Below are 144179 nucleotides of genomic sequence, written 5' to 3' on the forward strand. Positions count from 1 at the left end.
GTCTTCCTAAGAGCTGGCATAGCTACCAAGACTCGGTAAATGGAAGAGAGAAACTGCCAGATTGGGAATGATTTTGGTCGGATCTGATGTAGGAGGAGATAAGGAGAAGCACCAGAGATGGATCTTCATCAAAGCAAGATGATGAACAAAATCTAGCCTTAGCGAGTAAGGCAAGGAAAGGGAAAGGGAAGGCATCCCATTCCAAATCCAGGTCTTCCCATGGTGGGAAGAAGATTGACAAACCTAAAGTGAGTTGCTTTCATTGTCATGAGGTGGGCCATTATGCTACGAATTGTACACAGAAGAAATCCAAGAAGGGATCAGATGGTGAGGCATTGACGTCACAGTTCGAATTGGATTTCACCCTCATCGCATGCATGGTTTCATCGATGGTGGGATGTGTTTGGTACTTGGACAGTGGAGCCTCATTCCACATGACCAGCGACAAGAATCTTTTCAGTACCTTGGAGGAGAAGGACCTCTGGATGCGCATCGAGATGGGCGATGATGGAAAGTACCATGTTTCAGGTGAAGGTACGGTTGTGTTTCAGAGGGAGCATGGAGCTCCTCTCACCCTGATTGATGTACAGTATGTTCCTGGTTTGAAGAAGAATCTTGTGTCTGTCACTATGCTGGAAGACAAAGGCTATGATGTAGTCTTTAGTAAAGGAAAGGCATTCTTGAGGCATATCAGCACTAGACAAACCAAGAGGATTGGGATTCGAGAAAAGAATCTCTACAAGTTGGAGGTAGATGACTGTGCTGCATTGAGTTCCAAAGCAGAGTTGGTGTAGAGCCAAGATGTTAGCGAGCTATGGCATAGAAGATTGGGCCACTTGCACCATGGGGCCTTGAAGATCATGCAGTAGATTTCTACTAGACTTCCCAAGGGAAAACTGGAGAAAATGGATACATCATGTTAGCTCTGCCATGTTCTTCAACTTTTGATGGATAAAAATAGGTTGGGCAGTGCTGATTTTGGTTGCAAAGGAGCTCGCAGCAGTTTATTTTACCCTTCCCCTTCATTTGCCTTATTCCCTTATAACTCCCGCTACCTCCGTTTCCTCCTTTCCCTTCATTTTCCTTACCCTCCCTTAACCCCGTTATTACCGTTGTCCCTCTATAATCTTTTGAAACCCCGTATAAACCTATTTTTCGTGTAGCCCCAGGCGTTAAGGTTTTAAACATATAACTTTGCGCCTTCGCAAAATCCCTGGCCTGTGGCTTTTCCCCGTCACATCACCCGAAGAATGTGCGCGATTAACCTGGGCCGTCCGATCCTTTGCCTTGCGATCCAATGGTATACGCTGCTCCTGCTGCCAAAAGCCGCACGTCCGATAGCCTGTGGGGAAAGTGGTTTCCCGCCGGACCTCCAGCCATGTGTCGCAATCTGACTACATCGCATGCCCGCATACAGAAACCGCCTACCATCCCGAAGCGGTGCGGGGAAACCACTTACCGCCATCCCGTACGACCCTCGCGCATTATCTCCCGCGCTTGTTAGTTGTCCGTCATCCGTTGGATCTACCGCCCGTGATCCAACGGCCCTCGTTCATCCGCTCCTGTTTGCTCCCGATAGCCCCCATAATCCGATCTCGGCCGTCCAATCTATCAGATCCAATGGCTTATATTCAATCACGCCTCCATTGCCTCCAGACGCCGCCCCGCCAAGAGATCTTGGCCATCTGTCTGAGCCATCCAACGGCTAGCATTCGTTCTCAGCTCCTCGTTCGTTTTCCACGCAATTTTTGTGTTTTTGGCCTGCCCTGCGCTTCCAAGGGATGAAGGTGATCGTCCACTAGCACTCTGCACTTATTATCCTCAACAACCACATTTATAGAGCAACACGGCGAGGGAAGGAGAGTACCACCTCGAGCAATGGAATTCATTTACCAGTTAAGGAGTTTTTTTCCCATACGGTACTTCGCCTGCTCAAAAAGGACATCAGAGTACCAGAAAGGCCGATTTTGTTCATTAAAACACACAGTTTGTAGCAGAGACCCATATCTAATTGTAAATGTGGTTGGTGGCCAGTTATGACCCCTCCACGCATAGCACAATAGAGCAATTTTGTAAACAAACTCCATATAAGCCCAAAAGCAATATGTAATAGAGGTTGATGAATGTTATTTTGATGTAAAGTTCAACTTCTGGAGACTGTAACTACTGTGATACTTGCAGCTTCTGGTCTTCATTTTCAGCTAATGCAAGCTTCTTTTGTTGTTAATTGCTCACTTTCCACTTCTTCTTCTTTGTTCCAGGTTGTGCCTGTTATGCATTTTTCATGTGCTCTTGATGTTTAGCATTAGAGGGGCTATCATCCCACCTCTGTGTTAGAATCTAGCTTGTATCATTGAATTTGTATGCAGGTTTCTATTATTTTAATGCCAGAGAGCTGTCATCCTGTCTGTGCATTAGGAAATAGATTTATAGACCTTTTAGTTGGTTACAGCTAGCCATCACAGGGTCCTGTACATTTGCTGGTGTGATCAGTGTTCTCCATCATCACATTTTCCTTAAACTATGAGTAATTGGTGGTCTAAAGCCTTGTAGTCTAGGGGTGTTCACCCATGTCTGGGGTTAAGCATAGTAGAAGTGGTTATCTGGCTTGAATATGCATCATTCCTTCCATTCATCCACCATTTTGAAACATTTTTGTTGATTTTGTAATGTTCCCAAGCATCTCTAATATACAACCTAGGAGAGTTTCTTGGGGTGATAACATTAATTGGCGCCGTTGCCGGGGAGAGGAGATTGAAGTTCAGCTTCCCTAGGAGAACGACACAGTTCCAGATTTTGAGGATAGACAAGGTCTGGGCACATTTCTGGTTGTAATCATCTATCTGGCGACTCCACTGGAGGAAGACCATCCTTTGGCGGCTCCACATTGAAGTTCTGGCTCAGTTTGTGAGACATACTCGAAGAAATCCTCTGAAATCACCAGTTGAACCAGTGCCTGACCCTGAGAGGACTGTCAAATCGAAGAAAGCATCACAGAAAGGGGCATCAGGATCAGGTAAGCCTAAGAAATCTCATGCATCTCTGAAAGATAAAGTTGTAGATGAAGATATACAGTTTGAAGATTTAGAGCCTAGCACTGTTAATAAGAAAATTCCTTCAGAGATTAATTCAGCCCCTTGTGAAGTTAGTTCCCCTTTGAATCTTAGTCCAAAGAAAGCTTCCAATACAGTCCAAAACATTCCTTTTTCTCTGCCATCCATCACATTACCTCCTACCATACAATCTGCCAGTATTCTTCCACATATCCCAATCATGGCAGGCTAGCAAGCACCCATGAAGATAGAAAGAATTTTTTCTGCTATATATGGACCTTTAGTCTTGCCTGTTCTTTTGAATCCTATGCCTGTGGGAGAATATCAGAAATATATGCCTAAATTCACTGGCACAGAGGGAGTAACAACAGAAGAACACTTAGAATCTTTTTACAGTTATGCTGATAATTTAGATATAAGTGAAAATGATGTGCGGATGAGAGTTTTTTACCAGGGCCTTGATGGAGAGGCCAGGAAGTGGTTCAGAGAATTACCCCAGAGATCTATAACAGATATTGAAGCCTTAGATGATGCATTTTTGAAGAACTGGGGAGATAAAAAATACTTGTTGTATTATCATACTAAGTTTGGTAACCTAAAGAGGGAAAATGGAGAATCATTGGCTGATTTTAATAAAAGATTTAACCGTATGTATAGTAAGATAACAGCTGAGGTAAAGCCTACTCCCACCTCTGCCAAACTCACTTATGACAATGCTTTTTACTTTGATTTTTGCCTGTTGTTAAGAGAAAGGAGATGTGCTACTCTAGTAGACATGCAGAATGCAGCACTAGAAGTGGAATCCAATATTATGGCTGCAGAAAAGCTCAAAAGTCAAGTTGATAGAAGGAGGCAGAGAAGCGAGGCTTCTACCTCCTCTACTTCATCTTCAGAGCCTAAATTAGACAAAATGACTAAGATGATAGAGTCATTGGCTGCTGAAATTTCTAAGCTAAAGGTTGAGCAAAATTCAGGAAAATCAAGGCAGCAAAACACATTTGCTCCAAGAAATCCAAATCCATTCAGAAGAGCAAATGAACAGTTACAAATAATTTAGAGGGGCGAAGAATCAAAAGAAGAACAAAAGGTTAAAGCTCCTTTCCAAAATGTAGTCATGGAGGAGGAACAGTTTGAAGATGAGGATGAAATTCACTGCATGGAAGATAAAGGCAGTGCTGCATTTTTGACATTGGCTGAGTATGAAGAATCATTACTGCAGGAACAAGACAGTCAGGAGTGTGATAGAGGAGTTGTCCTACAAACTGAGGAGTAGTGAAGATATAATTTGAGGTCCAATGCAAAAAATGTCAAAGAGAATCCCGCCCAAAGCGCTGCTGTCCAAACAGAGTCACAGAATATTAGGCAGAGGAGACCAGCAGCTGATCCAGTCAACCTCAAAGCTCCAGTTCAAGAGGTAAAAGGTTCTGATAAGTTACCTTCTTCTTTCAGCTTTGAGTCAGAAGTTCAGAAATTGAAAATCGTTGTGCCTCTGGTAGATTTGGTAAAGAGTGAAGTATTTAGAAAGCCTATCCTTGAAGCCCTTGAACTAGAAACCACACAAACCTCCACTGACTCTATCAATTTGCAAGATGACGAGCCTGCCATTGTTCTTAGCCCCATGATTGAACCTGCTGATAATAATTCTCCACCTTTTTATGTCTCCTTGACCATTCCTCCACAATTTCCTACTAGACACAGGGGCCAACCATAATTTGATGCCTAAAGTTGTCATGGAAGAGTTAGGCCTTGATATCACTAGACCATATCATGATTTATTCTCTTTTGATTCAAGGAAAGTGAAATGCCTAGGATTGATTAAAGACCTGACCATTACCTTAACTCAGCTGCCCATGAAGAGTATGATGATGGATATTGTGGTAGCAGATGTCCCTCTTAAGTTTGGAATGCTGTTGTTCAAAGGATGGATTAAGAGACTAGGCGGGACATTACATAATGATCTATTTTATGCTACTATCCTAGTTTTTGGAGGAGAAAGAAGGATATTGTATAGAGAAACACAGTTGGTATACATCATCAGTGATGAGAAGAATCCTACAAATCATCCCATATATGTAGTGGACACTGATTTTGGAGCATGTATTCTCCAAATAGAAGAATCTCATAAGGCCTCAATGCAGCTCAAGAAACCAGCAATTTAGGCTGAAGAAGAGCAAGGAAGTCAGGTTTGGGAGATGTTCTTTGATGGAGCATGTTCCAGGGAGACTGTAGGAGCAGGGGTGGTGCTAGTATCTCCAGAACAAAAAATCACACAGCTGTCTTTTAAGCTGGCTTTTCAAGTCACAAACAATATAGCAGAATATGAAGCTTTGCTACTGGGCCTTAACGCAGCAAAAGACAGAGGAATCAAGAATCTGCAGGTATTTGGAGATGCTGATTTGATCATTCAGCAGGTAAATAAAACATTTCAGGCAAAGCACCCAAGGCTAAAAGCATACAGAGATGAGGTATGGAGAATCAAAGATTCTTTGGATTATTTCTGTATTTCATATATTCCTAGAGCCCAAAATCAGCTTGTTGATTCCCTTGCTGTGTCTTCTAGTCTATTCATCCCTCCTATGCCTCCCAGACTAGTTTATGAAGTCCAAATAAAGTATAGACCATCCTTGCCTGATAATGTCCAACATTGGAAAGTTTTTAATGATGATGATGAGCTAAATAGGTTTCTGCAAGTCATTGATGAGTTTTCCGAAATGCAAATTGACCAAGAGAATGAAGCCTTGGAAGAAAGCCCCCAATCCCAGCTTAGAAACAAGATTGGTAAAAACAACATTTTCTAGCTTCCTAGTAATCATATTCCTAAGGGTTTAATTCCTCTAGAAAGATTGTTTGACCAAAATGATGTGTCTTACAAGGCTGCCCAAAAAAAAGATCAATCTGCAGTTTGTAAACATGATATAGGAAGTCCATGTCAGCCTAGATATGTAAATTTGTCCACTCATCTATCTGCTGACCAAAGTTCTGAATACTGCAAATTAATGAAGCAATTTGCTGATGTGTTTGCCTGGGAGTATAGTGACCTAAAAACGTATGATAAAAACATAATCCAGCATAAAATCCCTCTGGAGAAAGACACTATTCCTTTCAAACAGAAGCTGAGACCAATAAATCCTATGCTTCTTCCTCTAATTGAAAAAGAAATTAAAAAATTGTTGGCTGCCAAGATTATAGTTCCTCTTAGATATTCCAAATGGGTAGCCAATCTAGTAGTGGTGAGGAAGAAAAGTGGAGAAATCAGACTGTGTGTTGATTTCAAAAACTTGAACAAGTGCTCAAAGAAAGACAATTATCCCCTACCGAAGATGGAGCATTTGTTGTAGAGGGTCTCAGGAGCCAAAGTAATGTCTTTCCTGGACAGATTTTCAGGGTTTAATCAAATTGTTGTGCATCCAAATGACCAAGAGAAGACTGCATTTACCACTCATTGGGGCACTTTTATGTATGCCAAGATGCCTTTTGGGTTGATGAATGCTGGAGCAACCTTTCAGAGAGCTATGGATATAGCATCTGTAGGAGAGAAGGATAAGTTTGTCCTTATCTACCTTGATGACATAACAATATACTCCAACAGCCATCAAACACATTTGCAGCATTTGAAAAAAGTGTTTCTGAAGTGCAGAAGGTTTGGAATTTCAGTCAATCCCAAAAAGTCTCAATTTTCTTTAGAATAAGGCAAGCTGTTAGGACATGTTGTGTCTGCTGCAGGTGTTCGGATTGACCCAGAAAGAGTAAAAGCAATACAGACTTTGTCTGTCCCAAGATCAAAGAAGGATGTTCAGTCCTTTCTGGGCAAAACTAACTTTGTAAGGAGGTTTATCCCAAATTTTTCTGACTTGGTGAAGCATATTACCTCCATGTTGAAGAAAGGAGCAGAGGTCAAGTCGACGGATGTAGCAAGAAAATCATTTGATTCCATTAAGAAAGTTATTATGGAGGCTCCCACTTTAATAAGCCCAGACTATAGCAAGGAGTTCCATGTATTCTCATTTGCCTCTGAGGACACCATTGTAGTAGTTTTATTGTAGGCAGATGAAGAAGGTTCAGAGCATCCGGTGGCATTTTTCAGCAAAAATTTGAGGGATGCTGAACTGAGGTATGACATTATAGAAAAACAAGCATATGCCCTTATCAAATCCTTGAAAGCTTTCAGAGTTTATATCTTGCATTCAAAGATAATTGCATATGTACCCTCTGATGCAATAAAAGATGTCTTAACACAACCTAATGCTGATGGAAGAAGGGCTAAATGGATTGCAAAGATGATTGAATTTAATATAGAATTAAAGCCCACCAAGCTGGTCAGAGGTTATGGTCTTGCCAAGTTATTGGCTGAACAAAATTGCAAATCATTGGATATTGATTTCCTGAGCACAAATGCAAAAATTGGTCAGACAAATGAAGAAGAGGAAGCAGCTGAACCAGAGAGAAAGTGGTCAGTGGCCAATAATCTAGCTTCTTGTGATTGGTATTCTGCAATAATTAATTTCTTGTTGAAGCTAGAAATCCCTTTAGGATTTACTCAAAGTCAAGCCTGAACTATAAAGCTTAGGGCAGCTAAGCATTGCATCAATGAAAGTCTGCTCTACTGGAGGGATCCATCTGGAGTGCTTTTGAGGTGTCTGGACAAAGAACAATCAAAAGAAGTTATGCAGAAATTTCATTCCAGCATGTGTGGAGGGCACCATTATTGGAAATTACAACCTATGAAATTCTCAGAGCTGGGTACTATTGGCCCACTTTATTTTCTGATGTGTTTTCTTTTATTAAATCTTGTGATAGGTGCCAAAGATTTGAAGGAAAACAACAGTTGAAATCCCTGCCCTTAAAACCAATACTTGCAAAAGGACCTTTTCAACAGTGGGACTTGGATTTCATTGGAGAAATCAATCCACATTCCAGTGGCTACCACAGGTGGATATTAGTAGCTACTGATTATTTCACTAAGTGGATTGAAGCAATCCCTACCAGGAAGGCTGATCATAAGGTGGTCATGAAGTTTTTAATTGAAAATATCTTTACCAGATTTGGTTGTCCACATAAGATGGTCACAGACAATGCAGTAGCCTTTAGGGTAAAAGAATTGGTGGAAATGTGTGATTCAATGGGTATTAAACTTGTTCATTCCACTTCATATTATCCTCAAGGCAATGGTTTATCAAACTCTTCAAATAAAAGTCTGATAAGGATAATCAAGAAGTTGCTGGAAGACAATAAAAAGAATTGGGATTCCAAGCTCAAGTATGCACTATGGGCTGACAGAGTGACCATTAAAAGATCCATAGGGAATTCTCCTTTCAAGCTGGTATATGGTATTGATGTTGTATTCCCAATTCAGCTAACTCTCCCTGTGGCAAAATTCCTTCAAGAAGAGCAGAATGAAGAAGAAGACATGGCAAAGAGGATCACTGATTTAGCAAGGTACATCAGATTAGAGAATAGCTGGTTGAAAAGGCTGCAGCATATCAGAGAAAGATCAAGGAAGCCTTTGACAAGAAGGAAAAAACCGATAATTTTCAGGTTGGTGACTTGGCTTTGAAGTGGGATGCATTGAAAGAAAATAAAGGCAATCATGGGAAGTTTGATGCTTTGTGGACAGGGCCTTTTATCATTTCATAGATTCAAGGGAACAACACCTTCATACTGAAAAGTATGGGAGGAGAGGCAGTTTTTGATGGCCCAGTCAATGGGCATTTTTTGAAAAATTATGTTGTTTAAGGTCTTTGGCCTTAAAAGTTGTAAATATTTTGTTTTTATTAGTTTTGTATAGACAAAGTAGACTCCATGCCCAATGGAAAACTAGGAATTTTGGCTAATTTGTTTTCAACTGGAAAGGCATTGATCTACAGGTTCTTGAGACCTCACAGGGAGGATCTCATCCCCAGAAGGAGCCAGTGTTAGCTCTGCCATGTTCTTCAACTTTTGATGGATAAAAACAGGTTGGGCAGTGTTGATTTTGGTTGCAAAGGAGCTCGCAGCAGTTTATTTTACCCTTCCCCTTCATTTACCTTATTCCCTTATAACTCCTGCTACCTCTGTTTCCTCCTTTCCATTCATTTTCCTTACCCTCCCTTAACCCTGTTATTACCATTGTCCTCTATAATCTTTTGAAACCCCGTATAAACTTATTTTTCATCTAGCCCTAGGCGCTAAGGTTTTAAACATATAACTTCCTGCCTTCGCAAAATCCCTGGCCTATGGCTTTTCCCCATCACATCACCCGAAGCACATGCACGATTAACCTGGGCCATCCGATCCTCTGCCTTGCGATCCAATGGTATACGCTGCTCCTGCTGCCGAAAGCCGCACGTCCGATAGTCCACGGGGAAAGTGGTTTCCCACCGGACCCTCCAGCCACGTGTCACAATCTGATCGCATCGCATGCCCGCATACGGAAACTGCCTGCCATCCCGAAGCGGTGTGGGGAAACTACTTACCGCAATCTCGTACGACCCCTATGCGATATCTCCCACGCTTGTTAGCCATCCGTCAGCCGTTGGATCTGCCACCCGTGATCCAACGACCCTCGTTCATCCGCTCCTATTTGCTCCCAATAGCCCGCATAATCCGATCTCCGCCGTCCAATCTGTCAGATAAGATGGCTTATATTCAATCGCGCCTTCGTTGCCTCTTGACGCCGCCCCGCCAAGAGATCTTGGCTGTCCGTCTGAGCCATCCAATGGCTAGCATTCGTTCTCAGCTCCTCATTCGTTTTCCATGCAATTTTCGTGTTTTTGTCCTGCCCTGTGCTTCCAAGGGATGAAGGTGATCATCCACCAGCACTCTGCACTTATTATCCTCAGCAACCACATTCAAAGAGCAGCATGGCCAGGGAAGGAGAGTACTACCTCGAGCAGTTGAATTCATTTACCAGTTATGGAGTTTTTGTCCCATACGGTACTCCACCTGCTCAAAAAGGACATCAAAGTACCAGAAAGGCCGATTTTGTTCATTAAAACACACAGTTTGCAGCAGAGACCCATATCTAATTGTAAATGTGGTTGGTGGCCAGTTATGACCCCTCCACGCATAGCACAGCAGAGCAATTTTGTAAACAAACTCCATATATACCCAAAAGCAAGATGTAATAGAGGTTGATGAATGTTATTTTGATGTAAAGTTCAACTTCTGGAGACTATAACTACTGTGATACCTCTAGCTTCTGGTCTTCATTTTCAGCTAATGCAAGCTTCTTTTGTTGTTAATGACTCACTTTCCACTTCTTCTTCTTTGTTCCAGGCCATGCCTGTTATGCATTTTTCATGTGCTCTTGATGTTTAGCATTAGAGGGGCTGTCATCCCACCTCTGTGTTAGAATCTAGCTTGTATCATTGAATTTGTATGCAGGTTTCTGTTATTTTAATGCTAGAGAGCTGTCATCCTATTTGTGCATTAGGAAATAGATTTATATACCTTTTAACTGGTTCCAGCTGGCCATCACAGGGTCCTGTGCATCTGCTAGTGTGATCAGTGTTCTCCATCATCACATTTTCCTTAAACTGTGAGTAATTAGTGGTCTAAATCCTTGTAGTCTAGGAGCGTTCACCCATGTCTGGGGTTAAGCATAGTAGAAGTGGTTATCTGGCTTGAATATACACCATTCCTTCCATTCATCCACCATTTTGAAACATTTTTGTTGAGTTTGTAATGTTCCCGAGCATCTCTGATATACAACCTAGGAGAGTTTCTTGGGGTGATAACACATCCAAAGGTTGTACCTTGGGTAAGTATGCAAAATCTTCCTTTCAGGATCGAGACAGTAGAGATGGAGAAATCCTGGAGCAAGCTCATATAGATGTGTGTGGACCATTCTCTACAGCCTCTACTGCTAAACAAAGGTACTATGTTATTTTTATTGATGATTTTTCTTGTAGATGTTGGTTCTACTTTAGGCAGAAAAAGGATAAAATCTTCTCAAGGTTTTGTGAGTTCAAAGCCTTGGCAGAGAAAGAATCTGGAAAGAAAATAAGGGCCTTATGAAGCGACAATGGTGGAGAGTATGTCTCCCAACAATTTAAGAAATTCTGTGTAGCAGAAGGAATTAAACGGGAGTTAACTACACCCCATAACCCATAGCAGAATAGGGTGGCTGAAAGGAAGAACATATCAACTGTGGGAGTAGCTCAGGTGATGCTGCATGACCAAAGCCCACCACTTCATTTGTGGGTTGAGGCATGCAATACAACAATATACTTGCAGAACAGAAGCCCTCATCGTATATTGTGGATGAAGACACCAATGGAGGCCTTCTCCAGGAAGAGACCAGATGTGAGTCACTTTAGGATCTTTGGATCATCGATTTATTGCCATGTGACCAAATATGCTCGGAAGAAGCTAGATCCAATAGCTGAGGTTGAGTTACTTGTGTAGTACACTGACACACCCCACAACTATCAGGTGTTCTTTCCTACCAGTCAAAGCATAGTGGTACGTAGAGATTTGAAGTTAGACAAGTAGAAAGCCATGTGAGTATCGCTTAAGAGGGAGCTCAAGTTGCATGCAAAGGAGGAACTTTTAGTTCCTAAGGAGGAGGAGCCTCAAACTGATGCGGAGCAGCTGCATGCAGAGGATCTGGGAGTGGAGACATCCACTCATGCAGAGTCTTCTAGAGATGGGAGGAAATTCTCAAGGGAAGCTAACAGATTGATGCCAGACGCGAGAGAGAATTTAGGACAACCATCTTCTCAGTTCAGACAGAGGAGGTCACCCGATTGGTACACTGGTTACATGGCCCTGGTTGGGGAGTGTGTAGAGACTGAACCTTCTGCTTTTGAGGAAGCAGTGCAGCAACCAGTCTGGGTTGATGCAATGGTGGAGGAGTACGACTCCATCGTTTGGAACTGTGTTTGGGATATTCTCCCAAGACCGGAGGACAAGTCAATGGTGAGTTCCCAATGTCTTTACAAGGTAAAACAAGCAGTTGCTGGCAGTGTTGAGAAACATAAGGCAAGGTTTGTTGCCCATGTTTTCTCATAGGTTGAGGGGGTCAACTACAATGAGACTTTTGCTCTTGTAGTAAGGTACTCATATATCATATCAATGTTGGCACTATCAGATCAGATGGGTTGGAAGATCCATTAGATGGATGGGAAGACTATGTTCCTCAATGGGAAGATTGAGGAAGAGGTGTACAATGAGCAGCTGGAAGGATTTGAGACCTTCGATCATGAGTCGCATGTGTGCCGACTCAAGAGAGCTTTGTACAGGCTGAAGCAAGCACCTTGTGCTTGGTACACCAAGATCAACAACTATTTCACCGGGTTGGGCTTCACCAAGAGAGAAGCAGATGTGAACCTTTACCACATCGTGGTAGAAGGTAACCCATTGATCATTGTTCTTTATGTTGATGATTTGATATTGACAGGTGATGATAAGTTGATCAAGTCTTTCAAGGAGGACCTTGCAAGAGAGTTCGAGATGAAAGACATGGGTCTTATGCACTACTTTCTAGGCATGGAAGTGTGGCAGAAGGATGTGGAAGTGTTTGTGTCTCAAGGCAAGTATGCCAATGAGATACTCAGGCGATTCCACATGGAGAATTGCAAGCCCATGCAGACTCCTCTAGCTGGTAACTGGAGGAAGGAGGATGCTACTTCAGGTGAGGTAGTAGTTGCTACTGTTTATTGGCAGCTTGTGGGTTCATTGATGTATCTAGTGAACACACGACCAGATTTGTGCTTTGCGGTGAACCAGCTGAGTCAAGCTATGGTTCAACCTACTAAGCTGTTTTGGAAGGTAGCGAAGCATGTGTTGAGATACCTCAGAGGCACATCTCAGTATGGATTGTGGTGTAGACAGACAGAGGGGGTGAAGCTTCAGGGCTTCACAGATGCAGATTGGGCAGGGAGTCCATCAAACGGGAAGAGCACTTCAGGGGAATCTTCAAACTTGGTTCAACTGTAGTTTCTTGGTACAACAGGAAATAGAGGTCAGTTGCACTTAGATCAGCAGAGGTTGAATACATGGCTACCAGTCAGGTAGCGTGTGAGGCCATTTGGATGCGGAAGATTCTAGTTGGATTGTTTGCTCAGAGGATGGATCCAATTATGATCTATTGCGATAATTAGAGTTGTATCAAACTCTCTGAGAATCCATTATTTCATGACAGGTCCAAGCACATCGATATCCGGTATCATCATCTTCGAGACTATGTGGTGAAGAGGATCATGTTGCTGCTGTATGTTTCAACTGAGGAACAACATGCAAATATTTTGACTAAGTCATTGTCAAAATGCAAGTTCGAGTTCCACAGAGACAGGATTGGGGGGACAGATAATCCCTTTCTTGTTGATAGGGAGTGTTGAAAATAGAAACAAGAAATGCTAAAAATAGGAGTGCTAAAAATAACACTGCTATAAATAGCATTTTGGGATACATTCCAATTTTAGTTAGTCCCTAAACTAAATTTGAGAATTAAAATTCAAATTTGATCTTAGCAACTGTTTGAAAAAATAATTAATTAATTCATCTTGAGTTAATTAGTTGGAGAAAATCAAACATGAAGTCTATGTGAAGACATGCAACATTTTCCCGTTTGATTGAGGAAATTATCCCTTGATTAAGGAGATCAGGATGAGTTGTAATTAGTTAGCTCAATTAACTGATTTAAGTCTAGTTAGATTAGTTCTAATAGTTTGTGGAACTGATTATGAGTTCAGTTAGTTAATGCATGCATGCATGTAACTACTGCACTTCAGATAATTGAATATTCTCTCATAAATAACTCATGCGTGTCATTTCAGCCAGAGACATAGTTGAGATGAGATGACGGGATAGTGTACTATCAGTTGCAGGAATATTCCATTGAGGATATCTCTTGCATGTATAAGGAATTCATTCCTTGGAGATTGCGCAGTTACTTCTGAGTTTGGGAGTTGTGTGAGAGGTGAATTCACACAGGTGGAAGCCAGAGGACCCAGGAGAAACTATGCAAGGAAATAGGAGGCTTGGAGGACTGAGGGAAGTCATATGTTGTGTCTATTCAGTCTATGAGTATCATTGAGGGATTGTACTGAGAGCTGGATAGCTTGTGAGCTAAAGCTTTGTGTAATCTGGACATATTTCCACTTATATGATAATACAGAGATCGGGGTTTTTAGCTGAGGCTTTCCCCAGAGTATTCTTCTATGTTCATGTGTGATTGATTTCTCATTCTCTATTATATGTGTTCTATTTGATCTTGCTCAAAATCAATTAAGCTTCCACAAGTTTCTTTGTAGAATTAGATCAAGTATTTTGCTTTAGTATATTGCATTATCAGGTGATCTACAATGAGAACTTCTACAGGATGTGATGGTATATTTGAAAAGCAAGAAGGTGTGCCTAGTGAGTGTTCAATTGCAACTATGTCAAGGTTCTTCTACTACGGGGGGGAGAAAATTGATCCTCTAAGTGAGAGGTAATAGTACTACCCAAGAAGAGACACACATGAACCAGAAGGGTTTGTCTAACATCCAGCGAAGTAGTCCACAACGGATGTGATGGTCGTTACAACCAAAAAATAAAGAAATATCTATCTAATATCCCAGGAAATAATCCACAAGGATGGGACAACAATAACAACCATTACAACACATTCTCAATAGGATAAGCACTAAAATAACCGAGATAGTTCAACTATCTTAGCACATGTGAAAGCAAACATGAAATACAAACATCGACAAAATAGTCTTACAAAAATTCACAGTCAATGCATGAAGAAAGTGCTGACCTTGAAGGCTTATGTTATTTGTTAGTGTCAGTCTTTGAAGCCTTCCACTAGTGATCAAACATGCTCTTACAAAGTGGTCTTAGGGTGTCAAAGTCAATTTTTTTCATTTCAGTGAGTCTTCAAGTAAAATTTGATCACCAGGTATTAGGTTTAGGATTTATTTTCCAAAGTTTTCCAAGTGTTGATCCATGTCACCATTCTGCTGAGTGTACCATCATTCAAAAAGTTTTATCATTATTTCAGGTTCCAATGGGTCATTTTACACCTTGTTCGTGCTTCAGTTGTACTTGGGTAAGGCCCATTTCCCTCTCTTAGGGTTTTTAAGGTAATTTTTCTTGGATGGCCAAATGATCAACAAAACTTGTGTCCTAATGTCCATACACCTTCCCCTATCCATAATATACCTTCTTAAATAATTCCCATCATTAATATCCCTCAAAATCGTCATTTTCCCACAAACCCTATCTTATTGCTACAATTTGGCAATTTTCTAGGTTAGGCCTGTGTTTTTCCATTTTGGACCCCTTCCCCTCACTCAATATTTGAAATTCCACTTTCCCTTGCTTCCTAACATCCCTCCCTACTTCCCAAAATTTTCTCAATAATTTTGAAGCCCCTCATCCCCTTCATTTCCCTTCATATCTACAAATCCCATGTTCCACATATCGGGATAGGTTTACTTCAAACTATGTTTCTGAGCAAGAAAATATGAATTTGACAAAAGTGAGAGAGGTTTTTTTCTATCCTTGAGCCAAGAAGAAACACCTCTTTCAATTTTTACACAGGTTTCATGGTTTGGGAGAAATGTCGAAAACATCATTGGCCTCAGGAGGATTGATGCACTTCTAGAGTGACCTTGGGAAAATCAAGATTTAACCTAGCTGGGATGACCAAATGACTTGCTTGATGAGTCAACTGATAACTAGACAAAGAAATATTTCCAAAGAGCTATCATGAGCTTAATTTGGAGTTGAGGAAGACCTTCAAAAGTTGACTGCAACAGCACTCCGCATTTAGGCAGCCTCATTCTGCACATTTTGACTAGTCTTGGGAGATTTGACTTTTGACAGGTCAAATGAACTCCAAATTGAAAAATTCAAAATGTTCTGGAAAGTAGACTCGACAATATTTCCACCAAACTATCACATGCCAAATTTGGACAAAGGGAAGTCCTTCAAAAGTTGTCTTAAAAAATGCGTTGCGCATTGGGTAGGCGCTGCGCATCAGAGCAATTTTCCCTTTAGAAATTTGAACTAGCGTTGCGCATTGGGCTGGTGGCGCTGCGCATTGGTCTATGAAGCTTTCAAACCCTTAAAACACATCTTCACTCATTTTCATTGCTTCATTCAGCTCTTTTCAGTAAGTATACCCTCTCTTTCAGTTTAAGCTAGGGTTTTTGTGCATGTTTAATGGTTTATGCCTCTTAAATATCAAATCCTAATTTGTCTCTAAACTACCTCATACACTACAAACTATAGTTTCTTATTCCCTATTTCCTAACTTCATTTGCCCTAAACCTACCCGTTAATCCCATCTTCCCTAAGTCCTATTCCCTTCCCCCATTTTCCCAAAAACCTAATCCCTTTATAAACCCTAACCTTCATATTACAAACCCTACTCATTCCCTTACCTCACACCCTCACTGTTTTTTCTTTTTGTAAATCTCTTCATACTCATCTTTCCATCACTCATTAACCCACCACTCATCAATTATCACAAGAGAGACAACCTTAAACATGGAGAGGGACAGTGAGTATGATTATGAGGAGGACACCCTTAGTGACAGTTCTAGGGAAGGGAATTTGCAGCAGGTAGACAAAGGGAAAGGAAACGTCCAAGAAAAAGAGCTTCATGATGATGTTGAAAGGGAATTCCGGCTTGAGGAGCACATCACACTCAGGTAATTGATGTTGAAAGCCCATCATTAGATCAAAGCATGCTTTTGAAAGAGAAAAAGGCTCATATTCACATATTAAATGATAAGTTGGCTAGAGCTAGATATATTATCAATTATCTAGAGCAAGAGAACAAGCAATTGGAAGATAAGCAAGTCCTCATCGAACTACAAATGATAAAGGATGACAAGCTCGAGATCTTGGCTAAGGCTTCACTAGCCCAACAAAGCAACCAATGAGGGACCCTTGTGCCAAAGCTGGTCAAGTTTTGAGAAATTTTTGTCATTTTCAATTTTTGAAATTTTACAACACAGGAAATTGCATTATATGCACAGCACCACCGGCACTATACTTTTGATTGGGACATATTTTGGAGAAATGGATTATATATTTTGATTCAGCATCAGGACTACAACAATCCCTGAAAGTTTCATCAAATTTGGAGCAAATCTTGGTCACCTAGAGGTCAAAAAACCATCAAAAAATGCCCTCTCTGCCACTTTTTGGACATACAGGAAGCATTCTTGGGAGAATCCACTTTTGAGGGGGAAAATCACCTCCAAATCATAAAATTTAAGATTTTCCAAAAATTAGATAGACAAACCTTTCCAACTAACTATCTTGGGCCTGATTTGGTGGAGTGGAAGCCCTACAAAAGTAGGCTTGAAGCGGCACTGCGCATTGGGCTCATGGCACTGCACATAGGGCAGATTTTGCCAGTTTTTCTCAGAACTTCAAATTTCTCCTAGTTTGACTATCAGTTTAACTTTTTCTCTCTTCCTTGGTAAATTTATGATTTAAATGATGTAATTCAATGTAAATATGAATGTAAAATGACTTGAGGGGGTAGATACATCAGTTAAAGGTGGTTTGGAAGTGAATGTATCAATTTCCATGGTTTTAGAGGCAAGTTGTTCCACTACCTATTTTCTTGTTCCCAGTTTAGATATGGTTGAAATAGTCCCTTATCTCTTGGATTTGACCCCTAATGGATAGCACAGGTGGTTTGGTTGTCTATATCATGTGTTTTTTCAGTCATTAGAAAAGGTTGGACTCTTGTGGATGCTTTGAGCTTCATTGTACATCACTACAATAGTTTGGCAAGGAAATAAACCAGGGTTTGCAACTATTTTTGTGGGATTCTTGTGGTAATGTGTCTTGGCATTGTTTCTCCTTTTGTCATTAGTTTTTCTCATGTGTTATATGTGCCAAAATCTATTTCATTTTTCTTAACTAAATGAATCAATATAGATAGGTAGAATACATTGATAACAGTGCTCTGCCTTGGGAATACATTTAGTTTTTGATGTTTTCAGCTGTTTGAAGAGGATTCATGAACTTTCCATGCCTTCTTCAGCTCCTCACCAGTCTTAGACCTACCATCTCACTTAAATCCAAGTGCTGAAACACCTACCTACCTCGCCCTACAGAACACCCTGCATTCCTGACATGATTTCCCGGACCCAAGCTACCTGCTCCATTTGATCCAGCAACCAACCATCAAAATCAACCAAAAACCCTAGAGCTACTATACCTAGCCTAAAATCCATATTCATTTTAGTCATCTCAACTGAGATTAACAAGGAGAGAGCCCTCTCTTGACCTAGTAGGGCTAGCTACCAGGTTAAGCGTGGTTTGTGGTTATCCTAGGATTGCCTCCCTTTAGTCTGAGGTCAATCTAGGCTCTAACATAGTGGCAACCATACTGGGGAATTTATTTTTGTTCCTTAGTAAAATGTATCAAGTTTAGATCTGATTGTTGATGGTGGACAATGATCAGACACCGGAAGGATGAAATCATTCACTTGGCGACTCTAAATCTATTTCGAGATCAGATCCAAGGACTCCACTGGAGGATGAACCCGACCAGCAGAAACATGAAAGGAAAATATGGAAAGATCAGGTATTCAAGTTGGAATTTCATCCAAGACATTATGTTCTTTGTGATAAATTATTTCTTCTCTTTTCCCGAGAATGTCAAGAAGGCTTTACAAGGTATATTGTATCTGAGAGACCCTGCATTTGATTCTTTCCCTTTGAAGATTGTAAATACCAAATGTCTACATGCCTTTGATCTTGATCAAGACACTTCTTCTAAATTTTATGATGAGTGTCTTCAAACTGATGAGCCTCAAGAGACAAAGACTGATTCTACACCTGTTGTACATACTCCTATACCTTGTAAAATTCCAGATAGATACAAGCCTCTGATTTTACCTCCTATATCCCATGATTTCCCCAAAAATCATTAACTATATCTACCAAGATTTGATGTTGAATGTGACAACATCACTGCTGAGAGACATCTATTGAATTTTGAGTCTTTTCTCGACCTTTATGAAGTTGATGAAGAAGATGTCAGTATTAGGATTTTTGCGCTTTCTTTGCAAGGCAAAGTCAAGAGTTGGTTCAAAACCCTTCCTGATGCGAGCATCTCAGATTTCCAGCTGTTAGCGCTTGAAGTTTCACCTCAGGCTGAGAAAGGTAAACCTCAAGGCAACATCAAACCATTTAGCCTCGTAGCTAGCCCTGCGGGGCAGGAGAAGGCTCTCTCCGGTCTATCTCGATAAAATCTTCAATAGAAGAGATGACCAATAAGGTAACATTGATATTAGGCTAGTAAACTGATCAAAAAGTTTGATTTGGGGTTTTTGGGGTTTTTGGTGGCAAATTGAGGAGAGGGCAATTTTGGGTGCGGGGATTGGACACAGTTTCTGCAGGGGGTTCCTTGGGGCGAGGTAGGAGACAACGTTGATGCCTTTAACTGAGGTGGATGGTCGGGAATGAAAGATGAAGAGCTAAAGAGAGCAAACAGTAACTTTGAATTCTCTTTAGCTCTTCATCTTTCATTCCCGACCATCCACCTCAGTTAAAAGGCATCAACGTTGTCTCTTTAGACAGAAGAAAAACATTGAAATTAAACAAACTTAAAAGCAGAGCATGGCAAGCATGAATTCTTACTTTAACACTTCATTTGTTTAATGTGCAGAAGTAAAAGAAAGGAAATGAATCACATAACAAGCTTACAAGTACATTGAGAAACACACCATCAACACATGAGTCCACAAGAATCCCAAAGAGGACTGCAAAACCCTGGTCTTCCTTAGCCAAAAATTGCAGAGATACAGTGAAATAATACAATGATAGCTTCTCCCTCAAGAGTCCAACCATGAAAATGAGCAAAAAAGTACATAATATAGATGATCTAACCTCTTTCCCTGCCTCCATGGGTAAAGCTCACTATCCTAGGAGCTGTTTCAACCACTTCTAAACTAAGCACTACAAATTAGGCAGTCAAAACAACTTGCCTCTATAAACTTGGAAACCAATTCATTCACTAAATATTTACCCTTTTCATGAATGAATGTTCTAGAAGTGTTACATAAGAGTAAAAGTGTCTAAAAAGTACAATAATTACATCAAAGAGAATCACATTTCATCCCAAAAAGTTAAACTAAGTCAAATCTGTGTTTTCTGGGCTATACAGTGCATTTCTGGACAAAACTGCCTGACAGGTCGCGCGCCCCTGCCTGACGGGTCGTGCGCCTTTGGAGCCATGTTTGGGGCACTTTCATGTGGCCAAATTAATCAACAGTGGGCTTGTTGGAAAGGTATGTGAGTCTACTTTCCAAACCAACTGGAATTTCTGAATTTGGAGTTCATTTGCCCTGTCAAAACTCAAATCTCCCAAGACTGCTTTCTGCAATTCAAAAAAGTGGCAGAAAGTCAATTTTTGCTAGTTTTTTTACTTTCTGGAGGCCCAAAACTTCACCAAATCTCAAGTCCATCCATGAGCATATGTAACTTTGCATGAAAAATCTAGAAATGCTGAGTTTTGGTCAAAGGAGTTGCCCTGATGAAGGGTCGCGCGGGGGGTGAGACCTGTTAATGGGAAAAACCTGCAAATTGCCAAAAAATGCCAAAATTCACCCAAAATTCTCAAAATTTCTTGGGATTTGTGCTGTGGCTAGGCTATTTAGTGCCTTGACTCTTGAGTGAAGCCTCAGCCAAGATACAGAGTGGATTTGGCCTCTTTCTCCGTTTTAGTGCCTCGGTCAACCGCCTTTGAAACATCTTCATTTTTGCCTTGCACACATGCATCCTTGCCCAGTAGTGGTTCTTCATGTTCCTTAGCAGTTTCTTCTCTTGGTTGGCCTTAGCCAACAGCCTCTCCAAGTGTGCATTTACCTGGATGAGCATGGACTTTCGGTCAGCGGGCAACGGGTCGCCGGGTCTTCTTCGGTTCAAGATTCGGTCACTACGAATCCTCCATAGCTCATCAAGTGCTTTCTCCTCCTCCAACTGTTTGTTGCGCTGCTCCAGGTATGTAATAGTCCATTGTGCACCCTCTAATCTCCTCTGTAAGGCATCATTTTCAGCTTTGAGCTGCTGAATGACCTCCTTTGCCTCTTGGCTCGGAGAAATGGCCTCAAGATCAACAAGCTCAATATCTGGAACTCCTGATGGCACCTCATCCATCTTGGGCTGCTTGCCCCTCTGTGCTGCCTGTGCTGCTGAAGAGAGCGAGGCCCCTTCCACCTGCTGTGGAGATAACACTCGCTGAGCTGATGATGAAGGCGAGACCCCTTCCACCTGCTGTGGAGATAACACTCGCCTGGCTGCTGCAAATAAGGCCCTTGGGCCTTTCTGATAGGTGACCAGAGGTGAGAAGCTGACATGTCTAGTGACAGGGATGTCATGCTGCTGTGATGGTCCTCCCTCCTCATGAATAATCTCAGGATGTGGTAAGGGTGGTGCTGAATCCGAGAGATCCTCTCACAGAACTCATAGCAAGACATATACTGAAAACATGTGACTGCCATAGGACAGGCCTGTAACTCTGCTAAAGATGTGGGCTCCTCTCTCTTATGATGTCCACCCTTACCACCCTTGTGAGGCCTCCTCTGTACCTCAATCTCTGAAGCTGATGACTGGTCATCACTTTGCTCATAGGTTTCGGTTTCTGACATGTTTAAAAGAGCAAAGTGGACAAAATGTACTGCTGCTTCTGCTTTATAAAATGCTGATTTCTATGCTGTTTCAAGGGGACAAGGACATGAGGGAAATGTTAGGGGAGGGACCTTTTTACAAGGAATTGGGAATATATGAATATAACAGGGAATTTAAGGAAAACATTGCAAACAGTTATTGCATATAGGAATACATGTTTATAATCAGGAATATTGGGAAATCATTTGCAAAAATCACTGCATATGGGAATACATGTATAGAAAGTGAACATATGGGAATATGCATACATGCATTAACAGGGGAAGATAGGGAAACATATTTACAAAACTCTTTACATATTCACCAACAAATTCTTGTGTTTACACATGCATATGGTGCAGCAAGATTAGGGTTGGAGTTTTTTTATGCCTTGGGAGAGGGGTAGGGTTTGCATTTTTAGTGATTAGGGAGAAGGGAGGGTTTGCATTTTATTTATAAAATAGTATGGGAAAATAGATATAAATACAAATGTGAGTGGAAAGGGGAAGGAGGGAAACAATTACAAAGGGAAAAAAAACCTTGAAACAACACAAACCCTAGCACATTTTAACCATTAATATTGCAGTCATATGAAGCCTCTTCCACTTGCACAATTTGATTCTTAAACACAAGCATGAGGGCCTTCAATCATAACCAACAACCAAATTGAAGTGTAGAGGGCCTACCTCAAACAACTTGAAGATTTGGAGGGAGTTTGAGCGATTTTGAGTTGAGTTTGCAGGGGAAACGTTGACGGGTCGCGCGCCTTACCCAACGGGTCGCGCGCGCTTGACGGGTCGCGCCCGTTACAAAACAACACTGCTGGATGCTCGCTGACGGGTCGCGCGCGCCTGACGGGTCGTGCGCGCCTGACGGGTCGCGCGCCTGGCCTGACGGGTCACGCGCCTGTCTTGAGCCCGAATTTGACCAGATTTTGCCCAAAGCTCTTGGATACTTGCTCACTCGCACTTGCCAATGCCTTGGATGCATAATGAGAGTAAAAGGAGGGAGATTGGGTTTTTATAAACTCCATTTGAAAAAATTTCATGCTCAAACCCACTTTCTAAAGTTTCTCATTGACACTTTACAAAACTGACTTTTTGGCTTCCTTTGTCCTGAAATTGACTCATTTAGTGCTTTGACTTGATTCTTTTTGCAGGTAGATCATCTGAGGGATCTAGGCAAGGGGACCAGGGTTGCATTTTGTCCGCTGAACACTTTTGAAATTTCATCACTTTTTACAAAAATTTAAAATGACCTTGGCTTTAAAAATAGAGTTTTTAAATCCAAGGTGAAAATTAACTGTACAATATTGAAATTTGTGAAGAAACACTTTTAAAATCATCCCTCTAGCTTGCTGGGAACCATTTGACCTTCAGAGACATGACCTTGTAATCCATCTTGACCAAAACCCTAGACCTAGGAATTTGACCTTATGACAAAACAAGACAAGCTTTGAGAGAGCTTAATGACTGAGATGACCTGATCCAGCAATGCCAAGAGGGGGACAATGACACCAGCTCCTCCATCAGGGTTATGGCATGCCTAATGGGATGCAAAAATTAACACTGATGAGACACCTACATATGCAAATGCAAAGAGTTTTGATCGCTGATGGAGGGCTCAAGACCGACTCTAACACTAGCTGTTTGTCAAAGTTTTCCTCAACAAGTGGGTGGTCAGACAGAACCCTTTCTTGATTCTAGAAGAGTATAACTGGCTGAAAAGATAGCCAGGGGAGAAAAAACAAGAGTTTTCTACCAGATTTAACCAAGTTTATTGTTTGATGCCTATTACTATAAGACCTCCCCCTGGATCCGCTCTCTTGCACTACCCGGATGCCTTTGATCCGGAAATGGAGTTTTAGCTGAGAGAAAGGAACCTTGCAACACTTGAAGAGATGCAAAACAATGCAGTATATGTAGAGGCTAATATGTTGATCATAAGGGAAAAGTTGAAGGAAGAAGAGATGAAGAACATAGATCCAGAGGAATCGACATCTTTAGAGGTAAAGATCGACATCTTAGTAAGTGTAGTGGAAGAGATGATGCAAAAGATCACCACAAGGAATGAGTATGATGTTCAAGACCATGGCTCGTTGATTGAAGAAAAACAAGTGGTTGATCCAAAACATTTTCTTTCTTATCCCAGTTGTGATATACCTGATAATGATTGTTTTATAGATCATGTTGGAGAAGAGAGATCTGTGTGCTTGATGATGTGTTTTTTACTGATGATTTGCCTCAGTTTGATCAATATGATGATGATTATGTTGTCCAAATAGAAGCTAGTCTTGCAGAGAAATCAACAGCTGGTTTGTGGAAGGAGGAAGTTCACTTTCAGTAGCTCGAGTACAGTGACCAGCTGATGCATATCAACTATGGAAGTGAGGAGGAAAGTGCAACAAATTTTGAAGTAAGTGAAGGATCTTTACCTTTTTGTTTTGCTTCATTTTAGATCATCAGAGACAACTTTCATGTAATCAGAAATCAACTGTCGACAAGTTTTGATCTAGACCATCTTGAGGGCAATGAAATCCTCGTTCAAGACTTTTCATATCTAGATTTGCAGCCCCTGAATTCCATTGATTGTCAAGTTGCAGGTGAAGACTTCGAAGTTGGAACATATGATCAAATGGTGCAATATGATTCCGTACCATTCTGTTTCGAATCATTTCAGTTTTTGAAGGGAAAGTTGCATAGTATATCTTCAATAAAAGATGAGCATCCTGTCGAAAATCATGCAATCTCATTGGAACCAATAGAAAATGGGTTACAACAGTCTTTTCAAGTTTTTCACGATCCAATAGCTGATGTGTTGGATGATGTTTGCAGTCAAAGCCCTTCTCCATTAGCTCCCCGTGAGCTTGAAAAAAGTATTGGTACAAACTTGATCTGGTAGCCAGATTCTTTGTCATTTTCAACAGGAGTCTTGTCACAAATCTCAGATGAAAGTTTGCATTCATGGTATGAGGAGAAGGAAAGTAATCTATTGGATGTGCTAAGCCCCTGTGCACATGAATTTCAAGATCCTTATGTAGTATATTTGTAGTCAGATAGAGAATCCATATTATTCAATCTGGGAAAATTTGGATCTATTTACAAGTTTTCATGGGAGTTTCCTTTCAATAGTTCTCTCTTATTGCTTGGAAACAAGCACTTGAGGAGAATGCAAACAGCAGCTAGAATGCTTACTTGGTTGCATTGGTTGTTTCACTTCACTTGATTAGGTGATGATTGGAACAATTAGAGTAGGTTTTATTGAATAAGCTCCATTTTGAGTATAGTTTCCATTATGTCAGTTATGTTTTAGTATTGAGTCAATTTTTAGTTGAGTAAGAGTCAGTTTGTGTATTTGAGTTATTAGTATTCGGTCAAGAATTTCAATTAGAGTTTTTGACTCCATGCCCAATGGATAAGACTACTAGGTCTACGGTGTTCTTGGCACCTCCAAGGAGCTACCATCCCCATTGGAGCCAATGTTAGTGTCAGTCTTTGAAGCCTTCCACCAGTGATCAAACATGCTCTTACCAAGTGGTCTTAGGGTGTCAAAGTCAAATTTTGTCATTTCAGTGAGTCTTCAAGTAAAACTTGATCACTAGGTCTTAGGTCTAAAATTTGTTTTCCAAAATTTTCCAAGTGTTTATCCATGTCACCATTTGGTTGAGTGTACTATCATTGAAAAATTTATTATCATCATTTCAAGTTCCAATGGGTCATTTTACACCTTGTTCGTGCTTCAGTTGTACTTGGGTAAGGCCCATTTCCCTCTCCTAGGGTTTTGAAGGTAATTTTTCTTGGATGGCCAAATGATCAAAAAACCTTGTGTCCTAATGTCCATACACTTTCCCCTATCCATAATATACCTTCTTAAAGAATTTCCATCACTGATATCCCTCAAAATTGTCATTTTCCCACAAACCCTATCTTATTGCTACAATTTGACAATTTTCTAGGTTAGGCATGTGTTTTGCCCTTTTGGACCCCTTCCCCTCACTCAATATTTGAAATTCCACTTTCCCCTACTTCTTAACATCCCTCCCTACTTCCAAAAATTTTCTCAATAATTTTTAAGCCCCTCATCCCTTTCATTTCCCTTCATATCTACAAATCCCTTGTTCCACATATCAGGATAGGTTTTCTTCAAACTATGATTCTGAGCAAGAAAAGTTGCATTTGACAAAAGTGAGAGAGGTTTTTGTCCACCCTTGACCCAAGAAGAAAAATATCTTTCATTTTTTACACAAGTTTCATGGTTTGGGAGAAATTTTGAAAACATCATTAGCCTCAGGAGGATTGATGCACTTCTGGAGGGACCTTGGGAAAATCAATATTTAACCTAGCCGGGATGACCAAATGACTTGCTTGATGAGTCAAATGATAACTATACAAAGAGATATTTCCAAAGAGCTATCATGAGCTTAATTTGGAGTTGAGGAAGACCTTCAAAGGTTGACTGCAATAGCACTCTACATTTAGGCAGCCTCATTCTACACATTTTGACTAGTCTTGGGAGATTTGACTTTTGACAGGGCAAATGAACTCCAAATTGCAAAATTCAAGATGTTTTGGAAAGTATACTCGACAAGATTTCTAACAAGCTATCACATGCCCAATTTGGACACCAGTAAGTCCTTCAAAAGTTGTCTGCAATAAGGCATTACGCATCAAGAGGTTGGCGGTGTGCGTTAGGCAGGTGCTGCGCATCAAAGCAATTTTCCCTTTAGAAATTTGAACTGGCACTGTGCATTGGGCTGGTGGCGCTACGCATTGGTCTGTGAAGCTTCCAAACCCTTAAAACTCATCTTCACTCATTGCCATTGCTTCATTCACCTCTTTTCAAGTAAGTATACCCTCTCCTTCAGTTTAAGCTAGGGTTTTCATGCATGTTTAATGGTTTATGCCTCTTAAATATCAAACCCTAATTTGTCTCTAAAATACCTCATACACTACAAACTATAGTTGCTTATTCCCTATTTCCTAATTTCATTTGCCCTAAACCTACCCCTTAATCCCATCTTCCCTAAGTCCTATTCCCTTCCCCCATTTTCCCAAAAACCTAATCCCTCTATAAAACCCTAACCTTCATATTACAAACCCTACTCATTCCCTTACCTCACACCCTCACTGTTTTTTCGTTTTGTAAATCTCTTCATACTAATCTTTCCATCACTTGTTAACCCACCACTCATCAATTATCACAAGAGAGACAACCTTAAAAATGGAGAGGGACAGTGAGTATGATTATGAGGAGGACACCCTTAGTGAAAGTTCTAGGAAAGGAATTTGTAGCAGGTATACAAAGGGAAAGGAAAGGTCCAAGAAAAAGAGCTTCATGATGATGTTGAAAGGGAATTCCAGCTTGAGGAGCATGATGATGATGTGCCACATCATCACACTCAGGTAATTGATCTTGAAAACCCATCATTAGATCAAAGCATGCTTTTGAAAGAGAAATAGGCTCATATTCACATGTTAAATGATAAGTTGGCTAGAGCTAGATATATTATCAATTATCTAGAGCAAGAGAACAAGCAATTGGAAGATAAGAAAGTCCTCATCGAACTACAAATAATAAAGGATGACAAGCTCAAGATCTTGGCTGAGGCTTCACTAGCCCAACAAAGCAACCAATGAGGGACCCTTGTGCCAAATCTGGGCAAGTTTGCGCAGCGCCACCAGTTCTGTGCTTTTGATTGGGACATATTTTGGAGAAATGGATTATATATTTGGATTTAGCATCAAGATTACATCAATCCCTGAAAGTTTCATCAAATTTGGAGCAAATCTTGGTCACCTAGAGGTCAAAAAACCATCAAAATATTCCCTCTCTGCCACTTTTTGGACACATAGGAAGCAGTCTTTGGAGAATCCACTTTTGAGGCAACAAATCACCTCCAAATCAGAAAATTCAAGATGTTCCGGAAACTAGACAGGCAAACCTTTCCAACAAGCTATCTTGGGCGTGATTTGGTGGAGTGGAAGCCCTACAAAAGTAGGCTTGAAGTGGCGCTGTGCATTGGGATGATGGCGCTGCGCATAGGGCAGATTTTGCCAGTTTTGCTCAGAACTTCAAATTTCTCCTAGTTTGACTACCAGTTGACTTTTTCTCTCTTCCTTGGTAAATTTATTATTGTAAATGATGTAATGCAATGTAAATATGAATGTAAAATGACTTGAGGGGGTAGATACATCAGTTGAAGGTGGTTTGGAAGTGAATGTATCAATTTCCATGGTTTTAGAGGCAAGCTGCTCCACTGCCTATTTTCTTGTTCCCGGTTTAGATATGGTTGAAACAGTCCCTCATCTCTTGGATTTGACCCTTGATGGATAGCATAGGTGGTTTGTTTTTCTATATCATGTGTTTTTTCAGTCATTAGAAAAGGTTGGACTCTTGCGGATGCTTTGAGCTTCATTGTACATCACTACAACGATTTGGCAAGGAAATAAACCAGGGTTTGCAGCTATTTTTGTGGGATTCTTGTGGTAATGTGTCTTGGCATTGTTTCTCCTTTTGTCATTAGTTTTTCTCATGTGTTATATGTGCCAAAATCTATTTCATTCTTCTTAACTAAATGAATCAAGATAGATAGGTAGAATACATTGATAACAATGCTCTACCTTGGGAATACATTAATACATTTAGTTTTTTATGTTTTCAACTGTTTGAAGAGGATTCATGATGGTTGCATGCCCTCTTCAGCTCCTCACCAGTCTTAGACCTACCATCTCACTCAAATCCAAGAGCTAAAACACCTACCTACCTCGCCCTACAGAACACCCTACATTCTTGACTTGATTTCCCGGACCCAAGCTGCCCGCTCCATTTGATCCAGCAACCAACCATCAAAATCAACCAAAAAACCTAGAGATACTATACCTAGCCTAAAATCCATATTCATTTCAGTCATCTCAACTAATATTGACAAGGAGAGAGCCCTATCCCGACCTGGTAGGGCTAGCTGCCAGGTTAAGTGTGGTTTGTGGTTATCCTAGGATTGCCTCCCTTTTGCTCGAGGTCAATCTAGGCTCTAACATTATTAAGTAAAAGTTCCAAGACAAATGTTTACAATGTACATCACTAGCCCCAATAGTGGAGAATTCGAGCCACTCCTTGCTCCTCAAAGAACTAGTTGATCTCTCTAATGCTTTGCGGGAGGAGCCAAGGTGAAAATTCCTTTACTCATTAAATGAGGGAGTATATATAACCAAGGGTTAGTCTTTGACTACCCTCATGACTGTTTGACTTCCTATGACTTTTCAAGTTACATGACTCTTTACATTCCATGTGTGTCCTTTTGACTTCCACTTTACAATACATTTGAATACACTATACATGATCCACAATAGTGATGTGGCATATGACCACTCATGACATGGATCGCTTGATGATTTGGCAATGTCATGTCAATGTTGCTGCTAAGTGTTGGATGTCCTCTTGAAGATGCTTTCTCTTCACCTCGATATGGCTTGGAGATGTGAAATATTTAATGATCTTTAGTCTTGGATAGTGGTCGCAAACTTGTGCCCCTTCACTTTCTCTTGAGTGATCAACTTCTCAGTTTAGCTACAAGAGAGTCTTTATGCATGCTTCCCTCCTGCTTCTCCTTCTCCATCATATTTTATGACATGATAGGGTACCTGCTCCTGTAAGTTACTCATGACGAGATAACATCAATCCGAAAACCTCGCTAGTCTAAGATGATACATTCTGGTCCACAAACTGAGCCTGAAACAAGTGACAGGCTGGGAAGAGGGACTCAGTGATTGTGCAATGTGCAGTTCTAGTAGCCAGGGGAAAAGCTTGAGCTCTGAGACTGCACAGTGAGCAACTCAAGGAGGCCTAAAGGACAAGGTTGCGCGGTTTCCAGATCCAGTGTGATCAGGCTAAGGGAATGGACACTAAGAGAGCTAAATGTGCACTTTTGGGAGTTAGGAGAGGTTGGGATTCTGCGAAAATGCATAGTTCAAGCACTCAGGGGATGGGCTTGAGGCTTGAGGATGTGAAGTGTGTAGTTTAAGTTGGGCTAGAGGACAAGACTGGGAAATTCTAAAGGTCAAGGCTAGGACTTGGGCACATGAATTGTGCAGTGCAAGAGTCCTAGGAGATAGGAACTGCACATTGTGTAGTGAAAAGTAGCAAGGTCATAGCTAGAGGGCTGAGACTATACAATGCACATCTCAAGAGAGCCCCAAAGAGGCTAGGTTGTTTGGTCAGGAAGTTTTTCCGAAAATTGCTAGGTGTGGGATCGGTGAGATAGGTGATAAACTGTGATGAACCTTGAATGTGATCACACACTTAGCATACTTTGACAACATGAAAACATAGATCATCCAAACACATGAACAAAAAAATTCCTCGTGTGTGACTACTTTGAGACAAGATATGACAAGTGAAACACTTAAGATAAAATTTGGGATGATCATGACAACACTTGTGCGATGGTGCTTAGGAATTTGTGTATGGGTGCAATAGATGTTTACATAATTAGAACAACTCATATACACAAAGACATACCTTTTAAACCATCAAAATAGGCTTCCGAACATTGCGCAACAGCCAAACATGCCAAAAGACGACAATTAACCCAACATGAAAAAGGGAGCAAAGCACTACAAGAAAGCTCATGAGATAAGCTTCAATTTTTGTGACAAGAATGTACAAGACCAAGGAAGGCTCTGAAATTGAGTGTAAGACAAAATTTTGGAGGGTGTTGTAGCATTTACAACAACACCATGTATGCAATGTGAGTGTGGAGCACAACTCCATTATAGATAAGAGTGATAAGTTACACAATAATTTAAATAATAGGAGAAAATCCTCTAAATTCCCCTATTACATTCATACATACGAATCAGATATCCTCAATAATGACTATATGATATCTATATATACTTGTTTACACATTGTACATGTGGCCTGTTTCTTATTAAGCCAACCCTATTGCATGTACCTTTACATATTACATGTACATTTAACCCCATATATTCCCTCTTTAGGCTCATATCATAATACCATCTAAAAGGATTTGTCCTAAAATATTTATAATTAAAAGTGTTACATGTGATAAAACCAAATAATAGGATTTCCTTATGTTCCTAAATTCTTCTTTTCATTGATGATGATCCATCCATCCAAACTCAATCCTTTTCAATCTTAATTCTTGATGGTTTGTTGTTGCATAATTTTATTTAGTTGATTTCACGTAATTTTGTTGTAACTTCTCCAATTTGTAGTAGTTGTTAGTCTTTGATGCTATCCTATTAAATAATAATTTTGTGATGCATGCCCTACTCCATGAATATTGATGAGTATTCCAAATTCTTCCTCGATAATTTTGATATTGATATTCTTTTATTTCATGAAATGTTTCCTCGTAATGAGGATGATGATATGGGTTCACATATGAAGTCTTTCCTTCATTTTGCCTAACCATTTCATTTGTCTTCATTTCAGAAACAATGGCCTTCTTTATCCTTTGATAAATTTTCATCATTGCAGTGTTCGTATTTATCCACAGATAAGGATTCTCGGAGCATTTTCTATAAAGATTGGCACAACTGAAGTTTTGTATTGAATGTTTGGCGACTGACTCAAGAGACCAACATAATACTGGTATGAAAGTAAACTTAATGGCCATCAGTGAATAAACAAAGACAAAGCAATGTAGAATATAGATGAAATCATTGGTAGCAATCAAATACTGAAGCCACAATTCAATAGCTTGAATATTCCATGCCCTTGGCCTCCCATATTGTGAATATATCGAATAATAACATGAGAATCCAGTGCCCACTAATGTAAAATGGTAAGCCCAATCTAACAGACCTCAAATATAAAATGGAAGCATCCCCATTATAGCCATGATCACTACCTATAACAACCCCCGTTTTATTTTGCACGTAAATAAATAAAACCAAGGTCATGGGACACATTACAAGATGAATGGTGGGAAAACAATATAATTGACATAACTTGTGGTTTAAGAATGGCTATGAAAATTGGGAAAGGAATAGGAAAGGAAAAGAGGCAATAGTTGGAATTTAATTATCAAAATAAAGGAAAATAGGAGAAAAATAAGGTGAAGAGACACAAATATGCATGCAAGGGAAATTAGAGGAAAATGAAAGAAAAATGAGACATCAATAATAAAAAGGTATCAGAGAATCAATTTCTAGATTTTTTATAGTTTTGAGTTGAGCTCTTGTTCATTCTCTCTTACTCTCTTGCACACTTAGAGTATTCATGGAGCACTCTAGCATTCATTTGGATTTGGAAGAAGGTAAGAAAGAAAGCAAAGGGCAAGAAAAGGAAAGCAAGGAAATACAAGGAGACATTTGGATCAACAACTACAATAGGCTTGCTTTGTAGGTAATAGGTTTCATGTGTGATCTCCTTGTTGGTTTTTGGATGCGTAGTATATGCATGTGGTTCCTTGGTTATGTGTTTTCATTGGCATGGATATTTGCCTAGATTGATAGTGGTTTTAGCCTTGCCTTGCCATTTCCTGGTTAGGCATGATGTACTGGGTTTCCTATTTGGTTTTTTATTACTTCTCAGGTTTCCTATGATTGTGGGTTGGAAAAAATTCTCTAGATCCTTGAAACAACTTTGGCTCCTTGAAGGTTGTGGGTTGAGTTGGGAGATCTCTAGATCCCTATAACAACTTGGGTTCCCTGGAGTTTGTGGGTTGAGTTACTAGTTCCTAGAGCCCTAGAAAACTTGGTAGAGACCATTATGGTTGATGTTAGTGATTTCTGGACCATATAGGTGAGGTCACTGTGCTTGAGGGTTGAGATGGTTTGGCCTTTGGAAGCCCTAGTTGGTTTTATTTTGGTTTAACCCTTATAATCTCACATTCATGTTTGGAATATGGTGCGGGGTGATTGGTTGAAAGAGAGATTTGGTTTAGCCCAATATATGGTCAGGTGGTATGTGGAAGTCCCTGACTTGGTTGGAATTCTCATATGTTAATATGAGTTATTTTCATATTGTGATCTATGAGCACTTATACTGGTTATTATGGTGATTTTATGGTTGATTTGCCATGGTTTATATTCCGGTTATATGTTGGTTATATGCATGGTTCTATTGTGTGCTCTAGTTATGTCTCTTGTTCATGATTTGATACGTTACTGGATGGTTGATGAATGCATGGGCTAACAAGTGTTATTGTAGCTAGCTTGAGAGGGCATTGAGCCTTCTTGGTGATTCTCAGATGAAGTTCAAAATTTTATGATCAAATATGCATTCATGACCTGTAGCTAATATGTTTTTACTATTTGTTTGATGAAATGTCTATCTTATATTAGGCCTGTCTAGGTCAAGATCTTGCTCAAGTTTTGATTGTATAGCATTGTTATCATCATTTTCATGATTCTAGAAAGTTACAGGAAGTTCTGGGTAGTGGTATGGAGGCTACCTTGAAAAAGTGGCATAGATCTTGCGACTGCATGCACAATACAAAGGAAATTGGGTCATAAACACATGGAGATAAGCCTATGGGTGTGGTTATAGCCTCCCAACTACATGCATAAAGTGTTATGGGTGCGGTTTGGGCGTAAACCTAGTGAAAAAGAGTTCCGACTCAGGGATTGATCACCTGTGTTAGAGTCGGTCTGGTCAGCCCTCCGTCAGAGATCAAAGCTCTTTCTGCATTTCAATTTTAGGTGTCTCGCTCCATCCACTCAGCTGCATTTTGCTAGGGACATGTCATGATCTGACGGAGGAAGTCATGCTACTCATTTTCCCTCATGTCTGGCCCCCGCTGGTTCAGGTCTTGCTCCACAATCACTGAAATTTATGATAGCCAAGGTCTGGTCATATTACAGGTCAAAGTCCTTTTTATTGCTGGGTCTAGGAAATCATCAATGTGGTTTTTGAAAAAAACATGTCCAGAACAAAGTCATGCAGGCCAGAGGGAGACCTTATACAGCTACGGTTCCGAAAGCTTCATCATCACCTGAAAAGATAGCGACTCTTCTTCAAAACTCTGTTTTGAATAAAAGTCAAACAAGGTCAACTATGACAAAATTTTCCAAAAAATTGATAGTTGACATTTTCAGACGTAGTCATGGATTTCAAAGCCAGAGGCCCAGTCACACAGTCCCCGCAAAGAATGCCGAAAATTTTATCATGAGAGCCAAAATTTCAAAGAAAAAAGGAAAAACAGTGTTTTAAAAGTCAATGAAAAGTGCAAAACTCAAACATTAGAAAGTGGGTCTTCAAAGAGGAAAAAATTAAACCCAACTCTCTCAAAGCCTATATATATTTGTTTTGGCCCAAGACTAAGTCATTGTGTTATGAAAAAGCTTGAGAGAGGCATTGTTGAAGAAAAGAGGGCTAAGGAGGAGGAATTCGAGTAAGGAGGGCAGATTTCTAGGTGGCGCGGTGCACACACCAGGGCGCGCGACGCACACAGAGGGCGCGACGCATCGACAACCAACCCACAGTGCAAAATCCACAAGGGCGTGACGCACTCAGGGCGCGCGGTGCAGTGGGCTTGGTGCATGACGTACACAACCAGGGGCATAAAAACAGTGCCAAACCGTTTCAAATCTTTGTGAAAGCTATCAAATCACGAGGTAGGCCTTATGACACCTCTTCTCCATCAATTTGGTCAATGTTTAGCTATTTGTAAGATGTTTGAAAGGTATCCAAAAGCACAATGGCCTTCCATGGAAAAAGCAACAAGAAAAATGGTTGATGGGGTTGCCAGATGGTAATGATTAGTATCAAGGTCACTTTCCTCCCCTTGTCCCCTCACTCCTCATCATTTTCACCCCCATTCCTCCTTGTCTCTCAAGCAAACCCCCTAGAAAATCCCCCTAAAACTCCCTCCCCTGTTTTTCAAACAAAAATTGTGTCGTTTGACCGCGCGCGGCGCACACACAATGTGGCGCGGCGCACTCAGGGCGCGTGGTGCACTGGGAGCCCGGCCACAGTGTTAACATTACACTGGCGCGGCGCATACCCGGCGCGCGGCGCACAGGCCTGTGAGCCTAAAAAAGCCACGAAACCGCCCAAATTTTTTGAAATTGGCTCTCATCATTGCAAAAGTGGCCCTAGACACCTTCACCACTGATCCTAAACTCAAAGAAAATTGTGATGTTGGTGACCATGAAATCAAAGGAAAATCTTTATTAAGCAAATACAAAAATGACACAAAGAGGGACAAAGAGCTAGGGTTTTGCTACAGTAACGTGATAACTAGATATGCTCCTATCCTATCTCTATCTGCTAAATTCTCCTGGAGAAAGTTTTCCTAATAGTTACCCTAGCTACATTGTAAACATATCCCTTTGTCCCCTTTACTCCTATAGCTCAAAATGTCCTTAACCCTACCCCATAAAAACCATACCCCAAACACTCCCAAATCCCTGATAAATTTCTCCTTTTAAACCCCTGTTCCCCTTTTCATCATTCCCCTCCTAACACTCCCCTGTTTTATTGTCCCCTTGGTAACAGATTTTCAGAGCATTCATCAGTGTCATTGGATTCAGAGGGCAGCATTAAACTCAGGGTACAAGCAACAGTGATGGCATCAGAAAATTCATCATATTATGATTGGGATACACACAGTGACACATCTTCAGGAGAGAGGGCCCATAGGAGACATCACCAAAGTGGCAGACATCTCAGAGACAAGCCCAACACCCTCACATAGCTACAGGCATGCCCACTTGCCATGTCTTGTTTCCAGCACTTGGCATGTTATGAATTTTGCCAAAGGGTGGCAAATGTCAGAGTACATCATGAGTTGTCCCGCCTTTTTGCACTTCATCTACAGGGAGGCCAATCTGTCCTGGATGGGGTCACTTTCACCTTGACACTGGAGGCTATATCAGTGGCAACAGGGATACCTAACGTTGGGGAGCGGTGGTATAAGAAGAAGAAAGTGGAGAGGCATCACTATGAACCCTATATCAAGAACAGCTGCTTGAGCCAACTCACCAGAGTTTTTCCATTCAGATTTTTGAGGGAGGAGTATGCCCCACTCATGAGATTGATCATGAAGTATTTCAGTTGCGAGGGGAGGTTTTCTCGCCTTTATGCCTATCACATCCGCTTCCTTATGCACTTCACCAGGGTGAAGATGATGAGCCTCCCATTTTTTATCTGCGACAACATCGAGAAGATGAAAAAGTTCATGCAGCGCAAGACCCCACGACAGCAGCTAAATAGTGTTTATCATTTTTCTCTCATCCAGATTTTGGTGACCATCAGCTGGGATTACAGGGTATTGCTTGGGAAGACTTCATCTCCCGTGATTTCTTCAGCACTCCACTGGTGATATCAGAGGCAGAACATGAGATGGGAGGTCCTTCACATCAGTTTGAGCATGATACAGGAGGTCCTTCACAGTTTGAGCATGAGGAAGGAGGTCCTTCACATCATTTTGAGCCTGAGATGGGAAGCCCTTCACATCAGTTTGATAGCCATGAGACTGCCACCATGCCAGTATACATCACATATCAGAGAGGCTATCCGAAAGGCACCAGACCTTTGTTTGCAGCATCAAAGCGAGCGTTATCTCCACCTGGGGTGGAAGGGGCCTCACTTCCTACATCGACGACACAGGTAAAGGAAAAGGGCAAGAAGCCCAAGCACGAGGAGGGGCCTTCGGGTGTGCCATCAGGTGAGCAAGAGACTGAGTTTGTTCTCCTCCAGGATGATGCGACAGATGCAGAACCCACCAATGAGGAGCTTATAGAGATCATCAAGGAGAAGCAATCAGAGATTGAAGACTTGACCATTGATCTAGAAAGGGCCAAGTGTAACATGAACTACCTGGAGTGGAGAAAGAAATAGCTTGAAGACCAGCAGATGATCATGGAGCTGCAGAGCATCCGTGAGTAGCGCCAAGCTACTCAAAGAAGAAGGGTTCCGCTCACATCTTTGGAGCAAGAAATCAATGAAGACTGGGAGTCCTACCTTGAGAGGGTCAACATGCACTTGGAGCAATGGTTGGACAAAGCAAATAGGGAGAAAGACATGCTGAGGTGCATGACTCATCACTACCAGGCCTGAAACATGAGTTCCAAAGCAAGAATCAGGAGCCTAAAGGCAAAATTGAGCAAAGCGACAAAAGAGGAAAAGGAGGCAAAGGAGCAAGATCGGCTTCGAATCTTGGTTGAGGCTTCCTTGGCCCAGCAAAGCACTTCATAGGGAACCTCCAGCCCAAATTTCAAGGAATTTGGGCAAATTTTGGTCACAGGCAAATTTTTTGGGCACAAAACAAGAAATTTCTCCCTGTGCGCCGCGCCACTGGCGCGATGCTAAAAATATAGAACTCGGATAGAGGAACGGTTTGCATATTTGGATTCAACATCAAAAAATACGTCTACTCGTGTCCGGGCTAGAAATTTTGACAAGTTTTGGGTCTCCTAAAGGTCAAAAAAACCCAAAAATGGCCTCTTTGCCACTTTTTGGACACACAGAAAGCAGTCTTGGGAGAATGAATTTTTGGAGGGGCAAATGAGCTTCAAATTCAGAAATTCCAGTTGGGTTGGAAAGTAGACAAGATAGGATTTCCAAGAATCCCATTTGGGCACATTTTGGACACCTACAAGTGCCCCAAAACAGGCTCCAAAGTGGCGCGACGCACAGGGAATTTGGCGGGGTGCACAGGGGAAAAAAACGGCCAAATTGCTCCCGTTTCGCGAAATTTTGTGTCGCGACTTCTCCAAGTGGGTCGGGTCATCTACTCTTCGGTTTTTTTGCACCAAGGGAATCTTTTAAATTATTTTCTCTCCAAGTGGGCATATATCCAAGTGGCAAGAGAATGCAAAGGGTCACCCCAGCCAAATGTCATGCTTGAGAGCGTTGCACCTGTAGCTGATGGTTGGTTCTCCATCTTCTTTTCGAAATGATTTGAGTAACTTCCCAACCCCTGGGCGTTCCATCTCTTCTCTACACTTTCTATATATTGTAAGCAAGTTATTTGCAAAGGGTTGGCTGGCTTGTAACTTCTAGGAGACTGTGGGAAAGAAACTCTGTTTCTGCACTGTGTATTTTTGACAGAGAGTTAATGAAAGGCAGCGGCTCTATTTCATGAGATTCTTGTGGTTGTGAGTGTGTAAAATGTGTTCTCATGTTCCATATGTATCTTGTTATGTTCTATAATTCATTTCATGTTTCATTTCAGTGAAATTTTCTAAGTGAGATTAGGTAGAATTCAATTTATATTGCTCTGCCTGTGGGAAAATTTCCTGTGCAGTGTTATTCTTCTGCTGAAAAGGATTCATGCGACCATGCCCTTTTCACTATCTTCGGCAATCTTTCCTTTCCGCGTCACCTTAAGTTGAAATTGCTGCACTTCTCGCCTACCTTGCCTCACGAAATAATCTGTGCCTTCATTCTCAATTCTCTGTTCTTTGCTAAGCGCCAGTCCCATATACATCCCAGAAGCTCGGCCACTTTCAAAAATCTTTTCCAAAATCCTTTTTCACTTACTAGCCTAAGGTAAATATTGCATTACAAGTCATCTCAGATCATTTTTCATATCCATTCGCTGAGTGTGACTCAGAGAGAGCCCTCTCCTGCTCTGGTAGGGCTAGCTACCAGACTGAGCTTGGTTTGATGTTGCCTTGAACCTCGCCTTCATTTAGCCTGAGGCAGATTCGAGCGCTAACAACCTGGAGTGGTTGGTAGGCTCCTGAGTGATCTATAGTCTCTAAAGGATGTCAATTTACTTTTAGTTTATAGACCCCACTTCCATAACTCGAACTTGGAGGTCATGTCATATCATAGTGACACTCGGCTCATGTTTACCCTAGAGAGCTTGTAAAAGTGGCAAAATGTAGGAGGGGTAGTTACACTACCTAAGCATTGATAAAATATGGGAGAAAATTTTGATCCAGCCTTAAAGAACCAGTAGGTAAGCTTGCTCATCAAGATGACATTGGAGCCTCTCTAGAGCTTGAGTACGCGCACTTGAATTTGTTGGATGATTTTGTTATGGTAGGGATGCAGGTGACAACCTTGCATATCTTACAAAGGTAGTTGATAAAAATGGCTCCTCTTCAAACTTAGGATCAATCTAGCATTGATAAAACTTTGTCTTGTAATGTATGACGAAGTTAGGACGAGAGTTTATGTGAAGGAGAATGAGGATGTTGGACCATTAGTATGCCCATCAATGATCTTTTTCGTGGTTACATATGGATTTCAGATAGTCAACAAAACTAGTTCCTATGGTTGGGTTGATCTTGTCGTTGATTAGGAAATTGTTGAAACGATCTTTGAATTAGCAGTGCAACCTCCCGATTGTGTGTGCACTGAGTAGACTATTGATGTCTTTGTATTTAAATCCCAACCCTTTGAATTTCGCTACAAATTCCTACACGCCCTTGTGCGGAGATGAAAAGTTGACCTTGGTGATAGTGGCAATTGATCGTGTTCCCTCTCATCTTCTGGTGGCCAGAGGAAAGAACGACCCACCCATCATGAAAAAATAACATCAAAACATAAAATAATGAGATGGAACACCACTTTTAGTCTAGCCTTGATAGCATATGAGTTCATACCCTGGGAAAGTGTATTTCTTTGGAAAAACTCCATCCATGGAATCCAAAACCATAGAAGTGTCACCATAGCTCCCTTAGTACATGTTGCTCCTATTGTGATTGTAGTCTAAGACATAAATCTCCTGCAACGTGTGACCACGACCCCTAAGAAGAGTGGCAAGATCATCATCGGTAAAAATCATTCTACAAAAATGGAGTGCCTTGAGAATCAATGTTATTAAATGACAGAATGAAACACCACTTGCATTATTCATTGAATTTTCTTCATATTATTCTTCCAAAAAATGACATTCTACAGTAACCATTTCTAACAATCAAGGATCATGTAGGTTTAACTGTGCTCTAGGGACACCCCAAATATTACTCAAATCAATGGAAGTGTCATCATAATGAGTTGGCTAAGAAGGGGTTGTGTAACCATGACTACATGGTTGATGGCATATATCACATATAATACTTCATTACTCATTGCACCATCATTGCACACATTTTTTATGTGTAAACTATAAATTTCCACTGCAAGCATGAGGGGTCTCCATGTTCTTATCCTCCTCTTCCTCTTGGCAGGTGTGGTATTCACCAAATTTAAATGCAGCAACAACATTGTCACATCTGGATCGATCAAATGTAGATTGAGAAGGAAGACCATATGAAATCAAGGGAAATTCTTCCTCTTTCATGTTTGAAACCTCGTTTTTCTTAAAATTTGATAGGGACCCAATCTCAATATTGGTATTGAAAGGTTAAGGAGTTATCAAATGACCAACATACAATACCAGATGATTCAACACAGTGAAAAAAAATGTCGTACTTTAATTAGCAGTGCAACCTCCCGATTGTGTGTGTGCACTGAGTAGACTATTGATGTCTTTGTATTTAAATCCCAACCCTTTGAATTTCGCTACAAATTCCTACACGCCCTTGTGGGGAGACGAAAATTTGACCTTGGCAATAGTGGCAATTGATCGTATTCCCTCTCATCTTCCGGTGGCTAGAGGAAAGAACGACCCACCCATCATGAAAAAATAACATCAACAAATAAAATAATGAGATGGAACACCACTTTTAGTCAAGCCTTGATAGCATATGAGTTCATACCCTGGGAAAGTGTATTTCTTTGGAAAAACTCCATCCATGGAATCCAAAACCATAGAAGTGTCACCATAGCTCCCTTAGTACATGTTGCTCCTATTGTGATTGTAGTCTAAGACATAAATCTCCTGCAACCTGTGACCACGACCCCTAAGAAGAGTGGCAAGATCATCATCGGTAAAAATCATTGTACACAAATGGAGTGCCTTGAGAATCAATGTTATTAAATGACAGAATCAAACACCACTTGAATTATTCATTGAATGTTCATCATATTATTCTTCCAAAAAATGACATTCTACAGTAACCATTTCTAACAATCAAGGATCATGTAGGTTTAACTATGCTCTAGGGACACCCCAATTATTACTCAAATCATTGGAAGTGTCATCATAATGAGTTGGCTAAGAAGGGGTTGTGTAACCATGACTACATGGTTGATGGCATATATCACATATAATACTTCATTACTCATTGCACCATTGTTGTACACATTTTTGATGTGTAAACTATAAATTTCCACTGCAAGCATGAGGGGTCTCCATGTTCTTATCCTCCTCTTCCTCTTGGCAGGTGTGGTATTCACCAAATTTAAATGCAGCAACAACATTGTCACATCTGAATCGATCAAATGTAGATTGAGATGGAAGACCATATGAAATCAAGGGCAATTCTTCCTCTTTCATGTTTGAAACCTCGTTTTTCTTAAAATTTGATAGGGACCCAATCTCAATATTGGTATTGAAAGGTTAAGAAGTTATCAAACGACCAACATATAATACCAGATGATTCAACACAGTGAAAAAAAAAATGTCCTACTTTAAATGGGGTAAAGGGAACCTCTAGGGACAATCTCTTTACAAAATCCTTTTTTTTTCTCGAATAGAAGCCTCTCTCAACCCTAATCTAGTGATTCATAGCAAAAAACAAAACTCAAATTGAGGACAAAATTCCCAATCACGAAGGGGATTACAACCCCTCAATTCAATTGATCTTATTCTAATTGAATATATCATTGATTAATCAAATTTCTATAGGCTGTTGGAAAAAATGACCAAAATATTTTAAATCTAAATAAGAAAAGTCCAAAAAGAAAAACTCGCACCTATTTTTCCTCATGCACGAAGTTGATCACTCCAAAACCAAGCCTCAAGTAATCGGCTTGGTGGTGCTAGAGTCAATGATAAACCCTCCATGGCTTGACATTTCATTGATTTTAAATATAGCAAGGAGATATGGAATTAAGGAGGGAACCTCCTACACTTATAGCAGTGAGGAAGACATAGTAGAAGGTGAGGATCAATGGATTCCTCAGCAAGGGCATGACGATCAAGTTGATTGGGATGGTATCCCAAACCAAATTCAAGAATTCCAAATGATTGAATGAGGTTTGACAAGGAAGTACGAGAAAGCATGGCCCATTTGTGTGCCAAGCTACAAGGGGAAGGAGAGTAGTGTGGCCCCAAGGCCAAGTAGCCTCGTGACCTTAACGAAGAGGCAAATTTTGTAGTGATTGCAACCTATGGACACATTAGAAATGGATGCAGTGATGAAACTAAGCGGATTTGAGAACTCCCACGAGAAATCCTCAAAACCTTGATTGCCATGGAGTCATAACTTGATCTAATTCCATTGATCTGGATCATGGGGTCTAAGATCTGAGAAAATCGAATGTCGAGAGAGAGAAGAAGAAAACACCAAATGAAACTCTTTATTACAATGAAGAAAAATTGATACAACTACATTTTGTTAGGTCAATCTATCCTTTTACAAAGTGAGGCATGTTATTTATAGCCTTATTGAGTTACAATACCATGGGTAAATACCATAGGTGGATGCCACTTCCCATTCAGATCACAAAGGAGCCAATATTTTGTCAAAAAATGTCCAAAAAATAGAAAATTAATTAAATTTCACCCCTAAATAGAGACATATTCATAATCATACATAATCATACCATGTAGATAACACAAATATAAGACATAATCAAAATCACACCTCTATGTATCTCAAGGGAGGCTATTACATCTGCACAATTCAATCCAGATTAGCAGAATATATAATAATAACAACATCATATCAACATCATGGATGAATCAAGATGACCATACAAACATGAAACAATAATTGCGTGCATGATAATCATTACCATTTTCATTTACCTCGAGGTCTAATAGAGTAAACCTTGCTTTGATACCAATCTATAACACTGGTACTAGAGAAAGGTTTACATGGAACAAAATTGTTCTGATGCCACCCTATAACACCCCAACCCACATTTACCAGATTTTACAAGCTCTCCAGGGTAAACATGAGCTAAGAGTTACTATGACATGACCCAACAACCAAGTTCCAATTATGGAAGTGGGGTCTACCATCCTAAAACTTACTGCAACCTCCCAGGGACAACAGATCACCCAAATGTCACCACTTCCACTAATGATCTTACCCTGAGCTGGAACTATCTTTTCACTTGACCTCACATCCCAGTCACACATATGTCATGTTGTGCATGCACCAAAAATTCTCCAGCCACACGCACAAGCCTTCCTCCATGTGAATGCAACTGATTTGATCAGTTAAGAGACTGTGACCATAATCCTTGTTCTGGATTTTCAGGGCTAGCTACATACTAGCTACCTAGAACAACCTAGAACTTTCCAGAATCCAGTCTATGATGATGATAAGTTTGTATAACATATACTAAGGCTAATATATTTCCCAAAATTTCCAAACACATGATGAACATTTCATCAAACACATGGTAAACATAGTAACTACAGGTCATGAATGCATATCTATTCACTATTTCCTTAGCTTCATCAGAGAATCATAAAAAAGGCTCAATGCCCTCTCAAGATAGTTGCATAAGATACTAGTTACCCCATGCATTAACATAACCATTCAATTACTTATCATTCCATAAGAAATATACAAAAAAATAACACATTATACAACCAGAATGTGTCATGCTTATAACTAGCATTTAACCAAAATGAATCCATGAGAAACTAGTCATAAAATCAACACAATAACCAATACATGTGTTCATTGATATCAATAAGAAATAACACATAATAACATATGAAAATGGCAACCAATTAAGGGACTTCCATGTACCATTTGAGCATAGATTAACCTAAACCAAATCTCTCTTTCATCAAATCACCCATGTGCCACAAACATGAATGTGCGATCTCATGGGATAAACCCAAATTGAACCAAGTAGGGATTCCATAGGATAAACCACTTCAACCCTAAACCACAGTGATTTCACCTAAATATGTCAAAAAATCACCAACCAAGACAAGCTTGGATGTCTCAAAATTTCTTCACCATACCTAGAGGAATTTCCTGTCTCCACCCCTATCAATGGTTTTCTAGAGAAAACCATCTCCACCCAAAACCCTTGGGATTTTCCTAAGACTAGCTCACCCGGATCCAAAATCTTCCAACAATCTAAAGCTCAACCAATAATGAATCCCATCACATCACGGTTATCTATGAAATGGAAAGGCAAGGTTGTAACCATTGTCAATCCAGGAAAATCCCATGCTAACGACAACAAATCAATCATGTAAACCAAATGCATGCACCATGCAATCTAATCCTAGCAAGGAAATCATACATCTAACTTGTTACCTACAAAACCTTCCTATTTTAGCTGCTCTTCCACTCTTCTCCTTGCACTCGGTTTCTTTCCTTTGCTTTTCCTTTACTTGCTTGCTTTCTTGTGTCTAGGTGCTTATTCTCTCTTCTCTTGGAGTTCGATTACTTCCTTAGCAAAATAGAGTTGTCCAAAATTGAAATTGATCAAAAGATGATCCAAAATTTGTAAACTATTTATGAGATGCCTTTTTATCATTGATGCTTAGTGTCTCTTCCTTTCCTTTTCCTCTTTTCTTTCATTTTCCTTTATTTTCTCTCTAATTTCCCTTGCATGCATATTCTTGTCTCTTCATTTTCCTTTGCTCATATTTTCCTTTATTCTTGAATTAATTTCCATTTATTGCATTTGCCTTTGCCAATGTCACTGCCAATTTCCATATCCATTAATTAGCCACAAGTGATGCCCACTTTAATTCTTTTCCCTCCATTCATCTTGGAATATGTGTCCCATGACCTTGGTCTTATTTTTTCCTTTATAATGTCCTTCCATTTACATGGAAAATCAATGTGGGATTGTTACAAACCCTTCCCCTTGGGAGAACACCATCCACGATGTTCTATGACACTTATGACCATCAAACCATTAAAAATAAAACATATTTCTTATTGGATCTTTATAACATAGCTTGATGCTTCATTAGGCCCAAAGTGCTTCCATTGCACTTTAACTTGGTCTATTGCTCGGTTCCAGAGCATGAGTTGTTTCCACTACAATATGCATTATGGATCTGGATGGAACTCTCCATTTGGTTCCACTTGCAGTACAGACCAGTCAATCAAATGATAACCATATTGTACATATCTCTTAAGTGATTAAACATGGAAAACATCATGGATTTTGACTGATGGTGGCAAAGAAAGTATGTAGGCTACTAGTTTGTCCTCTCAAGGATCTCAAAAGGTCGACAATACCAAGGTACCAACTTGGCACATGACCCAATCCTCAAGCATATCTTCTTGGGCTTGATGCCCAAGTACACATTCTCTCCAACCCGAAACCCCTTGAATGCTCTATGCTAATCTACATAACTCTTCTATTTTTCACGTGCATCTCCTACTCCATCTTAGCCAACATATTCAGTCCAATCAATAAATTGTTCACTGAATCACCCCGAATGATAGGAGTATTACAACTCCACCCATAGAGAGCCTTAAACAGACTCATCTTCAAGGATTCTTGATACCCATTATTATAAGTAAACTCCTTTCACATCGTCTATTGATGCATGACATACATCCTCAACTTATCCTCAAGAATCTTATTAAACCTTTGTTTGTCCATCTTTTTGTGGATGATAAGTTGTAATGGAAGCCAACTTTGTCCCCAATCATGCAAACAACTCCTTCCAAAACTTGGAAGTGAACTTGGCTTCACGATATGATATAATATTCTTGGGAACTCCATGCAACCTCATTATCTTCCCGATGAAGATCTGAGCCACTTCAATAGCTGAATTAGTAGACTTCACAATAATGAAGTGATCTACCTTTCTCAAACTATCAACCACAACCATGATGGAATCATGTTGTCTCGATGTCCTCGACAATCCTATAATGAATTCCATGGAAATGAACTCCCATTTCCATTGGAATCGTAATAGGATGCAATGAACTAGTTTGATGCTTGCATTCAAATTTCACTTGCTAACAACCCAAGCACCTTGCAGCAAACTCAACCACCTCTTTCTTCAGATTCAACCAATAGTAGAACTTCTTAACAACTGTCAAAGTCTAGTGATATCCTGGGTGGCCTGAATTTGGCTTGACATGAAATTCTCTCAAAATAAGCTTCTTGAACTCGCTGTTATCCAACACATAGATCCTGCTTCTGAATCATACCAAGCCATATGTTGTGAGGTGATACTCCTCATCTTGATCACCGTCACCCTATTATTGTGATCTTTGATTCAGTTGCTGATACTTCTCATCATGTTGCCTTGCCTGTAAGATCTACTCCTGCAAACCTATCCCATAAGAGCTCATAGCTTAAATATGGTTCACCTGCACTCTCCTGTAACAACCTCGGGTTAAAATTTTAGGTAATAAAGTTAATAAAGGAAAATAAGACCAAGGTCATGGGAAACATATTCCAAGCTGAATGTTGGGCAAAACATCCTAGTGGGTGTTCATTTGGTTTATTATGACTAAGGGAAACTAGAAAAGACATTGAAAAGGAAAAGAGACATTAATTGGTATTTTATTTATGAAAATAAAGTAAAATAGGAGAAAAAGAAGGTGAAAGGTAACATAATTGCATGTGAGGAAAATTGAAGGAAAAATAAAGGAAATTGAAGAAAATAGAGGCCTCAATGATAAAGTCACTTTTGAGGATCAGTTCACAGACTTTTTTCAGTTTTATCTTGGAGCTCTCTTATATTCTCTCACTCTCTCATACTCTTGCACACTTAGATTATTCTTGTAGGACTTTGGAATAAATTGGATTTGGAGGAAGAAGGAAAAGGAAAAAAGGAAAGCATAAGGGAGCATGTGGATCAGAAATTATAGCTCGATTGCTTTGATGGTATCGAGTTGCATGTATGAGTTCCTTACTAGTTTTGGCATGCATGGTATATGCATTTGGTTTCCTGGTTATGTAATTTCATTGGCATGGAGGATTGTTTGGATTGACAATGGTTTCAGCCTTGATTTTCCATTTCCGGATAGCCACTGTGTGATGGGATTCTTTCATTTGGTTGAGCTTGTGATTTCCGAATGGTTTTGTAACCAAGTGAGGTGGTCTCAGAAAAATTCCCAGGGGCCTAGGAATCCCTTGACCGGTTTTGATGAGATTGCGGAAAATCCTAAGGGTGGAGACGGGAAAATTCCTCAAGGTATTGGTGAAGAAACTCTAAGGCATCCAAGCTTGTTTTGGGCCTAGTAATCCCTTGACCGATTTTAGTGGGATTGCGGTAAAACCTGGTTTTTTATATTTTTGTTTGGGCCTAATGATCCCTTGATCGGCTTTAGCGGAATTGCGGTAAAGCGTGGTTGTTTATGTTCTTATTTGGGCCTAGTGATCCCTTGACTGGTTTTGGCGAGATTGCTCTAAATATATTAGGGAAGGGAGAGTCATATCCTCAGCACTTGCTGAACATTCATCCAAGACAAACCATCTTGTGTGCGTGGAAGACATGGAAATAATCTCTAGGGAGAACCATTATTACAAAAGAAAGATGCGTGAAGCACTAGAAATCATGAAGCACCCCATCAATCTTAACAGAGACATTGAGATTGAAGTCAACATGAGTTGTATACCCCTGCTCACACAAAGTTGCAACCTCCAAACTAATCCTACCACCCTAAATACTTCAACCACCTCAATTCCTTAATCAACATCTACATCCTTTAATAATATTAATTTTAGAATACAATAAAATAAAAATAATAATTAAAAAGATAATTAAAATATTAATTTTAAATATATTTAATTAATAATTAAATATATCAATATATTAAAATTTATATTTTAATATATTAATATATTTAAAATAAAATTAATTAAATATATTTAAAACATATATAAAACATATTAATCAACATTTCATTAATTTATTAAACTAAAACAAAATAACTTTTAAGTTATAATAAATAAAAAACATATTAATTTAGATACATTTAATCAACAATTAAATATATTGACACATGGATATTAATATATTTAATAGATTAAAGTATTTATATTATTATTTGTAAAATGATTATAATAAAAATAAAATAAAATTAATCAATCTTAAAATTAAAATAAAATAAACTAATAATATAATACTATATCATAAAAAAAATTAAATAATTTAATTAGGAGCATATTATTAGGTTTCACTTTCATTAATTTTCAATATTTCACTATCCACCCATTCTATTGATCGCTCACTATTTATTGCTTCATTTCTCTTCTGCTTCTCCTCAACCTTTGTCCTGACGATGGGTCTTGGTATAAACTCGAAATGTTGGCATTCAAAATGAGTACAGTGGAATTTCATGCATCTCAGATTCAAAGCCTAGTTGTTTATGTGCTTGTTAGGGCTAGGAATCCCTTGACTGATTTTGGCGAGATTGCGGTAAAACCTGAGGGTGGAGGTGGTTTAATATCTGGGAAGCCCTAGCTTTTGTTTTGTATTGAGTCCCACATTCATTCTTGGAATATGACACGAGGTTGATTGGCTGAAAGAAATATTTGGTTAAGCCCAATCTATGGTTTGGTGGTACGTGGAAGTCCCTGACTTGGTTTCCTTTTGCATATGTTAATAAGAGCTCTTTTCCTCTTGTATTTCATGATTATTTGTGCTTATTATTATGTGGCTTTGATGGATGTTCTATCATGTTTATTATGTTGGTCATATGCTTGTTATAAGCATGGTTTCATAGCAAATTCTAGTTATGGCTCCTGATATTTTTGATTTGTTGATGAATGGTTGGTGAATGCATGAGCTCACAAATTTTACTACAGCTATTATGAGAGGACATTATACCTTTGTGAATATCAAATAAGTATTAGACCCCTATGTTTAGATATGCATTCATGACCTATAGATTACATGTTCTCAATATGTTTGACAAAATGACTATCATGGTTAATCCTGATTAGGTCAAGTCTCTAACTCATGCTTAAATGTTTAGCTTTGTTTTCATGTCATTTATGCATCTGAGAAGTTACAGGAAGTTATGGGTGGTGGTTTGGAGGCTAACCTCGAATTTGGGCTTAGAATCCGGGACTGCATGCTCCTAATTGAAAAGTTTGGGTTGCAACCACATGGATGTAGGCTTGTGCATGTGGTTGGAGGCTTCCAACCACATAGAGGCCTTGTCATGGGAGAGGTTGATGCTCAGGGAAAGGAAAAGTGGTCCAGCTCAGGATTTGGCCATCTAGGGTGGTTTCTCAACCTCTGAGTGACCCGTACCCTTATAGGATGAGTGAGATGTTAGTTGGTTATCAGTAGTCGGGCCCACTTCCTTAATAGGACCTAGGAGGTTGGGTCATGTCATAGTAAGCTCTTTGTCTTATGTTTACCCTGGAAGATTCGTGAAAGTGGGTAAATATGGGAGGGGTGGCTATAGATTGGTATTAGAGCTAAACTTGGACTCGATGGTTGGAACGTCTTTATCATGCATGCATGTTAGTTGTCTACATGTTTATTGTACATGCATCATGGTGGTAATTATCTAGTTTATGACGTTGTTGGTATGTTATGAGGCTAACATTTTTTCTAAGATAGAGTAGGAGATGCAAATTATTAGTGTGAGGTTGTAGTATTGGACCTCAGAGTAAGAAAATATCGTCATATAGGTTTGTATGTTTGGAATACATGTATGATGGTTAATGTTTTTTATATGTATTTAGGTTATATACATGCATGCCATTCTAGTTTTGTTGTTGTTACATGCATGATAGATGTTAGTTAATCAATGCGGTGGTATGCACATGTGTCAGATAGTCATGAATGGCAATAACTTGTTTTTATATGCATTGTGGTCATACACATGATGATTATGGTCATTGCAACTAATAATTGATGTTATTATGTATCATACTAATCTGGATAGGCCTGTGTAGATGGTTATGGTTATGATATGAAGGTATGAGTTGATATACTTATGATATTGTGTCATACTAATCTGGACTGGCTTGTGCATATGTGATAGCCTCCCCTGAGATACATTGAGGTATGAGTTGATTATGTTTCTATATGGTTTATCTAACATGGTATGCTTACGGGTTGTTTGAATGTTTGATTAATTTCATGATATGAGTATGTGTCTATAAGATTTCATGAAGGAATGACCTTGTTTAAGACGGTGGTACTAACACGATATGTGCTGAGATAGCAGATATGCACTTGAGTGAAAGTGGGTGTTAGTTGTAGTGTTATGATTAATGAGTGTGAGTTTATTGAAGATTATGACATGATTGTTAGTCTTGGTAAATGTTGATTTCAAAATTAATAGACACTATATCTTGATCTTTGGAACAAGTGACTGACATGTGTGAACAATTGCAGGGCAACATGCTCGGTATGAACATGATGATGTAAGAGTTGATTTGTTGGGTGATGTGATAGCACATAATTAGACTCAATTGTAGCAAGGTAAAAGTTAAAATAAAGGAATTTCTTGATAATTACTTGGGCTATGTTTGGAAACTGCAATTCCAAACGAATGAGTTCTTTGCATACAAGAGTTTTCTTAACCTTGATTTTGTCTAAAATTATGTGGATATGTGTTATATTCATGAACATGTATTTGACAGGTTTAACAACTAGGTTCTAGTTATAGCTTGATTTGTTAAGAGAATTGGAATTCATTGATAAATTATATATGTACATGTTCAGTTACAGGTCAGTGTGCTGGGTACAACAAGGTAAGGTAACTGATATATTGTTATATTTATTTATGCACTAACAATTGTGTGTTTTAATGAGCACCAATATTGTAGCAGGAATGTTGCAACTCCTGGGGCTACCAACTTTACTTTATCAACTCAGGGTTCGTACAAGCTTGGAGGTGACAATGTTGTATACACAAGTAAATGTGATGGGTCCGCTCTTTGTCACTGCTAAGCTGACGATAGACCACTAAGGTTTTTCAAACCAAACTTCTATTTATTCATAAGAAACTTGATTAGCAATGAGGAAAAGATAAATATACACTAAGGGAAAGCTTGTCTACTGCAGTAAGGAAAAAGACTGAAATCAAATGCTAAAACACACCATTTTCTAACTAACTGCTAAGAGGCTTTGCTTCAAAAGAATACTAAGTTAACATGTATGCAATCCTACTGTCCTAGGTATGCAAATTGAAACATCAAACATTCTACTGTTGTGCATGTAAATGAATAAAATAACTATGTTTTTCTTCTTGTCTTTTTTCATGAGAAAGTGTGAAAGCTAACTTCTTTTGGTGATGTGGCAGGTGGCTTAGGGATGATGGTGAATGGTTAGAAGGCTTGGGAGACAAGTAGGGGTCCTTTTCTAGCTTCCTATGGGATTTTTCCACAATTCAGCCTCAAAACAGGCCACTACAGGTCAACCTACAGGATGTCCTAATGCGTTCTACAGGATGTCCTGAATTCCTATAGGATCCCCTGTATTCCTACAGGATACAATTGAGAGAAAAAGGATGGATGTTGAAGGTGATGGAAGGCTTAGGGAAGATTTCTGGTGGATGGAATGAGGCCAGGGAGTGCCTAGGACCACTTCAGAACTCAAAACCAGAGTTGGGAGATGGTTGGATTTGCTCAACAAGCTTGGAGAAGTATTCTTGTGAAATGATGAAATTGGTGAGGGTTTTAGTGAAAGAAAGGAATGATCATGGATGGATGAAGTTGGGATGAGGTTTTTGATCATGAAATCTCTATGTACTGTTGAAACTCCTACACTGCATCAACCATTGACATTTATCCATAAATCATGTAAACAAGAAGGATTTCAAATAACTAAGGAAAACAAAATTTCATGAGCTAGTTGCCTATTTCATGCATGAGGAAACCTTGCAAAATAATATGAAAAATTCATGAGATCTAATGTAAGACTAAATATAGAAGAAATGATAACTAAATCCTATTCTTGCAAACTGATCAAATGCTGACCTAAGTACAAAAAACCCTAGATTCCATGAGAAACTAGAATTCTGTCTTTTTGGGGTTGCACAAGGGTTCTTTCCTGAAACCATGATCCCTGAAGGAAGGAGTGAGGCGAAATCCACCTAATGAAAAATTTGTGATGTTCCTTTATCTCTTCTAAGCTACTACTGAAGTAAAGCACAAATGGAAGCAAACTAATCAAATCTACAACTAATTGCAATGAAATAATTCTAAAGATAATTCAACCATTAATCTATGAAATTGACTAAGCATACAAATACAAGAAGAGGAGCCTTTGCTACTAGGGTTGGGCCCTAACCCAAGAGCTTCATCCCTCTGATTCAACTCAGTGTTGGATCAAGGAAATACCATTCTCATTATCAAAACTGAAAATCACATAACAATGTCTTCCACAAGTCTTGAACTCGAAAATGACTAGTGTTTTTATAGCAAAATTTCGAATCCTAATGAGGCTCTAGGCCTTCTTATTTATACAACTGAATTCTCCAACAACCTCCTTAAATCTAGGGAGGCTCAGCTCCCAAACTGACTGTCTTTGACCGTCACTTGCTCAGCTGCCCTTTGATCTCCATGACTTGGTTGCTTGTACTCCGAGCTAGTGTGATTGATGGAGGAATATTAGAATGAGTGAGGAGTAAATGAGGAGGATCTACCTCCTACAACCTCTCCTCCTTGTCTCATTCAACTTTCAGCCCTTAATTAGCCAAAATTTCCATGATTTTCTCTCAAAAACCTACAACCAATGCATATTAGTCCACTAGGCATAATATCTCACTTTTATTCATCTCATTAGGCAAAATACAATCAAAATATGTAATAAAATATGAGAAGAGTTGATGTGAATAGGCTAGGAGGTGGATTAAGGTCCATATAGTTAACCAATGATGAGGCCCAGTATCACCCCCTACTGAAAGTGTTGCTCATCCTCTGAGAAACTCAATCAATATCCATGTCCTTCATTGCGCTAGTGGCCTCCCTGACATCCCATGCTTCTGTTGTAGTTTCCTCTTCCTGTGCATAGAATCTTGCCTTCCTTTCTATCTCCTCCCATTGCTTTCTTTCTTCCTCTTCCTTCCTTCCTTCCAACATTCCTAAGAGCAGTGGTGGACTGAGTCTCAAGCCAATACAATTGACTTTGAGTCTTTGGAGAGCTTTCTTGTACATGGGTGTCTTCTTCAGTGCTTCTCTCGTTCTCTGAGGAGAATGGTACTCTCTGATTTTCAAGTTGTAGGGAAGAGTGTTCCATCTCCTTTGGAAAGCGTGCATGTTGTCATCCCCTAAAATCCTAAACATGTCCTCAAAGTGTGTGATTTCTTGCTTTTGGGCAGCAAGGTACGTAGGTGAAAGTTGAGGGTGATTTGCAATCAAGTCATGGGTGTTGATGACAATGATTGGATTTGACTGCTCAACTCTTATCATGAGAGGTTTTTTTTCATCTCTTGACACTATTTTCTTCATTTTTGCAGCCCTTTCTTCCTCATGGTTCATCCATGAAGCCAAAGCCATCAACTGTAAGTCCCCTAGTTTTGAATTAGGGTCCCACACATTCAGATATGTCAAGGCTAAGTTATGTAGGTAGAACTCAGACATTTTAGCCCTATCCTCCAATGTGCTTTGATCACAAAGATAAATGAATTGTCTATAATCCTGGAATGGCATAGTGCCTCTTTGTGCTAAAGTCTTGATTTGGAACTGCAACCATTGTTCCTTAAGATACAATGCATAGGACTTAGTTGGCATCCTGCACTGGATTACCTCTAAGGATAGATTGGCCATGGATGCCAATTGATTCTCTCTCTCTTGTATTTATCCTCTTAACCATGCATTTTCTTCTTCCAACTGAGATTTCATCGTTGCCTCTCTGTCCCTCAGGCTGCTCAGTTCTCTGCCCATCTCCTTTACTTTCTCTTCCATGTGACCTATGTCCTCCACTCCTTTGGATTTGGAAATTTTTATCCATCTATGTGTTCTTGCTCTTTCTTTCTCAAGCCCAAAAATAATCGGATGGAAAATTTCTGTGGAATGACGCTACCCTGTTCAATGAACCTGTAGTAGGAGTCAAGGTTAGGTTGAGGACTAGGTTCCCTCAGCTTTGGATCCTCCTTTTTTTTTTCTTGATACATACTCCCTTCTTTGTCCAATTTTTGAGTTTCCTGTAGGTTTAACAAAGTTTCTTGTAGGATTTCCTCTACTTCCTATAGGTCCTTCTGTGTATCCTGTAGGATGCCTTTTTCTTTGGATGAGGCAGATCTAGTGACAGGCCTCCTAACATAAGTGATAGGAGACTTGGGAGAGTCTTGTCCCGATGATCCTTCTCCTTGATCTTTCATAAGAGGATTTATCTTTTGTTGTTGTTTGGGTGAGTCTTCAATGACAATAGGAACCTTGGTGGGAGCTTGAGGTTATCCTTGCCTTATTCTTGTACTTTTTCTTGTCCTAAAGTACAATGGAGTTTGTCTCTATCTCTTCCCTTTTTGTTTGATAGGGGTACTAAGGGCAGTGAGGGCAGCTGCTGCCTCTTTCTCAATGGGTTCTGGGGATACCTTGGGTGATTCTTCCTTGCCTTCGGTCTCCCCTTTTCCGTTCCCCTTCTCATCTTTGTCTTTCTCCTCTCCTTCTCCCTCTAGTTCCTCACTCTTTCCATCAGATACCTCCTTTGCATCTTCTTCTGTCTCTTCACCACTTTCCTTCTCCTTTTCTTCCTCTTCTTCCTCAACTACTTCCTCTTCATCCATCTTTGTTTCTTCTTCCTCCTTTTCAGTTTCTTCCTCATCCTTCTCTGTTTCTTCTTCATCCCTTTCACTGGCAGTGGGGCTCTTGTCATACTCAAGGACTTTTATGCCTTCCTCTGTTTGCATGTCTCTGAAAGTTTCCCATGTGATAGGGAGTCTGAGGTTTTGGAGAGAATATTCTATGATAATTCTAATTAACCGATGATGGGCTAGTTGTTGATGGTTTCCTTCCTGTACCTTAATTCTCATATTTATCACTGATTGAAGAAGGAAGTAGGGTATGCTGAGTTTGTTTTGAGGAGGTGTGTCTGCTCCAAAAATCAACTCTTGGAGAAGTCTAAAGTGGTATCCATATACCACACTGTACCTACCTTAACATGATATATATTTTATTAGGTGGTAGCTAATTTCATTCCAAGGATATGGTAGACTTGCTCTTCTAACTCCATTTTTGTCTTCCATTGCCTCCTCTCCTTCTAGAAAGAATTTCTTCTTTGCAATTTGGCTATTTCCCTTATCCTCCTTTCTCCAAGGCATCCCTAAAGGAAGGGTGGTGATTCTGCCTATGATTTCAGGGGTGAGTTCTATAGAGAGGCCTTTCACTACAACAGTGGCATGGGTTCTAGTTAGTGGAGTGAGGGAGAGAAAAATATCTTGCTACTTCATCATTATATCCCCTCAATTTATCAAATAAACCCATCCAATTGTGCCTTGTGAATATATCTATTACATGAGGGTGCTGATGAAATCTCACTGTGTTAATGGGTTCCCTCTTATTAAATACCCCTATCATTTCTCTAATGGATGGAGGGTTGTATATGTCTGATACCAAATTTAATGAATGAGGAATTTTAAATGAAAATTCTGTGTATACAATTCCCCTAGACTGCAACGTTTTTCAACACAATAGAAGGCTTTTCTATATTCTTTTCACTTTGAGATTGTGGGAAATTATAGAGCCTGCCTCCTTATCATTGCTTAATGAAGCCAACCTCTATTTTTACCTTGTAGAACTACTCACTGCCAATCCTGTAGGTGTTGTTCTGTATCCTGTAGGATGTTGTAGGATTTACTATAGGATCCTATATGTGCTTCTGTGTAGGGAAAAAAAGAATTCTGCCTTTCCCGTAGACTGCTTAAAGGCCGAGAGTGACTTTGATAGTGTGTAGCCTCGAGAATGTGAATGCCTCTGTGCATGGGGATCAACATTTATTTCCTCATATGGGTGATTTGAGTGGGGTGGTGTGTTGGCAGCAGAGGTACGAATATATATTTTTGGATCGTTGGTCCCACTACCACATCATCATTCTCTTCACCCCATAATCAACTCCCACATCGAGCATCTGTAGCTTAACCACTTTCGACCTAATCTCTCCTTTTCCTTGACTTGTCTGCTCCCACGTGTGTAAGGACTAACTGTCTTCTCCTCATTGACTGAGTGAAGGTGACCAAGTTAACTAGCCACCTTTCTCTTATAAACCAACTCTTTCACAAATTTTACATGTTTGATCATATTATGCTAAAGAGAGAGTGGCAGCGAGATACGTACCTGTGGTAATGATGCCTTGATGTTATATGTTGAAGAATGAATTCCTTGTTGTGTACTAGCTGCATGTGTTTTTCTCCTCTCTCTTTTTTATTATTTTTCTCTGATGTTTTTCTTTGATATGCAGGTACTAGGTGTTGATGTTGATGATCCTGATGTTGTTGCTAAGCTCTGGAGGAGCCTCTTTGACCTCTAGATCTCCATGCTTGAAACTGACTACAACCTGTGATTTTTTGTTTTGTGGGATAGGCTACTATAGGATTTCCTAAATGTTACAGGGAAAAGTGTCTATATAGAACTGCTCTATCCCACTAAGGTGTGACAGCTGCCTTAGAAACAAATAGAGAAAAGCTACTTTCGTTTTTCCTTTATGAATTATAGATAGAGAGGAATAGGAAGACCAGCCTCTGTCTTGCGCTAATCTCCTGATTTGATTCCTCTCTTCTTTGATAGTCTTTAGCTACCTGCTCTCTTGCACGCCCAGCTTCACAAAGTACCTATAAGATCACAGTAGCATAGCACTATACAAAGACATGGATCTATAATCATAAACAATCTAGGATCAGATGTAAATTGCCATACAAATGTAGCAAACATCAATGACACAAGAGCATGGAGGAAAACTTGAATAGCTTTTATTGATAAACAAGAAAGAGCCAAGAAGAGTTACAACCAGTTGTTCTGACCCAGCATCAACCTCTCAGCAAAGAAGCCCCTCTTCACCTCATACAAAGCTTAGATCACCCAACAATCTGATGTTTGTCTCAAGTAACCAACAACAATTCCTTACAATATGAAAAATTCCAGCCTCTAGATCTCTGGGATGAGGGATCCATATATAGATATCTGTAATGGAGATGAGTCAGCTTATGATTTGACTAGTGTCTTCCCTCTGATAATTCTTGCTTCCACTTTGAGATTGATGATCTCTTACTCATCCTTGGTCAAATTCAGAGAGGCAAGTGTAACAGGAGAAGATTCTGGAAGCTTCCATTGCCTCTCCACCTCGCAGAATATATATCGCAGCCCGGATGGATGAAACTAGATCCGGGGTCTTCAATCTCGTTCGATCTTCACTCGAAGTACAATTCGATCCATGTGAAAGCTGTTCTGGAGTCGAACATGGAAAGACATCACCTGATTACCAGCCAATGATGTAAGTTGTTAACAGGCGCGAGAGGAATCACCGATAATGATAATGACCCTCAAGGTACTACAGTACAATTCATGTGGTGTGGATAAAGGACTTGGCATCGAACACCACGCAAAATCTTTCGGTTGAAGGCCATTGATGTGAACCTGTCGCCAGAAGTGAGAAACTTGCCATTGAGGCATGAAAGCTTCAAAGTATTGAATGGGGTGTTCCAAGATCAACTTCTTAGACAATGAGCTGATGTCGACAAGAAGCGATCCGTCACAGGAGGGCCTTAATGAATCCCACATCAATGACACGGAACGGAGCAAATGATTTTAATGGAGGTGAAAACAATCTGGTGATATAAGGTTCAGGGTGGCGGTCATGAAAGAATGGAGTATAAACGTATGGTAGTGGGTGAGACACAGGTGAATTCTCTGAATGACTTCTCTTGAACATATCGGCGACACTGATGTGATGGATTGGTAGCATTAACCCAAAATGTGGATGGTATGATGGGACCATGGTGATGTGATCGGTGAATGAAACAACCCAACCCGACTCGGACGCGGAGTGGAAGTGTCATGTTCAAGAGCGACTTGCTACCAACAAAGTTTCTTCAAGTTTTCTTCCCAATTTTCCCCAATCATTGCTGACCAGTACCTCTTTATTTTTGTCAAGCTTGAGGAGGATAACATATGCTTGTTCTATAATTTGCCCTTCGGGCAAACCCATCGCTATGTTTTAACAAGCCTAGCGATAATGAAACTCGTTCTCGTCTATAGACAAGTTTTTCGCTATTACACTTTTAACGAGTTTAACGACAAAGATAACTCGGTCCTTTTCATTTTTAGAGAGTCTGAAATGGAACGTAAAGGTAACTCCAAAATTGCTTTTTCGTCATCTAATCCCTTAAGTCCGAAAAAGTATAAAACAATACAGAAGGGATGAATTTTCGATACTTTTAACGAGCCGAACAAAACAAGCGCTCGATCTTTTTGTGTAATAATCTCTCAGACCCAAAAAGATTAAAATTTAGAGGAGAGATAGCGTTTCCGGTCCCTTTAACGAGCTAGAGAGGCCAATGGCTCGACAATCTTTTCATATTTTACGAGTCAGTTGAAAAGAGCTTAAAGGAGACTCGTCTTTTGAGGAACGAGTGATAAAATGGGTAGCAACTGATTCCAGGTAAGGTTTGGAATTTTCCAATCACGGCAGTGGTTACAAGGATGGCTAGTGAGATCACTCTTCACAGCTGTTCCTCAAAATGGGTAAACAATCCAATGGAGGTGAATGATCGGCCAATGCAAAAGTGGAGGTGATGGTGCAAACACAACCAAGGCTTTAATGGCTGAAGTACTACATTCAGGATGGTTATTTCCAGGTGAATAGTTCATTTTTTAATGAGCTTAACCGTGGGGGGAAACATTTGCTCATGTCTTATGCTTATTTTTTAACGAGCTTGAACTATGTGCTTAAACTGCTCGATTAATCCAGTCGTGTGATAAGAATGTCTCATAAAAACGGCAATTTTTAGAGTTTTGCCCCACATCCTTTCTTTATGCAAGTTAGGAAACGACCAATCCTACAAGTTTAAATGGTTAGAGGACCTACAAATTTAAAAAATAAATAGTCGCTCTTCGCTTGCATGCCAAAAGGCTTGCATGCCCCCAGGTATAAAACAGAATTTCAAGGTTACCCCTTATTTTTTCCATTAAAACATTTGTTTTACCGGGAGAGGCCTACCTCTTACAGGTTACCCAAAGATTGTTTTATTCACAGCGCAAACAAAACACTTCTTCGGTGATGTTTACCGAAATAGACAAAGGTGAGTGAAGGAGGCTACTCCACTCACGTAACTTTGAAAAGAGAATCTTGTTCTAGAATAACCCCCTCTTCCAATCACGGATGAGAGTACAGACTAGTCATATTCTCTCGCGGAAACCTACCCTATACCCGAAGTTTTCCTGCCGAAGCAGACCAGGGTGCATGCCCCCTGGGTTTCAGTCATGTCCCCCGAATCACTCGCGCTCATCAGGCGGGCAGACTGGAGATTGAGACATTTCTTGCGTGAAAAGACCATTTAGGGATGGTATATGACTATTTGCTATGCGTGATCCGGGAAATGAAAGCTGGTCTACGAGCTTGACCACTCTTCCTTCATACGGAAAACACATCACTCTAAAGAGTGATGAGACAATGGCTCTCATGCAATAAATATAGTCTCGTCCAAGGAGTAGATTGTAATCCAGGGGTCCTTGAACTACCATTACATTCATGTGAACAGTTTTCCCTCTCAATGTTATGGGCACATTGGGAAGGATCCCTAACAGTCGACTGGTTCCTTTATCAAAGCCTGTTAGATTTCTCATCTTAGGCAAAAGCGATGGTGAACCAAGCGCTTTCCAAGCAGTTGAGGAAAGGATAGTCACAGAAGCCCTCTCATCTATGATGGTACCAACCATAACCATTCTATATATTTGAACAATGATTCAGAATGGTATACTAGCTGGTAAGCGGGGTCTGCCTAGTTGATTCCAGTCGAAGGAGACAACTAGGTTTCTTGGAGGTGGGACCGAATAGATGGCCGGGTACGACTCTGATGAACTTCCTTCCTGCGGTAAAGGAACGGGTAAATTTCCCCCATGTTCATTGGAGTCTTTGTTTATGAAAAGAATTTGGACGGTGTCATCCTTGTTCTCTTCGGTGACTGTATCATCTGAAGATGGAACCTCTAAAGGCAAGACCGGGTCAACTGCCGCCTCAACCTTTTGACTTTCATCTGGTATGGGTTCAGATGGTCTGTCTTCAATGATAGATGCTTCAGCTGACCACCTGAGCGGGCCAGCCGGATTTTCAACTAGTGATGGACTCGGCAAGAGTTTTTTATATCCAAGAGGAAGTCGTAACGGTGAAACTGGACGATCATCCAAAAATCTTTTAGCCTCGTCTAAGAAGGGAAAATGGTGGACGACATGATCGCCTTCGCACAGTTTACAAGGAAATCTGTATTTTCCTTTTTGTCCTGGGGCTTCACTTTCACTAGTCGACGGTGTGTTTTCAACATGATCATCAGAGGTTGACGACACCGGGTTGTGCAAATGAGGAGACCAGTCCCTTAAGATCCAAGGGATGAAAGGACAATCTCTATGATAGTGGTCCCCTTTGCAAATGACACATGGCGATTTAGGCCTGGTCGGTGCAGTGTGTGGATTTTCGCTAGACGAAACTCGTTTGCCCCCATTCGCTTTTGGCTCCTTCTTCTTCTTCTCTTTCTTCTTCTTTTCCTTCTTCTTCTCAGGTACTTGAATTTTGGCTTTACCAGCCCCATCAAGCAAAGAGGAAGGAGGAGAGGAAGAATTAGAGGAAGTAGAATGTTGGTGGGTAACTCTGGACTCGTCTAGTTTCTAATTCGATTGTTCAGGAATTGCGGTGTTCTGAATGACAGAGGTTGAGAAGAGCCATACAAGCAGGCCTATTGTCAGTCCTGGAAGCGACAATGTGGCCATATGGGGTGCACCAACATCTCCCCAAGAGGAGAAGGGACTAGGATTTCCTCCAAGGGGAATTCCTTGGTTGGTGGATTCCATTTTCTCACCCAAGATCAACGTAGGAAAGAGTAATGAGTATTCCGTTTAAAATAAATTTTAGATGCTTTGACACAACTTGTTTTTTCAATTTTTAAGAGTCGAGAAAAAAAAAAGATGACTCTAGTCTCCTTCAATTTTTAATGAGCTTGAAGTGACAAGTGCTCAGATGGACCTTTTCTGTTAAGGAGTCTGAAAAGGAACGAAAGGGACTGCTCTGGAAATCTGGGTAGAGGGATTACCAAACCAATCGCAAAACTGCAGAATACTTTTTACAGTACGACAGTCAATCTTCCCGAATGCTGTGTTCAGTGCATTGCGATCGATAGGGCGGGAGACATGGCTTCCTATGGATAAAGGATTAAGCCTATTGGGGTCTCCCAAAATATACTCGATGATACGTGGGAGCACAAGTCCGTACTGGCACTTATCATCTCAAAGTGGAGGAATCACCCAACCATCAGTGAGAACAACAGTTACTAGGCTTTACGACGCCGGAATACGTCTCTAGCCTAGACATCTAAATGTTGTGCGTTAAGTTCCAAAGTGTTGTTAGATTCATTGAATTTATTTTAAGTTGATCTTGTTTATGAAGTTTGCCTTTCAGGTTCACCGCGAGATGTAGATGTAATTCCTAAAATGCAATCTAAGATGATAAACAAACTTTTTATCCTCTTTGTGCAATGAAAATCCTAGCTACTAAGGAAAAGAAAGACAGAATCTTTTCACAAAGAGCAAAGAGCACACTCTAAATGCACTTCCCTAAATCAAGCCAATTAGACTGTCTATATGCAAATGCACATGCATGTATTTGTTTTCGACTTTCTTAGTATATGAATGCTAAAAAGAAAGTTGATGCACAAATCTGAATTTCTTTTCAAGCGAAAAATATCAACAAGTTTCTTTTCGAAATCAAAAAATGGAGACGATCACAACACCTTACGATTTTGAAATGAATACTTGTTCTTGACACTAGAAAATTACAAATTTAGACCAAAAACAACAGTAACAGGATAATCGACCATCAACAGCAATCAAACTCTTTCCTATGATTGAAATCGACACTTGCGACAGTTTCAAATCAAAGGACGACAGTACGATTATGCTACTTTTGCAAAGGAGAACTGAAAATGACTCAACAAACACACAAAAACATCTAGAGTTCAATTGTACAAAGGAGGCGGAATAATAGCAAGGAAAAGAGGTTTCAAACAGACATATACTGATCATAGGCAGCAAAATTCAGGAATAGAACTGGAAAGAATGAATCACAGAAACCAAAACTGCACAGAGCCTAGTCTGATCAGCGAACCTGTAACACAGAGAATTTGAAATGCAGCGCACCTTGTCCACTCGGGAAGTGCGCTGAAGTTCAAATTCTCTGAACAGTACCTACGTTGGGCCAGAAACGAGATTCCGTTTGGGTTCTGGGTCACAGTTTGTAGTTCAGTTCTTGGGTTTTGGCAGAGCAAAAAGCAATCAATAATGCAACAATCAGGGGTAGATCTAAGGAGGATCTAAGAGCTATCACAAGGGCAATCAGATAGTTTGTGAATTAGTTGTTTAAATCATAAACAGATCTAGTAGATGGATTGAAGTAGCATTTATCTACTTTGCATTTGTTATGGCAAATGCAGTTCGAATGCTACCTGTAAGTTTATGAAAAAGACAACAAAGAATGATAAACAAACAAACTAATTCTTCCCCAGTGGAGTCGCCATTTTGTTACAGGGAAAAGTGTCTATATAGAACTGCTCTATCCCACTAAGGTGTGACAGCTGACTTAGAAACAAATAGAGAAAAGCTACTTTTGTTTTTCCTTTATGAATTATAGATAGAGAGGAATAGGAAGACCAACCTCTGTCTTGCGCTAATCTCCTGATTTGATTCCTCTCTTCTTTGATAGTCTTTAGCTACCTACTCTCTTGCACGCCCAGCTTCACAAAGTACCTGTAATATCACAGTAGCATAGCACTATACAAAGACATGGATCTATAATCATAAACAATCTAGGATCAGATGTAAATTGACCATACAAATGTAGCAAACATCAATGACACAAGAGCATGGAGGAAAACTTGAATAGCTTTTATTGATAAACAAGAAAGAGCCAAGAAGAGTTACAACCAGTTGTTCTGACCCAGCATCAACCTCTCAGCAAAGAAGCCCCTCTTCACCTCATACAAAGCTTAGATCACCCAACAATCTGATGTTTGTCTCAAGAAACCAACATCAATTCCTTACAATATGCAAAATTCCAGCCTCTGGATCTCTGGGATGAGGGATCCATATATAGATATCTGTAATGGAGATGAGTCAGCTTATGATTTGACTAGTGTCTGCCCTCTCATAGTTCATGCTTCCACTTGGAGATTGATGATCTCTTACTCATCCTTGGTCGAATTCAGAGAGGCAAGTGTCACAGGAGAAGATTCTGGAAGCTTCCATTGCCTCTCCACCTTGCGGAATGACACTGCCATTTGTCATTTCTCGCCCATCGCACCCCATAGAAGGGCTTTTTGAATTGTAACGCACCCACACAGTGTATTTAGGTGAGATGCAACGCACTTGGCCAGTGGAGCAGCTGAAATGATCCTGTTTTGACCAATTCTGAGCAGTTTTTCATGGAGAACTTCTGGGAGAAGTTGTCATCTATTGACCTTGTTCCTTTAGGGGTTAGAACAACACTTTTAGGGACTTAGGAGCCCTTGGTTTATGGAAATTTCATGCTTGGGGTTGTAGTGCCCAAAAATGTCTATAACACTAAAGGATATCCTGTAGTTGCTTCTCCCTCAAAAAATTTTAATCATATTCCACTCCTGGAGCATGAGGATGGTTGCCATGGGTAGAGAAGGGGTTTAGGGATTTTTGAATGAGGAAAATAGCCTTCAGGTGTTGCCCCCTTGTTCTTTTTCTTCATCCTCTTATATCTATGTTTTTTTCTCTGAAAACTATAATTTTTTTTGAAGCTAACATTTTTGGATGAATGCAGGGGTGATCATGGTGGAGAGAGGTATGGTGATGAGATGGTGAAGTAGAATTTTTTTTTTTGACATGCGTAGGTCATCTCTTTGCTCCAAGGTTGCTTCCTTTAGGATTCCCAAGCCACTGTAATTCCTACAGGATCATCCTATAGGTTTTTAGGGAATCCTATAGGTTTACACGGAATCCTGTAGAAAACACAAAACCCTTGCAAACTGATCTAAATAAGTGGAAAAATGGAGGGAATGATGGAATGATGAAGGATAATGAATGGAGAAATAAAAACATGAACTAGATAGGTCCCTTTTGATCCTCTCTTTTTGCTCTGATCCTCCTCTCGTTGACCTGCAAACAATATTTTCAAATTTTTCTTTTCTCTTTTCTTTATATATTATTTTTCATTTTTTTCTTTTTCTTTTTGAAAGAAACTAGTCTACCTCCAAGAGGTTTTCATCCTAGCTTCTTGCCCTGAGTGCATCAAAAGAGGTTTTCAACCCAACAATGGGACTGGGGTGCCTCATTGAGGTTTTCACTTGAGTCTCCTTATTTTTTCTCTTTTTTATTGTTTTCTTTGTTTTTTTTTTTGCATTTTTTTTTTGGTGACTTGATGAGGTAGAAGCTAAGACTTGCTCCACCACCATCACTGTCTTGTTGATGCCATTAATGAACTCTTGCTTTGACACTGGCTTCTTGTAAACCTTCAATTTGTGCCCATTAATAAGTAAAGGAATGGCCTCTGCATCGATGCTTCTAATCTCCATTGAACCATTATCATGACATTTATCTATGGCATAAGGCCCTAACCATCTAGTCCTTAACTTGCCCTTAAAATCTTTATATCTAGAATCATATAACAAAGCCCAATCACCTTCTTGAAATTTCTTGTCCTTGATGTTCTTGTCATGCCAGATCTTCCTCTGAATTTGAGTCACCTCTGTGTGTAGGAGGGCCTGCATTCTAAACTCATCTAACCCATTCAGCTAGAGCAATCTCTCTTTTTGTGCACTGTTGAGATCTAGATCTAGTTGGGCTACCATCCTCAATGTATTGTACTCAAATTCAATGGACAGCAGGGCCTTTTTCCCATAGACCAACTCATAGGGTGTGAATCCAATGGTGGTCTTCTAGGTGGTATTGTAGGCCCAAGTGGCCTCAACTAATCTATCTACCCAATCTTTTCTGTTGCTGCTAACCACTTTGGTCAGAATGCCCTCCAGCACTCTGTTGGTCACCTCTACTTGCCCATTATCTTGTGGGTGATAGGGAGTGGAGGTTCTATGCTTGATCTTGTGCTGGCTTAACAAGTCTTCGATCATGTGAGATGTAAATTGGCTACCTTGATTAGTGACCAGTTCTCTAGGGTACCCAAACTTGTAAAATACATTTTCCCTTAAGAACTCAAGCACTTTCTCCTTTTTTTCTGCCTTGATTGCCTTCGCTTCAGCCCACTTTGTCAAGTAGTCAGTGCATACAATGATGTACTACTTTTTCTTGTTTGGAGGTTTAATAGGTCCAATGAAATCCATGCCCCACTTGTCAAATGGCTCGAAAGTCACTTGAGGTTGCAGAGGCATTTCATCCCTTGGAGTAGGCTTTCCCATCCTTTGGCACCGATCACACTGACTAGTATACCTTCTCATATCCTAATGAAGAGTGGGCCAATAATAACCAGCTTGAAACACCTTTAATGTTGTCCTATTGGCTGCGAAGTGATCTCCACAAGGCCCATCATGGTAGGCCAGAAGGATGTCAAAGAGTTCCTCCTCCCTAACACATCTTCTCAGAATTTGGTCCGAGCCTAGTTTGAAGAGGTTGCCCCCAATCCAAGTGAATGGGGTGCTCTTCCTCACAATCTTGCTTTTCTCTTTGGAGGACAAACTCGGTGGGAACTCTGCAGACACAAAATAGTTTGCTATGTTAGCAAACCATGGAAAGAGAACTGAAATGGTGAATAAGTGTTCATCCAGTAACTGATCATCAACCATACCTTCCTCCCCTGTAGGCAAAGTTAACCTGGATAAAAAATCCGCAACAACATTTTCCTTGTCAGGCTGATCAACAATAGTTAGATCAAACTGCCGTAATAAAAGTAACCATCTAATAATCTTGGCATTCACATTAGGTTTTATTCATCAATTATTTAATTGCAGCATGGTCAGCATGTATAAATGTTTGGTAACCTATAATGTAATGCCTAAATTTGTTCAAAGAATGCACAACAACTAGGAGCTCCTTTTCGGTCACTATGTAGTTCAGTTCATCCTTTGAAAGATTCTTATTGATGAAGTAAATGGCATAAGGTAACTTATCATCTATCTAGCCTAGAGTTTCTCCTATAGATTTATGTGAGGCATCAACATGTATATGAAAAGGAAGGGCTCAACTCGGGCCTCGGAGAATAGGTGCAGTGGTCAACTTGTCTGTTAGGGTGTCCAAGGCCTCTTGAAAGCTTTTTGATCATACAAATTCAAATTCTTTGGTCAATAACCCAAATAAAGGAGAAGCTAACTTGTTAAACTCTTTATAAACCTCTGATAGTATCCACCTAATCCTAGAAAACTTCTGACATCTCTCTGTTTTTGCGGAGGTGGGACCCTTTGGATGATGGCTATTTTCTTTGGGTCCACTTGTAGTCCTTGCTGGGATATTGAATGACCTAGAACAGTCCCTGCAGTCATCAAGAACTCACATTTTTCAAGACTAAGGGATAGGTTCATTTCAATGCATTTTTTCAACACCTTACCTAAGTTGGATAGAGCCTCTTGGAAATCACACCCATAGGGTGTAAAATCATCCATATAAATCTCTACTGCATCATGGACTAGCTCGATAAAGATACTCAGGACTGCTCTCTGGAAAGTGGCAAGGGCATTGCATAGGCCAAAAGGAAGGACCCTATAGGTGAAAGTACCCCAAGGACAAGTGAAGGTGGTTTTATCCTAGTCTTCCAGGCTGATTTGGATTTGATTGTACCCGTTGAACCCATCTAGGAAAGAGAAAAACTTTTTCCTTACTAAGCCATCTAGCACTTGGTCAATGAAAGGTAGAGGGAAATGGTCCTTATTTGTTGCTTTGTTTAACTCTCTGTAATCGACACAAATCCTCCACTTCCAATTTTTCTTTGGAACCAACACCAAAGGAGAGACCCACTCACTGTCTGAGATAGCGTAAATGAATCCTGCATCTAGCAACTTTTTGCAGTTCTTCTTTGAATATATCCTTGAGAGCTGGATTCATTCTCCTTTTTGGTTGTCGGACTGGTTTGTAACCTTCTTTGATATAAATTTGGTGAGTACACACCGAGGGGTGCACTCCCTTCGTTTCCTTGTAACTCCAAGAAAAGGCATCAAGATTTTCCTTTAGCATGTTGCACAAATTTTCTTCTTGGTGCACAGAAAGAGATGGGTTGATTTTCAAAGTTCTCTTAGGGCCGACTTCTATGGTTTTGACATGGGTAGGGTTTGAATCAGCTAAGCATAGGTCAATCTAATGGTTGTTCTAGGTTTCCTTTACTACTTCCTCTAAGGGCAATGTGCTGGAAGTTGGACTTTGGAGTATCTGTTCAATCAAATCATCTTCATCCAGTTGTCCTCCTCCCATGGTTATTTCTAAGGTATAGAGTTGGGTTGAATAAATTTCATCTTCTTCCTCCTCTTCCAGCCATAAAGGTAAGTCATGTTCTAGATATGGCTGAGCAGGAGGGTATAGGACTAACTGCTTGGACATATGCCCATTTTTTATAGTCATATTTCCAGCCCTGTAGCTGATGTAGGCATCAAGAGTGGCTAACCAAGGCCTCCCAAGAATGATAGGGTAACCAGTAAGCTTGGCCTTATGATGGATAACTAGGAAGTTTGCAGGGTACTACCAAGAGTCAATGGAGACCATCACATCCTCCACAATCAGCTTAGGGGTCACTATGGAATGGTCTGCAAGTTGCAAGATTGTTGTGGTATTTCTCAATGAACCCTGGAGGTTGAGCTTGAGAATGGTGTCCTTAGTCATCACATTAATGGCAGCCCCAAGATCAATCAAAGTGTGTGGGACAATGGTGCCATTAACGTGCACATCTACTACAGGGCTTCTAGGGTCCAAATACTTCGGACAAATTACCAGCACCAGAATTAAGTTGGACAGTTATCCAATGACATTAATGGTAGGGGTGTCTCTTTTTCGCCTCCCTGTATGTTTGAATAACTTCTCCTTAATCAACTTGTTGTAAATAGGTACATCCTTTATGGCTTGGAGAAGTGGAATTTTGACACATATATTTTTCAATTAACCCAAGAAGTTCATGCTCTTCTGGGGTAGGCTGGACTGGATGAGTTAATCTCTCAAGAAAGGGTGGAGGATTTACTCTAGGCATCCTTTCCTCTCTTTCTTCCTCACTCTCCCTAGGTGGAGGTAGAGGTTGGTTGTTCGAGAGTACTCTCCCAGATCTCAGGTTGATTTCCTAAATCTCCACAGCATAAGAAGGATAGGATGTCTCTCCATTGTATACTTATTGTGCTTGTCTATTGTTTAGGTTTGGATTTGGCTGGGTAGGCATCTGGGGTTGTTCAGGTGGAGCAGGGTCTAAAAGTTGTGGTTGAGTAGGTGGTGAAGGCAATAAAGTTGGAGAATTATTGTATGGGGGCCTCCACCCCTAGGGCGGTGCATTCCACTAAGGCTGAGGTGGAGCATATGGCTAAAATGACTGGCTAGTTGGCTGGGAATGGTACTAAGGTGAAAAGGACCAAGGAGGAGGTGTAGACCATGAAGAATGAGCAGGGGGGCTCAAGAGGGAATGGATGTGGTCTGGTTAGGGTTGTAATAGGCATGGGACGACCCTTACATGCCCTAATGGTATGGCCAAGGCCGATGAGGTCTCTTTTGATTTATGTGGCAGAGTTGTTCAGTCACCCCTTTAGTCCCCCAATACATAGCTTTTAGTCCAGGTAGAGAAGGGTACTTGTCTGTGGCGTGGTTTTATTCACACACCAAGAAGAATTCAATCAGATTCAATGGACATTCATTCCTAAGGTGCCTCCTTGTGCATCTAGGACAAAAAATGGCTAAGGCTCTCTCTACCTCCTCGTGCTTTCTCTTGATGTGCATAGTGTCCATCTGTAGGGCAAGGGTTTGCAGCATCTCACTATTGAAATCTTCCAATTCCAATTTCACCCCTAATGGATGTATTGGAAGAGGATTGACTTACCATAGGTTGACTACCCCTACCCTTTTTCCTAGTTGCCCTAGAATGGTTCCTAAAGCTAATCTTGATATCTTCATAGGGTAGTTGGTATATGTCCCCCCCTACTAGAAGGTTTAGGGTATCCATAAGATCTTACCTTACCCCTCTAAGCAGGACTAGCTTCAGTGACTCAAGATCAAGTGTGCACCTAACCCTTTTGTAGCTAAGTTGGAATCTTTCTTCATAATCCTCTAGGGATTCATCATGCCCTAAGGTCATCCTAAAAATTTCTTCTTTAGTGTATTTGGACCTGCAGTAGTATCGATACTTGTTGTTGAAGGCTTGCTACATCTGAGCCCAAGTTTTGATTCTATCCCTAGGTAAACCGATGAACCAGCGCAAAGCTACATCCTTGAGAGTGGATGGGAATAATTTCAACTTCTGCTCATCATTGGTGTAATCATAGGTTCTTCATATGACAACAAACTCAAACAAGAAAGCGTATGGATATTCTGAGGTCAGGCCATGGAAATGAGGAAGAGTAGAGGGGCTTATATTATTCATCTTGGTATCCCCGTTAGTTTCTCTGATGGGAAAGGTACCTTGAAATATTTCTCTATTTCCTCTGTCATTTCTATTTTTAGCCATTGGGTCAGTTGGAATGGGTTCTTCTTCTTCTTCTCCCTCTGTAGGCTCTTCAAATATCTCTGGTTTTTCATCTAAGGGTTCATCCAATTCATAGCCACCAAATAAGAGGGAAGGTTGGTTGTTTGAAGCAGTGGTGGTATTTGGTAGAAATTTCCCTCAGTTATCCCTATTCGTACAAGGCATGAAAGAAGTGTTTTTTTTTTAGCTTTGAGAACAATTGTAGAATTGAAATTGCAAAATGAATGGAAACTAATTGACTAAATGAAAACTAACTTCTTGAATGAAATCTCACTTGCAGAATGGAAAAGAAACAAAACTAAATTACTTTTGCAGAAATGAAACTAATAGCAGAATGTCAGAGATAAGAAATGGAAGAAAGAAAGCAGTAATCACATAGTACTCAGACACCTCCCCAGAAATGGTGTCAAAAATGGATGAGCACTAGTATTACAGCAAGAATGTTGCAACTCCTACAGCTATTGACTTTACTTTATCAACCCGGGGTTCGTACAAACTTGCAGATGACAGTGTTGTATACGCAAGTAAATGTGATGGGTCCACTCTTTGTCACTATTAAGCTAGCGATATAAAACTAAGATTTTTCAAAACAGACTTCTATTGGTGAAGAAACTTGATTACCAATGAGGAAAATAGAAATCTACACTAAGGGAAAGCTTGTCTACTGCAATAAGGAAAAAGACTGAAATCAAATGCTAAAACAAACCATTTTTCTAACTAACTGCTAAGAGGATTTGCTTCAAAAGAATGCTAAGTTAACATGTATGCAATCCTACTATCCTAGTTATGCAAATTGAAACATCAAACATTCTACTGTTGTGCATGTAAATGAATAAAATAACTCTATTTTTCTTCTTGTCTTTTTTCATGAGAAAGTGTGAAAGCTAACTTATTTTAGTGATGTGGCAGGTGGCTTAGGGATGATGGTGAATGGTTAGAAGGCTTGGGAGACAGGTAGGGCTCCTTTTCTAGATTCCTAGGGGATTTTTCCACAATTTTACCTCAAAACAGGCCACTACAGGTCAACCTACAGTTTGTCCTAATGCATTCTACATGATGTCTTGAATTCCTACAAGATCCCCTGTATTCCTACAGGATACAACCGAGAGAAAAAGGATGGATGTTGAAGGTGATGGAAGGCTTAGGGAAGGTGGTTGGTGGATGGAATGAGGCCAAGGAGTGCCTAGGACCACTTCAGAACTCAAAACCAAAGTTGGGAGATGGCTGGATTTGCTCAACAAGCTTGGAGAAGTATTCTTGTGAAATGATGAAATTGGTGAGGGTTTTAGTGAAAGAAAGGAATGATCATGGATGGATGAAGTTGGGATGAGGTTGTTAATCATGAAATATCTATGTACTTCTGAAACTCTTACACTGCATCAACCATTGACATTTATCCATAAATCATGTAAACAAGAAGGATTTCAATTAACTAAGGAAAACAGAATTTCATGAGCTAGCTGCCTATTTCATGCATGAGGAAACCTTACAAAATAATATGAAACCTTGATGAGATATAATGTAATATTGAAGATAGAAGAAATGATAACTAAATCCTATTCTTGCAAACTAATCAAATGCTGACCTAAGTACAGAAAACCCTAGATTCCATGAGAAACTATAATTTTGTCTTTTTGGCACTGCATAAGGGTTCTTTCCTCAAACCATGATCCCTAAAGGAAGGAGTGAGGCCAAATCCACCTATTGATAGCTTTGTGATGTTCCTTTATCTCTTCTAGGCTACTACTTAAGTAAAGCACAAATGGAAGCAAACTAATCAAATCTACAACTACTTGCAATGAAATAATTCTAAAGACAATTCAACCATTAATCGATGAAATTAACTAAGCATATAAATACAAGAATAGGAGTGTTTTATTCTAGGGTTGGGCCCTAACCCAAGAGCTTCAGCCTTCTGATTCAACTCAGTGCTGGATCAAGGAAATTCTCATTCTCATTATCAAAACAGAAAATTACATAACAATGTCTTCCACAAGTCTTGAACTCGAAAATGACTAGTTTTTTTACAACAAAAATTTGAATCCCAATGAGGCTCTAGGCCTTCCTATTTATACAACTAAAGTCTCCAATGAATTCCTTAAATCTGGGGAGGCTCGGTTGTCAAACTCAAGATAAACGAGCTCTTTGACTGTTACTTGCTCGGCTGCCTTTTGATTTCCATGACTTGGTTGCTTGTACATTGAGCTAGTGTGATTGATGGAGGAATATTCGAATGAGTGAGGAGTAAATTAGGAGGATCCACATCCTACAATCTCTCCTCCTTATCTCATTCAAGTTTCAGCCCTTAATTAACCAAAGTTTCCATGATTTTCTCTAAAAAGCCTGCAATCAATGCATATTAGTCCACTAGGCATAATATCTCACTTTGACTCATCTCATTAGGAAAAATACAATTAAAATATGTAATAAATTATGATAAGAGTTGATTTGAATAAGCTAGGAGGTGGATTAAGGTCCATATAGTTACCCAATGATGAGGCTTATCATGTTTATGGCAATATGATGCAAGGAATTGCATGGAAAAAGGGACTAACATGAAATCTTGGAGAAGGCTCAAGTTGAGCTTTCCCTTAGAAGCATTGGGAACCCATGGGGATTAAGTCACGGTGTCTATTTCTAGTTGTGATTCGGTATTTTTTGAGTTGTTTGTGCTTAATTTTCATTTTTTCTTATGTCTAGTGCATGGCCATGCCACTTTGTTTGTGGTGTCGTATTGTTGTTGGTTTTCCATAGTTTTCTTCTTGTTTGTTTCTTGTTGTTTCCTTTTATTTTTTGAGGATCTTGGGAATTGGTTGGGAAAAGAGGAAAGTTAATGGAGCTTGTGAGGGAGCTTAATGAAACCCAACATATAATGTAAGACCCAAATGAATCTTGGTGCATGAGTAAAGGGCAATAATATGATAGCTAGTTGGATTAGTTAGGTCCATTGGTGTAAATGGATGGTGGCAAGACAGTCATGATAATGGTAACAAGGAAAGGTAAAGTGAATGGATTTGAGGCGTAAGATGCATTGGCTAGGTTGGGAACTATTTTTCTTGATGGTGTGCATGCTATGCACAAATAAAGGGAGTTCTCTTAATCTTGACCTTATGATATCTAGTAATTGTGTCGTGATTATGATTATGATGATGTCTATATATGTATTTATGTATGTACATATGTCATTGTCTGATAGGGTCATTAGGGATCATGATTGATTTATGCTTATGTTTATATGTATATATGTATGTATGTATCGTGTTGTCTAACAAGATCATCAAGGATCGTGCTTGTGGAGGAATGACTGCTTATGTAGGTGAATGACATGAAGAGGTTCTTGGTTTAACGAGGAATCAAGTGGAAAAGTAGCCTTGACAAATCTACAAGGTCAGTATCATGTGGATATGATTTGATATTATGTTCTTATGCCTATGTTTATGTTATGGATAGGCAATGCTGAGGGATACATCAACAAATTGAAAATAGTGTGCTCTGCAACATGTTGGGACGAGCATGGATAGTAGAAAGACAGTAGAAGCAAGGTTGCTTGGTAGAGAGTGTGGTATTTGGATGTAGAGTACTATTGTTGTATATATGTGTACATGTCATTTATGTAGTGTTGTGTACAAATGATGTTGTGTGCATGTTTCATATGTAGTGTTGTGTACATATGGTCACATTGTTTTATGCCGATGTGGTATTTTTTATGTGTATTGTGTATTCATTGTATTGTGACATGTGTATTCATTTTGTTGTACAATGGGTGTGGGTGTATGTGTGGAAATATACACTAGGTGTAGGTATATGTGTTGTGTTGTACACCGACTGTAGGTGTATGTGTTGTGTTGTATACTAGGTGTGGGTGCATGTATTGTGTGGTGTTGTACACCATGTGTGGGTGTATGCGTGTGATGTACGTTGTGTGTATATGTATGTCGTTGAGGAAAGGCATTGAGTGCTTGCAAGGTGTGGTAACCAATCCGATGTGTACGGAAAGGATAAAGGAACAAAGGTAGAAGCAAAGAACTGATTGAAGGATAAGTGTATGTATTTTATTTTAGTTTTTAATTATTCATGTGATCTATGATTCTGGTTTATGATGATTGTATGCAATTCATGATTTTGATCTATGATGGTTGAGTTTTGTGCTAACTAGATGTGATATGTTTATACATGATGATTTGATCAAAGAGGTGGTTTGACTTGTTGTGACAAGAAGTAAAGAGAATTGTAGGTGAACCTTATTGACAGAAAACTGATGAGGTGTGATTTGAATTTATTTTGAATGTAATGACAATTATGTGCTTGGTACAAGAAATAAAGGAAATGCTCAGTTTGGGTGGTTGAAACTGACTGCAAGAATTAATAGCAGTGGTGAAAGGAATTGGAACATGCAGAAGTATGGTGTTAAATCAATTCAAGAGTAGGTATATTATGGGACAATGGTACCCAATAGTCTCCATTGATTTCCATGAGCATGCTATGACTGGGATGGTTTTAAGGCTGGGATATGCCTTGGTGTTTGGACCTTCTGATGTGAGGAAACCTTGCCAAGGGATGGGTCGCCTGAGGGACTATGTAGTAGAGAAGGGGATGCCAACGAAACTTGGAAGGTTTTTGACTACATGGTTGAAGGGGGTGACCAAATTTCCCAAGGTATTGTGTAGAAGAGAAGGGAAGGTCGAAGATGGATTTATTTTGGTCATTAGAATTTCCATATAGAACAAAATTCACATTGGGAGTGTGCCATGGAAAAATGAGTTGGTAACTATTCACTCAGAGAACAAGTAGCAAAAGGATCATAGCGTTGTATATTGGATGCAGGTTTGACTTTGGAAGTGGATTCTAGAGGTGAATCTTGGAATTACTTTGAGGGTGGAGGTGTGAGCCTTTGGATTCCCTTGTTACAGATGCAGGCATTGTATCCTTTGATTTGTTGGTTAAAGAAAATTTTCATAAGTAAATATGTGTATATTATTGTAAATATTGTATTGAGATGGATTTATAAAGCTCCATAGATAGTATGATTATTTGTTGGTTGAAGAAAATGTGCATAAGTATATGTGGTTTATTATAAATATCATAATGAGCTATGTTATAAAGCTCTAGTAAACAGTATGTTTGTCATATTTTCAACAGTGGTTATTGTAAATACTGCAAAGAGATGAGTTATAAAGCTCCATGGGAAGTATGTTTTGGTTGTCTGTTTTTTTTCTAGTCATAGACATCATGGAACACTGAGGACAGTGTTCCCCTAAGGGGGAGTAGTTTGTAACAACCCCAGGTTAAAAATTCATGTAATAAAGTTAATAAAGGAAAATAAGACTAAGGTCATGGGACATGTATTCCAAGATGAATGTTGGAAAAAACATCCTAATGGGCATTCATTTGGTTTATTACGGATAAGAGAAACTGGAAAAGGCATTGAAAAGAAAAAATTTCATTAATTGGCATTTCATTTATGAAAATGAAGGAAAATAGGAGAGAAGGAAGGCAAAAGGTCACAAAATTTCATGTGAGGAAGTTTGAACGAAAAATAGAGGAAATTAAAGAAAATAGAGGCCTCAATGATAAAAAGGCTTATGAGGATCAATTCACAAAATTTTGTCAGATTTAGCTTGGATCTCTCTTCTATTCTCTCACTCTCATACTCTTGCACACTTACAATATTCTTGGATCACTTTGGCATTCATTAGATTTGGAGGAAGAAGACAAAGAAAAATAGGAAAATGCAAGGGAGAATGTGGATCAATGGCTACAACTGGATTTATTTTCAGGTATCGAGTTGCATGTATGATTTCCTTTCTAGTTTTAGCATGCATGGTATATGCATGTGGTTTCTTGGTTATGTGTTGTCATTGGCATGGAGGATTGCCTAGATTGATAGTGGTTTTAGATTTGCCTTTCCATTTTTGGATATCCATGGTGAGATGGGGCTCTTTCATTTGGTTGAGATTTGGATTCTGGATTGGTTTAGGAACCGGGTGAGTTGGTCTTAGGAAAATTCCCAAGGGCCTAGGAATCCCTTAACTAGTTTTGGCAAGATTGTGGTAAAGACTGAGGGTGGATACGGGGAAATTCCTCAAGGTATTGGTGAATAAACGTTTAGGAATCCAAGCTTTTTTTGGGCCTAGTAATCCCTTGATCGGTTTTGGCAAGATTGTAGCAAAGCCTGTTTTTTTATGTTATTGTTTGGGCCTAATGATCTCTTGATTGGTTTTGGTGGGGTCATGATAAATCCTGGTTATTTATTTTCTTGTTTGGACCTAGTGATCCCTTGACCATTTTTGGTGAGATTGTGATAAAGCCTGGTTTTTTATGTGCTTGTTGGGCCTATGAATCCCTTGAATGATTTTGGCAGGATTGCAGTAAAGCCTCAGGGTGGAGGTGGTTTAGTACTTAGGAATCCCTAGTTTTTTTTTTTGTCTTGAGTCCCACGTTCATGCTTGGAATATGGCACAGGGGTGACTGGTTGAAAGAAAGATTTGGTTCAGCCCAATCTATGGTCAGGTGGTATGTGGAAGTCTTTGACTTTGTTGGATTTTGCATATGTTTATAAGAGCTATTTTCCTCTTGTATTTCATGAGTATTTTTACTTTCTATTATGTGGCTTTGATGGTTGTTCTATCATGGTTATTATTCTACTTATATGCTAGTTATAAGCATGGTTTCATAACAAGTTCTAGCTATGGCTCTTAATATGTTTGATTTGTTGATGAATGGTTAATGAATGCATGAGCTAACCAATGTTATTGCAGCTATTATGAGAGAGAATTATACCTTCTTGGTGAATCTCTGATAAGTATCAAACCCTTATATTAAGATATTCATTCATGACCTGTAGATTACATGTTCTTAATATGTTTGACGAAATGGATGTAATGGTTAAGCTTGGTTAGGTCAAGTCTCTAACTCAATCTTGAATGTTTAGATTTTTTGTCATGCCATTTATGCATTTGATATGTTACCAGAAGTTTTGGGTAGTCGTATGGAGGCTGGCCTGGAATTTGGGCTTAGAATCTGGGACCGCATGCTCCTAACTGGAAAGTTTGGGTTGCAACTGCATGGATGTAGGCTTGTGCATGTGGTTGGAGGCTTCCAAATGAATGGAGGCCTTTTTCTGGGAGTGGTTGAGGGTTCAGGGAAAGGACGAGGTGGTCCAACTTAGGATTTGGCCACCTAGGGTGGTTGCTCAGCCTCTGAGTGAACTATAGCCCCTATAGGATGCGTGAGATGTTAGTTGGTTGTCATCAGTCGGCCCCACTTCCTTAATGGGACCTAGGAGGTTGGTTCATGTCATAGTAAGATCAATGTCTCATGTTTAGCATGGCAAGCCGATGAAAGTGGGTAAATATGGAAGGGGTGGCTACATCTCCTTCTGAGAGCATTTGCAACCCAGTTTTCTTCACCCTTGATGTGCCTGATCTCAAAATCAAACTCACTAAGAGTATTTAACCATATTGTTTGCCTTGCATTGAGATTGGGTTGGTCAAACAAATACCTCAATCCACTGTGATCACACATCAATATGAAACTCCTTCCAAGGAGATAATGTCTCCACATCTTCAACACATAAATGATCACTGCCAACTCAAGATCATGAGTCACATAGTTCTTCTTGTGGTCATTCAACTTCCCTGATTCATAGAAAACTACCTACCCTTCCTACATCAGGACTCCACCAAGTCCTTCCTTACTTGCATTTGTACAAATCAGAAACTCCTTATCAAGATCTCCAATCTTCAAAACCGAAGCATTGGTAAGTAACTACATCAACTGATGAATCTTTGGATCTTTTTTTTCTCATCCTTGAGATAGGGAATATACCTCAATAGCTCTATAAATTTGGTTGTGTACTCTTCATCTATTATGGAACCCATATTAAGCTCATAAAACTCCTTGGCCTTTTCGTCATGATATATCTCAGATAGGTACTTCTTCCTGAACAATCTTTCAAACTCATCCCAAGTTAGCTTCTCTTCTATGATGCCTCTGACATTCTTAATATCTTCCCACCAAATATATGCTTTTCCTTTGAGATTGAAGGTGGATATCTTAGATTTCATGTTCTCTAAGTAATCATGCAATATGAAAAATTACCTCATCCCAAACAACCATTGTTCTGCACCTTCTTATTTATTCATTTCCCCTTCAAAAGTAGGAGGCTTGGCTTTCTTTAATTCCTCTAGCAAATACTTGATCCTCCTATGATGTTGGCGGTGATGGAAATTATGTCTTCAGGAAGAAGAGATAGAATAAAACCCATGCATGATAATTCTCTTTTTAGGTGTATCCAAGAGTCTACCACTCCTCATAGTATCATCCTTGTCCAACCTGTGTCTTCTCTGAGACCTACTACCATCTTCCACATTAGTATGTTCCTCCTGACTATCCCCAAGATTGATCCCTAGCTGTCCCTGCTTTTGTAAGTCTGAAAGGATTTTAAGAATCACTACATTTAATTCAACTTGATTTTCTTGAGCCTTTACAAGTCTTTCACGTGCCTCAATCAACCTATCATTATCTTATTTACAACTTCTAATCTCTGCCCTCATAATCCTCAATGTATCTTCTAGATCAGGAAAATATTCCTCTCCTTGCTTCTCAACTAACTTCTCCCATTCCACTGATTTCACTTCAGGCCTATACAGGGAGTCATGTGAACTGTAATCCACCATTCCGCTCTTCATCTTTTGACCTTCTATTTTCTACAAACATACCATGTTACATAAACCAAATAGAAGACATGATTAAAATCATACCTCAATGTATATGAGGGGAGGCTATTATATCTACACAAGTCAATCCATATTAGCACAATATATAATAATAGTAACAACATATCAAAGTCATGCATGAATCAATATGACCATAAAAAGTTGAAACAATAACCAAATGCATGATAACCATGACCATCTTCATTTACCTCGAGGTCCAATATTGTAAACCTTGCTTTGATACCACTCTATAAAACTGGTACCAGAGAAAGGTTTATAGGGAACATAACTACTATGATACCACTCGGTAACACCCCACCCCACATTTACTTGCTTTTACAAGCTCTCCAGGGTAAATATGAGCTAAGAGTTACTGTGACATGACCCAACAACCAAATTCCAGTTATGGAAGTGGGGTCTACCATCCTGAAACTTATTGCAACCTCCCTGGGACACCAAATCACCCAAATGTCAGACCACATCCACTAATGATCTTACCCTGAACTGGAAATATCGTTTCACCTGACCTCACAACCACATGCACAAGCCTTCCTCTATGCGAATACAACCAAGATTTCATAGTTAAGATACTATGGACAAAAGCCCTATTCCAGATTTTTAGGTCTAACTACAGACCAACTACCCAAAATAACCCAGAACTTTCCATAATCCAATCTATGATGATAAGTCTGTATAACCTATATTAAGGCTAAGATATTTCCCAAACTTTCAAAACACATGATGAAAAAATCGTCAAACACATGGTAAACATAGTAACTACAGGTCATGAATGCATATATGTTCGTTGTTTCCTTAGCTTCATCAGAGAATCATCAAGAAGGATTAATGCCCTCTCAAGCTAACAACATCAAACACTAGTTATCCCATTCATTCACAGAACCATTCAATAAATTATCAAGCTATAAGAAAGATCCATAACAAAAGCACATTATACAACCAAAATATGTCATGCTTATAACCAACATTTAACCTGAATGAATCCATGAGAAACCTGTCATAAAATAAACACAATAACCAATACATGTGCTCATTGATCTCAATAAGAAATAACACATAATAACATATGAAAATGCCAACCAAGTTAAGGACTTCCACGTACAACCTGACCATTGAATTGGCTGAACTAAATATGTCTTTCAACCAATCACCCTTGTGCCATATTCCAAGCATGAATGTGCAATCTCATGGGATAAACCAGAAAAGAACCAACCAATGCTTCCAGAGGCTAAACCACCTCAACCCTCAACCACAATGATTTCACCTAAACCGACCCAAAAATCACCAACCAACACAAGCTTGGATGCCTCGGATTTTATTCACCATACATAGAGTAATTTATAGTCTCCACCAACTTATCAAGGGCGTCTTGGAGAAAACCATCTCCACCCCCAACCCTTGGGATTTTCTGGAGACCGCCTCACTAGGATAAAAAATCGTTTGATAGTCCAAATATAAACTAGTAATGAATCCGATCAAAACATGGCTATCAAGGAAATGGAAAGGAAAGGTTGTAACGTCTGTTAATGTAGGTAAATCCCATGCCAATGGCAACAAATAAATCATGTAAACCAAATTCATGCTCCATGCATGCAAGTCCCAGCGAGGAAATCACACATGCTACCTGTTACTTGCAAAATCTTCCTATTGTAGTTGTTCTTCCACTCTTCTCCTTGCACTCCCTTGCTTTCCTTTTCTTTTGCTTTGCTTGCTTGCTTGCTTGTGTCCAAGTGCTTGTTTTCTCTCGTCTTGGAGTTCGATTTCTTAGAAAAACTAAAGTTATCCAAATCTGAAGCTCATAAAAATTTGATCCAAAAGCTTTCAACTAATTATCAAATGTATTTTTATCATTGATGTCTAGTATCTCCTCTGTTCCTTTTCATTTTTTCTTTCATTTTCCTTTATTTTCTCTCTAATTTCCCTTGCATGCATATTTTTGTCTCTTCATTTTCCTTTCCTCCTATTTTCCTTTATTGTTGAATTAATTGAAATTGATTGCCTTTTGCCTTCTCCAATGTCAATGCTAATTTCCATTGCCATTAATTAACCACAAGTGATACCCACGTTAATGTTTTTCCTTCCATTTAGCTTGGAATAAGTGTCCCAAGGCCTTGGCTTTATTTTTGTCTTTATAATGTCCTTCCATTTACATGGAAAATATACCTGAGGTTGTTACATAAAAAAATTCCCTAAAAAGGTGTAGACAAGTAAAATGATGGAAGACTTCAACTAAGAGCTACCTGATGATTTCTTGAGATATAAAAAAAGTACAGTCCAATAAATAGTTTGAACCAACAAGAAATTTAAATAGACTAAGTTTATTACGACAAAAGAGAAATCTAATATTATAATTATGCATCTATTGAATATGCCTCAACTGTTTAGAGAGAGGTGTCATGAAGACGGTAAAGTAATAAGGAATTCAAAATACCATTTAGAACTCAGTATATCTGTCTATTCATATTCTATATGTCTTAATTGTTTAAAGAGAGGTGTCAAGTAGAATCTAAATTACTAAGGAATTCAATATACCATGTAGAAGCTTAACTATGATATCTAAATATATTGAGCGTACTAGGTCAAAATAGAAATGTGATATTATATTTTTGCCTATGTTGAATATGTATTAAATGTTCAAAGAGATGTGTCATGTGGAGGTTGAAGTAACAAGAACATCAAAATACCATGTAGAAGTTGAACTATGAGACCATGATATGTTTTTTCAAAGCTAAAGCCATGTTTTGTGAATATATTATGATGTGCCTACTTGGTTTGTTCTAATGATTTTCCTTTCTCACTTGTCTATTTCCATACTAGCTTTAGAGATATGATCTACCTCTGTTTTGATCCCCGTAGATATGGTCAAAATAGTTGTGAGTGAAGGTGTAGCTTTTTATGACTTGAATGAGAGAAAAAGTGTATAATTTGTAATTCCAAGATCTCATTTGTCCAATTTATCATAAGAAGAGAATATTCAAAGATAACTACTAACACATCTGTCACATGGAATAAGTCGATCTTGCAGACAAGATAGACCTTCCTAGGATCTAAAGAAGACCTAATGACAAGCAAACCAAACAGACACTATCTTTCTCTAAATATGCTTTGATAAACAATGGCAAACAAGTGTTTTTTAGGGCCTACCTTAGGTCCAACGCAAGCTTGTGGATGCCCTCGCTCCTTCGATCCAAATGAGCTCCTTTGTCGCGAATCTGCAAACACAAACAAGGCAAACAAATTAAATAGCACCTGAAAAGCCAATTGCATAAAACATATTTAACATGAAAGTCAAGGAGTCCATGAAACAAATAACATGAGATACTTGTTGAGAAAAATGAGTTTGATTGTATTAATTCAGAAGAAGAAGAACTTTACAACCTTTGCCTTGACGCTGTACAAGCTCCTCCCAGGGTCCGGCAAGAAGTCTCCTCTACTTTGACAAGTTTCACTCACTCCCCAATGAAGCCAAAAAGGTATGTGATCTCTCCTCTTAAGCTCAACTAGGAAGTCTTGATTTCACCAGCATTTACCCTCAAAAATGTTCAGCTTCTAACCTCCCTAGCAACCAGCCCAATGCCTGTATTTATAGTGCAATGGAGGGAGGTTACTAGGTCCTCCTTCAAAGGGATAAAGCCCTCCTTCAAAGGGATAGCTCCTCTCATCAAGGGATTAGCTCCTTCTCTTTTGGGATGCATGAACCACCTTAGAGCGAACAATCCACGTCAAAAGTCCTTCTAGAAACCTCTAGAATTAACCCAAAGTGAGTTTTTTAAGATAAAACTTGCGCCTTTTGACTTTCACAGGGGTCCGCACCTACACCGTTAGGGACAGAGCGTGCAGGTCCGCAGTTTTTGTACACAGAAGGTGCGGGACCGCAGGTGAGAGTGAGAGAAAGTACGGAACCAGAGTTACATTGATTTTTAATGTCTTTCTCTCATTTCCAAAGCTTGACTTGAAGAGCTGAGCTCTAAGACTTGCTTAGGAGGACAGTACAAGTGATGATAGACCCATACTGACTGCAAATAATCATGGTGACGATATTTTTGTGTAACAGATTGCCCCCTAAAGTGCGAAGTCTGTAGTAGATGAGGATTTCTTATCATTTAGGAAGAGTGAAGTACTTTATCATTTCGAGGATCATCTTGTGGAGAGCCTGGTTGGAACCTATAAAAACATTCAATGCAAGATATATATATGAGATCATATCATCGCTGAGGTAGGCATTCCCATACTCAGATCAAAACTGACTAGAAAAACTAACTACTGCTCTGATATAGGAATGATCTTGTAAAACATCACAAGTATAGACTTAGGTGGACACAGTATGGACGCAGCCATTTGTTTATGAATAGTCCATTATATAATGAGTACAAAATTCCTCGCAGCCTGGATTGTGGAAACTAGATCCAGGGTCTTCATTTCTACTTCCCAAAACAGTATGATTCTATCCATGCGAATGAATGTGTTGATGTCGAACATGGTAGAAATCACTTGATTACCAGTCAATGATGTGAACTGTTAACAAGTGTGAGAGAAACCACCAGTGATGTCAATGGCTCTCAAAGTACCCAGTACAATCCATGAGATGTGAATAAATGTGTTGATGTCGAACACGTCACGGAATCCTTTGATCGAAGGTCAATGATGCAACCTGTCGTCAAAGGCGAGAAACTTGCCATTGAGGCATGCAGATCTCAAGGTACTGACGATTTCTAGATCATCTTTCTAGATAATGAGCTGAGGTCGATAGAAAGCGATCCGTCGTAGGCAAGCCCACAACATGAAATCATAGATCAAGTTGAAGAAATTTAGTTTCAAGGACTGGCTCAGGGATGGTCAAGATGGATGACAGATATTTTACAGATGAATGGCTTATTGGTAGTGACCTCTTGAACACATAACGACACGGCAGATGGTTTGGTGACAATTGACCCAAAGTTAATACCCAGAAACCGGCTGAAGACTTTCAATGTGGTTTGATCAACTGTTAGGCAAAGGATTTCCCAACCCAGGTGAATAAAAGTGTCGTGTTCAAGAGTGGTTACAAAGTATGACAAACAGACTCATTTCTCTCTCTTTCCCCCACCATTTCTGGCAAGTACCTCTTTATTTTTGACAAGCTTGAGGAGGATAACATTTGCTTGATTATAAGCTCATCCTTCGGATGAGTCCAACTTAGTTTACATTCGAACCCTAAGAAGGAGTGGTTCGTTCCTGTTTGTAATTGAACAGGTCCTTTACTGTGAAATTTCAACGAGTCCAGTATAGGAGAAACTCGGCGTTTTTCAATTTTAGAGAGTCTGAAAAACTTAAGAAGACTCTAGGGTTGACCTTTTTCGTAAATTTGTGTCTCCCAAGCCCAAAAAAGTATAAAATAATACTTGATAGAACCGCTTGATCTTTTACGACCAAGGAGTACTTTTCGTCATTAGTGCCTTTGATCTGAAAAAGTAAAAAAGCGATCAATGACAGGTCGTTTTATAACCGATATTGAATTTGAAACGACAAAAATCCGGCAATCTTTTCATGTTTTTACGGTCGGAAAAGCGCTGTAAGTGGACCGTCTTTTAATTCCGTTTTAATGAGTTTAAAAGAAACACTCGGCAATCTTTTCATGTTTCAAGAGTCAGAAAAGAGCTTAAAGGTGACTCTAAATGTTTTTTCGTTGAAAATGATAGATTTCGCCTGAATAATCCTTTATCCTGCACAAAAACACAAACATTACTCGTACCTATTTGAAATAGATAAAAACGTTGCAAAAATACCTTTTAAAGTGAAAAATAAACAAATTTCCAATTTATTTACTCAAAAAACTTATAAAAAGGGCCTTTGTCAATTCATTTTTACCGTTTGAGTTTTGGTGAGAAAATAGTGCTTTTGCTCAGAAAACTTCTCGTGAAGATTGTGAAAAATCCAACCGTCGGAATTGAACGATGTCTTCTCCAGGTAATCCACATCATCCCACTCTTCATTTTTAACCGTTTCATTTTTTGTTTTAGTCATTTATTTCATTTTTGGGAGGGTTTTTAGGCATAAAACCCGCGCGCGGGGGCCCGCAGGTTTACCACTGCTGGCCTGCGGACCCCAACTTTTTCTCCATTGGGAAAAAGCTCGGGGTCTGCACCTTCCATGTAGACAAAGTATGGTCCCACGCATTGTGTCTAACCTGGAGGGTGCGGTCCCCGTCGCAAGGGTTTTTAACCCAAAAATTCTCAAAAATGGACCAAACAAAATAATTTCTAGCAATTTAATTTATCCTTATACTTGATGCAGAGAGTACATCATGCTAGATTGGCGTGAACAAGAGCATGAGGACGTGGATGCTGTCGCATGGAATCATCAGCCTTCACTTGATGCTTTGAGGGCGTGCGGCTTGTACAAATTCTGGGCCATTCCTGGCATGAGGGATCAGGTGGATTTCTTACAGGGGATGGTTGACAGATGGAGCGTACAGGACGAGTGCTTCTTCATTGGCGGCCACCAGCTCGAAATTGAGCTGGCGGACATATATTTCTTGACTGGTTTGCCTAAGAGAGGCGAAGACTTGACTCTGTTTGGGGCTAGGGCAGGTGGCCAGTCTGTCGATAGCCTCAGGCTAGAGTACTGCAACAGCCAGGCTAGAGACAAAGGGATAGACATAAAGACCATATCCCATCCTGAGCTCATGGTGATTGCGTTCACTATCACCAGACTTTGCGGAGCTGCCGCATTACATATTGCCACCGGATCCCAGATGCGTATGGCAGTTGATTGCTTTCAAGGCACCATCTTCAACTGGTGCGATGCTGTGTTGGCCAATGTGAAAGGCCAACTAACCAGGGCCAAGAACGGACGACTAAATACCTTTGGTTATGGGGCTTTGGTCGTGAGTTTTGGCCTGGAGAGGGTTTCTATGCTGATCCCACAGCACCTTACTGTTGGAGTTGGGCTTCCTCGAGAGCCCAAACTGATGCGATGGGTCGCAGTTATGGCCCGTCACCCAGACGAGAGGACAGAGGTTGCTCGATTCAAACCTGAGTATTTCCAATGGCTGGAAAACCAGGTCTTTTCTATTCAGGATTTCCCTTACGCTGGGATAGATTTTCGTGGTGACGCAGACATGGTTCTTCCACCAGGAGAGCAGTGGAATGAGTCAGGTAAAATCCTTTTGAACATTTTTTCTATTTTAAATTTTTTTTTTTTTTTTTTCCATCGTCTCAAAACTAATAGTAAAAAATTTCAAATGCAGATGTGGGTCCACAGTGACCAGCCGCTCTCCGGCCTTACGAGAGGAAGCAACCAGTTACACTCGCGCCAACCCCACAGGACGAATCAGCAGAGGTTTTGGCCGAGTTGGAGGGTCATCTCGAGCGCTTGACAGGAGATATTCCTGAGACCACTATAGATGACATTCCTCGTCGACTTCAGCGCTATGTGATTGGGGTCCTGGGACCTTTTAGGAGGTTCCTTTGCAAGGTGGCCCGTGCAGTGGTTTCTTATAGAGATCATCACCAGTGATAGGATGATCGCCTATTGTGGGCACATGTGACATTTTTGTTTTTTGTACTTATCATTTTTGCCGATCATAAGGTGTTTTTCAACCTATGATCGAGGACGATGTATTTTTTGACACACTCCTATATATATATATATATATATATATCACTATTACCGTCTTATCTTGTAAATCATGTTATGGATTGGTTTTAAACTTACATGTATGATTATTGCAAATGTTTATTTAACATTCGAGAAGAAATTGCATCTGCTAATGTATTTAAAGATCTTGGAATATGATGATATTCAATATAATTAAATTCACGTTCCAAGAGACGCACTCTCAAAAATAATCTTAATAACACTGGATTTCTAATGGCATACACTCTATTAAGCTGTAATACAATGAGTTCAGAATCCAACCTCACTATCAAACTCCGAATCCCAAATGAAATAGATTCAGATAATAACTCAATCACTGCACTATACTCGGCAATGTTGTTCGTTGTTTGACCGAGGCTTACCCCATGCATAGATACTAACTCGTCAGAGGGCGAATAGATAACCCAAGCTGCGGAAGAGATGTTCTGTGTATTACGACAAGCACCATCAGCGAAACCAATGTATGTTTGGAGAGGCATCGACATCTGCAATATCAAGAGTAAAACCAAGATAAGCAGGAATAATGACGAAAAACACTCTCTAAGCTAAGCACACTGTTTAAACTAAAACACACCAGCTAGAAAGAAAAACTATCCTAACTAAAAATCTCCATACCCATTCTTTTAAGCATAATACCTCTTCAAGTAAAGGCCATTTCTAGGTTTACCCAAAGAGTCCCCGTCAAAGTCTACCAATTCATAGGCCCTTTTGGCTAGCTTTCGCTTGACAACATAGGGACCATGCCACATAGGAACGAATTTTCCAGCGCCTAATTTATAATTAGCTTGATCGTAAACTAAGACTAGATCTTCTTCCAAAAAATTTCGAGGGGTCACATTTCGATCATACTGAGCTTTCATTCGTTTTGCGTGAGTCTCGATCGCCAATGCAGCATTGCGTCAATTCTCATCTAATTGAGCCAAGTATAACAAACATTTTTCCTCTTCGGAAGTGGCTGGAAGTAGATCGATGGCCATTTGTAGTGACAGGATTTCGCATTCAATCGGTAACACAGCTTCCAAACCATAGACTAGTTGGAAAGGAGTGAACCCTGTTGATGTTTTTACTGAAGTTCGGTACGCCCAAAGCGCTGAAAATAGCATGTTGTGCCAATTCGACCGATGAATCCCAATGATTTGTGGGATCATGATAACTAAAACTTTGTTGATGGATTCAACCAGACCATTAGCTTGTGGATAATAAGGGGTTGAACTATTGTGACGTAAACCAAGCTGGCCTGTAAGTTCGGTCATCATAACATTTCGAAAATGATGCCCATGATCAGTGATTATTGCTTGCGGGACACCAAACCTAGCAATTATATGATTGAACATGAAAATTGTAGTTGTCTTGCCGTCTGCCTCAAATGTAGGCATCGCCTCAACCCACTTAGTAAAATAATCTATCACAAGATGATATACGCATGCCCCCGACCGAGTGAGGGTTACATGTAATAAAATCGATACCCCATTTGGCAAAAGGACCAATGGCAATTATAGGGTGGAGAGGAGCAGGTGGAGCGTGCATCTTACGATAAAAAATTTGGCAGTTGTGGCATTTTCGGACCGCCGTAATACAATCTTTAAATAAAGACGGCCAGAAGTAGCCAGTGCGCAATATCTTTTGGGTTGTGGCAAACCCAGACATATGACCGCCACACGCTCTAGAGTGACAGTCATTTACAACCCTTTCATCTTCCTCGTGAGTTAAGCAACGTCGAAAAACAGAGTCCGCCCCACGGTGATAAAGAGTATCTCCAATAATCCTGAATTGTTGGGACTGGAATCGAATTTTTCGACGTTCTGACCTTGAAATTTCTGGCCGAAAGGATTGGGTCTGGAGATAAACGATGATATCCCCATACCACGGATCTAAAGTGTTGATTAGAAACAAGGATTCGTCCGCAATGGGCTCCTCCGCCATAGTTTCCGTGTCAGCACCTGGGAAGTCACACATTAACTCCACAAAAACTAAATATTTCTTAGACTTAGATTTCTCAAATTCCAAGTCGAACTCCTGTAGGATAACGATCCATTTAGAGTACTTTCCCCCTAGCAATTGCTTGGTCAAAATTTAGATCATAGGGTTGCAATCCGAAATTACCATAGTTTTACGTAGTAGAATGTAGTGACAAAAACGTTGGACAGCTTGAACAGCTGCCAATGCCAATTTCTCCACATGTGAGTATTTTAGCTCAGTTGGATTTAAAGTTTGACTAAGGTAATATATCACATGTTCAGTTCTGAATTCATCTTCCTGAACTAAGACCATTCCAATGGTGGAATGAGAGGCGACGAGATACAAGAAGTAATCTTGGTTGTAGTTGGGAGTTTGCAACAACGGTGCATGGGTCAACGCGTGTTTGAGTGCATCAAAAGATTTCTGAGCTATCTCATCCCAATAGAATGGAGTATTTTGCTTCAACAACCGGGCGAAACCCTTTGTAACCTCGGCGTAGTTAGGAATGAATCGTCATAAAAAGTTTTCTTTCCCCTGCAAACTTTGGAGTTGGCGAAGACTCGAAGGAGGAGGCAATTTGATGATAGCTTCAACCTTCGAGGGATCAACGCGAATGCCAGCTTTCGAAACTACAAACCCCAGCAATTGACCCATTTCTATACAGAAGACACATTTGTGTGGTTTCAACCGAATACAATAATGCCTACACCTCATAAAGATTGCTCGTAAATGGACGAGGTGATCAGCTCGATGTAATGAATGAGCAGGCAAGTCATCGAGATAGGGTTGCACAATGTGCTTGATGTCATGAAACGCATAAGAAATCGCCCTTTGAAAAGTTTCTCTGGCATTCTTAAGCCCAAAAGGTAACTTGCAATAAGCAAATGTCCCCCATGGACAAATGAAAGCCGGTTTTGGTTGATCGGCAGGTAGAATATTGATTTGATTGTAGCTGGAAAAACCGTCCATGAAGGAGAATATTTCGCTGCTGGCAGAATCATCAATGATTTGATCGGTATAGGGAGTTGGGTAATTGTTCTTTGGACAGGCTCGATTAATGTCCCTATAGTCGATGCATATTCTTATTGTTCCCTGTTTTTTTGTTAACCGGAACAATATTCGATACCCAATCCATTAACGGGATCGGATAAATGAACCCTGCTTTCAACAATTTTTCAACTTCCGCTTTAGTTGCAGCAGCTTTTCGTGGGTGAATCTGACGCAAACGTTGCCGGATGGGTTTAGCGTCCGGGTAAGTCTTGATCTCATGAACAACAATCGCGGGATCAATTCCTGGCATTTCCTCGTAAGACCAGGCAAACATGTCACGAAATTCTTGAAATAGGGCCTTATATAGCTGAATTTCGTCATCTTTACATGAGGCACCTATATGAATATTCTCAACAATTCTGGGCTTAACCGAAATGTCAATAAGAATAGTTCGAGAGATGTTTCCCAAATTTAACTCTGAATCGGGATGTTTCATTGGATTCTGAGGTTCCTTGACATATTCAGTTGTAAAAATTGATGAGAAATCATTTTCAAAACGATCATCCTCAGGTAAAAACGAAGATCTGTGACGGAGATCTTCCCATGGTAAATCATCTACACATAGGATTTCACGAATTTGCTCATCAGAGTGAACAAGTTCTGAAAACGTGATTAAATATGAGGTTGATGTGAAAAGTGATTCCTCACGGACGACATTCATTAAGTCATTTTCGGTTGAACATGGGTCGGCAAACGACTGCACAGCTTCATAGGCAATTTCATATGGACTCAAAGGCATGGCATTACCAAATGAGTCTATCTCAGATTCAGAAGGAATGATCTAGAGGGGCATCAACCACCTCCACATCTAGACTAACGGTTTTTCCTTCAACCCCTATAGGAAAATCCTGTAGAATGCCAAAAGGATGAAACCCACGGCCATCAAAGGCCTTTAGAATTGTCGTGGATTGATTTAGCGAAGGCGAACCAAGCAATCTCCAACACTGTATCGACATAATACACGTTGAGGCTCCCTCATCAATTACAGTCCGATGAATAGGCCCGTTTTTTACTATCACTGGTATCTGGAAAGCCATTTGATGACGCAAACGCGGTGTACTATTTTCTAGATAAAAAATTATTAGGTTCGAGTCCTGAACATCAACAGCTCCTATAGCCGACTAAAGTAATTTACGTTGTGCTGGACATGATTGCAGCACTTCCAAAGCCGACATTGCTGAGGGTGAAACAGCTAAATCCTCAACAATGTTATAACTCTGAGTCGCTCTCGCATGTGGATTGAAAGCTGACTTTCGAAGTACACCCTGGGTGGGCGGTTTGATTACCAAGTCTGGATTAGGTTTCTCGATCTGTAGTGGATCGGAACTGGGAGCTGAGGTTGATGGATTAGAATGAGAAGATTCTGCTTCTTTACCATCAACAGGACTTTTACTACCATAATCTTGCTATCGAGTCGCAATCCTAACATGGGACATCATCAGTATGGGTTCTTCATTGGCATTCGAGGATGAACCTATCATCTTACTGTCTTGAGCCGGAAAAGGATCCTTCAAAACAGCAGGAGTTTGGGAACCCTTGACAATCTTCGCAACCTCTGCATGATGAGGGCAGTCTCTTGTAAAATGTTCATCGTCACAAATGAGACAAGGACAACGAGGTTTGCGCTTTTCATCATTGGATTCCACCTTTTCAGGTTTCTCCTTTGAACTTTTGTCCATTTTATTCTTCTTCTTTCCTTTCTTCTTCCCATCGGATTTTGATTTGGCTGTAGATGACTCTACAACGTGAATATCGGCAGAAATCTCTGCAGAAGAATCTCCTGTTGGGGAATCAGGCAAGGTTATGATAGGGGAAGAATTCTTAGAAGACTTCTTCTTACTTTTAGTGTTAACCGTGCCAATCATACCATCGGCGGCATGAGATCCTAAAGGAGCTGCAGTGATTTGATTTTGGTTGGGAAGATCGGGGATTTTTTCGTGTAACGTACCTGACTGAGTATAGACCAAGTCAAGGTACTGTGCTTGAGCAATTACTTGGTCCTCAGTAACAATTCCGGCTTTAGCAACATCTTCAGTGATCTTTGGCAACAAGGATTTTACAAACCACTCGGCCAAGATCTGATCCGAAATAAATACCTTCACTAAACATCGTTGACGTCTCCACTCATGAATATGATCTGAAATGTAAGTGGATGTCGATTGTTTTAGCGAAGTTAACAATTCCGTGTCATTGTCATATCGGACTGGCAACTGAAAATGAGTTAAAAACGAGGTAGCTAACTAACTAAAATTTAAAAAGTGCCTCGTGGTAACTCAATGTACCACTTGGCCATGAGACCAATTAGAGTGCGCTGGAAAAGTCTAAGATGGATTGAATCATCTGTAATGGAGTTAGACGCACACGAGAGGTGGTAAGTCATCACATGGTTCGACAGGTCCTCTCCTGATTTACCTTCGAACTTGGGAATGTCACTGGGCAACTTATTCGGCATTGGCGGCCAAAACGGAAGATAATTAATGGGATCATTCGTTACGCGTGACAAGTCAGGTAAGTCCAAAGTTGCGATAAACGGTAACTGCCGATTAGGATCCCTAAAACTCTGGGTCATAAGACCAGCCCCAGGAGGAGGATATCCAGGATAACTAGGAATAGGAATCGCGTTCGGGATATTGTATCCTCTCGGAAAACCAGGATTAACCGGACTGTACTGGGGTTGTTGAGGTTGTTGATAAGTGTACCCAGGGTATGGTTGATACTGATAGACTGGCTGCTGCACAACAGGACCGAATTGGTACTATCCCTGGTACGGTTGATAAGTAAATTGTGGTTGACTTGTGACAACCATGCTTGAACCAGGTTGTCCTACAGGTATCTGAACCGAAGTTTGAATCATAGATCCAGACAGTGGTAAAGATGTCTGAGGAGTAGATACAGGAACAGTAGAAACCGGAGCTGTCGATACTCCAGAAGTAGGTGGGGTGGATTGAACAGATGTTGCGGCAGTTGTAGCAGTCGTTTGGGGCGCAGTACGAGGCGTAATAGGCCCAGGCTGAGAAACTACCGAAGATACAGAAGTTTGAATGTTAGACTGGACTGGTTGCTGGGGTGTACCAGAAACTAAGGGTTGTCCAGTTTGAGATGACAACTGTACACTTGGCTACAACACCTGTTGAGTTTGCGATGGATCCCACACTATATTCATCCCGGGGTACTGACCCATAACTGGTTGAGAATATTGAGGACCATAACCGGGTTGAGGGTAGGATTGATAATTGAAAGGTACATTTCCCGTTCCTTGAACATACGTTTGACCGGAGGGTGGTTGGAAACCTTGGTTCGAGTATTGACCTTGGGGTTGATACCCTTGAGGCACATACTGATACTGGGGTTGACCTTGAGGTATAAATTGATACTGGGGTTGACCTTGGGGTACATATTGAGTCTGGGGTTGACCTTGAGGAACGTACTGTCCCATAGGTATGTACTGTCCTTGAGGTTGCCCCCCAGATGCAAATTGTGTACCTTGAGGTTGCCCCCCAGGCGGTAATTGGCCACCTTGAGGTTGAGGATTGGGAATAGAACCTGACATCATAAGAATGTCTTCTACGCTCAACGGCTTAGTACCATTGCTTCCAGTTAATAACCCTTTCTCAATGGGTTGAGGAGATGCTCCCGAAAAAGTACCAGAAAGTGACTGATACCCGGAGGGAACAGAAGGACCGCCGTACAAAAAGGATTCAGGCGATTGAGTAAACATGGATGACTGTCCTGAAATATTTACGGGAGTATAAAAACCTCTAGGTGTTGGGTGATAAGGAGCGCGAGGTGGTGAAAAACTTAACCCTGAGTTTTCTAAAAAATTAGTCAAAGAAAGATACCAAGAACTGCTCCTAGGTGGACTGTAAAAAATTGATTCACGCTCCCTTAGTTCAATAACAGGTTGATTTTCAGGGATAGGGATGCCTACTTCTTCTTCCGGAGCAAGTTCTTCAATAGCAATAAGTCTAGAAGGAAGATCTTGGGTGATTACTCTTTCTACCCTAGGTGAACCAGGACTACTAGAAGTTGGAGAAACAAACCCCGATGTCGAAGTAGCAGAAAATTCAATTTCAGGCTCGGATATTTCAGGTTCCTCACCTATATCACTAGTAGACGAAAAGCTACCAGCAATTTTAGAAACAGACACTGACTGTGGATTATAATCTGCCACTGACGGTTGAAAATCAGGATGTACTATCAAAGAAGATTCTCCTTCCTCAGGTGACCCAACTCTACTGTCTCTACGAGTTACGAGGACTTTCAAGCCTTCAAGCTGGCTCGGTACTTCCTCAGGAGGTTGGCCCCAAAGTCTACGGGACTTCCTCAGTAACTCAGCCACGTTTGCAAACTCAGGAGACTGGCCCCGAAGTCTACGGGACTACCTTGGTAATTCAGCCACGGTTGAAAACTTTTAACCACTTCACACGCAAACAAAGTAAAATCTCAATGAAAAGCACCTAAAGTCTCTAAAGAACCAAACAAATTTGAACCACACGCCTAAAGAATCTAGGAGATCAAACACACACAAATATTAACTTTCCGTACTGAAAACACTAGTTGGTGATGAAATCCAACGTCGCAAAGTTCAATACAGAAATGGCGGTTGGAACAGTTACCCCTGCAACCTGCTTAATGAATAGACTGGCACAAGTTCCTCCACTTAACCGTCTCGAGTGAAGAGAACCCCCCAGAAAATCCAAGTGAGTCTAGCTGACGTCTGCTCCAGGTACAGTGGGATCTTCCCACCACTGTCACCTCAGGAAGAGTCCTAAAGAATATGGCCACTAAGGTTACCAACTGAGGCAAATATACCTGGGGGAACAGTCTACGATCCGATACGCATGCAAGGGCAGAGTAGCAAGCTCAATCCCTTTGAAGGCTCCTTGACATAATCCAAGGCTTACCAACAAGTGACCCCAGGCTCCTCGACAATGGTTAATCTGAGGTTTACCATTTTTAATACGTTAATATCTGGCGTCGTTCCCAATGAGGAAGGATTGATTCCCACACTGGTTCGGACACAATCTCATGCTTCTCCTTTAAGAGGAGCTTTCCCAGAGCATAAATGCAATAATTGGATTTCTTCCCTACCACAAGATACAGCTACTTGTTTGTTTTTACTGTCTTGGAGAGTTAATTACTCTCTTACTCCAAGACACTAGCCTAAGCTAAGTTGGTGTATCAGAGCCCTAGAAATAAAAATATTACTAGATGAATTTTACTTTAAGCGTTATTTTTTATTGGTTTTTGTTTAAGTCCAAAGGCGCGGAGATGAAACTCGTGGTATGAAGACTCGACTCAAAATCACTAAAAATGCACCTAAGATGATGTAAACAATCTTTTTCTCTTCGATGAACTTCTAAACTAAGAAAGAGTTTGAGAATGCAAATACTTTGTAAACACAAATATTTCTCAATCAAACAAATTAAAAGAAGAGTTTTTGTCCTTTTCCAATGCACTCAAAACGAGACAACTAGTTATTTCACAAAAAAATCCTTTTTCGTTTCAAAGCACTCAATCACTACAAAACAAACTTTTTCCAAAAGAGATTTTTATATTTTTTAATAAAACACTCAAAACTATGAAAATGACTAAATTTGAGATCTACAAATTATAAAAACCTATTTGAAGTCAAAGCCTACTAAAAGTCTTTTTTAAGGATGTTTTACTTAGCTAGATGTAAGCTAAGGACCAATTTATGCAGAATCACAAATAAGTCAAGAACAACCAATTTTGTTTTCTTTTTGAAAATGAAAATCCAAACTCTCAAACACAAGATTTTCGAAGTTTTGTAAAGAGAAAACTCAAAGCGGATTCCTCAACAAGGGGAGATTTCATAAATGGTCAGACTCATAAGAAGGCTGGTAGACACTAAGGTGATCTGGAGTCCCTACAGCTTCTAAGCTTAGAGCCACTACTGATCCGGATTTAAACAGGAACGCAATAAAATACAGAGATAACCATAAAGACAGATATGCAGTGGAAATAATACCTCAATTCATTACTGTAAAATACTAAAATATGCTTACAAACAGAAATGGAAATAAACCAGCTAGGGCGATGGTAGCTTATCTCTGAGAAGAGATGTGGTGGCTACATGCCTCTGAACTGTCTTACAATGAGGCTCGAAGGCCTATTTATTGTTGAGAAACAATGGAAAACCCTTCACATTCCAAAACCTAACCCTAGAAGATGAAATGCCAAATTGTGGGCCCCGTTTTTGGGTAAGTTGGTACATCAACTTCCCGGGGTCGCGAATTGGTCGTACTATCTCTGTTTGACGTGCATGATAGCCAGTTGGAAAGATCTCTCCGTGGACTACGACGGAAAAGACGATTTTTATCAGAAAAGTCGTTGGCGATAGATTTCCCAAAAAACGTCGTTTAGGGCCTCAAAACGGCTCCGGAAGTTTAGGACCCGAAAACTGCTAAAAATAGTAAACTGTGCTATAATTAAGGAAACGGAAAAAAACTGTAAGAAGCACTAGAGGGGATCCAAGTGGAATTAGTGGGTGGCCACCAATATCCACCTGGATCATTCCTCCCCCCTTAGGAAGCAATGGTCCCCATTGCATTGAGTTCCTCCATGAGATGAGGGAACTTCTGCTGCACTTAGTCCCTGGTGAGCCACTTGCCCTGGTGAAGGAGTTGTCCTGCTTTGACAACTCGATACAGTTGGATATTCTGCTGGCGAGTGTGCTTGATCTGTGTGTCCATGATCCGATCAGTTGCAACTTGTTCCATGAAAGCTGGATTTAACTATGTGGGTGTGAGTTGTTCTGCAATGTCGGACGTGTCTAGTAATGGTGGAAAGTATGGCCAAAGGCGGTCGACATTGAACACCGGGTGCAGGCCAAGGAATGGGGGAATGTTGAGCTCAAATGCATTGTCTCCCACAGCCTTGGTAATGGTGTAAGGGCCATATCGGAGTGGTCTGAGTTTCCGATAGGCTCCGGTAAGGCGTTCCTTTTGCAAATGCAACCAGACTTTGTCGCCCACTTGAAACTTGTGTGGCATCCGATGTTGATCATGTCGCTGCTTGTACTTGGAATTTGATTTCTCCATAATGTCATGGACCTGCTGGCAAATATGTTGGATGTGCTCAATGAAGCTGTTTGCCTTATCTGTTTCAGACTGGACATGAGCAGAATCTGCGTGAGTAGCTGCAAATGGCATGGCCACATCGATGGGACATAGTGGCTGGAATCCCAATCCCACCTGGAAAGGGCTGTGACCAGTCGAGCTGTGGAGAGCCCGGTTGTAGCTATGCTGAACATAGGGGAGGCTCTCGTCCCATGTGCGTGGATGCTTTGAGTTGTACATGCGTAGAATGTGTACGATCATCCTGTTGACGACCTCAGTCTGGCCATCAGTTTGAGGATGGAAGGCTGTGGACTTAGTGAGTTTGGTGTCCAGCATCGACCAGAGGCTAGACCAAAATGTACTGAGGAACCTGCTGTCCCGATCTGAAATGATAGACTGTGGGATCGCAAAGTGTACCGATACTCGTTCAAAGAAGAGTTTAGCAGTGGTTTCTGCTGTGATATTCTTCTTGCAGGCCGCCATAATGGCCATCTTCGAGAACCTGTCGACAACCACAAAAACACAGTCATTTCCATGCCTAGTGGAAGGGAGGCCTGACATGTAATCCATGGAGATGGATTCCCAAGGTCGACTAGGGGTAGGCAGCGGGGTATAGAGGCCTTGCTTCTTGATGGTCGGTTTGGCAATGGCGCAAGCAGTGCATGATCTGATGTACTTCCCGACATCCTGTCGAAGATTCGGCCAATAGAAATATTTCTGCAGTACTGCCACGGTCTTTTCGACCCCAAAATGCCCAACGGCCCGACTGTAGTGTGCTTCCCAGATCATCTTGGCACGCTCACTTGAAGGAACACAAAGGTGACCCAAGTGGCATAACAGGTCATCGTGGAGGTCAAAATCTGGAACATGCTGACCCTCCAAGAGTGTCTGGTATGTGTGGCCGAATTCCGGGTCACTTTTGTAGAGCAATGGCCAATCAGAAGTCTCGTGCCCACAAGAGTTGAGCACGGTGGTTAACACCATGATTGGTGGTCGATTGAGGCAATCTGCAACATTATTGGTGCTGCCCTTCTTATACTTGATATTCAAATGGAACTATTGCAGGTATGTGGACCACTTCTGATGGCGATCATTCTGCAATTTCCCTTGGGTCTGTATGAACTGCAGGGGTCGGTGGTCCGTGTGGATGACCGTTTCCTTCCCCAAAATGTAATGCTTCCATTGCCGGCAGGCCTGCACAATAGAATACATCTCTTTGTCATAAGTGGGATACTTCCGGACTGTGTCTGAAAGTGTCTCACTGTGATATGCCACTGGATGCCCGTGTTGAGTAAGGACTGCCCCAATAGCATAGTCAGAGGCATCTGTCTCGACCTCAAATGGTTGTTGCAAGTCTGGTAATGCAAGAACTGGTGCTATGCAGAGTCGATCTTTCAACTCTGTGAATGCCTTCTATTGAGATTCAGACCAAAAAAATTTTGCTTTCGCTCCTCCCTTGGTGACCTGACTCAAGGGCCAAGTGATATGAGAAAATCCCAACACGAACCTGCGGTAGAAGTTGGCAAGGCCTAGAAAGCTGCGAAGCTCTGTCAGAGTGGTTGGAGATGGCCAATCCTGAACGACTTGGATCTTGGCTGGATCCACATGCACCCCCCGTTCATCAATAATGTATCCCAGATACTGAACCTGGGTCATGCCAAAAGTGCATTTCTCCAAATTGGCACATAACTTGTGTTGTCGCAGTGTTTGGAGAACCTGTCGGATGTGGTGGAGGTGCTCTTTCCAAGTCTTGCTAAAGATCAAGATGTCATCCAAGTATACCACTACAAATGAGTTGGTGAATGGCTGCAAGATGTCGTCCATTAGCCTCATGAAGGTTGCAGGAGCATTCGTCAATCCGAAAGGCATAACCAACCATTCGAAAAGGCCCTCCTTGGCTTTGAAGGCAGTCTTCCATACATCGGAGGGTTCGATTGGTACCTGGTGATATCCTGACTTCAAATCGATCTTGCTGAAATATTTTGCCCCCTTTAGTTGGTCCAGGAGGTCATTAATCCGTGGGATTGGGTACCTATTACGGATAGTGATCTTGTTCAGCGCCCGATAGTCAATACAGAGTCTCCAAGTCCCATCCTTCTTTTGTACCAGCACGATCGGGCTCCCACAGGGCGATGAACTCAGACGAATGTGACCTTTCTGCAGCAGCTCCTGAATCTGCCTCTTGATTTCATTGTTCTCCAGAACAGAGCGTTGATAGATTGTTCCATTGGGCAGCGGTGAACCTGGGGTCAGATCAATGGAGTGCTTGACCTGACAGTGCAGAGGAACCCCTGCGGGGGAGGTGAAGATGTCCTCATACTCCTCCACGACCTTGTCCATCTGTAGTTGTCATGCGGAGGGGCCCTGTCTGGAGGTCATGGCCACCATCTTCTTCTTTTCTTGAGGGCGTATCATCAGGAAAACAAACTTCCCGGTTTTGGAAATGAGCTTACTGCATTGTTTTGCAGTAACCAAAGAGATGGCGGTAGGCGGTGCTACCTCTGGTATCCTGTACAACTTATTTCCCAAAGTAATAATAATAGCACGGGGCCTTGACTCATACAGAGCATGTCGCTTCCACAAGTATGGTTGTCCTAATAACACATCACAAACTTCAAGGGGAGAAATGTCACACAATACCTCATCCGTGAAGGGCTTGATGTTGTATGGAAGGAGACACTGTTGGCTCACGCGAAGATCCCGTCCTTGGTGCAGCCACCCAATGGTGTATGGTTGTGGATGTGCTGTGGTCGGTAAGCCCAGCCGTTTCACGACCTCTGCTGAAATGAGGTTCTTTTGGCTCCCGCTGTCGACAATGAACTGTAGCAGGGAGCCCTTTACCCACATCTGGGAGTGGAAGAGACGCTCCTCCTCCTCTGGATATTCAGGTTCCTCCTTCTGGATCTTCATGGTGGCAATGGTGGCGTTGGGCTCCGCATCGATAATCTGCTTCCCTTTGTCATTCCCCTTATCGGGTTCTGACTCAGAGTCAAAACATGCATCTAATTCTGAAACCTTTAGCTCGGCCACCAGTGACTGCTTGGCCCGACACTCACTTGTGTTGTGAGTGGAGCTCTTATGGAACTCACACCACTTTCCGGTGTCCTTTTTCAGCTTCGCGGCACTGTTCTTTGCTTGCAGCTTTGGCGGGTTGTCTTGGGCCGCCCCGCCTTGGCTTTGTCCTTTGTTCTGCGGTTTGGGGGCACCTTTCCCTTGTTTCGGATTCGTAGACCCAAAGTCTCGCTTCTACTGTTTAAACTTCTGCTCGACCTTGATGGCATATCGGTATGCCGTGCCGAGCGAGGAGATGTTCAGGAATTCTATTTCTTCTTGGATGTACTTGTGCAGGCAGCCACGGTATTTGAGTACCAAATGCTGCTCTGTATCCTTGATACCCAACTTTGTGCGAAGGGTATGGAAAATATTTGTAAATTCTAGTACGTCTTGGTCCCTTCCCTGCCGTAGCTTGGTCCACTTTATGTATTGATCCTCATAGCTTCCGACAGGATAGTACTGCTCCTTGATGGCATCTCAGAATGAATCCCAAGTCGGTGCGACTGAAAATAGTGAGCCTGTACTTTCATCCTTCTGCTCGCAGTAGGTTTCCCACCAATCCTTGACATGGGGGGCTGCTTTGAGAAGAGCGAAAATAATCTTTTCCCGACTGTAAAAATCATGAACAGAAAAATAACCCTCTAGCACATTTAACCATTTATCGACGGCATCTGCGTCTATTTGACCCTCGAATATGGGGATTTCAAAATTAACTTGTACCTTAAATGGCGTGGCGTTTCCAGAGTTGCTGTTGGAAGCCGATGCGTCGCCCCTGGGTAGCCGCTGAAGGATTTGGGCAAAGTTGTCCATCATCGCGTTCCTTTGTCGCTCGAGGGCTTCTTCGAGCAAGATTTTGATAGGATCTCCTGCCCCCTCGTCTTTCTTTTCATCCGCCATGGGAGGCTGTCGGGATTTGCGAGGCTGGTCTTGCAAAGGTTCGACCAGTTCAAGCCCTAACTCCTTATATCCCGACCTCGTTGGGGACATGCAAAGAAAAACAGAGAAGAAAAGCAGACCGCTCTGATACCACTGGTCCGGATTTAAACAGGAACGCAATAAAATACAGATATAACCATAAAGACAGATATGCAGTGGAAATAATACCTCAATTCATTACTGTAAAATACTGAAATATGCTTACAAACAGAAATGGAAATAAACCAGCTAGGGCGATGGTAGCTTATCTCTGAGAAGAGATGTGGTGGCTACATGCCTCTGAACTGTCTTAAAATGAGGCTCGAAGGCCTATTTATTGTTGAGAAACAATGGAAAACCCTTCACATTCCAAAACCTAACCCTATAAGATGAAACGCCAAATTGTGGGCCCCGTTTTTGGGTAAGTTGGTACATCAACTTCCCGGAGTCGCGAATTGGTCGTACTATCTCCGTTTGACGTACATGATAGCCCGTTGGAAAGATCTCTCCGAGGACTACGACGGAAAAGACGATTTTTATCATAAAAATCGTTGGCGGTAGATTTCCCAAAAAATGTCGTTTAGGGCCTCAAAACGGCTCCGGAAGTTTAGGACCCGAAAAACTGCTAAAAATAGTAAACTGTGCTATAATTAAGGAAACGGAAAAAAACTGTAAGAAGCACTAGAGGGGATCCAAGTGGAATTAGCGGGTGGCCACCAATATCCACCTGGATCAACTACACAACCAAAATGAAAAACAAACCCAACAAGCAAAACTCCTAGGAATTTCACTTAAAACCCTAACACTAACGAAATCAAACTAAGGAAAGCTTCTGACAAGTTATATGCAGGTCTGGGCAGTGGATAACAATTTCTAACCAACACTAAGCTGACTAACAGAGGAAATCTTAGGTTTTTCTAAATTTTGACAGGGTGCGCAGGCCCACAGTTGACACACGTGCGGTCCCGCTCTGTGCTAAAAGCCAAGCTGCGGGTAGGTACGCACTGTGTCAAACGGCTAGGGTGCGGTCCTCTCCCAAAGCTATGAAAAACAAAAAATAACCCTAGATATACAAACTCTACCCAATTTTACACACAACAAGCCAAAAATAGAAATAAAACATAGTTTCTCAGGTCAAAGTAAAAACAAGGAAAACAATCAAGTCCCCAGTGGAGTCGCCATTTTGTCACACGGAATAAGTCGATCTTGCGGACAAAATAGACCTTCCTAGGATCTAAAGAAGACCTAATGACAAGCAAACCAACCAGACACTATCTTTCTCTAAATATGCTTTGATAAACAATGGCAAACAAGTGTTTTTTAGGGCCTACCTTAGGTCCAACTCAAGCTTGTGGATGCCCTCGCTCCTTCGATCCAAATGAGCTCCTTTGTCGCGAATCTGCAAACACAAACAAGGAAAACAAATTAAATAGCACCTGAAAAGCCAATTGCATAAAACATATTTAACATGAAAGTCAAGGAGTCCATGAAACAAATAACATGAGATACTTGTTGAGAAAAATCAGTTTGATTGTATTAATTCAAAAGAAGAAGAACTTTACAACCTTTGCCTTGACGCTGTACAAGCTCCTCCCAGGGTCCGGCAAGAAGTCTCCTCTACTTTGACAAGTTTCACTCACTCCCCAATGAAGCCAAAAAGGTATGTGATCTCTCCTCTTAAGCTCAACTAGGAAGTCTTGATTTCACTAGCATTTACCCTAAAAAATGTTCAGCTTCTAACCTTCCTAGCAACCAGCCCAATGCCTATATTTATAGTGCAATGGAGGGAGGTTACTAGGTCCTCCTTCAAAGGGATAAAGCCCTCCTCCAAAGGGATAGCTCCTCTCATCAAGGGATTAGCTCCTTCTCTTTTGGGATGCATGAACCACCTCAGAGCGAACAATCCACGTCAAAATTCCTTCTAGAAACCTCTAGAATTAACCCAAAGTGAGTTTTTTAAGATAAAACTTGCGCCTTTTGACTTTCACAGGGGTCCGCACCTACACCGTTAGGGACAGAGCGGGCAGGTCCGTAGTTTTTGTACACAGAAGGTGCGGGACCGCAGGTGAGAGTGAGAGAAAGTGTGGAACCAGAGTTACATTGATTTTTAATGTCTTTCTCTCATTTCCAAAGCTTGACTTGAAGAGCTGAGGTCTAAGACTTGCTTAGGAGGACAGTACAAGTGATGATAGACCCATACTACCTGCAAATAATCATGGTGACGATATTTTTGTGTAACAACATCTCATACATTGCAAACATAAATTTATAATCTAAACTTTTATGTATATAAAATTTTGGGCATATAAGAAGAAACTATTTAAATTTAATTTTCCCAGGAAAACAGACTAAGGGTGAGTTCTTTTCCACCCAATAATGGGCACAACTACATGTGGTCTTTCCACATCCATCTCACCCCCTAGTGAAACCATGACAGATAAGGGTGAATTTAGGAAATTCTTGGAAAATGTGGATTGTAGCAAGTTCTTCAAGGGATAACCACCTAGGAAACTATTCATTAGTTATTAAGCACCCCATGAATTCTAGACACCCCTCTATTAGCTTTGCACAACACAAGAATGATCTCATTTTCACTACTTCACAGTACCTTAGGGAAGCCCCTTCATTCAATGTTTCTTGTTTTCCCAACGTGGCCTTAGCTTAAAGTCATACACTCTAATATCCTTGTAACAACCCTCGTGAAAATTCCATGTAATAAAAGTAATAAAGGAAAAATAATAACCGTGATTGATGGGACACTTATTCCAAGTTGAATGTTGGGCGAGATATCCTAGTGTGGGTGCTCATTTCAGTTAATATGGCTAAGAAAATTGGCATAGGCAATAGTAAGGCTTTTGGAAAGGCAAAATGACATTTTTGGCACATTTATTTATGGAAATAATGAAAATTAGGAGAAAAGGGAGGTGAAAGGTCATAGGTTGCATGTGAGGAGTAAAATGAAGGAAAATAATGGAAAACAAAGAAAATAGAGGCCTAATTCATAAAAATGCATATGAGGATTAGTACACAAACTTTGGTCAATTTAGTTTTGTATATCTTTCATTATTCTCTCTCTCTCATACTTTTGGATACTTAGAGTTTTCTTGGAGCACTCTTGGAGAGTGTGGCATACTTGGAGTTTTGGAGCAAGAAGAAGAAGGAAGAGCAGGAAAGCGCAAGAGGAAATTAGGATCAGTAACTACAATGGATTTGGCTTGCGGGTACCGATTTGCATGTATGTTTTCCTCACTAATTTTGTAATGCATGGAATATGCATGTGGATTATTGGTCATTATTTTTCAATGGCATGGAGGATTGCCTGGATTGACAATGGATTGCTAGACTTTCCATTTCCTACATAAACATGGATATTGTGCGTTTATTTTCTTGTTTTGTTTTGGTTGGTTCTCATGTTTCCTTTAGCTTGGGTTGAGTTATTAGTTCCTGGAAGCCCTGGTTGGACAAACACTAAGGAAGCCCTGTAACAACTTGGGTTGAGTTACTAGTCCTGGAAGCCTTGGTTGGAAAAATGCTCTAGAATCCCTTGGTGGGTTGATTTACTAGTCTTGGAAGCCCTGGTTGGACAAATGCTCTGGAAGCTCGACGGTATCTGTTGGTTCAGTTACTAGTACTAGAAGTTGTTGGGTGTGACTTTTTACCTATTTTCTACACCTTCTTTCCCTAGTTTTGATCCTCTTATCCTCCAGGCCTATGAACTTTACATGATTAATCCCCCTTTTTCTCACTTTTATAACCTATTCTACTATCATGTTATTTTGTCGTATTTTACTGAATAATATGATACTTTATTCCTTTTTGTGGCTAAATAGGGTGAGCATTGGAGGAGTATTCTGAGAAGCTCTTCTCCTTTTCAAGTGTTTCTCACGGGAACAAGGTGATGAAGTAGACAAACAATATTGATCAATTATAGAGCAGGGTAGAGCAGTTCGTTGTTACACCCTGTATGCTGTTACAAGTTGTTGTTACACATTGAATGCTATTACAGGATGTTGTTACACTATACGTTGATACAAGGGTCCACTGTTACACCAAGGGTGTTGTCGCCAGCGATTGCCATAACATCACGAATTTCTATTCACTCGCAGGATGCTGTTGCACAGATCTGGCAAGTGTGGGCACTATTCCACATAACAGCTATCAGCATTAGGAATTGTTTATTTTGGAAGAACCAGACCCAAGAGGTTGCAATCCTAACTAATGTATATTTTTATTTAGAAATAGGTTGTAACTAATTTCATTTTTTATCAGCATGAGAATCATGAGATTTTCATGATTGATCTGTTTCTAATTTCGAGTATGTAATAACTATAAAAGAAACTCTATTTCCAATGTACAACGACACGGCATATAGAAGAGTATTATTATTCTGCTCCTATAACTCTGAATTATTTTTAATATTAACCATTACGGTGATGTTGTTACTGCTCTTTAAGCTGATTCATTAATTACTTTTGTGTTATTCCTGCACCCTGCTAAGGAGGAAGGGCCCTCCTCTTTGACAGGGACTGCAGTAGTAGAGGTAGTGTAAATTCTGGTTTCGCTAATTTCTATATGGTTTCTTGTTGTTGCTATACAAATTGTGAATTACATTCGTTGTTGTTCCAATTTATATTATGATGTTACGATGAGTTAATCAATAGAATGGTAGTAACCAGCTAGAGTAGATATTAGTCACAGTGTGGTGCACCCTTACTTTGGTAATTGCGAAGTGTGATTCAATTATGTGGAGTGTTTTAATTTCTACATGAATGATTTGATTCAACAATTTGATTTAGCGATATCTTTTATCTGTTCTCTCCATTTTCTCATTCTTGGGTGTAGTGTATCAGCACAAACCATACGAACTCCATTGAAACAACAAGACCTACCTTGGGTTGACAATTAAATGTTGTAGTCTTGGTCAATTAGGATTGATTAAAGCAACACTTCCTTTTGGCGGCATTTCCAAGGATGGCAGTTGACAATACCATCAACCAAGTTGTTTGTTTGATGACAGAGTGTTCCTAATCCACAATCGTTGGGCTGTAAGATGAGAGGTAAGAACCTACGCATCACTCTAACATACTTGGATGGTCTCACCATTGTGACCACTAGGGTACGTAGGGCGGGGAATTTTTGTGTTTTGTTTAGCGTGTCTTTAGCTCTTCAGTTGTTGGGTGGTAAGATGAGAGGTAAGAACCTATGCATTGCTCTAACATACCTAGGCGATCTCCTCACTGTCAAAGACTGAGACACTTAGGGTGTGAATTAATACACATAGGGCCCATGTGTGCAACTGTAGGAATTATAGAGATACCAAAACTACCCCCACTCTAATTAGTCACAGGAAAAATGGGTCATAAAAAGGAAAGGAAGAGTGTAGATTTGGGAAGGAAAACATTTATCCAAGAACTAATCTCTAAGGCAGAAAAAGAACAGTCCAGCTCTCAAAGGGATGCAAGGAAAACATGGCCGCAAAAACCTATTACTCCCATAACAAGGGAAGAAAACTCTGATTCCTATCTCTCGGGACCATATCATTCTAAAGCTAGCACCCACACACCCAAGATCAAGGATCCAATCCAGGAGAAGGAGGAGGAAGCTAGTAGCTAGAACTTGAGGATCGAGGGACAAGGGGAAACTGAGGGGGAACATAAAACACCTGAGATGGAAGAGCACCTATTGGTTTATTAATACCCAGATACAGGTAGTGTGGTGAAACAACCATCCCTAAGGATACCTGAGCCATCAATCACACTTGCAATACCATCACAAGAACAGTTTGAGGGACGTATGTTACAACAAGAGTTAGAAGGATTAATCATGGGGGATAACAATGACAACAAGGCTAAAACATATGCTACCATAACCACCTTTGAGTTCCCAATCGAGGATATTGGAGGCGAATCTCCTATGAAAAATATCCCTCTATCATCCTTACCATCCTTCCAGGGGACGATTGTGGAAGATCCAAACACATTTTTATTTGAGTTTGATGTCTTATGCAGAAGTTATGATTATACCTCAGATGCTCAAAAATTGAAATTATTTCCTGCTACTTTAAAAGGGGCGGCCTTGAGATGGTTCATGGGATTGGGCTCTGCTTCCATTCAAACATGGAATGATATGAAGGAGATGTTCTTATCAAAGTACCAAGACTATTGCAGAATGAGGGACTTAAGGGAGGAGGTATTTAGAATGACACAAAAGGAGGATGAGATCCTGGAAGACTATGTAGAACGGTTCCACTATAATCTACAGAGGTCTAAACACAACGATTTAGACCATGAAATATTGAAGACTATATTTATCAGAGGAATGAGGGATGACTGCCTTGACACCCTGAACCTATTAGGGAAGGGGGATATATCACAGGAACCATTCGTTGAAATTGTAAAGCTCTATCTAAGATGCTCTAGAGGATCGTCTAAGGGGAGGAGCACAATTTGAGACGCCTCTGCCCGAATGCAAAAATATACAGGAGGAGTAACTAGACCAGAGATCGAGAATTTTTTTGATAGTTTCAAGACCAATATCTTCTGTACTCTCTCTGCCTAGATAACAATAGAGCAGATCAAGAAGGAACAAGTAGAAGCTAATACACCTCTAGTTGTGTTCTGTCTGAATTGTCGGAAGAAGCATCCTTTGATGGAAGGTGAATTGAACAACATCAGCTTGTGTAATATTTTCGAGATGGAACATTCAACATGGAAATTTCCGAAGCTTCCTAGACTAAAGGAAGTACTTAGAGAGTCAAGCAAGGAGGTGTAGTCCTCTTATTTCATCACACCAAGGAGGCCATGGCAACCACGAGCTCCAGGTATGTGTCAATATTTTTCCTCTTTCAATTCGTGGAACAATGCATATAATACTCAGCAATATCCATGGCAATATCCTTCTCCTTCTTCAGCGCAATTTCCTTCACCCTTGTACCAGTGGTATCCATCTCCCTCTATCCAGTATCCTCAATCTCAAACATATCCTTGGAATTAGAACTGGAGAGGAAATGCCCATAATTCATCTTTACCTGGATTACCCATGCAACAACAGTTGCAGTTACCTACTTTCCAAACTCCTGCTCATCCACCGCCTATGCAACCCAAACTACCTCTGCAACCTAACCCAAACCTGAACAATAAATCAACTTAGGGCATAGATTCTCTCACTACCTTCCAGGCCTACCTTATTACCCCTATGGGGCTTAATGAAATTCAATTACGATCGGGCAAGGTAATTAAACCAAGTCACTGCCCTATCATTACAGAGGAGGAATGTGAACCATCCAAAAGATATACCAGAGGCTCTGAGGCGGCTGTTGTGCCTATAACAGCCAATACAGAGGACAATGTTACGTCTGTAACAACCAAACCGCGAAGAACTGTTACTACTGTAACATCCAACTCGGGAAAGGTTGATACACTTGTAACAGCTGACTCAACTGTCGTAACTCAGGACCCTTTGTATCCTCAGAGATTGGCTGAACCTGGAATGACTTCACAACCCAAATCTGATTTTCTTAGGGAGTTGCAAAATACACATGTAATAATTCCTCTACTACAAACCCTTAAAGAAGTACCTATTTATGCTAAAATAGTGACAGATTTTTGCATCAAGAAAACTGGGAAGAAGACTAAAGACCCTGCCACCATGCATGTGATGGGGAAATTATCTGAATTAATGTTTGCTCAGCCTCTTCTAACTAAGTATAATGATCTAGGGAATCCTACGATTACTGTCTACATTAATGATCAGCCCATAGCTAACACATTGATCGATCTTAGGGCTGCCCTAAATGTAATGAGAAATGACCTCTTTACCAGTCTCGGGCTATAGGGACTTAGACATACTCCTACTGTACTTGAATTAGTGGACAGGTCCCGTGTTAAACCCAAGGGGGTGTTAGAGGATATAGTGATTACAATAGCTTCCTAGAGGTATCTGGCTGCCTTTCTTATCTTACAGCGCAAATCCAATTTGGGGGGACAACCTTTAATCTTGGGGAGACCTTGGTTGGCCATTGCGGATGCATTTATAGGCTGCAGATCTAGATCTATGGTGATCTCAGATGGCCAGGCGACAAAGAACCTTAATCTTTACCCCCCAAAACCAAATGTGGATGTATACAACCCTTGGTGGGATGAGTTTGAGCCTGAGTCAGATCTTTCCCTACCACTCCTCACTCTGGGGAAAGCCCAGTATTTCAAAGATGAGACAAAAGATGATGTCATTAATGGTTTTATTAGTAACTCGCTTTCTGTCGCTTCTGTTAAAAATGTGAATGAGGAAGAAGAGGTGGAAGATATAGATTTTGAACAAATGAGAACCACTCTGAATATTGACAGCAATCCAATTGAGATAGAACCTAGAAAGTTTTTGAATATTAACCCCAACATGACTACTGATCAAAACCAGCTGCTGTTAGAACTGTTACAGAAATACAAAAATTAATTTGAATGGGACTATATGGATATGAAAGGGATCCAACCTAACCTATGCACTCACCATATTTATTTTAAGGATGGTTGCAAAGCAGTCAAACAACCATAGTGCCACATGAACCCTGCACTGAAGGAGGTGGTGAAGGAAGAATTACAAAAACTCCTCAGTGCTAATTTTATTTATTCGATATTTGACAATCAGTGGGTGTCACCGCTTGTCATCGTTCCTAAAAAGAATGGCAAGTGCAGAGTCTGTGTAGATTATAGAGAACTCAATAAGGTCACTCAAAAGAACCATTTTCCTTTGCCATTTATAGATCAGGTCCTTGATACTCTTTTCGAAAAGAAATTCTTTTCATTTTTAGATGGATTTAGTGGCTACAATCAGATACCGATTGCCCCAGAGGATCATGATAAAACAACATTTACTTGCCCTTGGGGAACCTTTTCATACAGAGTACTCCCTTTTAGACTCTATAATGTGCCAACAACCTTTCAAAGGGAAATACTGGGGATTTTTCCTGACTTTTTGAATGAATACCTTGAAATATTCATGGATGATTTTACACCTTATGGAGATGCTTTTGAAACAACATTAGTTAATCTGGAAAAAGTGTTGGAACGATGTGTACAAACTAATGTTGCTTTGAGCACTGAAAAATATCACATGATGATCACTGAAGGGATCGTGCTTGGACACTAAATTTATGCTGAAGGAATCAAGGTAGACCCTACAAAAATAGAGGTAATTCTGAAAATTCCAACCCCCATAACGCAAAAAGAGGTACGTAGTTTCTTGGGGCATGCAGGATATTATAGGAGATTTATAGAAATTGTTTCAAAAATTGCATCGCCATTATTTTCCTTGCTCATGAAGGATGTCAAATTTTTTTGGACAGGAAAGTGTGAGCAGGCCTTTTTAAAGCTGAAATGTTGTATATCAGCAGCTCCAATCTTGCGAGGACCTAATTGGGAACTGTCGTTTCACATAGCTACAAATGCATCTGATATTGTTGTAGGTTTTGTTTTGGGCCAATTGGAGGGTAAAAAACCTTATACTATTTACTACATAAGAAAAAATCTAACCCCGACTGAGCTCAACTACACAATGATCGAGAAGGAGTTCTTAGTAGTCATGCACGCCATCAATAAATTCCAACATTATATCATTGCGTATCAATTATTTCTACACACTGACCATTTTTCCATTTGTTTTTTAATGAATAAGCCAATTACCAATGGTAGAATCACACGCTGGTTATTGTTGTTACAAGAATTTGATATCACAGTTGTCGATAAACCTGGAAAAGATAATGTAGTAGCTGATTTTCTTTCTAGGTTAACTATTGATGATAATTGCATTCCTACTGATGATTCTTTCCCTGATGAATATCTCTTTGCTATTTCTACTTACTCACCTTGGTATGAAGATATAACCAATTATCTTGTTGCAGGGAAGTTTCCACAGTATTTTCCTCTAAGGAGAGAAGAAAGATTATACAACAAAGTTATACCTATACCTGGATAGATGGGAATCTCTATCACACTAGACCAGATTTCCATATTAGACGTTGTGTTAGAGAAGATGAGATCTTTGACATTCTTAAAGCTTGTCACGAGGAACTTTGTGGAGGGAACTTTGCAGACCAACGGACATGATACAAAGTCCTTTCAACAAGGTATTATTTGCCAACAATATTCAGGATGCCAAGAAGTTTGTGAAGGGATGTGATAGTTTCTAAAGGATGGGCCAACCACTACAATCAAATGAGATGTTGTTATAGGCCCGAATCGTCTTAGAACCTTTTGAGAAATGGGCCCTAGATTTTGTGGGACCAATTAATCCTTCATCTAGACAGAAATATTACATCTTGGTCTGCACTGACTATTTCACAAAATGGGTTGAGGCAAAGGCACAAACCGAAGCCACGAAGCAGGTTGTTTTAAACTTTCTGTTTGAAGACATCTTTGTCTGATTTGGCATACCCAGGGAGATAGTCACAGATGGAGGGCCCCAGTTTACATCTCATATGATCCAAAAGTTGGTTGAAAAATACAAAATCCATCATAGAATCACAACACCTTACCATCCACAAGCGAATGGGCAGGTGGAAAGCACTAACAAATTCATTGAGGGGATCCTTACTAAGACTGTGGCCAGTCACCGAAGAAATTGGGCCGACAAATTTCCAGAAGTGTTGTGGGCATACAGGCCTACATGGAGGAATACCATGGGATTCTCACCATATGAACTTGTGTATGGAAAAAATCCCTTATTCCCCATTGAGTTCAAAATCAAGACACTAAGAACAACATTGCAGGTAAATTTGGATCTGGCTACAACATGAAAGAAGAGATTGAACTAACTCAATGAGTTGGAGGAGAAATGGCTAGCTGCTATCCAGCAAACAGAGATTATCCAGCAGTAGAGAGCTAAGTGGCATGAAAGTTTCATCAAGAAGAAGAAGCTCTAGAAAAGAGATTTGACTCTCTTATACGACTCAAGATTCAAAGACTTCAAGGGTAAGCTTTGCACCAGATGACAAGGTCCCTATGAGGTTGATGCAGTCTTTGACAATGGGACTGTCAATTTGGTGATCATTGACAGTGAGAGGACACCATTTCTTGCAAATGGGCACCGTCTTTGGTTATATCACAAACCTCCTTCAAGGGATTCATTCGTCAACATTGTCACAAATTCGGATCTTCAGAATACAGGAATAGGGGAAAGCCCCCTGTGCTGCAAAAATGATAATTTTTCCAATAAGTATAACAGCTAAAAATCAACTACGGTTGGTGGTTGTTACACCTTCAAACTTCACAAAAAATAAATAAATAATAATAATAATAATAATCTGGCTGTGAAAACCTTTTTCAAGCATAGACAGATAATTTATGTAGCAGTTGAAAACCACCTTGTGGCGGCTGTTACATACTCTGTAACAACATTTGTTATTTCAAAGCATACCTTATGATAGTGTTTTTACATGATATTTTCTTCTCTATTTTTGTAAAAATTAATAATATATAATAGTCGTCTTAGTTGTTACACCTGTAACAACCGACAACTTTTAGAAATATGTGGAATAAGATATTTTATTGCCACAAACAACAAGCATCATTGTGCTTCTTGTCATCGGAATTAAGTTCACGTGTCTTGCCACCGGAGATAGGTTCACGCGTCTTGCCACCCATGACTTATCCCCACGTCACCCAAGTATGTCATACAAAGGTAATATTATTATTCGCTTTTTTCGGTAATTATGGAAACTCAACACAAATTTTGACAGCCGAGGACGGCTGTCATATTTAAGCCGAGTGGGAGTGAATCATATTGCAACATGACCTTCGGATGACCTGTGATTATTCAAGAAAATCTGCAGTTAAGAAATGGTTACCTGGTAATCATTGTTACTTAATGCTCGATAATACCAAAAAGGAGAAGTGTACCTTCGAAGATACCTCCCATAACCCAGCATTAATAAGGAAATATTATTGTGTAGTACAAACCATGATTGCAAAATCTTAATTTGAAATCCTCACCTGTGCCACCCTACCATTTACCCCTGCTGGAGCATCACATCCTCATTTAGAGTTCTCGGAGAGGTGGGAAAAGAATAGTTGCAAGCTGAAACAACTAAGTAGTGTGCCAACTACCCCGGAACTTCTGAAGGAAAGGAAAAGGAAGAAAGACAACACTGAATTTGCATAGAAATGGGTGGAGAAACAATTCAGCATGAGCCAGGGTCCACAGAAGCCTTGGAGAATTTCCCCGAAGCATGCCATATTTTCAAGGATGCAAGCTGGTTTGAGTTCTTCTAGAGGTTGGAGGTATCAGACAACATAGTTTCCATGGAATCTGTAAAGAATTTAGAGAGAAACCAGACGGAGGTTAGGGGGTTGAAGTTGGAGGTTACAGAAGAGGTGATTTATCGAGTGATGGGATTACCTGTGGAAGGAAAGAGGTGGTTCAACAGGAAGGTTAATGACCCCTCCCAAAAGGGGGATTTCCTCCAACAAAAAGAGTCACTGGTAAAGAAAGGGAGGGGGATCAACAGGTTGTCACTTCCCTAGCCATGGATTGATGTTTCCCCCTACCTCATCAAGTACATTACTTGCAAGGGAAGGGAAACAATTATGTTCAATTACCACTTTCCATTGCAAAATCACCTTTGGCATCGGCATCTGATCAATATTCCCTACTTCTTGTTGGGAAACATTAGGCATATGGCCATGGCTGTGAAAACAACTGCGCATACAGAAACATGTGTCACCAACCATGGCCTCATCAAGCTCATTGTGTTGGACGCCTTAAGCCACCAAGGCAGGAATTGGGAAGAATTCATGAGGAAGAAGGCCAGGACCACCCGTAGGAGGCAAACCGGGACATCTGAGGAAGCTCCAGTAGTGACAAAGGAGCAGCCCCAGCCTTCGACAATAAGGGTTGGTAAGAGGCCAGTCAACAAACCAATTGGTGATAGGCAGCCAAAGCAGAGGATAAGGGTTAGCAGGCACCCAGAGTCCCCATCCATGTCAAAGAAGAACAAAGAGGCAGTAGAGTAGAAGGATGAGGAGCAGGCTTAGCCAAAGGAACCTTCTTCACCTGGTAAGAGCGAAACTCAATCCTTGTTGTTAAGAATTGAAAATTTAGAAAAAGAAAATAGAGAGCTAAGGGAACAACTAGTAGAGGGGAAGGTAGAGGCAAGAGCCCCAGGGTTAGAAACTTTGGCTGAGGCTGTGGACAGGGCTAGGAGGGGAGATGTCCTAGGCACTGTGTGCACAAGCTATGCTGAGAAGCTAGTGACAATAGGGTCTTGAGTATGTGCAGCAGACACCATCTCAATGGAAACACAAACTGAAATCTAGGAGGCTGACACACAAAAAATTGTTGAGGACGTTGTTGTTACACAAGAACCAACAACTAAGATGGCACAGTCCATAGAAAGTGATCTAGTAGCAGATACACAGGAGCCCTTGGTTGACACTGCTGTTACACAAGAACTAGCAATGGAGATGGAAGTCAACCAAGGAAAGTAAGAAGAAGTTGACATCCACGAGCCTGTGTTTGACACTGCTGTTACACAAGAACCAGCAGTGGGAATGGAAGATGATCAGGGAGATAAGGAAACTATAGCAAAATCCATTGACGAATTTGTTGTTACACAAGAACCAGCAGCCAAAGTGGAGAAATTTCACCCTCAGGAGGCTGTTACACCCTCAATTAATAGTGCATGTGACAGAACATTGGGTCCTGATGAAGGATGGTGTTCTGAAAAGATGTTATTGTTACCAGAGCTATAGAAATCGAAGCGATAGGCGCTCTCTCTACAAGAGGGCGTGATCTTGCTCAAGGCACACAAAAGGATGATGGATTCCCTTAGGGAGAAGTGGCTAAAGGAAGAATGGGAGAGAGAATGGGAAGCACGAAGGCACAAGGAAGCCATGAAGAAGAAGGTTGAACAGTTGTATCATTTACATCGACAGGTCTCAGACCTGATGAATGACAAGACCAAGCTCCGTGACCTTGCCCTAAACCTGCTAGCATGCAGGTGACCATCCCTGTCATATCCAATGTTCCTTTGGGAACAATATTATTTATTTCAATTAAAAGAAGTTTTTCAGAATAGGTCTTATTTGGGTTCTTCAACCTGGAATTTTCTTGAGATTTTTTGCTCCTGCAATTTTGATGAACAAAGATTGCTTTATGAGTTATTTTTGCATAATATCATGTGTGAATATGTCAGCGCGAAAATGGTAGCAAGTGTATTCTCCTCTATGGGAGATTTGCAGTTGCAGGCCTTCCTTTAGTTTATGAGGAACCATATTGAGTGGTATCTGGCCATGAAATCAGCAGAAGCTAACGAAGAAAGGACATCATTGTGGGTCAAAGCTAAACCAAGGATGGTTTATGAACTCAGGTGTGAGTTTAAGCTATTCCTAAGCACTCCATGTTAGAAAATTATATATTACGGAGCAATGGAACACATAAAATATTGCAGAAATATAAACACAGAAAACGCATAAAACAAGAGAGACACAGATATATGGGGTTCACCCAGTTTGGGCTACATCCAGCTCGAACAGCCAGTCCTTCCTTTCTATTATCTAGCAAAATGAAGAGAAACAACTGGTGAGCTCCAGTATTGCAGCAATAATGCTGCAACTCCTGGGACTCCCTTCTTTACTTTTATCAACCCGGTAGTTCGTAACAAACTTGGAAGTAACGGTGTTGTATGCACAAGTACTAGCTCTTGTCGCAGCTGTCACTTGGTCAGTTGGCACAAGTCTGCTACGAGCTTAAGCCAACTTCTATGAGCTTTGAGAAGAAGCTTTTTAACTGATGGAAGAAAGCTAACTCAAAGAAGGCTGATCTACTTGCAGAAAGAAACTGGAAAGCTGAAAGGAAACGTAAACCCTAGCAAACCCTAATTTTACCAGCTATCCCTACCAATGCAAGAAAGAGGATGCAAGCTACTGGAAGAAATTCCATTGACTTATAGGAAGGTAAATACATGTATCTAAGCTACTTCTACAGTAACATTTGAAGAAAACATGTTTTTGTATTTTTGAATAAGTTGCGAGAATTATCATGCATGCGATTTGACTGTTTTGACTGTGCAGAGGTGGATTGGCGAGAGGAAATGCTTGGATGAGGTCGGGAAGGTTCAGAGAGGGCCTAAGGGGTCCCTAACACCCTTCCAGAGAGTTTCACAGAGTTTTGCTATCAAGAAACCTCATTCGTGAGCTTCTACAGGAAGTCTACAGGGGTTCTACAGGATGTCTGTGATTTTCTACAGGATGTCTGTAACTTTTCTACAGGATGTTCAGAAATGGGATTTTGGAGGATGGATGGATGAAGGAAGATGAAGGAGTGGGTATGGAGGTAGGATAAGGGTTGGATCTGGTCCAAGACTTGGTGGATGGAGTTGAGGACAGATGTAGATGGCTGGATTTGTTCAAGGAGGACTGAAGCAATGATGCACAAAAACTAGGGTTATGTGAGAAAATGGAAAACGTAAGGCTAGAAGCTGAGCTGAGGGATGGAGCAGATGGGTTTGATGGAGTATGGGTAGGTAGAGAAGTGGTACAGGTGCTCTGCAAGTCGTTTTTCCAACTGAACCAACGAAGACTTGTAAAATCAAAGACCTAGTTACGTTGACCTAATCTGATCTAGCTGTCAGTAAAGAGAATGAACAGAAGTTTGAACTGCAATGAAACCATGTATACTAACTCATGCAACTAAGCAAGCAAAAGTCTGAACTTGTAACCAACTTCTACAAATGAAAATCAAACACTAGTGATTGCATGGCAAAGCAAAATCAGTGTTTTTGTGGGCAGCAAGGTCACCCTGATCCCAGCTCCTGATCCCACTGAAGGAGAGGTGAAATCAGAGGTGTTTGATGGCCCTTTTTTTAAGCGTTTCCCTGTTAACAACCTATCAACTAAATCTAAGCATCAAAAGTCTTTCTAACCATTAACAGTGACCTCGTTAATCAGCAAGATTTAATCTACTTAGCAGAAATGATTTTGCAAATGCATAAAGAACAAATAACAATACATAAAGGAGGCCTTAGCACTCGGGTTGGGCCCAACCCCAAGAGCTGCAGGCTCCTATAAAGAACTCAGATCTGATGCCAAGTAAAGCTGCTTCTCATTACTCAAAAATAATCATCACTAGAAAGTTGTATAGCAGTAGCTAAGAAAAACGAGCTGAAAAAGGACAACACTATAGTGCAAATACCAACAGTTCCAAAAGTAAACTACGAAGGCTAAGGCCTTCTTATTTATACAATACGAGGGGGCTAGCATCCCTCCTAAATTCAAGGGACTCGGTTGTTCCAACTGCTAGTAAATAGTCACTCTTCCCAAAGCTGCTTGGCCGCCTTTAGAACTCATTTTGGTGGCCTATTGAGCTCGGAGTTGAGGGTGGAGATTTCGAGGAAGGGTCATTTAATGCCACAGACAACCTCCCTATGAATCCTCACCTCAAGCTTGGCTGTCACCTGGGCCATAATTTCTTGGTTTTGCTCCAAAATTTGTCCAAAAAACCTGAAATGACCACGTATTAGCCTCCTTGGTAGAGTGACCACCCTTATTCGTTCAAATAACATAAACATACTAGAAATACATGCATAATCTATGAAAAAATGGAGGATTGAACAAGGACAATTAGGCAAAATGAGCCCAATAAGTTACCCAATTCGGGGCTCATCATCACCCCCCTGCTAAATGGGTTGCTCATCCTCTGAGCAACTAGTCCAGCTCATCATCCTTTATGGCTTTGATCGCCTCCCTCATGTCCCAAGCCTCTACTGTGATATCCTCTTCCCGGTCGTGGAATCTTGCCTTCCTTTCCACTTCCTCCCATTGTCTACCTTCCTCCTCTTCCTTCACTCCTTATAGCAATCCCAAAAGTAAAAGAGGACCGAATTTCAAGCCAATCCAATAGGCCTACAAATTCTGCATCAACTATTTGTAGAGAGGTACCCTTGCCAAGGCTTCCCTCATCCTGGTGGGAGAGTGGTATTCTTTTATCTTCAGGCTGTGAGGCAGTCTGTTCCACCGCCTTATGCAGGCATGCGTGCAGTTTTCTCCCAACTGTCTCTCCATGTCCTCAAAGTGGGCAATGGCTTGAGCCTGTTGCTCAATGTATTCCGGTAGCTCCTGAGGATTGTTGGCCAAGTGCTGGTGGGTGCTTATCACTGCTGAGGGGTCATCCGACTCTGCTCTGATCATGAGTGGCTCACTGAGCTCTCTACCTATGATACTGCAGACCTATGCTGCTCTCTTCTCCTCATGGCTTATCCAAGAGGCCATGGCCATAAGATGGACATCTCCAATCACCGTGTTGGGATCCCATGCGTTCATGTTCAGAAGGGCGAAGTTGTACAAGTAGAACTCTGATAATTTGGCCCTATCCTCGGATGAACTACTGCCACATGGAGCTGCAAACTGATGATAATTTTTGAATGGGGTGATGCCCCTTTGAGCCAAGGTATTGATCTGAAACTGTAACCACTGATCCTTGAGGTATAGGGCATAGGATTTGGTAGGCTTCCTACACTGCAGAGCTTCCATTGCCCAGCTGACCATGCAGGCTAGTTGGGCCTCCTTTTCTTGTACATACTATTTCAGAGACTGTGTCTCCAATTCCTTTTCCTGTAGCTGTCGAATCAGTGTCTCAATTTCAGTCTGCATCCCTTCCTTTCTCTGTTGTTCATCAGGGGTATCTTTGGCTATTGAGGGCTCCTCTTGTTGCTATTGTTCTCCCAAGATATGAGGCCTGTCTTCCTTCCTCTGTCCCTGTAATTGTAGCTGTTGTCTAAGCAGCTCATTTTCTTCCTGTAGCTTGACCCGCTGGGTGCTCTCCACATGTCGTACCAGAGCCAATTCCCTTATTTCCTCTTTGAGTTGTTCCTCCAGAGGACCTATATCTGCCACACCATTGGACTTAGCGATTTTCATCCAAGTGTGGGTCCTCACTCTCTCTTCTTCTAGTGCAAGGAAAAGTGGCATTGTGAACTTTTGAGTAATGATCTTTCTGGCCTCTAAGAAGTTATAGTAGGAGCCCAAGATGGGCTGGGGGCTAGGTTCGACAATGTTCTCCAGCTTTTCTTCCTCCTGTGGTGATTTAGCTGCCTCACCTTCCATTGCTTCGGTCTCCTTCAACCTAGCCAGTGTTTCCTATAGAATAGTCTCAGCATCCTGTAGAGAGGCCTTTGTGTCCAACATTTTCATTCTCTCCCTCCAGGTGGATGTCTTCGAGCTTCCCCGTTCATAAGTGATGGATGCCTTGGAGGGGGACCTCTCCTTTTGTGTGGTAGGGGTGTCTACAATTGTGATTGGTTCTTTTGACGGAGGCTAGGGTCTGCCAGTCTTAATCCTCACACTCCTTCTTGCCTTAAAATACAGGGGAGGCTCCCTCTTTCGCTTTTCCTTCTGCTTGGGAGATGTGCTTAGGGTGGCCAGCACAACTGCTGCCTCCCTAGCTAAAATTTCCGGTGATTTTTCCCTCTGTTGCTCTGTCTCCAGACTTCCTGTAGAAAGTCCTGTGCTAACTGTTTTCTGTCTTCCTGTAGAAGCAGTTTTCGGGCTTCCTGTAGAAACATTTTTCACTGTTTTGGCTTGCTTGGCTGGGGGTGTCTTCTCCTTCAATTTTGCTATGGTTTCCTTGGATGTGCCCTCACTTGCTTGGAATTTTTCGGTCCTTTCTGCCTTGATTTGCAACCATTTCTCCCTTGGCATTTGTGTCTTTATTCCACCTACAGTTTTGAGCTCAACAGCTTGGCCCTTCTCTTGTTTCTCTTTTTGCTTTTTCTTTGGTGGTCTGTCCTGCGGTTCCTTACCCTTGGCTTTCTCTTCTGCCTCAATTTTCTCCCTTTCCTCACTGCTGGAGGAAGTGAGTTCCTCGGCCAGAATCCAAATATCATCATTCTTGGACATATTGTGGAAAATCTCCCAAGATAGAGGGACAATATAGGTATGGAGGGCATCTTCTACTATAATCTTGATAAGCCCATGATGAGCCAGCTGGTCCGGTGTACCTTCCTTTATTTTTGAGCCACACTCCATTAATGACTGTAGGAGGAAATATGGGATGCTTAACTTTTGTTCTATGGGTAAATCCATCTTATGCATGAGCTCAGTTAACAACCGGAAGTGATAACCATATACAATACTGAACCGCCCCTCACAGGTAATGTATTTCATGATCTAAAGGCTGACCTCGCTCAAAAATGGATGTAGGCTGGCTCTCTGGACCCCATTTTTATCCTTTGAAAATTGTTCTTCTGGTAGGAAGAATGAATTTTTGGCTTTTTGGCCCAATGCCCTCTCCCCTTTACTCCAGGTTACCCCCAATGGCAAATCAGTGACTCGACTAATGAGTTGTGGGGTGAGTTTTAAGGTCAATCCTCTGAAATTTACAGTGGCCAGTATCTTGGATTTAGGCTGCAGAGACATTAAGAACTCTTCTGTGACCTCATCATCATGACCTTGAATTCTGTCACAGAAGGTCATCCAATTGGCACGGGTAAATAGGTCTACCACCTCGGGATTTTCTCGCAATTTCCTAGAATCTGAGGGTTCCTTTCTGATAAACCCTCCTGGCATGGTGAAAATGCTCTATTTTGGCTTGTGTTCTGATCAGAAGGGGAATTCTGTGTATGGTTTCCTCCTTTGATTCTCACGACAAGATTTCTCAGATGTTCATATCTCCCTTTTCACCAATTCCCTGGTTATAATGTTGTTGCTGCCCCAAAACTCGACTGTCAAAAGGAAATTAGGCTCTCAAAGACAGAGTGCAGGGCTTAATTTTCACACCAATCACATATAAGTCACATTCTTTATACACAGGTCATCCCTTACAATGGTTTATCATTTCTACAGGAGGAATTTGTTGACAGGAACCGTGGAGGAGAATGTGACACAGAACCAACTAAAAAAAATTCTGTGTATCACACAGGAAAACCACCATTCTTGACCCACAGGTAGACTTGTTTTAATTCTCCTATTCCAAACAGCTTGATTTACCACCTTTCGAAATATCATGCATGGGTATGGCATTTTTCGAGCCTACCTTTCTTCGAAACTCCAATTCGACGCAGAAGATCCAGATTTCTCTGCTCCGGGAGGCTACGCTGTGCTTCCTGTAGAGAGCTTTGGCGGCTTCTAGAGGACATCACGGTGCTTCTGAGCAAGCCTAGGACGCGGGAGGAGTTTGGAACGGGCCAAGAAGCTCGAGCTAACGAACTGCAGAGGAGGAGGACGCGTATGTTGCTGAAAACCGGTTGCAATAGTAAATGACAGTGGTTAATGTGAGTGTTATGGCTGAAGGGTTTTGAATTATAGCGCAATTCATGGCACGGGGTGAGGTGTCCAAGCCGATCTGTTGGCCAACGTCACATCCATCATTCTTCGGCGTGTCTCTGACCGCCATTTTCTATCTCTGCCATTACTCGCCGTCATCACTGCCCATCCACCGATTTCACTGCAAATCCGTCGATTTTCCTCGACTGGACACTTCCCACGTGTCGGATCCACATCCCTTTGGTGGATTCGAGCGTAACCAAGCTCGTTCAGATCCTAGGAGGCCATTCGACTGGCTGTGGGTGGCCAGTTGACTGGCCACCAAATTTTTTCAATCCGCACCATTCACAGACATGCAATTTTCATAGTATAGTCTATGTAATTTGACGAAATAAGGTTAGGCACTTACCTATGTGGCTGTGAACATGCTCTGCAGGTTTCCGGATGTGGAATGATGGCTTTGCTCACTGCTGCTTCGTGCACAGGCGCTGGAATTCCTTCGTTCATTGGCTGATGCTGCATGCAAGGCTTCGGGACTCGATCCACTGGTGGTGAACGTTGCATGCACGGCTCTGTCTTTTCTCAGCTGTTGAGGAGGTGTTCACGTTCAAGCGGAGCTGGTTGCATGCCTCCTACATTGATTTCAACTGCTATTGACTCCATAGTGTGTATTCCAGGCGGATCAGCTGCTACAGGATTCCTGTAGGACATCCTGTAGCTGCTTCTCCTCCTGGGCTGCATGCTGAAACGAGCAGGGTTGCATTCACAATTGAAGGGTCTTGATGGAGCTTTAACAGGTAGAGTGTGCGGGCCTTCATGTACTTGATTTGTCCCTTGAAAAAAATTGCAATCTGAGGAAAACAGGACTCTTTGCATGACTGTGCAGGAATACAGGTCCAGATTGTTGTAATGGCGGTGGAAAGAGATGAAACTGGTGATGGATGGAAGAGAGGAGTGGCTGCAGGTCTCATCAATAGACTTCAAGCTTTAAATCCCTTTCCAGAATCGACTTTGGCCTGCCCAAAGTCTCTACAGGATGTTTCCTGTAGAAATGCGAAACTTCCTGTAGAAAGCCCCAAAACTTCCTGTAGAAAGCTGAGAACTTCCTGTAGGAGGTTGAATCTCGACCCGAATGTGTTCAAATCCTGGAAAAAGTGAGTGGCCATGGAGGGGGTGTCTGTGAGGATGTCTGGTATCTTGGTATGAACCCCTGTCCTCGTTTTGCGTGACCTTCTTTATCTGCACTGTATTTCCTGCAACCTGCAAAGCAGGGGCGCCTCCATGAGGTTTTCACCCCCACTATCTGCCCTAGGAGCCTCAGAGAGGTTTTCACCCATGGATTTTTTTTATTCCATTTCTTTATTTTCTGAGAGACAGCTGGGGCACCTCCCTGAGGTTTTCACCCTCATTGTCTGCCCTGGGCGCCTCAGCGAGGTTTTCACCCAGGGATCTTTTTATTCCTTTTTTTTTTTTTGATGATCAAGGTGTGGCCAGAATAGAGGCAGAACCCTGCTCTACTACCAGCACTGATTTTTCCACAGTTTCAATGAACTCCTACCTTGAAAGGGGTTTCTTGTAGATTTTCAACCGATGCCCATTGACAAGCATGGGGATGGCTTCTTCATCAATGGTCCTGATAAGAACTGAACCATTTTCATTGCATTTCTCCACTGTATATGGTCCTAACCATCTTTTCCTCAACTTTCCTTTGAAATCCTTGTATCTTGAGTCATACAATAGTGCCCAATCTCCCGGCTGGAATTGCTTGTCATTAAGGTGTCGGTCATGCCATATCTTCCTCCGGAGCTGAACTACTTTTGAGTGGAGGAGAGCCTGCATTCTCTGTTCATCTAATCCATTCAGCTGCAATAATCTTTCACGTTGAGCATGGCTGAGATCTAGGTCCAGCTGAGCTGCCACCCTCAATGTATTGTACTCGAACTCTATGGACAACAAAACTTTCTTCCCGTAGACCAGCTCATAAGGTGTGAAACCGGTTGTAGTCTTCCAAGTGGTGTTGTAGGCCCAGGTGGCCTCAACCAGGCGATCTGCCCAATCCTTTATGTTGCTACTCACAACCTTAGTCAAAATCCCTTCCAATGCTCTATTAGTGACTTCCACCTGCCCATTTGCTTGAGGATGATAGGGGGTGGAAGTCTTGTGCTTGATCTTGTGATGCGCGAGAAAGTCTTCAATCAGGTTGGAGGTGAACTGGCTTCCTTGATCTGTGACTAACTCTCTTGGGTAGCCATACTTGTAGAAGATATTTTCCCTCAGAAACTCAGCCACCTTTTCTTCCATTGCTACTTTGATTGCCTTTGTTTCTACCCACTTGGTCAGATAGTCGGTGCACACAATGATGTAAGACCGTTGCTTTGGAGGGTTGATAAGACCCACAAAATCTATGCCCCACTTCTCAAATGGCTTGAAGGTCACTTGAGGTTGGAGAGGCATTTCATCCCTTGGAGTCAGTTTCCCCATCCTCTGACATCGATCACACTGGCTGATGTCTCTTCTGACATCTTGATGAAGAGTCGGCCAATAGTGGCCTGCCTGTAGAATTTTGAAGGCAATCCTTTTTGCTGCAAAGTGGCCTCCACAAGGTCTGCCATGGCAGGTTAGGAGGATGTCAAAGACTTCCTCCTCCATAACACAACGTCTCAAGATCTGATCTGGGCCAAGTTTAAACAGGTTACCCCCGATCCAAGTGACGGGGCACTCTTCCTTACAATTTTGCTCTTCTCCTTTGAGGATAGATGCGGAGGGAACTGTGCTGAGACCAAGTAATTTGCTATATCATCAAACCATGGAGAGAGTACTGAGATAGAAAACAGATGTTCATCGGGCATCTTGTCATCCACTATTCCTTCTTCACCTGCAGGCAAGTCCAATCTAGACAAGAAGTTAGCAACAACATTTTCCTTACCTGGCTTGTCAACAATCGTCAAATCAAATTGCTGCAACAAAAGCAACCATCTAATGATACGAGCATTGACATCAGGCTTATTCATTAAATATCTAATCGCAGCATGATCAGTGTGTACAAATGTTTGATAACCAATGATGTAGTGTCTGAACTTGTTTAGGGAATGGACTACAGCCAAGAACTCTTTCTCGATTACAGTATAGTTCATTTCTTCCTTGGACAGGTTTTTGCTGACAAAGTATATGGAATATGGGAGTTTCTCCTCAACTTGTCCTAAGGCTACCCCTATGGCTTTGTTCAAGGCATTAGTGTGGATGTGGAAAGGTAGGGCCTAGTTTGGACCTCTCAAGATCGGGGCGGACACCAGCTTATCTTTCAACTCATCCAGTGCCCCTTGATAGTTGTCAGTCCATTTAAATTCAACATCTTTCCGTAAGAGGCCAAACAATGGCGAGGCTAGCTTACTGAAGTCTTTAATGAATCTTCGATAATATCCTGCTAAGCCTAGGAAACTCCGAACATCTCTTACCTTTTGAGGAGGTGGGACCTTTTGGATGATAGCAATCTTATTAGGGTCCACCTGTAATCCTTGCCGAGAAATGGTATGACCTAGCACGGTCCCTTCAGTCATCAGGAATTCACATTTTTCGGGACTGAGGGACAGGTTCATCTCAATGCACTTGGTTAGAACTTTTCCCAGATTAGTCAATGCTTCTTGGAAGTTGGACCCATAAGGAGTAAAGTCATCCATATAGATTTCTACTGAATCATGGACCAACTCAGAAAAGATGCTCAATACTGCTCTCTGGAAAGTGGCAGGGGCGTTGCATAACCCAAAGGGAAGGACTCGGTAGGCAAAGGTACCCCAAGGATAGGTGAAGGTGGTTTTATCTTGGTCTTCCAGACTGATTTGGATCTGGTTATACCCGCTGAACCCATCTAGGAAAGAGAAGAACTTCTTCCCTGCCAGTCCATCCAACACCTGATCTATGAAAGGCAAAGGGAAATGGTCTTTCTTCGTGGCTTTGTTAAGTTCTTGATAATCTACACAGATTCTCCACTTCTCGTTCTTTTTGGGCACAAGCACTAGAGGTGAGACCCACTCACTATCAGAGATAGGGTAGATGAATCCTGCATCCAATAATTTTTGCAATTCTTCTTTGATAATATCTTTAAGGGCTGGATTCATTCTCCTCTGAGGTTTCTTGACTGCTTTACATTCTTCTTTAATGTAGATGTGATGGGTGCAAACCGAAGGATGGACTCCTTTCATCTCCTTGTAGCTCCAAGCGAAAGTATCTAAATGATTGTTCAGTAAGCTACACAGCTCCTTCTCCTGGGAAGGAGATAGGGAGGAGCTAATCTTTAAAGTTCTTTCGGGACCAAACTCCACATTCTTAACTCTGGGAGAGGTTGGATCAATCACACAGAGGTCCAATAAGGTGTTGGCTTGGGTATCTCCCACCAATTCCTCTAAGGATAATGCATTGGGAGGTGGATTTTGAATCAAAGTCTCAATCAAATCATCCTCGGTTTGTGGGCCTCCCCTAGTGGTTTCTACAGTGCACAAAGGTGCAGAGTAGACCTCATCCTCATCTCCTTCTTCCAACCAGAGTGGTAAGTCATGTTCTAGCAGAGGTTGGGCAAAGGTTCCAGCTCGGCAATTGATGTAAGCATCCGCAGTGGTTAACCAAGGCCTTCCCAAAATGAGGGGGTATTGAGTGAGCTTTGCCTTTGGCTAAAGGACCAAGAAGTTCGCAGGGTACTCCCAAGAGTCAACAGAGACCAAGACATCTTCCACAATCCCTTCGGGAGTCACGGTGGAGCGATCTGCCAACTGCAGGATTGTCGAGGTCTTCCTTAAGGAATTCTGAAGGTTGAGTTTAAGCATGGTGTCCCTGGTCATCACATTAATGGCAACCCCTAGATCAATCAAGGTATGGGGAATTATGGTTCCATTGATGTGGACATCAACTACAGGACTCCCAAGGTCCAAATACTTTGGACAGATTACTTGCCCCAACATTAGATCGGATAGTTGTCCGATGACATTGATAGTCGAGGCATCTCTCTTTCGCCTACCTGGGTGCCTGAAACACTTCTCCTTAATCAATTTGTTGTATATTGGTACATCTTTGATGGCCTGGAGAAGTGGTATTTTCACACACAACTGTTTCAGTTCTCCCAGAAGTTCAGTCTCCTCTGGGTTTGGTTGCATGGTTACTATTAGTCGCTCAGGAAAGGGTGGAATGGCTTTGGGTTCACTTTCCTGTTTCTCTTCCTCGTCCTCTGGGGGAGGAGGTTGGCGATCTGGAAGGGTCTTCCCGGATCGCAGGTTGATCTCCTGGATCTCCACAGCATAGGTAGGACATGTCGTCTCCCTAGTGTATACCTATTGGGCATGTCGGTTGTTAGGGTTCGGGTTCAGTTGAGCAGGCATCTGGGGTTGTCTTGGAGGAGCAGGAGGTAATGGTTGTGGCTGAGCCGGTGGTGGAGGCAGAATGGCGAGAGGAGATTTGTATTGGGGCCTCCACCCTGGCTGAGGTGCATTCCACTGAAGTTGTGGCTGGACATGTGAGTGAAACGAATGAGGAGTGGGTTGAGTATGGTATTGAGGTGGATAAGACCATGGAGGAGGTGCAGACCAGGAAGGATGAGCAGGGGGGGCCCAAGAAGGCATGTGAGCAGATTGGCTGGGGCTATAATAAGCTTGGGATGTCCCTTGCATCCCCTGCTGGTAAGGTCTGGGTCCATGCGGCCTCCTTTGGTTGAGGAAGTAGAGAGGTTCACTGGGTGCCTCAGTCCCTTGGTACATGGCTTTGAATCCGGGCAAGGTTTAGCATTGGTTTGTGGGGTGGTTCTCCTCACAAACGAAACATACCTCTAATGAGTGCAATGGACACTCATTCTTAGGGTGCTTCCTCGTACATCTGGGACAAAAAATGGCCAAAGCCCTCTCAGCTTCCTCTTTCTTTTGTTGGATTCAGAAAGTATCAAGTTGCATGGCAATGGTCTGTCTCATCTCACTTTTGAGGTCTTCCATCTGATTAGCGAACTCATGCTTGGAGAAGGTAGTACTAGCGGAAAGTGGATTCCCCCTACCTCTTTTCCGGGCTGCCCTAGAGTGGTTTCTAAACACAGTTTTTATGTCCTCATAAGGTAGTTGGTAAATGTCTCCTCCAGCTAGCATGTGAAGGGTATCTAGAAGGTCTTTAGGGACTCCTCAGAGCAGAACCAGCTTTAGAGATTCAGGGTCAAGTGTGCACCTGGCCTATTTATAGCTAAGTTGGAACCTTTCCTCGTAATCTTCTAAAGACTCATCATTTCCCATGGTCATCTGAAATATTTCTCCCTTGGTTTCCTTTGACCTACAGTAATCCTGGTATTTGTTGTTAAAGGCTTGCTGCATCTGAGCCCAAGTAGTGATACTGTTTCCAGTTAAACCTATGAACCAGCGTAATGCTGCATCCTTGAGGGTAGAGGGAAAGAGTTTCAACTTTTGCTCATCTTCTGTATAGTCATAAGTTCGACAAAGGACAGAAAACTCAAACAGGAAGGTATTAGGGTCTTCAGTGGTCAATCCATGGAAATGAGGTAAGGCTGAGGGACTTGTGTTCTTCATTTTCATGTCCCCGTTGGTCTCTAGGATGGGGAAGGTACCTTCTATTCTCTTGTCATCATCTCTACCATTTATGTTGTCAACCATGGTCTCAAAAGGAATGTTTTCTTGCTCTTCTTCTGTTATAGGATCTTTGTATATCTCAGGAGGTTCACCTATAGGTTCTTCTGGATCACTGCCACCAAAGAAGAGAGAATGGTGACTCAGTGAAGTGGTGGGGGTGTTGGGTAGGAATTTTCCGGTATTATCTCTGTTCCTACGAGGCATGAAAGGATTTTCGGTTGCTTTTTCTTTTTCTCTGCTTGTACCTGCAAAACTGAAACATATGGAATTGCAACTAACTAAAATCTATCTTGCAGAAATGAAAATGCGGAATTGAAATGAAAGCAGGAAAGGACTAATCTATTTTGCTAAAATCAAATTGTGAGAATGAAATGCTAGACTACACTTGCAGAATTGAAATTCTATCCTACGCTTGTAGAATTGAAATTGCAGAATTGAAAGGCTAATCTATGAAAGCAGGAAATGTCTAATTTACTTTTGCAGAATGGAACTGAAATAAGCTACTTAGCAGAAGGTTAGAGTAGGAAAATAGAAGAAAAGCAGCAATCACAAATACTCTGACGCTTCCCCGGCAGCGGCGCCAAAAAGAGTGGTGAGCTCCAGTATTGCAGCAATAATGTTGCAACTCCTAGGACTCCCTTCTTTACTTTTATCAACCCGGTAGTTCGCAACAAACTTGGAAGCGACGGTGTTGTATGCACAAGTACTAGCTCTTGCCGCAGCTGTCACTTGGTCAGCTGGCACAAGTCCGCTGGGAGCTTAAGCCAACTTCTATGAGCTTTTAGAAGAAGCTTTTTAACTAATGGAAGAAAGCTAACTCAAAGAAGGTTGATCTACTTGCAGAAAGAAATTGGAAAGATGAAAATAAACGTAAACCCTAGAAAACCCTAATTTTACTGGCTATCCCTACCGATGCAAGAAAGAGGATGCAAGCTACTGAAAGAAATGCCATTGACTTCTAGGAAGGTAAATACATGTATCTAAGCTACTTCTACAGTAACATCTGAGAAAAACATCTTTTTGTATTTTTTAATAAGTTGCCAGAATTATCATGCATGTGATTTGACTGTTTTGACTGTGCAGAGGTGGATTGGCGAGAGGAAATGCTTGGATGAGATCGGGAAGGTTTAGAGAGGGCCTAAGGGGTCCCTAACACCCTTCCAGAGAGTTTCACATAGTTTGGCTATCAAGAAACCTCATTCGTGAGCTTCTACAGGAAGTCTACAGGGGTTCTACAGGATGTCTGTGATTTTCTACAAGATGTCTGTAACTTTTCTACAGGATGTTCAGAAATGGGATTTTGGAGGATGGATGGATGAAGGAAGATGAAGGAGTGGGTATGGAGGTAGGATAAGGGCTGGAGGTGGTCCAGGACTTGGTGGATGGAGTTGAGGACAGATGTATATGGCTGGATTTTTTCAAGGAGGACTGAAGAAATGATGCACAAAAACTAGGGTTATGTGAGCAAATGGCAAATGTAAGGCTAGAAGCTGAACTGAGGGATGGAGAAGATGGGTTTGATGGAGTATGGCTAGGTAGATAAGTGGTACAGGTGCTCTACAAGTCGTTTTTCCAACTGAACCAACGAAGACTTGTAAAATCAAAGACCTAGTTACGTTGACCTAATCTAATCTAGTTGTCAGTAAAGAGAATGAACAGAAGTTTGAACTGCAATGAAACCATGTATACTAACTCATGCAACTAAGCAAGCAAAAGTCTGAACTTGTAACCAACTTATACAAATGAAAGTCAAACACTAGTGATTGCATGGCAAAGCAAAATCAGTGTTTTTGTGGGCAGCAAGGTCACCCTGATCCCAGCTCCTGATCCCACTGAAGGAGAGGTGAAATCAGAGGTGTTTGATGGCCCTTTTTTTGAAGCTTTTCCCTGTTAACAACCTATCAACTAAATCTAAGCATCAAAAGTCTTTCTAACCATTAACAGTGACCTCGTTAATCAGCAAGATTTAATCTACTTAGCAGAAATGATTTTGCAAATGCATAAAGAACAAATAACAATACATAAAGGAGGCCTTAGCACTAGGGTTGGGCCCAACCCCAAGAGCTGCAGGCTCCTATAAAGAACTCAGATCTGATGCCAAGTAAAGTTGCTTCTCATTACTCAAAAATACTAATCACAAGAAAGTTGTACAGCAGTAGCTAAGAAAAACGAGCTGAAAAAGGACAGCACTATAGTGAAAATACCAACAGTTCCAAAAGTAAAATACAAAGGCTGAGGCCTTCTTATTTATACAATACGAGGGGGCTAGCATCCCTCCTAAATTCAAGGGGCTCGGTTGTTCCAACTGCTAGTAAACAGTAACTCTTCCCAAAGTTGCTTGGCTGCCTTTAGAACTCGTTTTGGTGGCCTGTTGAGCTCGGAGTTGAGGGTGGAGATTTCGAGGAAGGGCCATTTAATGCCACAGACAACCTCCCTACGAATCCTCACCTCAAGCTTGGCTGTCACCTGGGCCATAATTGCTTGGTTTTGCTCCAAAATTTATCCAAAAAACCTGAAATGACCACGTATTAGCCTCCTTAGTAGAGTGACCACCCTTATTCATTCAAATAACATAAGCATACTAGAAAAACATGCATAATCTATGAAAAAATGGAGGATTGAACAAGGACAATTAGGCAAAATGAGCCCAATAAGTTACCCAATTCGGGGCTCATCAACAACCTACAGCAGATCTGCTGTAATATCCTCTGTTTTCTCTCACAGTCTCACCTCACTGCTTCTCGCTCGGAGAATACACACATATATTACACAGACTCAATACAATACCCTCATACAAAGAGAGGGGTTGCATTCTAGGGCACAAAACCCTAAACTAAACATAACTTCTACCATCAGATCATCCGCCTAATGAACGGCCCAGATTGACTAGAAATTACTATACTTTTACAAGGCAATTTTACATCTGTTTTTAGATTTGGGGGTGCTGCCCCTGCAACCCCCCGCCAGGGGGGGGGGCTCCCCAAAGGTCGCAGCCGCCCCCCTATGGACCCCCCTTACAGTGAATGGGCGGAAATTGGGGTCCAATGCGGCGATACCTTTGAATACAGAAGATAATCAGGCTCCACACCCAACAATCTCCCACTTGGAGACTGATTATAGCAACTCCACCGCTGCTTCATTTGCTGGACAATGACTCCTCTTTGGACCTGGTTGTTTCTCATCTTCATCGTCATCCTTGAAGACCAATTGAAACTGAGCATATTCTCAATTTCTCCCTAGTTACAACTTTTGTTATCATATCTGCAGGAATCTGGCTAGTGTGTATCTTTTCCAGCTTCAACTCTCCATCTTCCAACACTGATCATATGAAATGGTACTTGAGCTGTATGTTTTTAGTCCTGGAATGAAATGCTGAGTTCTTTGCAAGATGAATGGCACTTTGGCTATCACTGTATAACATGCCCATATCATGATCCTTACCCAATTCACCCATAAACCTTTGTAACCAAATCATTTCTTTACTAGCCTCTGTAGCAGCAACATCTCTGCTTCTGTTGTTGAAAGTGCAACAACACTTTGGATTTTTGAAACCCAACTAACAGTTCTTCCACTAACAGTAAATACATATCATGTAGTGCTCATCCTGTTATCTCTGTCACCTACCATATCTGCCTCAACATATCCCTGTAAAGAAATGTTTGAACCACCAAAGCATAATGCTTGATTTGTGGTACCTTTCAAATATCTGAGAATCCATTTCACTGCCATCTAATGTTCCTTTCCTGGATTGTTCATGTACCTGCTTACAACTTCCACTGCATGTGCAATATCAGGCCTTGTGCAGACCATTGCATACATTAAGCTTCCAACTGCTAATGCATATGGAACTTTAGACATATAATCCATGTCTTCTTGGTTCATTGGGCACATTTCCTTACTAAGTTTGAAATGGCTAGCAAAAGGTGTACTAACTGGTTTTGCATTGTGCATGTTAAATCTTTTCAACACCTTTTGTATGTACTCATTCTGAGACAATGTTAATTTACGATTTTTCCTGTCTCTAGTTATTCTCATACCAAGTATTTGTTTTTCAGCTCCCAGATCCTTCATTGCAAATGAATTTGCCAATTTTCTTTTGAGCACATTTATTTCCTGCATGTTAGACCCTGTAACAAGCATGTCATCTACATACAATAACAATATAATATAGCTGCCATCATGTTGCCTTTTCAAATAAACACAATGATCAAAGTGACATCTAGTATAACCTTGTTCACACATAAACTTGTCAAATTTTAGATACCACTGTCTTGGAGCCTGTTTTAAGCCATACAAGCTCTTCTTCAACCTGCACACTAGTTTCTCCTTCCCTTTCACTTAATATCCTTGTGGCTGCTGCATATATATCTCTTCCTCCAAATCCCCAAGGAGAAAGGTTGTCTTTACATCTAACTGCTCAAGATGCAAATCTTCAGCTGTTACTAGACTTAAAATAGTTCTGATTGAAGTCATTTTAACAACAAGAGAAAATATTTCATCAAAATCAATACCTTTATTCTGTGCAAACCCCTTCACCATAAGTCTAGCTTTGTACCTTTGTTTTCCTCCATCTTCTTCCTTCAACCCGTAAACCCATTTATTCTTCAATGTAGTTTTTCCTGCAGGAAACTTGACTACGTCCCAAGTCTGGTTATGCATTAAGGAGTCCATCTCTTCTTCCATGGATACCTCCCATTTCTTCCTACTTTCAACCTGCATTGCTTCTTCATAACATTCGAGTTCACCAGAATCAATCAACAATAAATAATATAATGAAGGAGAGTATTGTTCAGGGGGTCTACTTATCCTGGTAGATCTTCTAACACCACTTTCAGGTGTTTGGGGTGCCTGTTGTTGTTGTGGTGGTTGTTGTTGTTGTGGTTGTTGATTATTATTATTTTCAGGCACCTTTACTTTTTCAGTGATGTCATCAAGAACTGCATATTCCTTGTTTTCTTTTTCCTATTTCTTTTCCTGCAACTGATTCTTATACAAGACATTTTCATTGAATATTACATCTCTGCTCCTAATGATTTTGTGATTTTCGTAATCATATAAGCGATAACCAAAATCATTAACACCATATCCAATAAAGGTACATTTCTTTGACTTTGCCTCAAGCTTTGTTCTATTTTCTTTATCAATATGGACAAAGGCCTCACAACCAAAAGGCTTTAAAAAAGAGTAGTTTACCTTTTTACCTGTCATGCTTCCTTTGGAACACCACCATCCAAGGAACTTGAAGGCCCTCTGTTTATTAGATAAACAACAATATCTACAACATCTACCCAAAACTGTAAAGGCAATCCTGCATGCAATCTCATGCACCTTGCATGCTCCATGATTGTTCTGTTCATCCTTTCTGACACACCATTTTCTTGTGGTGTTCTTGGAAATATCTTCTCTCTGCAAATTCCATGCTCTAAGCAGTACCTATCAAACTCTTTGCTGCAATATTCACCTCCATTGTCTGATCTGAGACACTTTAATTTCTTTCCTATCTCAATCTCAACCAAAGCTTTCCATTTCTTGAAAGTATAAAATACATCAAATTTATTCTTAATACAATAAATCCAAGTTTTCTAGTTGCGTCATCAATAAAAGTAACATAATAATGAGAGCCACCGAGAGATGATACTTGAGCAGGTCCCCATACATCTGTATGCACAAGCTCTAATTTTTCGCTCTTCTTTTCTTTCCCAACTCTAAGAAATTTGACTTTCTTATGTTCTCCATAAATAAAATTCTCACAGAAGTCCAAATCAACATTCTTCAAACCCGACAACAAATTCCTTGAGTGAAGAATCTTCATCCCCTTTTCACTCATGTGTCCGAGCCTATGATGCCATAATGCTGCATCTGCTCCTTTGGAAGTTAAAGCATTAACAGAGTTAGAAATACCATTGCATAAATACAATGTACCAACCTTTTCACCTTTTGCTATTACCAGGGCTCCTTTGGTAACCTTCCAAGCTTTATCTGTGAAAGTTGTCACACAACCTTCACCGCCTAACTGCCCTGTTGAAATCAGATTTTTCTTTAGATCTGGAACATGCCTTACCTCCTTTAGTAGCCATTGGTTTCTATTCTGCTGTTTTACAAGAACCTTACCCATTCCAACAATTTTACAGGGTTTATCATCACCTAAACGAACTTGTCGAAAATCTCCTTGAACATAGTCATGAATATATTTCTTATCAGGTGTGGCATGGAATGAGGCCCCTGAATCTACCACTCAGGAATCAGTAATATTTTCGAAAGAAAGAATCAAAGCATCTTGTAACACCTCACCTGTCACATTTGCTTCATGATTGTTTTCTTGTTGTGCATCTCCTTCTTTTCCCTTCCGAGATCTACAGTCTTTCTTTAGGTGTCCTTTCTTTCCGCATTTCTAGCACACTATCCTCGATCTGGACTTGGATCTGCCTTTCCTTGATTTATTGCAATATCCTAAGCTCTTTCCTCTTTCCATTTTTCTTCCCCTAGACTCTACACTCAAAGCATTACCGATGTCTCACCGGAGCTTTTCCATTGCATTTCATCACTAAGGATAGCACCGACAACATCATCAAACTTTAAAGTACTAGATTCAGAAACAGAGTTACTAATGGCCATTACCAAACCATTCCAACTTTCTGGTAATGAGCACAAGAATAATAGAGCTCTAACTTCATCATCAAAGTTTACCCCTACAGAACATAATTGATTTGTAACAGTATTAAAATCATTTAAATGGTCTGCAACAGATCCACCTTCCGACATCTTCATATTAAATAACTGTTTCATAAGAAATATCTTGTTTGAGGCCAAGGGCTTTTCATATAGTTTCTAAAATGCCTTAATCAAACCCTTTGTCATTGTTTCCTTCGAAATGTTGAAGGCGACCGATGCTTCAAGGCACAACCGTACTGTTTCGAGTGCCTTTCTATCGAGAAGGTTCCATTCTTCATCTGTCATACCCGTCAGCATCTTTTTTTTCCGCCCAATGGTAGGTATAGATCTTTCTGATACAGATAATCTTCCATCTACATCTTCCACAGTGAGAAGTTTTGGCTGTTAAATTTCTCAACCCTAAACTTACCATCTTCTAACATTGCTCCCACTCGAACAAGGAACCCTTCTTTCCTGTGAGTGTATCAGCCAAATAGACCTTCGGCTCTAATACCAGTTGTTAGAAAATTATATATTACGGAGCAATGGAACACATAAAATATTGCAGAATTATAAACACAGAAAACGCATAAAACAAGAGAGACATAGATATATGTGGTTCATCCAGTTTGGGCTACGTCCACCTTGAACAGCCAGTCCTTCCTTTCTATTATGCAGCAAAATGAAGAGACACAACCTACAGCAGATCCGCTGTAATATCCTCTGTTTTCTCTCACAGTCTCACCTCACTGCTTCTCGCTCGGAGAATACACACATATATTACACAGACTCAATACAATACCCTCATACAAAGAGAGGGGTTGCCTTCTAGGGCAAAAAACCCTAAACTAAACATAAGTTCTACCGTCAGATCATCCACCTAATGAACGACCCATATTGACTAGAAATTACTATACTTTTACAAGGCAATTTTACATCTGTTTTTAGCTTCGGGGGCAGCGCTAGGGGGGGGCTCCCCAAAGGTCGCAGCCACCCCCCCTGGACCCCCTTGCAGCGAACAAGCGGTGTTGCCACCCCCATTTCGAAATGGGGTCCAATGTGACGATACCTTTTAATACAGAAGATAATCAGGCTCCACACCCAACACTCCAGAGATTAGGGAACATTCAACCTTCTATAGGAAAAGGATTGTGAGGATCTGCCTCAATCTGCATGCACATATGAAAATCTGAGCGCTAGGAGGATGTCTTAAATGCACCGAGGCCTGTAGCGCTGATTTGCAAGAAGGGGATCCTTTTGAATACAGAAATTTCATGGTTTTTGTTACATGGGTGCCTGTGTATGCTCGAATCGTGCAGACATTGGGGGCATTCTGGATTGGGCTCAGATTTAAGTTTCCTTTGATTTGCTTCCTAGTAGAAGAGTATTAGCCGAACTACCACCTATGTGATTATGAAGAAGAATCCTGGCCATGTCAGTTGATGGCCATTCAAGGGTAAAGAGCTCCGGGTGAAGACACTGTTGGTGCTTATAATTTTACAAACTTGCATTTGGGGTATAGCAGGAGAAGCTGAGATTCTGCATGGGGACATGCAGTTGCTTTAGTCAGGGGGAGATGTTGGGTGTGACTTTTTACCTATTTTCTACACCTTCTTTCCCTAATTTTGATCCTCTTATCCTCCAGGCCTATGAACTCTACATGATTAATCCCCTTTTTTCTCACTTTTATAACCTATTCTACTATCATGTTATTTTGTCATATTTTACTGAATAATACGATACTTTATTCCTTTTTGTGGCTAACCGGGGTGAGCATTGGAGGAGTATTTTGGGAAGCTCTTCTCCTTTTCAGGTGTTGTTCACGGAACAAGGTTATGAAATAGACAAGCAACGTTGATCAATTACAGAGAAGGGTAGAGCAGTTTGTTGTTACACATTGAATGTTGTTACACTACACATTCATACAAAGGTCTGTTGTTACACCAAGGGTGTTATCACCAGCGATTGTCGTAACATCCTGAACCGCTATGCATTCTCAGGATGTTGTTGCATGGAGCTGGCAAGTGTGGGTACTATTCCACATAACAGTTGTCGGCATTAGGAATTGTTTATTTTGGAAGCAATAGACCCAAGTAGTTGCAATCCTAACTAATGTATATTTGTATTTAGAAATAGGTTGTAACTACTTTTATTTTTTATCAGCATGAGAATCATGAGATTATCATGATTGATCTGTTTCTAATTTCGGGTATGTAATAACTATAAAAGAAACTCGATTTCCTATGTACAAGGACATGAAATATAGAAGAGTATTGTTACTCTGCTTCTGTAACTCTGAATTATTTTAATATTAATCATTACGGTGATGTTGTTACTGCTCTTCAGTTGATTCGTTAATTACTTTTGTGTTATTCATGTGCCCTACTAAGGAGGAAGGGCCCTCCTCTTTGGCAGGGACTGCAGTGGTAGAGGTAGTGTACATTCTAGTTTCACTAATTGTTATATGGTTTCTTGTTGTTGTTGTACAAATTGTGAATTACATTCGTTGTTGTTCCAATTTATATTATGATGTTACACTGAGTTAATCAATAGAATGGTAGTAACCGAGTAGATATTAGTCATTGTGTGGTGCACCCTTACTTTGGTAGTTGCGAAGTGTGATTCAATTCTCTGGAGTGTTTTTATTTCTACATGAATGATTTGATTCAACAATTTGATTCAGTGACATCTTTTACTATTCTCTCCATTTTCTCATTCTTGGTTGTAGTGTATCGGCACAAATAGTGCGAACTCCATTGAAACAACAAGACCTACCCTGGGTTGATAATTAAATGTTGCAGTCTCGGTCAATTAGGATTGATTAAAGAAGCACTACAAAAGCCTTGGTTGAAACAAATTCTCTTAAGCCCTGAAAGGCTTTGGTAGAGACCAATCTGATGATGGTTTTGTGATGTCTGACCATGAGGTGGAATCATTGTTTGATGGATTGAGGTGGTTGACCTCTGGAAGCCCTAGATGGTTTTGGATTGGTGTGTTTTATGAGATCCCACATTCATGCTTGGAATATGGCATGGGGGTGAATGGATGAAGATAGATTTGGCTCAGCCATTCTACAGTCGGGTGGAATGTGGAAGTCCCATCTTGGGTTTCGATTTTGCATCATCAATATGATGTTATTTCTCCTTGTATTTCATGACTATTATATTGGTTTATATGTGAATTATATGGCCATGATTTCCTTTGTAATGTTGTTGCTATTATTTTGGTTATGTATATGTTTTATGACAGTAGCTATGTATGGGTCTCATCGTGTTTTTACTGGTAAATGAATGAACAATGCATTTATGACCTAATGGATGAAATTGAAGCAAATGTGTTGAGGCATCAATGATTCCTAGTGATTCTCAGCAAAGTATGAGACCCCTATGCTTAGATATATTATTTACACTTGTAGATTACATATTCGTGAGATGTTCGATGAAATGTTTGTCATGGCTAGTAGGGGTCCAGTCAAGGGCTTGTTCAAGTATTTGCATTTTCCTCACTGTATCCCTTTTATCTTTCTATTCTTAAGGTGTCATTCAATTCTGGGTAGTTACCTGGGCTCTAGGTCTAAAAAAGTGGCTCAAATCTCGGGGATGTCAGCACATCACAAAGAAAAATGGTCCTTGGCATGCCTTTTCATGAGAGCGTCCAAAGCCTCCTGGATGTTGTTAGGCCCATAGAATGGGAGCGTTCATGGGTCAAGTGGTCTAGAAACATAATGGGACCCAGGGATTGGTTACCATAAATGTTGGGATGGTTCTTAGGGATCTTATAGCTAATGTTAAAGGTATGTATAGTGTGTTTATGTTGGTTCCACTTCCTTAACGTGACTTAGGAGGTCGAATCATATCATAGTAACTTCTTGTCATATGTTTACTCCAGTTGGCTGGTTACATGGGTAGATGTGGGAGGAGGGTGTTACAGAGTGGTATGAGAGCATGGTTCACCCCTCAGACTGGATGGGATGTGTGTTTTTCATGCATGTATTTTAGTTGTGTGTGTGTGTCTTGTGTTGTGAGACCATGTGCCTCCTAAATTTGCATGGTGTTGATCATGGTTGCAATTATGTTGCCATGTGGAAGTTGATGTTGTTGTTGTGGAGTACATTTTCATGAGTGTATGACTAGTTACATGTTGTTAAATGTTGCTTACATGCATCATTCTTGTATGCTTGGTTATATGTTGCTACTTGTTGTTACAAGTGTTGTTCATTTATACTTGATTATATGTGTTTGTGTGTGTGTGTGGTCCATGTTTATGCTAGCGTGTGGTTCGCACATGTGACGCGTATCGTAAACATTTATGGTTGTGCATTTTCCATGTACATTGGTATGGTTGATGTCGTCATGCAATGAGGTCATGGTATGTGTGGTTGACATGGTCATGAATCAGTGACAAGACTCTAACTAGAATGGTGGCTATAGGGTTATATTCTTATGAGTTATATTTCTATATGTTGTTGTAACTATGTTATACATGTATCACGCTGTTTGGTTGATCTTGCAAATGAGATATCTTCCCTGAACTATGCTAAGGTACGTTGTTTTATTGTGATTTTGTTTAGCTGACATGATATACCTTGCAGGAAGAATATCAAAAGATGACTAGCAAGATGGTAGACTACACTTCCAAAGACTCTCCCTATGGATAATATGAGCAGCATGGTGTTCAGCATTCTTATGATCTAGCAGACACATTGAGAAGCTTAAAGGCATAGATAAGGAGTTGTAACATCATCCTCCCACATCCACTCAAGTAGCCATGCCAACTAGGGTAAACATGAGATGAGAGGCTACTATGATCAGATTTGACCTCCTATGTGACATTAAGGAAGTGGAATCAATGGACCATCACACACAGTCAATCAACATCATCAATAGAACCCTGAGGAGACAAGTGAGACACTCAAACAGCCTCTCCCTAGGTACCACTATTTTACTAAACCTCTTAGGCCATAGTCACTCTCATGCATGGGCAAGGGAGTGACTAAAGTTCTAAATTCTCTCTCATAGGCCTACCTTGCAGCGATTGTGGACTAAAATTGCTAGTTTTGTGCTAGCGACCCCTTGATTTAAGACACTTTTTCAGGCCCAGAGCCCAGGGCACTACCCAAAATGGAATGAAAGCTCACAATCAAGTAAAGTATAGGGAAACAATGATGCAAAAGAAATAAGCTCAACAAGAACTTAACTAGACCCCTACTAGCCATGACATGCATTTCATAAAAAATATTGTCAACATGTAACCTACAGGTGTAAACAACATAATTAAGTGTAGGGATCTCATACTTATTTGAGAATCACTATAAATCGTTGTTCCCTCATGACATTTTCTACATTACCCTTTATTAGGTCATAGACACATTATCCATTCATATACAAGTAAAAACATGTTGAGATCCATACATAGTTGTTTTCATAAAATATGCATATAACCAGCATAATAGGAACATAAATACAATAAACATATTAGCCATCAAAATCCATATATACATTAGTACAATTGCACATAGAAATCAAGGAAATGAATTTCTCATTAATGAATGCAATCAACCAACTGGAGATGGGACTACCACGTTCCACCTAACCATAGAATGGTTTAGTCAAATCTCTCTTCAACTATTCACCCCCATGCCATATTCCAAGCACGAATGTGGGACTCAAACCAAAAGAACTCAACCAGGGCATACCAAGGCTAAACGACCTCACCCTCATCAGTATAAACTAGGCTTTACCGTAATCCATCTCGGATCACTAGGCCAACACATTAAACACATCATAACAGTTTTTACCGTGATCTCCACTCGATCAATAAGCCAAACAAGCATGGATGCCACCAGATTTCTCCACGTAGAACGTGAGGAATTTTTTTGTTTCCTAGTCTCTCAGGCTTTACTGCAATCCAAACCTGGATCACTAGGCCCTAAACTGAGACCCACTCTCAAGGCTTTACTGCATATCCCAAACCCAGAATTAGTAGGCCCAATGCAGAGAAAACCACCTCTTGGCTTTACCGTATGTCTTGCCATTCACCGGCGAGGATTCCTAGGCCCACCGAGGAAACACAATCCTAGATTTACCGTAACCCATAGTCAGGCTCAGGGGTCACAAGGCCAATGGCTTTACCGTGATCCACAATCTAGTTTAGGGACCAGTAGGCAATGTGCTCTATCATTCAGAGATCCACCCCACTCATATTCGAATCCATCCGGCAATCCAGCTCAACCAAACATGAGAACCCCATCAAATAATGGCTATCCAGAAATGGTAGGCTAGGATGAAAAACATTGTTACACCTGAAAAAACCCATCCCATGATAGAAAAGAACCACATGCAATGTCATGCATGCCAAATCTAGCAAGGAAAATACACATGTAAATCGATACGTGCAATGAAGCCTGTTGTAGGTACTTGATCCTGAATTTCCTTCCTTGATCCTTGCTTCCTCTTGCCTTCTTTACCTTTCTTGCTCCAATTCCAAAGTGCTCCAAGAAAACTCTAGTATCCAAGAGTATGAGAGAGAGAATAATGAGAGTGCTCCAAAACTGAGCTAACAGAAACTTGATTTGACAAAATTTTACCAACTTATCCTCAGAAGACTTTTTATGAATGAGGCCTCTATTTTCTCCATTTTCCATTATTTTCCTTCATTTTCCTCCTTACATGAAACCTGTGACCTTTCACCTCCTTTTTCTTCTAATTTCCATTATTTTCATAAATAATTGTGCCAAAAATTCCATTTTTCCTTTCCAAAGCCTTAGCCATTGCCTTTGCTAATTTCCTTAGCGATAAGCAACCAAATGAACACCCCCTAGGATGTCTTACCCAACATTCAGCTTGGAATAAGAGTCCCATTCATCCGTGGTTATTTTTTTTAACTTTTATTACATGGAATTTTCACCAGTGTTGTTACAGAACCCTCCCCCTTGGGGTACACCATCCTTGGTGTTCAATCACACATATACCTCAGCAACCTGTTGAAAGAAGACATATTGCTCATGGAGCTTTATAATACAACTCAGTGCAGTATTTACAATGAAAGACCTGCTCAAGAGAAAAACACCATGAAAACATGATAGCATACCGCATAGTGGAGCTTTATAACACAACTCATTACTGTATTAATAATGATCATCTTGTTGAGTGCCAACTAATATAACATCATAACATCATGATAACATAACCACATGACATCATAATAACATGACACCCATACCACATAGTGGAGCTTTATAACATAGCTCGTTAAGGTATTTACATCCATACATGGGTGTACATATAGCAACATCATCAAAAATATAGATACCAAAACATATGCCAAATCATATACCAATGCATATATTAAAACATATACCCAACACCATGTCTAAGCATATATCAAAACATCATATAACATATATCAAACCATCATAAAGCATGCATCAACCACCATAAAGCATATACCAAACCACCATAAAGCATATACCAAACCACCATAAAGCAAATACCAAACCACCATAAGAAAATACCAAACCATCATAAGCAAATACCAAACTACCATAAGTGAATACCAAACCACCATAAGCAAATACCAAACCACCATTTCAAGATGGTTTGCCTCAACTGGTAAACAAAGAAGGATACATAGATCACATCTAATCTGCCATCTCCTGTTACACAGTATTTTTTCACACCTCCTGCACTTCCCCGTGACATACCTCGAAGTGCACGAAACATGACCATTATGTAGTGTACTCATTCATATATGCATCTCATATCCTCCCTAAGACATTGATTGGAAAATGCCTTGAGCTTCCCCTAAGGAAATAACTCTAAAAACCTAATTTGAGAATCATCGCCCTTATGAGACTAAAAAAAGTGATGATCCCCTGTTGCACTATACTCGACCCATGATGGCATCACTCTATTTACTTGTATACCTACGATAATCCCAAAAAGGATGAGAAGCTTCGTGATCTAGAAGCTTCCAATGCGGCGAGCTAGAGGTTGTTTGACATAGATGAGGTCGAATTCTCCCAACTTAGCCTCTTGTTCTTATCCCTATGAGCTACCTCCTTGAGATGAGGGCTTACTCCTATCTTTGGATAGATCCTAACTCCCTTTCCCAACCTATATATTCATCCTCTCCAATTTCCAAATGGTTGGTCTATGTCTATTTGCACCCTTATGCTAAGATTGCGCCTATATGTTACTCATTTGGCTTGGAGAAGGAGTGCTTGGAGAGCTTAGCTTGGACTTGGATATTAATTCAAGGAGAGCCTATTGACATCAAGGCTTGGTTGTATGCTTCCCCTTATTTTCTTTTAATATACAATTGTTGGTTCATTTTCCATTGATGTTTATGCTCATGTATCATTTATCTTAACATTCCTTGATCAGTTAAGTAGGTTTCTTTTGAATATGTTACTTGTATTTGCATGCATTGTTCTATCTTGATCTCTTGTACAGGTGCATAAATGCTATGAGTAGTAGGAATGAGCCCGTGACGCAAGTGATTCAAGGTCTTCAACAAAGGAGATTGAGATAACATCAGAATGAGGTAGGCCATATTCTTCATCTCTCTTTTCAATTGTAACTTAAGAAAGTGTCTGGTAGATTGTCACTTAGGTTGCTAGACCCACTCATTGGGTTGGAGGGATCGTATCTGTCCACAGAGAGGATTTATCTAGACAACAAAATGGTGACTTCACTGGGGAAGCTATGACCATTCCATTCAATCCTTCATCCTGCTTTTGTGTTGAGTTCGACAAACCGTCCATTTTCAGGCTTGTTTGTTTGTCTGTAACTTTTTCCACTTACTGGTGACTGCTTGAAGGTTCTTGGTTTTTGTTGATCTTGAATATTTTTTGGTTTTATCTCATCTTTCTCGACCATCACGTTTTTATCCCTGACAGTCATGATGACATCGCAGATGTTTTAATTACAGTCCTGAGTATCATTGTTTTTCCCTTGACAGGTGCAACGATCCCAGAGGTTAAAGAAAATTAGCCTTTTTCTTCTTGATTTCAGTATTTTTCCTTCTAGAAGTGGTTTGTCAGTGTGATTATGGTGTCATTTTCTTTATTGACATGTTTGTCTAACTACAATTTCCTCTTGTTTTGGTTTAAGTGTGTTTGGAGCTTGATTTTCCTTCTAGGGTTCCTAGGGTTTCTAGGTCACCCTTCATCCACTTATTGATCTATTCTTCAGAGATCAATTACCCTTATTCAAAGAGTCTTTTTGTATCTCGACATATTCTGCATGTCACTTTTGGTTCTTTGGTATAAAGTTGTTTTCATTAGTGTCGAATCAAGTAGATACTTTGAAAGTAAATTTAGTTTAGTTAGCAAGCAATAGATTACAAAATTGTTTGTTTTGATTGAATTAAAAGGAAGTGCTTGTTGTTATTTTTGTGTCTCGGAAAGTGAAAGTCTATATCGTTGAATTATTTTCAAAACATTTCTTGCATTCAAATTGGAAAGTGAAAGAGATTTTCACGATTAGTGAATTGTTTGCATTTTATTTTTCTCTTTTGCACAAGTTTGCATTGATTGCATTTAAGTGAAAGGAAGATCATCATTGCATCTTTAGTGAAAAGAAAAAGATTTTCATTTCTATGGCATTGCATTTGTTAGTAGAATGAAAGATTAGATTTCATTTTTAATTATTGCATTGAAAAAATTGTATTGATGCTTTTTGGATTGTTTGATGCATTGATTGGTTGTTTCTCTTCCTTTGGTAGAATAGCCTTCATCGAATGAAAAGTTTCATTTTCATCATTTAGTTGCATTCTAGAAACATGTGACATCATTGAGCCCTCAAAACTAAAACCTAATTCAAATATTAAACTTAAAATATACCTCAATTAATCTAAGGAGAATTTGAAACATTAATGCTCATACTTAGTGTTCTAGGCTAGAGGCATGTTCTGGCGTCTATAAAACTTAGCAGTTGTTGTTCGCAATAATCTTGCATTAGACAACGCTAGCACAGACTTGTGCTCCTTGTACCGTCAAGTATATAAAGGGAGACCCTCATAGGTTTCAAACCCTTAACCATAGGAAGCCGAGTCTGCCGTCGTGTAAACGTGATACACTGAACACAACATTCACGGAGATTGTCTGCATGTACGTCAAGTCCTTAGTAAATTTATTTGTTAAGATGTATGTTTCAATCACAATTACTTGGTAATCCTTTTTCCTAGAGTATCCTGAGTAGTCATTTCGATCTTTTTGAACTCCTTAAATTTGAAAAGATCATCGAGCACTTGTCCTTTAAAGCTTGCTAAACCAACGAAAGCGACTAGAGTCACCTTTTTGTCCTTTTCTCGACTTTTAAAGCATGAAAAGGAAAAGTTTTTGTTTCAAATTATAAAAATAACTACCCACGATAACATGTTGAACCGATGCAGTTGCTTCTTGGCCCAATATTGAGTAAATCCTTGTAAATTTTATTTTTTAATCAACCCTCAACAAATCTCCTCTCCTTTTCTTCTCTTGAGAGAGAGTCATTGTGATTGAACCATTGATTTAACCCCAAATTTCCCCTTCGTTGTCTGATATTAAAGGGTCTTCACAAAGAGTTAACCCGAAACTTCCTCACCCACTTGAAGCTCAAGGTTTTGAACTTGGGATTGTCCCAAGCATTCAACCCCTTTCTTCTCATCCACCACCTTTGGGTTCCTTGTCAACTTAAGAATCTGATCCAAAAACCCTTGAGAGTCCATAGAGGTTTGTCTTATATCTGGCGAATCCATTATTTGATCCTGTTGTGATATCTCCTCAGCGTCCTTACAATCCTTACAATTGGCCTGGTGTTCCTTTGGAGTTATCTCCTCGTACATCTTAGATTCCTCCTTGCCAATTTTTTCCACCCATGGATTCAGAAG

The 144179-nt window shown here is 40.6% G+C and overlaps 3 pseudogenes; all 3 read right to left on the reverse strand.

Moving 5' to 3' along the window:
• Positions 1-1635: 1635 nt before the first annotated feature.
• On the reverse strand, positions 1636-38781 carry LOC149218532 (uncharacterized; annotated as a pseudogene).
• A 483-nt stretch (positions 38782-39264) lies between these two features.
• LOC149218533 (uncharacterized) lies at positions 39265-40326 on the reverse strand (annotated as a pseudogene).
• Positions 40327-40518: 192 nt separating this feature from the next.
• Positions 40519-120612, reverse strand: LOC149218534 (uncharacterized; annotated as a pseudogene).
• Positions 120613-144179: the final 23567 nt, after the last annotated feature.

Source organism: Pinus tabuliformis, chromosome Q (assembly GCF_031772625.1).
Source record: "Pinus tabuliformis cultivar Carrire ecotype Pingquan chromosome Q, CPIR1, whole genome shotgun sequence".
Classification (NCBI taxonomy): Eukaryota; Viridiplantae; Streptophyta; class Pinopsida; order Pinales; family Pinaceae; genus Pinus; species Pinus tabuliformis.